The sequence below is a fragment of the Odontesthes bonariensis genome, chromosome 6 (assembly GCF_027942865.1).
Source record: "Odontesthes bonariensis isolate fOdoBon6 chromosome 6, fOdoBon6.hap1, whole genome shotgun sequence".
NCBI lineage: Eukaryota > Metazoa > Chordata > Actinopteri > Atheriniformes > Atherinopsidae > Odontesthes > Odontesthes bonariensis.
In genome coordinates, this window is record NC_134511.1 from 7,227,256 (window position 1) to 7,361,111 (window position 133,856).

At 41.8% G+C, this 133,856-nt stretch overlaps 4 protein-coding genes across 4 annotated transcripts; 1 reads left to right on the plus strand and 3 right to left on the minus strand.

The window, feature by feature from the left end:
• Positions 1-12,437: 12,437 nt before the first annotated feature.
• On the minus strand, positions 12,438-58,311 carry snx2 (sorting nexin 2). Its single transcript, XM_075467202.1, has 15 exons — positions 58,080-58,311; positions 45,681-45,780; positions 45,068-45,228; positions 43,825-43,891; positions 43,176-43,219; positions 40,682-40,823; positions 39,555-39,633; positions 32,216-32,291; positions 29,923-30,036; positions 29,204-29,297; positions 28,712-28,917; positions 27,158-27,301; positions 15,317-15,397; positions 15,162-15,233; positions 12,438-14,893 (listed from the first exon to the last, which is right to left on the minus strand). Exons 1-15 carry the CDS (start codon positions 58,176-58,178, stop codon positions 14,843-14,845), a joined length of 1,530 nt encoding a protein of 509 aa, XP_075323317.1. The 5' UTR covers positions 58,179-58,311; the 3' UTR covers positions 12,438-14,842.
• Positions 58,312-58,698: 387 nt separating this feature from the next.
• Positions 58,699-66,037, plus strand: rnf214 (ring finger protein 214). Its single transcript, XM_075467201.1, has 6 exons — positions 58,699-59,166; positions 60,321-60,550; positions 60,625-60,758; positions 62,600-62,828; positions 63,745-63,954; positions 65,050-66,037. Exons 1-6 carry the CDS (start codon positions 58,782-58,784, stop codon positions 65,860-65,862), a joined length of 2,001 nt encoding a protein of 666 aa, XP_075323316.1. The 5' UTR covers positions 58,699-58,781; the 3' UTR covers positions 65,863-66,037.
• A 16,648-nt stretch (positions 66,038-82,685) lies between these two features.
• Positions 82,686-113,177, minus strand: sncaip (synuclein, alpha interacting protein). Its single transcript, XM_075467204.1, has 12 exons — positions 112,793-113,177; positions 103,887-103,974; positions 101,259-101,331; positions 100,627-101,180; positions 98,995-99,166; positions 98,641-98,903; positions 97,124-97,303; positions 94,121-94,234; positions 92,876-93,001; positions 91,002-91,171; positions 86,881-86,970; positions 82,686-86,183 (listed from the first exon to the last, which is right to left on the minus strand). The coding sequence occupies exons 2-12, from the start codon at positions 103,941-103,943 to the stop codon at positions 85,193-85,195; spliced, it is 2,790 nt and encodes a 929-aa protein (XP_075323319.1). The 5' UTR covers positions 103,944-103,974; positions 112,793-113,177; the 3' UTR covers positions 82,686-85,192.
• A 4,111-nt stretch (positions 113,178-117,288) lies between these two features.
• Positions 117,289-129,626, minus strand: lox (lysyl oxidase). The gene is made up of 7 exons (XM_075468835.1): positions 129,086-129,626; positions 127,553-127,661; positions 125,411-125,542; positions 124,551-124,707; positions 122,452-122,547; positions 120,931-121,046; positions 117,289-117,295 (listed from the first exon to the last, which is right to left on the minus strand). Exons 1-7 carry the CDS (start codon positions 129,624-129,626, stop codon positions 117,289-117,291), a joined length of 1,158 nt encoding a protein of 385 aa, XP_075324950.1.
• Between the last annotated feature and the right edge of the window lie 4,230 nt (positions 129,627-133,856).

Consider the following 133,856-nt stretch of genomic DNA (forward strand, 5'->3'; position numbering starts at 1 on the left):
ACCTAAACAGTCCTACAGTCACTAAAAATGCCAGCAAAAACAAAGCCATACAACTCACTCAAAGCCAACTGACTCAAAACGTCCGCCTGCTTTCAAAAGGATCACATGGGCCACACCCTCCACTTAAATATCTTGAACTTCTTCTTTGCTTCTCCCAAAAGTCTGTTTACCCTAAGTGCTCCTCCTGCTGGGCCCCCAGCTGCTATTGCTTCTTCTAATCCAAATCCACTGACTGAACTTTACTGCCTCATCTGACACTTCCTTCACTATTTTCCTCACACTCTGTCCACTTACACCCAGCTCCCTCAACAATGAGACAACAGACTTTGCAACAAATCCTCTACATCCTACTTCAACTGGACAGATCCTAACTTTCCATCCTCGCTGCTCTGCTTCTGCCCCCAACTCCACATATCTAAGCTTTTTCCTTTCATATGCTTCTGCTACTAATTCCTCCCAAGGAACAGTCAGCTCTATGAAATAGACTTTCATTCTACTCCTAGACCCCAAGACAATATCAGGCCTTAGATTTGTAGAGGCTATCTCCTGGGGAACAACAAGCTTATTGTGCTCTAAACAACCAGCCAAACCTGGTATTCCTGCCTGCTGCACAGTAGTATCTATTAAGCTATTATTTTCTAAATAACTAGCTAATCTCTGTGCAACTAAGCTAAAGAAAATCTTCCCCTCTACATTTAGGAGAGAGATCATCCGGAACTGACTCAGGTCCGAGGACTCTTTCTCCTTTGAAATAAGAACGCCTCCTGCCGTACGCCATGCTCTAGGAACAACCTGTTTCTCCCAAACTATTCTAAATTGCCTCCAAAAAAACCTTAGGACATCCGGTGCACTTCTATAAACCTGGTAGGGGACTCCATTTGTCCGACGCCTGACTACCTCCTCAACCACTTTCCACCTTGGTGGTCTAACATCCATCTCATGAGCCATCTCTCCTAATGGTGGCATGTCAGGTGGAACGCCTGCTACTCTACGCTGCTCAAGATCTGAATATGTAGTTCTCCACCTCTGACTTTGTTGCCTTAAGCTGCCCTCCCTTTTCCTGGTTAAACAATCCTTTAACAAACTTTGAACGGGTCCCTGTAAAATGCCATCCTTACATATTCTTTCTTCTTTCTCTTTTTCCTAAGACATTCAGCCCTTCTAAGTATTGCTAGCCTGCTTCTCAATTCTTCCTGCAAAACATTAATTCCATCTCTCTCTTCTTCTGTAGCTCTTTTCCACTGCTTTCTTGGATTTCTTCTTTCCTTAACCAACTTCTCCATATCTTTTTGCTGTCTAGACTTAACTAAATGTACTTTTTCTCTAAATGTTCTCTTTCTATTTTGCACCCCAAATCTTTCTACACCACAGGAGTAAATTATATCTCCCATCTTCTCTAGCCTATCGCTCGCTTTTCCAAACTAACCTACCTATGATTATCGAGAAATCTTTATTGACTGCCTCCCATTCTTTATTGCTATTTGCCCAAGGCCACTTAACTCCAGCTTTCTGCTCCATATTTCTCTCTTTAACTGGCCCATTCACCTCAGTACATTAAATATGAATGGCTTCGTAAACCACTCTGTGTTGCATTTTTTTGCATGAAAAGTGCTTTAAAATTGATTGAACTTGTTTTTACATGCTTTTACATGCTGGCGAAGGTGCTGCTGAGCGGGTCGAGCATTCTTTTTGTGTTCATGATGTTACCCTGAATATTTGTTACATAGCCTCAATAAATAGCAGCCTGCTGTTATTTGTAATTTTTTACAGAGCCGCCTCTCAGACAGTCAGTCAGCAGCTGTGCAGCACTGTCACACTTCATCAAAGCTCCATCACCAATGATAATGTGACCCGGCCGACTCAGCACCACCGCTCCCTGCTGCCCAGAGTATTGGCAAGTGTCAGATAGCCGATAGATTTATGTATGCAAATCAACCGGATCAATACCGTCTGCCACGGCCCGAGATCTACAGCCATGCCACATTGCCTGGAATATTTCCTGTCAAATAAAATCCAGTGGCAGAGCAAAGGGAGAGCAGAAAAAAAAGAAAAAAACTTAATATGAAAGGAAAAATGATTTGAAGAAGAGGAGAGGAAAAGAGGGGATATCACGAAGAGGGCTCGCTGTCAAGGAGACAGCCGACAGCCAATCATCAGAGAGAAATAATCAGTGCGGGGCTGTCATTGGAGGAGAGTAAATAAGGCAGGAGACACAGGAAGAGGTTTTACAGTCGGATCTCATCTACTTTATATGTGACAAAAGTTCTCTCTGATTCTCAGACTGGGTAACAAACCAGGTATCATTACCCGAGGAACGGTGAAATAATTTAACACAAACATGACATTTAAGCCTTAAATGAAATGTCATGAAAAGTCAAACTTACAAATTTGACCAAATAATAAGACTTTTATTCATTTCCATCATCTTTAAAATATGTAAAATATATATTATAGTAAAAATATTCAGAATAATAGTGAAGAACAAATAAAATAAAAACTTAAAAACATTTAAACTAAATCATTAATATGCCTAAAAATGTATTAATAAAACAATATTAATACTTTGCAGGGCAACAAAATAAAAGGTGCAATTCAACATATTTCATTATTAATGTAGAATGTATATTTTTGTTCGTTTAAAATAATTTTTGTCAAAATCTTCAGTTTTTATATTGTCATTAAAAAAACACAGAACTTTGTGAAATCAAACTTTCAAATGACTTTAAATTAATTTTCAAGTAATTATGCAAATTAAACCAAAAACGATTACGAATGATGTTTAAAATGCTGTAAGTTTGTAACTTTCATACTAAATACCTTTAACACTATGATAATCTTAGTATTTAGTCTAATTATCATGGTATTTGATTATTTTGGTTGTCTAAACTTTTTCTAGATATTTTATTTTTTTTAATTAGATATGACACAGAAGAAACTAATGGGCACTCAAACAATGAATTGGGACTAAATCTGTTTTTTTATTCATATTAAGCACCCAGGAGGTGCCTTGCTCGTGGGTAACACGTGATTACTCCTGATTTAAATCCTTTTTAATTATGGAAATGTTACAAACCTGGAAATCGGTTTTAATAAAGCAGAAGTGATGATTATTTAATGTTTTATCATGCAGTTATCTGCTGGCTTATTAAACTAAGCATCCTTTACCTCCTCCACCTACTGTAAAAGCACAGACTAAGCACGAGGAGCGGGGACAGGTGGCGCGGGGAAGGGGGGGCGCGTGTCGGGCGCCTGTCGGCGTGGGCAACAGCCGCCGTGTCACCGCCTCCCTCGTGGGAACTGCCCGTCAAACAGAAAGGTTGTGCCACATCTGCATAATCATTACCGCGGCGACAGAAAGTCATTCTGGGAAACAATCAATGTTGTTTTAAAGAGCCTTAAAAAAACAAAAAGACAGAAAAAAGGCTCGAGGTGTCTTAAAGAAGATTTAGTGTCTCGTCCCGACGAACGGCAGCGCCGGCAGTTTTACCGGCAGCTCCGCGAGGCCTCAGCCTGGATGTGTTATGGGCCTCAGAGGTTTTTTAAGAGACAAACACTTTGAACCTGTTTTTGGTAACACAGAGGGAATCGGTGTGAGCTCTGCCCACCGAACTGAAGAAATAACGACCCCTGTGACACCTTCAGTCGTTAATAAATCCCTCATTATATCATTACAAGTTGCTACAAGTTGCTTTTATTGGGGCTGTTTTAGCCTTTTTGAAGAACAATAACAACTATTCACAAAGAAAAAGCTCTTTAAAGCTAATCATTCATCAGAAATGATTGAACAAAAACAAAAACAAATTGCATACGAGTGCCATATTACAAGAATTTATTCAAATATAAGACCAAAAAATGTATTTTTCCACAAATATTTTCAATTTTGAAATAGAAAACAGGACTATAGAACAGTAGATGTTAGCTTTCTAGCTAATGTCCAGCTGTGTTAACATCTGTTAGCTTCTTTCCTACCGACTCTGCTATCATAAACTGTATTTTAATGCAGCTGAAACCCCAATAAAGCCTCTTATTTCCTTTTTATTGACTGTTATCAGACCACACACTGAATCAGAAACAGAGAGCGAAATAACAGCAGTTAGCATTTTACCGACAGTCTCTGACTTTAAAAAAACATCAGACACAGATCTGCTTTATCATGTTACTTTTAACGTCTTTTCCAACACTTTCGAACCCTATTCAAGTTCAGAATGTTTGTTTAATTTTCCTGCAAACTAATGTCTTAATATATTAACTTTAGTTTAGAAAAGCTCTTTCAAACCACAGTTGTGTTTGTGAACAGGGTTTTCAAACATTGCACAGTAGTTATGAATAGCGCTGACTGTGTTTTTAATGTTTCAGGTTAGGAAAAGTTAACCCTATTAGAGCAGAGCAATACTCTGGAAATGCTTTAAGTTGACACGGCGTCTAAAAATAGCACAAGAGAATCTTTCCTCTCCATTTCAACAAATCTCCATTTCAGCATTGAAGAGGCCACGAAGATGCCAAGTGACCGTGAAGCCAAACAGTGCGGTGCAGGGCTGGAAACCAAAGTCATGTGGTGCAGTATCTCAGCCTCTTTGAGCTACAGTTGAAATGCTTTAAATGAGTTGACTTGTTGTCTTAAAGGAGAAGTTTTTTGTTTTTAAACCTGGACCTTATTTCTGGCATACAATACGTTCATCTACTCACCGATAACAGTTTGGTGAAAGTCGGCGTCCTTCGGAAGATATTTAGATCACTGGAGATCGGCGTATATCCATATAACGGGAGAGAACAGGGCAGAGACGATACAGCCTCTAAATAAGGCATTATCTGTCTTTATTTCACCAATACTTTAAGACGAATGAATGAATGAATGCGTACTATTGCACTGTTAGCTCAGAGCTGCCGTGTTGTTGTTATCTGGGGCTATCGGGGGGCTTATAGGGAGCTTTCCACACGCACATCTAGTGGCATGATCTCAGTAGATGAACGTATTTTATGCCAGAAATAAGGTCCAGGTTTAAACAGAAAGAACAGAAAGAAAAATATGTCAATGAGAGCAGCTTTATTGGGAATTCAGATGTAAAAATGTACACGAACACTTTGCCGTTTGTACAAAAAGATAGAATTTTGGAACCATGGTCCATTTAAGTCTAGTTGAGCATTTACATGCAGGAATGATTTAAGCCCCTACTGTATTACCTGGGTGCGTTAGTCTTGCTTTGAGCTCGATTTTGTACGTATTTAGTCGGACGAACAGGGGTACATGCATATTAAAAGTTTGGTTTTGGTCGGACATCCTTTAGCCTTATGAAAGAAAGCTGTTTAAAGTTCTGGCTGCTGTCGGTCAAACTATGGCTGTGTTCGAAACCGCATACTTCTCCTACTACCCCTACTAACTTTTTGAGTTAGTATGCGAGTTTGAGTAAGCGAGAAGTTCCCGGATACATACTAGATTCTCCGAAATGTTGGGTATGCATCATGAGGTTACTACTCATACTCAAACTACCCAAGATGCAACGTAACGTGACGTCGCCGATCGTCATTTCCTGTCAAAACGGCAGTTTCAAGCTAGCTGCAACGAGGGTAGGTTCACTTCCTGTTTTCAAAACAAAAGCACCAATTGTATGGTAATGGCTTTCCCTATGATAAAAGGGAACGGGTATTTTATTTTGTGAAAATAACCGGAAGTGCGTTGCTCACTGCGGCTAGCTTTAGTAGCGCCGAATTCGTTGGAACAAAATTGTAAATAGCCGGTATTTTGTCAGGTTTTCAACACGTTGGGGATCTAAACGACTACTTTGTCTCCTGAAAATGTTTCAAATGTTGCTAAAGTTTACAGAGTTTAGAGCTTAAGTGAAATCAGCTTCAGGCCGGCTGATTTCAGCTCGGGCAGGAGCGAAATGCATTGTGGGTAAACGCTCTGCATACTGTCTGATCGATGAGTATGCAGTATGGAAGTATGTAGTATGCAGTATGCGGTTTCGAACACAGCCTATGTCTTCATCATCTTCAGCAAAAAGAATCAGTATCATCAACTGAATTTCATATCTTTTTAAACACTTTAACGCTTTATCCCAGGTCAAAGAGTACATGTTTTCACAGACTCACTTGCTTAAAACTGGGTCGAGCCAGCTCATCCTGTGGAAATAAAGAGACCCACTGGAGTACGGAGCCCAGGACGGCTGACACCAGGATGTTGGATGAGCTGTGGCTCGTAGGATAACTCTGCAGATAAAGGCCGTTACAGATTAATGCAAATTTATGAAGAGACAGGTGATGAGCAGAAAAAACCAGAGCAGAAAAAAGGAGAAAAAGAAGGAATAAGTATGGAGAGAGTGTTGGTCAAAGAGGTGAGGTGTATAAAATGAAAGATGTGGAGAAAAACAACAGATCCGTGACAATGAAAAGGAGAAGAAGGGGATATACGTGAAAAGAGAAAGATAAAATAAGAGCAGAGGACCGAGGAAGAGAAAAGGAAAGAAGAAAAGGAAAGTGATGAAGAAGCAAAAGGAAAGAAGATGAGGGAAAGAGGGGGGAGAGGGTCCTCCTCTATCAGCAGATAAGAGGCAGAAACAGATGAATCCTATTGGCCGGCGAGCCTCTTCCAGCCTCTTATCTCCTCGCCTTCCTGAACTCGGGACACATTTCATAGAAATTTGCGAAATCAGGAAAGCTGGGTATCGTGTCATCTATCACCGGGCGACGCCAGCCCATACATCCTCCCAGATTCACAGTAAAAGCCACAATTGACACTTTTTTAAAAAGTTTTAACAATTACATGCTGCGGCGGCCACAAAACAGCTTTCAAGGTCAAACGAACTTGGCGGAATTTAAGAGTTTCAGGCTCAGAACGACCGCATTTACCCATAAATCACACGCAGCTGAACAAATAAAGGGCGTAATGCACTTCGGGAAGGGTTTGCTCGTGATTAATTGTGCTGTATAAAGTGAAATTAAATACAAAAAAAGAAAAGAAAAAATAGAAACAGTTTTAACAAATTTTGAACTCAGAGTTAATGAACCTTTGAGGAAAAATGATTTTATTTTATCTTTTTAATGTGATCAGCGATAGTTGATATGTTCATGCATGTGCGTATTATTTGGATCTGATCTTAGGATTCACCATGGCAACCGGTAAATAAAAAGCAATGACTGGAGCTACAATAATGTTTAATATAAAAAACAGAAGCTTTGAAAGCAGTTAAGGACATTAAATTATTCCTAAAAGAACAAACCAAGCTGGAATATTAATGTATTAATACATATATATGTAATATTAATGGAGATTTTTTTTCTTCTAGTAATTTAATATAAGTAAGTATAAGAAAAAGTCATTTATAACCTTTTGCACCTCTATAAAACCACATTTTAACAACTAGATTTCAACGGGCTGCAGCTTAAAACCGATCAGAGATAAAGTGAAACTGTAAATGGGGAAAATATTGAGTGAGACCCAAAGTTTATGAAGGCAGTAAATATAATCACCTAATTTGCATGTTGTGACATCACCGTGACGTCACTGCGTGCTGGCTTATGAACAAAGCTGTTCAAAGTTATGATCTTTTTCATGTTTTTTGGTCATTTTATCCACATAAAAACAACAGAAAATCAGTAAAAGGAAAGTCAGGAAGAATCAGTCTTTACATCAGATCCTGATTCTGGCTTCAGGGTTTGAGTGGCCAAGAACCGGTGTTCACATCTGTGAGTTTCATTTGTTCTCAGAGTCCAGAAATCATCAGTTAGGAAGAGGGACAACAACTCAGTGGGCTCAGCATCTGTCACATCTGTCTCTTCGAAGGCCAACAGGCTCATCAAAGTGTCTGATTTCCTCCCCGGTACACTTCATCAGTATTCAGAAAAACCCAGTCATCATTACCGCTGACGTACTGGTTTCCATTCAGACCCGTTTCACCTGGACATGCTCCATTTAATTTAATTCACTTCCTCATCAATTTACTTGAAAATTTTGAATGGGAAGACATCTTAATTCATGTCTGCCATCTGGTGTTGGATAGGACATGTCACACGGCTATCATCCTGAAGACGATGTGAAGTGGAAGTAGGGCTGGGAGATGATTAACATTTTTATGATTTCCCTGATTAATCACGATTAATCGCATTTGTACGCAAAATCCAAAAATGAATCCAAAAGTAGTGTATAGCTTTTAGCATTTAGTTTAATTTTAAATATGCTGCCATATGAATGAAAGTGCCATAACATTTGTTGTGCAAACACACTTTTAACATCAGCATCTTTCTGTAGTTTTTATGTAGAAGCCTCGCTCCACTGTCTGTTTCCTTGAATGACTTGCTGCTATCAGTTGTGTGTTTTGCCTTTAAGTGATATTTTAGACTGGAACTACTACGCTGAGAAGACAATTCAACTTGGCTGTGTTTACAGATGACTTTGGTTCTGTCGACTCCGCCGTCTGGAAGAAGTTTAAAATGAAAATGGCTGAGTAAAAGTTCCGTACCCTTCTCCATGTTTGGTGGATCCGCCGATTACTTTCTTTTCCGATTCCACAGCAGACAGCAACAGACTTTTACAAAATAAAAGCCTGTGAGAAACAGACTTTTACAATAATACAAGAAATAATAAAATCTGCGCTAATGCGCGATAAAATATGTGACGGCGTTAAATACTTAACGAGTTAACTCGCCCAGCCCTAATTCGAAGTATTCTGTTTGTTGAAATAGGACATTTATGCCACTAGATGTCACTGTATTCTACACGCTGGAGCTTTGTTCCAGCTGTGGAATCTCCATCAGTTTTAGTCATAAAAGAACAGTCTCATATTAACAGGCTCTTATATTTTATGGAGCAAACTTCAACATCGTTCAGCTCAGGCTGAAGGGTCAAATTAACCATCTTTAAAAAAAATGTATGCTAGCGTCACGCAGGTATGAGAAGGATCTGTCAGATTAGGTTCTTTTAGGTCTCTGTGGATTATTTTTGGCATTTTTTTAGTGTCAAATATTTGGCTGAAAAGCTGCATGATGTGGTACGTGTTCCTGTTTCTCACATCATCACCCTGCAGGTGTTTTGTATGAAACCAGCAGAGTTTGAATTAGCTCCCACACGGCCTCTCGGATGTGTGTACGTGGCAGCGCTGTGCATGACAAACTGGTCCAATTTCAGGCGTGTCGCGGCGCCCGGCTGATATTTGTCTCACTGGCGTTGCTGTAGTCGTTGTGGCCCCCTTCCTTCCTCCTCTTCTTCTTCTTTTTAGTTTCTCCTCAGATTTGAATCGGCAGGCCGGGCCGCGGTCCGTTCTCCGTCTGACAGCGCAGAAATAATTACAGTACAGCCTGTTATATTAGCCCCCTTATCAGGCTGCCGAGGGGGGTAGTTGATCAACTGAGGTCACTGTATCCTGACCACAGCACAACAGCTACACCTCCATTTGGAGATATGATAAATAAAAGTCGGGGGTTACGCTGCAACAACACTGTTATCTGCTTCTTGGTGCTTTTTTTGTTCCATCCTCTCCCCTCCCTGCAACACTTCTGTGTTCGTGTGTCCGTGGAACAAAGACAGAGTTAAAGCAGCCGACAGAGAGAGTAAACGCGGAAACGTGCGAGTGTTTGATGATTTAGTATAAGTTACGAGCCTAAATAATAAAGGCATCTGCATGAGATGGTGTCCTTCCAGATTACATGCACTTTATTTATTCACCAACTCAGAAAGATAACATAAGGTTGGCGGGGGTGGTGGGGGGGGCTGTTGTTGTAAATACACCCACATTATTCTAACAACGGGTCGCAGACAGCAGCGCAGGAGAGTGTGGAGATAATAGATGCACCTACATTATCCTGAAGTGGCGGGGAAATTGAGGGGTTAGGAGGGTGAGCAGAACAGATGTGCCTACATTATTCTAAAGCCAGATTGATAGTGACGGTGTGGGGGGGGGGGGTCGAGGCAGAGAGTGTAAAAATAAACACGTCTACATTATTCTGGAGTCATGCGAGAGCGAGAGGTTAGCGTGAGCAAGGAAAACAGATGCAGAGGCGGAGGTGAAGCTGGAAAACTGTGCGCTCCATTACTCTTCAGTTCCAGCGATAGTGTGAGGTTAAGGAGGCAGCTTTACCTACATTATTCTCAACCTGAGAGAGACTGGAAGCCGAAAGGTACAGGGCTGTTGAATAAAAAATGAGATTTCTGAGACGGAAAATCGTGTTTAAAGGAGGGGAGGATTTACACAGACAAACATGTATAAAACAAACGTGTCACACAGTCGCAGCAAAATAAAGTTTAACATATCTGTTATGCAGACGATTTACACATTTATCTACCACTGAAGCCAAATAGTAACAGTGCACAATGTTCTTTGTTTAATGATATTAAGCAGCGGTCGGCCCAAAATTTTCCCCATTCAAATGATGACAAAACTGAATTCATTGTGTTTTGGGGACACTGTGACGGCCGGCTTTGGCACCTCGTCTTCAAAGCTTAGTTCAACCGTCAGCAATATGGGAGTGACCTTTGACCTTTGACCTTTGACAGTCATCTGAGGTCAGACAAACAAATTAACAATGTCTTCAGGACTAGTTTTTTCCAGTTGCGTCTCCTGGCCAAAGTTAAAATGTTTTTAAGTCGTCATGACCTTGAGAAATCCACCCATGCCCTAATAAGTTCCAGGTCAGACTATTGCAATGCGCTTTATGTTGGCGTCTCCCAGTCTTCTCTCAGTCGCCTTCAGCTGGTGCAGAACGCTGCTGCCCGTCTTTAACCAACACCAACAGACGTGTGCACACCTCTCCTGTTCTTAACTCCCTCCATTGGCTTCCTGTCCTTTATAGAACTGATTTTAAACGTTTAATGTTTGTTTTTAAAGCTCTTAGCGGCCTCGCCCTATCGTATTTATCTGAGCTTTTAACAGTCCTGGTAGAGCTCTGAGGTCAACAGATCAGTTTCTGCTGGAAGTGCCCAGGTCAGAACACAAACCCTGGGGTGAGCGAGCCTTTTCCCAAAGCTGCCCCCAGCAGTTAAATGGCTGCAAGGTGCCCAGGTCCTGTGGCTGCAGAACCAGCCCAGATCATCAGCCCTCCACCACCGTGCTTGGCAGCTGGTGTGAGGTGTTTCTAAATTACTAGAGAAGCTGTAAGGTTGGACTTTTCCACTCCCAACTTCTTTTAGTTTAGATCAAATTAATTATGACAAAGTAATATCTCTAACTGTAGTGCATCAGTCAACAACATTAAAAATATCCAGATAAAGAACAATTTTATTCAAAAGATAGTCTCTCATTTGTCATCAAACATCCCAAAGCAGAGGCTCCAGGCACGACTCTGCTGGATGTACTCACGGATACTCATGTATAGTGGGTGTAAATACTGCTCTGAAGCCTCTTAATAAAGTCATATGTGAATTCATTCACCGCCTGCAGAAACCTGCTGCCTAAATAAGACAGCTAGTCGATGCTGTGACACAATGCAAAGTACCGCGGCGCCCACTTTGTGACAGCCTATATGCTCGGCCTGTGTTCACCACATGCAGAGCTGATGTGAGGCCTCCTGACAGGCTGATTATCAGTTTGTGCCGCTGACAAAGAGTCTTTGGACAAAAACATCTGCGTGAGAGCAACACGCAGGTGAACTGCCACAGAGAACAGGTATGCTGCTCAGGCTGGCAGCTGAGAGGCAAAACTGTGTGTTAAAGCAGCACCAAAAGAAGTTTGTGAACCTTAAAACTATGTGACTGACTTATTTTAAAGTATGCTGACTTTTGCTGTGCACATTATTGTCTTATAATCTTATTTCTGACCTGGGCCTCTTCAAATCTAGGCTAAAAACCTACTTATTTAGGATTGCTTTTAATACCCAGTAGTATGAGGACACATTTATCTTATTTGATTTTGTTATATTTTATTGCTTTCACTGTTCTTTTATTGTTTTTATTTGTTTTTACATCTTCTTCTCTTTATTTATTACCTGCTTTAAAGCACTTTGGTACATCGTAAGGATTGTCTGCAAAGGGCTGTATAAATAAAGTACATTTACATTTTCCGGGTTGAGAAACCACAATTAACAACTTTACTAATTTTACATTCATAGTTTTTCTTTTATTGATCACAGTGTGAAGAAAAATGCTCCGCAAACCAAACTCAAATAAAGTTTCATATTAAGCAGTTTAGGGTTTTAATCTTTGTTTAAACAGTAATCTGGAGGAAAGAGTGAACTAAAAACAGTTAAAATACGATTAAACTGTGTCTAAAATCTGAAAATTAGGTTTGATAGTTTGAGAAAATCCAAATTTACCTAAAAACAACTAATTTTTTAATTCTCAAACTAATATATTAAAGAATAATAACCTTTAAATCAAGTCATGTGTATCCTGCTTAAAGTTCCTGCACCTTAAACTGATAATATTAAAGCCTAAGCTGTTTCATTGCATCTCCACCGACCTAAAAAAAAAGGACATAATTAATAAATAAACACTAAAAATCAGCCATGGATGAGATACATTCCTTTATTGTAATTAAAGTATTCAAACTTCTGCTCTGCCAGGCTGCAGGAATGTCAAATCAAAACCAAAAAAAAGGTTTCAAAAGAAAATATCTCCTCAGATTAAGCAATTTATCACCCGTGAACATTAAAAAATAAAATCAAGTAAAAGTTCTCAACCATCATTCAGCAACAAGAACATGGAATAAAAGATTTTTTTAAAAATCAACACAGTGAAATACGATTAAAGGAGCGGTGGGAGGTGGCAGAGGACCAAAAAAAAAACTTAAATAATCAAAAATAGTTTAACTTCCGCTTTAATCAAAAAAGAGACGATCAGCATCCTCTGTGAGAGACGGGGGATGTTTGAACTTGGTGAAGATAAAAGAACAATCAAGAGACGGATTCTGCGGAGCAGCCTTCACATTGACCCGCAGAAACAGCCGGTAGAAATAACGCTCACAGTTTGAGGCTGAACCCGGGGCGGGGCGGCTCACGCCGTCACCTGACCGGCTCGCTTTCGCCCCCGCAGGAACGCTCCGAACCTCCGTTTCAGTCAGCGACTCGTAAGCATCGCCAAAAACAGAAAGCAGGAAAATAAAACTAAAGCTAAAGCTAAAACTAAAGCCGGTTCGTGTTCACAACAAACTAAAGTCACATCGACAGGAAGAAGCTGCTGATTTTACAGTCGAACGGGTTCGTTTGGGTCCGACTCTGCTGCTTTAACGGATAAACTGCTTCATAAAGAAAGAAAAAACAATGGCAATGCATGTCTTTGTAAAAAAAAAAAGCACCAAATTTAGACTTTTTTTCAGGTATTTTCAGCCATGACGAGAGAATCCAGAAATAAATCTGCCTGCAGATGACCGACCAAGATGGTCAAGAGGAAACACGCAGCGAACCGAACTGCAAAGCGAGACTCTTCCGCGTCCAGCCGCCAAAATAAGAATGTTGCCTTCACTCTCGATCATACAGCAACATGAACGGAGGTTCGTGTTTTAAAAGGAAAGCGAGGTACCGGTCAGGTGACGGGAAGAGCGAGACGTAAAACAAGACAGATGCAGCCAGCCGTCCTTCACCGCTGAGTGGACAAACATTTAACTCGTTTAAATTTACTCGGAGTGTAAAAGGATAAAACCGATAGAATCGATAAAGCAGGCTGATGCTGTGTGGCGTTCAGGGTCCTGTTAAAGAGTCACTTTGCTCGTTTCAAACGCTTCCCGACAATAAAGTTAAAAACAAAAAAAAAAAGATGATAAATTGTGCAACACTTGGAAAAAAAAAAAAAAAAAAAAAAAAAAAAAAAAAGGAAAAGGCTCAACCGTAATTTCCCACAGGCAGCGTTAAACATCCAATCAGAGAGCTGTTGCCGGGCGGAAAATGGATGGGTAAAGTCTGAGATGTGCAGAACTCGCATTAGAACTTCGGATATTTGCTCCAACTCTCAACTTCCTCTGAAGCCGAGGCTTGTGGGTAATGTAGTCTTTAGAAACGTGTATGGAAACTCGTTCTTGCCAGAGAAAAAAAAAAAAAAAAAAAAAAAAAAATCAGAAAAGGGAAACTTTAAGACATCCTACGAACTCGGCCTTTAAGTCCCCTGATTTAGCTTTTTCTAAACAAGACACACACATTAAATTAATTGTTTAAAGTGCAATAAAATGACAGATTTATCGATTTATAAGTTAATCTATCAGTTGTTTATTTACTGCGTACAAAGTAAAGAAGGGGACTTAAAGGGATATTTTTCCTGGTGTGTCTGGAAATATTCTACATGTAACATTTAATTACTGACTTTTCCTGTTTTTTTTTTAAATTAATTATTTCTTTTGGGTTAAAATGCTGTAAAAAGACGGGAGAATGAATCTAAATTATTTGCTTAAACTTGTGAGAGAGGCTTGAGTTTTGAAGTATCATGTCATGGAAATTATTTCTTCATCCTTTTCCATTCTCTTTTTTTAAATTTTTATGGCAAGAACGTGGCTCCATACATCCGAACCTCGGACACTTTCCTTTCACCTGAAAGTCTGAATACGGGTGTTGGAATTGGGACTTATTCGATAAAGTGCTCCGAACGTCTGAACCGGTTTGTGTAAAAAGCTGTCAGCAGAGCTGTACCTCGTGCTGCCTTCACAGTCATTCATGATTACGAGCTTCCAGCCCGATTACCCACTAACTTACAGATAAATATGGATTATTTTTGTTTTTGGTAGATTTATTAAACTCTTAAGACCGAATTATCAGTTGGGACGTGAGCGCAGCAAACAGTTTGGCTGAAAAACAAACCAAAAAATGATGCAGAAAAGTCACTTTTGAGTCGATTTGCTGTGTCACTCCACTTCTGATCCTAAACAGATGCATCATGGGTAGTGTAGTTTGACCACAGCCGGTCAGGACGGTCTGCGGCGTTGAGCGGAGTCTACGAGATGGCCTTGGCCTCGGGTAAGAAGGCATCCCAGTATTTAATGAGCTGCAGGAGAAAGGAAATAAAGGAAATGTCTCATTTTCAGAGAGAAATCCAGCAAATAAGATTCGATTCCATGGATTCACCTTTAAAATCAAACCATTTGATCATTTCAAAACGTGTCCAACACGCCTTCTATATCTTTTATGGGGATTTTTATTTCAGTATAAAAAAAAAACATCTATTATTTGACAGAAATATTATTAAAAAACTCTTAAAATAAGAAACTTTCTACATGCCAAACGGGCCAAAGATAACGGTAGTGTTGTTTTACCTGCTGCTGCGTCTGAACCAGCGACTCCAGGTATTTAATAATGCTCATTTTAAAGTCCTTCACTCTCTCTTTCTGTAGAAAATGTAAAATGTCAGTTGATCAAACGCATGAAAAATGTGATGAAACATCCATTTATCCTTCCTCCGGCCTCTCACCTCAAACCTGCTGACTTCTTTCCGGATGGTTTTGGAGATTTGCTCAAAGTCTCGTTCGCCCTGTTGGACCTTCATCTCCAGCTGAAACACACGAGCAAAGAAGACAAAGTCCTAAAACTGTAAAATGTTTGGAATCCGGCCGCAGACCTGCTGCCTCAAACCTTAAACAAGCTGCAGAAATGACAGTTTCACTGGTTTAATTTTGGATGAATCAGGACCAGATTTACTGAGAGGATTCTGTTCTGCCCGTCACAGACGGACATGTTCCAGCTACAGTTTACTCGTGTAGATGTTTCCAGATGTTTTGGCTGCAGAAATCTACTCGTTTCACTGATAACGAAGCTGATAAAGTCACCGGTGAGACAGCTTTGGACCGAAGATGTGTTCCAGCTCGGAGACTAATATCTGAAACTGGGATCATGTATTTGTCTTTAAATGAGCAAAGTTACATTCAGAAGTTGTGGAACGCAATCAAAAGACAGAAATTCTAAGAGGATGTTGAATAAAATGATTTGAATATATTCCTGTTCTGACTTGAGGGAGCACAAGTTCTGGTTCAGATAAATCTGACTGATAACCAACAGCAGAGGTCACGTTTCTACAGATTTAGCTTCTCTTCATTGGCTCCCTGTTAAATTCTCCTCACATATAAAGCTCTTAATGGCCGAGCTCCATCACATCCTAAAGTTTGGGAGGCAGAGCCTTCAGTTATCAGGCCCCTCTCTGTGGAACCAGCTGCCGTTTCTACCCTTAAAATTAAGCTTAAAACTTTCCTTTCTGATAAAGCTTACAGTTAGGGATGGCTCAGGTGAGCCTGAAACATCCCATAGTTATGCTGCGATAGGCCCAGACTGCTGGGGGACCTCCCATGATGCACCTCTCCTCCCTCTGCTCTCTTTGGCCTGGTGTTACGGTGTTTGTTGTCCCCTCTTTCCTGTCTTCTCTAACCCCAGCTGGTGGAGGCAGATGGCCGCCCTTCCTGGTTCTGGTTCTGATGGAGCTTTCTTCCTGTTGAAAGAGTTTTTTCTCTCCACAGTCGCCTCGTGCACGCTCAGGACGGGGGATTGGACCAAAGAGAAGTTTCAGTGCAATCTATTCTTCAGCTGGGAAACTTTTTTTAAATTGGCTCTGTATGAATTAATTTGGGATTTAATGGATTTGTTTTAATTGGTTTGAACTGAACTGTATCTTTTTTTAAGTGTCCTGAGATCACATTCGTTGCGATTTGGTGCTTTATGAATAAAACTGAAATGAAATTTAAAGGAATACCAATGAAAGAAATGCTTTAACATTAACACAAAGTCCTCTAGATAAGATGTCCATTCAGCACACATGATGCACATAAGGCCAAGATGGGACCTACTGAATGGACATATGGGGCTCGTACAAAAGTTCTCTGGAAGAAAACCAGCTCTCAGTCCGTTCCAGAGTTTTAGAGACACCCCAATGAGCTGAGTAATCTAAAATCATGGGGCGTAACTCGTGCCTTTCTGGACTTCCCGTCTGGATCTTTGACCTTTTGCCTTCTTACTCTTTTAAAACCCGATGTTAGAAGTGAGCTGTGGCTGTGACAGAACCGCAGAAACTGAATTATATTGCATCACTCCCACATCAAAACTGCATAATTCACAGTTTTAGCGTTAAAAAAAGGCTTAAAAGTCATGACTGAGGCCATAAAAAGGAAAATATGTCCAGTAGAAACAGATAAACTAAGAAGTATTATCCGTTTCTCATGGACTCTCACACAGTTGAACCTTTTTTAAAATCACAGACTGCATCCATCTGTTAAAAAGTGTTGTTCCTTTGCTGAAAACAGCCAGTTTATAAAAGTACTTTAACTCTGAAAATGAACCAACGTTAACTCGAAACTACAGACAAAGCTTCACAGAGGTGATAACTAAGATGAAGGTTGTTAACTGAGGTTACTGATAGTCACCGACCACACAAATGCTGCATTAAATGAGTTAAACAGGCTGAAATAATGAAGGAATTTAATCAGATTATGTGAGTTTATGGATAAAAAAGAAGAAGCATTATATTCTCTAAAGCTTAAATCAATGATTCCGAACCTTTTCAGCCAAATGTGCCCCCACACTATCCTTTTATCCGCTTTAATCCAGAAATGTTTGTCATACGGTCAACATTTAATAAAGTTTGGGAAATTTCATCATCATTCCACAATGAAATCGCTCATTTTGCTTCATTATATCTGGTGTAATAATCATTTAGAAGTTATAGTTTTATTGAGCCAAAGATCACAATCATTCAGTTATTTTACTTATTTTAACAATTTATAAAAATGACTTTTAAGTCAAATATTGCATCAAACTATTTATTCATAACTTTATTCGACCCTTTAGACTCGGTTGGACTTCTTCGGTTCCCAGTTTACCCAGTTTGTCTCAGCTCAGGTGCCTTTTGTTTTCTCTCAGATTACTAGAAACCGACGTTTCCATGCAGATGTTAGAAACCGCAGAAGGGGAACAAAAACATCTGGTTGGGAATCACTGCACAACGGGATCCAAGCTGTCACATAAAGGAGTTTGTCTTTTTGAAATTAAATGCTTTTAAGCTTCATTTCTTTCACTTTGCAGCACGTTTACACTCTTATCTGGTGCTCAGCATTCTCAAAAATGTCGTTTCAAAGATGGAAGTTTCATAATTAAAAAAATATCAGTTAGATTATCAATTATCAATTATACATCCTGAACTTTGTGTCCAATTAAATTCTTTCTGGAATTTTTGAATTACAGAGCAGCTGATGCTGCTGAATTTCACTGAGAATTTACTCCCAAATGCAAATTGTGGGAAAATCTCAAAACCTCCTCACTGACAAACTGATTCATGTGACGGGGGGGGGGGGGGCGGTTTGGATGCCAGGAAACAGCACAACACCATGGTGACGCTAAACGTGACGACTAAATGGTTGAAAGGAGCAAAGAAAAGGCTGGAAGCGGCAGTCAGGCAGCTGGACAAACAGCACATGGACGGACAGACAGACGGGGAAGGTCCTACCTCCTCAATCTCCTGGTTGCGGGAAGGCATGGCAGGGAAAATGCAACAAAACGTAAGAGGCTGGAAAAATAAAACCCACTCAGAGCTTCCAAAATCAAAGAGGAAGATCCCGAAAGACATGAGCAAACAGTGAGGAGAAAGTAAAGCACGGAGAGCAAAGGAAATCCTCCCTCAAACACTAAATACTGAGATCAAAGTGGCAGCTGGAGGGAAAGTCGCAACAATTTCCTTTAGATATTAGTAAAAAAAAGGACTAAAAGGCAGAAACGAACACGGTTTACGTTAACATTTTGATAAAGTTTTGCAGTTTTCACAGTAACATTAAAGGGATAATCCGGAGTAAAATGCCCTTTAGATCAATTTACGGGATGTTGGGAGTACATACGTTGAGGTGACATCAAAATCATGTCATTCGGATGTGTTTTGAGAATTTCGATTTGACCGTTTTTAGCCAAAAGTCGTTAGCCTGGAAGTAAATTGGGCATATCGTATCACCGCTACAAAACGCTATTTTTATACCTCTTCTACAGCTCCAAACAACATAACACTTACGTGGTAGTGAGTAGAGGGTCCCTAAAGCCAAACTGAAGTGTCCCGAGGTCTTCATGTGGTCGGATATAGAGTCCAGAATGAATTTAATCAAGCCAGTACCTTTCCGGAAATGTGTCTGCTGCAGCTGCCGCTTAACACCGTGGTGAAGTTGGTTTGACATTGGATATTCGACAGATATTCACAATAAGGAAATAAGGTGTCTTTTTTTCCAAACCAATATCAAACCAACTTCACCACGGTGTTAAGCGGCAGCTGCAGCAGACACATTTCCGGAAAGGTACTGGCTTGATTAAATTCATTCTGGACTCTATATCCGACCACATGAAGACCTCGGGATAGAGCCCTGCACTCCCGCGGGACTCGCGGGACCCAACGCAAAGCAGTGCGGCGCGGGACACATTTTGAAAGCTCATTGCGGGCGCGGGCGGGAGGGGGAGTGCCCAGTGCGGGAGCGGTGATAAGCTGCAGTCCCGCAAACTAAAAACGTGTTTAATATAAAAGCTATAATGATCTCCTGCTGCTGAAAACAACTGAGAAGAAATAAAGCCTAACTAAAAGAAGTTCAAAAGCGCGATCCATCTCTCCTTTTATTCAGGAGATGCGCATTGCACAACGACGAGGGGCAGGGCATGGTTAACCTACTTAAATAATAATTGGATTACATGTTACATTTTCAACATTCTGGGTTTAGAAAAGGTAGGGTAATTAATAACACATATTGTTTTCATTCCACTTGTTTGCATTTAAATCAATGTAACGTGAGCTGTAGGCTGAGATATTTATGCTCAAATCCACTCAAAGTAGGGGGCGGGGCTCCATCACGCTGTTTAAAATCATATTAACTAAAAATATATACTTTTACTTCCAAGAATGGAAATGTGTGAGGAGTGGCATATAACATATGTACAATGTATTATTCTTAATATTCGCGGTAGATTTTGGTAGGTATGTTGGGTAGGCTTACTGCTGTAAAGCCTCAGCTGCTTGTGCCCCACATGAAGGATCGGACAGTGGTGTGCGCGGCTAAGATCATGTTTCTTTCCTCAAGCCAATGACAAGAACTTCCGTGAGAAGTAACGCGAACGTCTGAATCATGCGGGAATTGCGGGCGGGAGCGGAACAAAATATGACAGGTGCGGGCGGGAGCGGGACTAAAAATCCTATCTTTTTGCGGGAGCGGGCGGGGGACTGTAAATTCTGTCCCGCGCAGGCCTCTACCTCGGGACACTTCGGTTTGGCTTTAGGGACCCTCTACTCACTACCACGTAAGTGTTATGTTGTTTGGAGCTGTAGAAGAGGTATAAAAATAGCATTTTGTAGCGGTGACATGATTTGCCCCATTCACTTCCAGGCTAACGACTTTTGGCTAAAAACGGTCAAATCGAAATTCTCAAAACACATCCGAATGACATGATTTTGATGTCAACTCAACGTATGTACTCCCAACATCCCGTAAATTGAGCTAAAGTGCATTTTACTCCGGATTATCCCTTTAAACAGATGCCTTTAAGAAGTTAGAAAAACGACTTTCTGGGGAAAAAAAGGGAATATTTTTTAACAAAGTAAGGAATTAAAGGAGGACTTTGGCTTCTTTCTGAGGGTGCAGAACGGATCTGTGAACAGGACGAGCTCAGCCTGGTTTTACATTTAAACTGGAAACAAACACCTCAAAAAGATGGTACATTTGGTTGTTTCAACACTCTACAAAGAGAGAAGAAAAGCATATTATTATAATTATTATTATAATAATAAATCAATCTGTCCTCTAATGTATGTTTTTAGTTCACAAACCTATAAGAGCATTTTATATTTATTCACATTTTATGTTGTGTTCTGCACCAGTTGAGCTGGAAAAGGGTAAAATTGTGACATAACTCTAAGATCACAGCTTATAAACCATCAGCGCTGAACATGATGAGAATTATTTCAAAGATTTATTCTCCCAGGAACTTTTCAAGTGATTAAAGGTTTTTTGCAGCTGAAGTTCCATCAGTGGAAGACAAGCTGATCCAGAACAAACTGGGTGGAAACAGCAGGTGTAACAACCACCCTCAGAGTTCCCGGGCCTTCATATAAAGTACCACAAACTGAGCCAGAACCCGCAGAACCTGCATCAGACTTTGGTACAAACACAGAGAAGGTTTGTGTTCCCTGGAGGCAAAAATGAAGAAGTGATCCCTTCTGCCACTTTGGCATTTTCAGGAAATTGCAGAAGAAATTAAAAGAGTGGATTTTCTGTCTTTTCAGGTCGAAACAAGAATGTGAAGATTGGAATCAGAAGATGTTGTGATGAAGAAACTTGTAAAAATCATAGAAATAATGAAAGGGTATCTAACTTGTACATTTTTATCAACTTTACCCACAATTGATTATCTCCAAAAAGCAGATTTCTAAGACAAATTTTCAGTCAAATGTGAACTCAGTCTGTAAATTTGTTCATATTTTTTCTTGCATTTCTTTGTGTTTTAATAGAATTAATGTTGTAATTCATCTTTAAAAAAGTGTGATTCAGAATGAATCAAAAGAAAACTGCACTAAACAATGACCAAGACATCATAAGCGCAGGGAAAAAGAAAGATAGGCCAATGAGAGCGCTACAAAGTGGAATTAAACTCAAAAACAGATTTTATAGGAGCAGTTTGGCTGCTGGCTGTAGTTTCTGTTTGGTGCCCACAGGGGGCAGCGTGGGTTAATAATCTGACTCAGAGTGAAAACTCTTCACCTGAGTGAGCGATATGATTCAAAGCAGGACAGCAGCCATTCATATGAAGCTTATTAAACATGTTTTCTGTGTTTCCTCACTGAAGTCCGACTTCACTCAGGCTGAGCAACACTGACGTTACAGAGACAAACAGCATGAAATTCAACGTTTTAACACCCACATTTACGAGTAAATTCAATCTTTTATTCTTAAACTACAACCAGATCTGCGCTGAAAGGGATCAGGCTCAACAAAAATGAATAAATTAATTTAGTTTCTTTAAGAAAGAGGAAAGTAGAGGCAACAACTGATGAGTTTTACCAACATTAAGCTAACCGATCTACTGGGATTCAGCCCTGAGAAGGACGTCTCAGTCCATGATCAAATCAGCAGAAATTCACAGTTTCATTGATCTGAACTGAACTTTTAGAGACGTTTGTTTAAAGTTGCAACAGATCTTCACTCACTCAGGACGACCTGTTGTGCAGAGCTGGGATTTTATTGCATGAAAAATGGGCGTTAAAGTGAACCTGGAACGTTACCACGGTAACCCAGAGGAGATTATGGAGGTTGTAGAAGGCAGAAGTGCGAGCGGGGGGGGGGGGCAGATGGACGACTATTTGAGGTTTTTATGAAGCCAAAACCAAGCGCAGCAAAGCTGGAAAAACCATAAACTAACAAATTAAAAACTGAGTAAGACAAAGAGGGGAACCAGACGGGGACCGAGTGCTCAACAGATGTAGAAAGTGGCAGAAACAACGAGCCGCTGCATGTACAGAGAGTCATCAGCAGCTGGTAACAGAAACCTGGTGTGAACAGAGAAGTGAAACAAACACAACACAAGGAACAAGGGTTCTCAAAATAATGCAGGAATCTAGATCTGAGGACTAGAAACCAAACAGTCCGACAACATGGAGCAGAATCTAATCAACGTGACCAGAAAATGGCTCGAGGCGAGGGGTTCACAGCAGTCTGAATCATAAAGCTACTACTAAAACATGCCGCCACACAGTCTCCTGTTCACGTGCACGTCAGATACCGTCAGAGGTGCGCACACATGTACAGAACCTAGTTGTTTCTGTTCTTCATGATCAGAGGTGGGGAGAGCAGCCAAAAATTGTACTCAAGTAAAAGTGAAAAGTAGTCATCCAAATAATTACTTGAGTAAGAGTAAAAAAGTGCTCGGTGAAAAAACTACTCAAGTACTGAGTAACTGTTGAGTAACGTCTGATTTATTTGTTAACACAAGCATTCAATCAGACAGACAAAAATACTAAATAATCATCTTTAGGCAAATTAGAGTTCATCCAATTGATAAAATAAATTAAAATGAATGAATTAATTATAAAATAAATTAAAATAATCCAGGTAAATTCTAGCCTGGCTGACGCGTCCACATCTCGATGAGATGGTGGTCTGGGAACTGGGTGTGCATTTTCTCGTATTTGAGGCGTGGTTTCCGAATGCCTAGAGCCGTTTATTGGGCGCTACGAATGTCTATCAAATGGCGTCTGGTTCTTCCCATGCTGCTTTGCGCGCGATTCATAGCCAATTGTATCACATATACCAGATGACGTATGTAGAGCGACAGAAAGGCGCTTTACTGTGAACGCCAAACGTTGCTCTTTTTTAAAAGTAAACTTGCGTTCTAAGCTACTTAAAACACTTTGTGTGAATGAAATCGCGCGCAAAGCAGCATGGGAATTCCCAGGCTAGGTAAATTCAAGAACTTCAATAAAAAATAAAAGAGACTTAGGAAATGTTTAAAACATATAGTAACCTAAAAAACAAATATTTACTTATTTATGGTGGAAAAAAAACGTTTGTTTTGGTTGACACAGAAGACACATAATGTAGCTGCTGTTTCTCACTCTTTGTAAGGTAAACATGCTTTCAGTATGAGGCCTCGTCTGCGTCTTCATTTCCCCACCGTTGGTTCTGACATTTTTCATCTGTTTCTTTGTTTGTTTGCTACGACTGCTAATGCTAAAGCTAACCCGTCCCGCCGCTGAGATTGAGTATGGTCACGTGACCAGACTGCACGGCTGCGTCTGATTGGTGGAACACAGTCAGGTGGTAGAGCCTTTGGTGGAAGTCTCTCTCTCTGTCAGAATAAAACATTAAAATGAGGCGTAGAATACCAAAGAGGTAAGAAGAAAAGTAACCAGCTCATTGTAGCCTAATGTAGCGGAGTAAGAGGACAGTTTCTGCTGCACACATCTACTCAAGTAAAAGTAAAAAGTATAGAGATTTAAAACTACTCCTGGAAGTATAATGTTTTCAAAAACATACTCAAGTAAATGTAACTCGTTACTACCCACCTCTGATCATGATTCACACTTACGAGTCTTTATGCTTAAAACTGACCCCGAACCCTCAGCAGCACCTCCATAAAGTTGGATGAGAAACAGCTGAAAACTTAAGTTTGTGAATAAATGTCCAGCTGTCACTAAAAACATAAACTTGGAGGGTTTGACACCAACATGCTGCGTTTTATCGCCTGTTTTATTTCATCTTTACACAAACCAGATGACGATGCACAGCAGTAATTTAAAACGTTTTAACTATGCAGATAATTTAATCAAAAATGACGACTCATTATGCTGCTCATGTTTCCAAGCTGGAGCGAACTCAGTCGTCTTTCATCAGCGACACTGTGGCCAAACTGTGGAAACTCTCCAGCGTTTCGAGCGTTTGGGAACACTCGCAGACAAGAAATCGAGCTTCACAGACGACGTGGATGAAACGTGTGAGAAAGACGGCCGGAGATTTGCTCCAATCAGGAAGCTGAACGAGTTTAAGGTCAGGTTTTAGTATTTCTGCATGGTTCGGTTTCCTGGATTTATCAAGCAGATACAAGCAGGAAAGACTTTAGATGAACTTTAGATCTCAGAGGAAAGCCCTGCAGATTATTAAAGATAATAAGAGTTATTTTACCTCCTGCAGTCAGCAAACTGCAGATTGTTGCTGTGTTTTGCACAAAATGAACACAATATCTGATCAGTAGTTTTGCATTTATGCATCTATTTTTACTGGTGAGACGAATTCCTGCCCAAGTTCTTTCATTCTAAGAGATAATCTGGAGTCTTTGTGCCACAGAACTCTGGTGTGTTTAATTAGCAGCAGCTCAGACATTCAACTGGCTGATGAAAAGGATCTACATTTCACTTCCTCTGAGGCTTTAAAACCGCTCGCTGACCTCAGACTGTGGTCTGCAGCACAGATTCAGTGTCTGCGGCAGCTTTTCCAGCAGCAGCCTGAAGTAAAACACTTCAGAAAATGTGTGTTTTCTGTTGTCAAAGCGTGAACCAAAACCCGACTCCTGACAGGCGGCAAAACTCTCTCCGGCTCCGAATAAATGTTGGTTGTAACTCTACTGCGATCTGTCCTCGTCTGCAGCTTCTGACAAGCCTCTCCTTCCAAAACCCTGCTTCTGACAGCTGCCCGGCTCTAATGCACGGACCCCCAACCACGCCAGCTCTGAGCACGTGCGCGTGCACGCGCGCGTGCGCGTGTGTGTGTGGATCCTGACAGGCAGCAGAGGATGAATTTGTGTGGTGACAGCTTCAACAGGCGCTCTAATAAAGTACTTTTCGGCTCTCTGCTGCTCTCGTTTGTCCTTCTGAGTTCGTGTGAAGACGAAAAGGGGAAAAAAAAGTTGAACCGTGACTGAACCGTGAAGCCGGGTTTATTTCACCTGAGTGGACACAGCAGCGGTTCTCCCACTCAACACTCTGTTAACGGGTAAAATCAGTCCATCAGGTTTCACTCAGCGGGGTTACATGGCACTGAAAGGATCGGATATGAGTTGAGCGAGGGTAATTATCCTTGGATATATGTCGGGGAATGAATCGAATCAAACTCAGGCGTTGGAGAAAGATGGAGAACGCAGAGCAAGATGAAGCTACGTCCCTCTACATTTGGTCTGTGATGAGCTGCTTGTTGCACAAACTCGATGCCCAACGGAGCATTCTCCATCGCGTTGTTTGTTTCTTTCTGACGGCGACAACAACAGGAATATCGTCTCCTTTGACTTCCGGGCACGACCCCGGGAAAACATCTGGAGCATGCGCAGAACGCAAAGTCTGATTCACCACGTGCTTCAGCGTCTACAAGCAGGTTTAGAGTGACTTTCAACCCAGTTATCTCGGGGTCTGAATCCGATCCGATCCAATTCTTAGTCAGATTAAGGTGTCTACATGATCTTAATAACTCAGTCTGATTGTAATTTAGCCAATAATCTGATCCTTTCAGAGCCATGTGACCCCACTGAGTGACTGAAAGCAGCTTAAAGATCCAACGACTACAGAAAAACATCCAACATTAAAACCAGTAAAAAAGGCTTCAGTTAAAGCAACAAAGTGTCAGAAGTTCAGGTCGGATCATCTGTAAAGTAAAAAGCAGATCCGGTAAAGAGCAGATCCGGTAAAGAGCAGATCCAGTAAAGAGCAGATCCAGTAAAGAGCAGATCCAGTAAAGAGCTGATCCAGTAAAGAGCTGATCCAGTAAAGAGCAGGGACGGTGTGATTTGACATGAATCGTCGCTGATTGGACTGGTGGTCCGAACTTTGAACCGGAAGGACGACACAGCCAGACAAACAGAAACAAACGTGAGAGCTGTGCACTTTATACAACATCTATGAACTAATTTATCACTGTTTTGTATAATCTGACCCCTGGTATTGTATTGTATTACCTTAATGTTCTGTGTTTTCACTAATTGTAACGTCTGACTTTTCAATAAAGTTTGCTTTAAAAAAAAAAATATATATATATATATATTTTTTTTTTTAAATTAATAAAAATATATATCACAGTATCGATAAAATGAAAAGGGAAACAGGGGGCGTGGCTAAGATTGAAATCAGGAACATATCAACAACATCTCACTTGTAAAGATAGTGATTATAAAAAATGTGCTACACTGCAAAGAGACGATAAAGTTTTATAAATTGAAAACCAGCAGCTAAGCATATACTCATGCAGTTCTTTTGTTGTTGATGTAGGTTCATTCACGTGATGTTTCCAGCGATTTCAGAGCTGCAGACAGTTTCAGGAAGAATCGGGACGTTGCGGCGCGCTCCGGTGATCTCATCGTTTGCTGTCAGGTGGTCATAAAACGCCGTCCTGGACGTTTTAAAGGCGGCCTCTCAAACGTGTTTAATCTCATATCATCTTTAGAGGTCTTTGCTCTTGCTTTATGCAAATCGTGTCGCTCGGCGACTCATTCTGCGGTTTTCAACCAACACGTGTGCCGAAGCTGTGGCTGAGAGTAACCATGGCGACGAGACAAGAAAACGGACGGTTCGACTGAACCGAATAAAAGGAGGAGCAACCGACTGCTTCATGGAAACAGCACGGATGACTCTACCATGTTTCCACCAGGTGCATGATGGGAAATAACCTCAGAAAAATCTAGTTGTGACCCTGTAAGATCTGGAGTCTTTGTCTTTAGATGCGAGCGGCTGTCAGGTGTTAGTCTGCTGATTTAAAGCTTTTCTGAGGTTTGTGGGAGGCAGGAATGATTTCTGACGCCCTGCTCGTGCATGTGCGCGTGCATGTTGCGGCCTCACCTCTTTGATCTCTTCTTTGGCCTGCTGCAGTTTCTCGGGTTTGTTGGCGGACTGCAGTTTGACTTCAGCCTCTCGTTTCTTCTGCAGCAGCATCTGACTGTCCTGCCACTTCTGCCACGTCTTCATACGGTGGTCAAACACACCCTGAACACACACACACACACACGCGCACACACACACACACACACACACACACACACACACACACACACAGTGTCACAGAAGTCCTCTGATAACCTGCTCACATGATTAAAAAGGGCACGATTGCATTACGAGACGCATCATGATGCTTAATGATGAGTCTTCCTTTTAAAATGACTAAATTTGGCTTCTTTTACAGCACTTTCACACTTTCACATATTGAAGGTTTAACTTGTTTTATCAACAGGGTTCCGAATGTTAAGCATCAGAGACGGGAACCACCGATTCCTGCCAGGAACATTCAGAGATTTAAGCCTCAAGTTGAACTGGTCTGGCCTTGTATGAAGATATCACGATCACAGATACCAGGGGAGATCCTCTCTAATGGGATCGTATGTTCACCTCTGAGTAAACTTCCTCCTCTGTGGTGGCAGCTTCTGGGTTACAAAGGAAATATTAAAATAAGCTGCAACATCTGTGCAGAAGTGCATCCACTTCAAGCAATCCAGAACAAGCAAATGTACATTTAGACTGGAAGATGGAATATTTTACCATCATTAGATGCAAAATCATAAACAGAAATTAAAAAAAAGATTATTAAATGAGGGAATTTGGACATTTCATTGTTCTATACTTTAAAAAAATCTAATTAAAAGGCTTTTTCAGGCTCCGCAGATACCAGAATGACAAAGATGTCTGAACAGTGAAAAAAAAACAAAAAACACTAAAATCTTAATCTACATCTGAATGAAACATCTTTAAAATTCAAAGTGTAAAATTAAGAATGAAAATCCACACGGACATCTACAGCTCTGAGTAAATGTTTGGCCTGAATAAATGTGTCAGAGGGAATTTAACAGTAAAGTTTGGTAAAAAAAAGACAAAATCTGTGTCAACGCTAACAGAAATTAAATCGTACCAGAAAACAAACTTTGTTGGTAATTAAACTACATGATAACAAAATGTTTCCAAGGTTAAATAAGTGAGATAATGTAGTAACTGTCGCTATTTCCCAGAAGTATTGGCTCATTTTAGCTGAAATGATCCATCTTCATGTAAATTCCAGCTTCACAAACACAAACTTGGTTTTTATATGCTGTATAAAACTTGGTGAGTAACGATAATCACTTTCCAAATAAGATAATTCATTCGTTCAACAGGACCTGAGCCTTTATAAATGGATCCATCGGCAGATTGACGAGTAAAAAGAATCATTTCTAGATTAATTTATGGACGTATGTGAGGTTAGAGGTGATTTTATCAACAGTTACAGAGTAGAGATGAATTGGAATGCAGCTCCTCCTGTTTCTACCAGAGCTTCAGCAGCTCAGACAGAAGTCTGAGGCGTGTGTCAGACGGTAACTGCTGGTTTCACACGCCGCCGCCCCGCCGCTTTTCTACCGGAGGTCGTACCTTGACGGCGGTGATGAGCCGGACGTAGTCGCCCAACAGCTCGGAGAAGAGGTAGAAGTCGGCGTTGGCCTGGTCCTGGTGCAGCTGGTCGATCTTTTCCTCCACCTCGGCCAGCTGGGACAGAGCCCGGGACAGAGCCGTGTGGTCTTCGCTGTTCCCCAACATGGCCGCCGACTTGGCGAACTGCGCCGTGTTGACAGAAAGCTCTGAAGAAGAGAGGAGAGGACGGGGGGGACCTAAAACTCTAACTCAAACATGGAAGAAAAAAGGCTTTCTTTCACTACGGATTGTTTGTGAATGACAGAAACGATCAGCCACAGATCAAATTACCGACCTGTTTCTGCTCTAATTTAGCTCCTTTTTCTGAAAATATTTTGGCGCATTTACTCGTAAATTCTATCCAGGAAGCAGTTAAAACCGAGGCGGCTCAAATAAGGAAATAACACAGAAGTTAGAACATTTTAAAAGGTGGACTGGAAGAGGTCGGAGTACCTTTCCTGTGACAAACCAGCGACTCCACGCTGATGTGAAGCTTCCTCAGCTGGACGTCCAGGTTCTCAAAATGTTGCTGTTTCTCCTCGAACCACTGATGCACACACACACACACACACACACACACACACACACACACACACACACACACACACACACAGTCAGGTTTCACAGTGCTTTTAAGTCCTTTAAACTACGTCTCTTCTTACGTTTCCTTCATGCTTTCCATCCCTCCTTTAAACCCTTTATCCCGTTTGAATCTTTTCTCTCGTCTCCATGGTTACTCATTTGTTCCTTCTTCTCCTCTAATTTTTTTCTTCATTTCCCTCGTTCCCATCTTAGCCGCTTAACTTTTAACGTCCTGCTTATCTTTTTGTTTTCCAGTTTGTTCTAGTTTCATCCCGGACGCTCGTCTTCATCACTTTCATTTCTTTTCTTTTTCCTTCTCCCATTTTCTTTTCCTTTCATTCCACCCTTCCTTACTCTTCTTTTTAATCCCTCTCCATCTATTATGTCATCACTACCTCCTTTTCCCTTTCTGCTTCCTTCCTTTTTAATTCCTTTTCTGATAAACTTTCCCAGGTCTTTCTATTTTACTTCTTTCATTCCTTCTTTATCATCTACCTCTTGTCCCTTTCCTGCCTTCCCTCATCCCTCTTTCACTGCTTCATTTTTGCCCTGTTTCCCCCTTCCTGTGCCTCCCTCCCTCCCCCACTCACGGCGTCGGACTCGTTCATCTTGATGGTCATCTTGTTGACGGCGTCGGCGGCCTTGTTGACCATCCGCAGAATCCCGGCGCTGCTCAGAGCCTGCGTGCTGACGGCCCGCGGCAGCTGCACAATAAAACAGACACACACGGGTTAAAGAGTCGCCTCCATGTTTGTTTCACTGCGTTTCACCTTCTTCTTTCAGGCCTTTTCCGCATCGGGTTTATTTCTTATTCTTTTCTCTCCTTTCACTTTCTCTTCTTCCTTTCCCTCCATCTCCTCCCTCTCTAACTCCCCCCTCCTCCCCTCTGATTGCGAGGTCTCCCACGTTTTAGCCCCCCCCATCAGAACTAATGCAGCTGCTTTATGTGCTGAGCAACTTTAAACAGCAAAAACCGACACAGAACCCAACGTGTCAGTCTGAAAACGCCGGCTCGTCCGTGGGAAAATAGGCTCATTTTTCTTCATTTTGGAAAAGTTTACTTTTTTCCCGGTTACACGGGGTTTTCCTGTAACGGGTTACCTCCACCTCTCCCGCCTCTCTGATCTCATTTAACAGCGGCGGCGGCAGCCAGGGGACGGCCCCGTCCCCCGGGGGCCTCGCTGAAGGCGGGACGAGGGTAAATGACTGTAGGCAGGAGAGGGGAGGGGAGGGGGGGTAAAAATAGCTTTCAATTGCCAGGTCCCCTCCCACCCCCCCACCCTGGTTGTGTTTCATTAAGCGGGCCGGACGGACCGACACGCTCGGTCAAGCGTCCGAGTGATTCATCTGTTAAATCTGTGACACAAAGCCATTTATTCTGGACCCGGCGGCCGCGCTGCCTCGCAACGCAATCCCAGCTCCGCTCAGGCGGCTGGCAGCGGGGCCGACAGGCCGGCCTGAGACCAAATGTTTCAGAGGATTTAGTCTGATTGGACAACAAAGGGAGGAAACACAAAACGCCGCAGGCCCTTAAACCTTCAGGCAGTTTTCGGTGTGACCTCACCGCGATGCTCGGCCGCTTGTTGGGAAAAAGAAGGTTTTTTTTGTCTGTTTGGGAGGGGAAGCGTTATTTTGTCTGTGTGCTTCACTTTTTTTGGTGGAAAGAGTAAAACATCTCAACAATAACTGATCAAACACATTCATATTAACAGCTCTCCTGGTCCCCATCCTGCAGTTCTGCTTCAAGTTATCCCCGTACAAGGAAAACAAGCCGGTGTCTGATTAAATAGCTCCCCCTGTTGGTCATATTACACACATCAATGCATCTCATCTCTTACTAAGCTATTAAAAAAAGTACAGAAATAGAAAATATGAAAATATCATATCATAGATTTTGAATAAGACTTGTTTATTTTTTCATTTTTAACATTTCTTTTCTCACGTGTCTATGCATGAAATCTGCACGATATCTTTTAATTTATCTGGACTGTTGCTTGTTTTTAAATTCATTTAAATTATTTTAATTGTTTCTCTTTATATTCTTTTATGTATTTTTAATGCTTCTTAGACTCCCTGCTGCAATGCTTTTATTTTATGTAAAGTACTTTGAACTGTTTTCTACATGAAATGTGTCATATAAATAAATTTGATTTGATTTCAAAGTGCTTTAAAACTAACAAGAAGAACAGTTAAAATGTTCCTAAATGCAAAAATCTGCTCTGAAAATGTGTGAAAAGAGAGCTGAAAGATGAGGTTTGAGTGGACGTGACTCGGATCAATGTGCAGGGAATTAGCCCCAACAGGAAACCGATTTAAATTCTTCTGAATCTGGTGAGAAATATTATGGACGATTGTTACAGCGAGACGGTTAAACTGACCCTTTGAGTCATTATTGGGGGAAAAAATAGCCAAGTTGTAGCACAAGTTAACTTCCAGCACACGCTCACACTGCCATGTCGGGGCTTAAATAATATCTGCAGCCCCAAACAACTGCTAACCCAAATAAATGAGGCCAGCCTGAACGCTTTGGCCTGTAATCCTCCAGTTAAAGAGCACACTGGGGACACTAAAGCCTAAAGTAGGAGACATTTTCATCTGTTTGAGTCCTAACTTTCCATGTTTTGTTAGTTCCACAGCAAACAAGCTGCAGCTCGTTCTCCAACACACGGCTGGGAGTTTTTAAACTGCCGTTTGCAGGTTGTGTTGATTTTCTGCAGCGGAGCGTTGAAGCAGAAGCTGCTTCAGTGGTGCACGGCTGCCGTTGGCCTGTTGCATTAAACAGGCTGCAGAAGGAAACGGAGATCCGATCATAATGAGCAGGTTTGCAGACGCTCGTGTCTGACTGATGAGCCGAACCTCTGCCGGTAGCGTTGCTTCTCTCACCTCTGAGCTCTCCAGGAACTGCAGCACGTCAGGATCCTTCAGCAGGATGGGATGCTTCACTGTTCTCATCAGATACCTGAAACAGAGCAAATTCTGATCAAAAAACAGCTCAGCAGAGGCCTTCTTATTATGAAGACCAGTTACCAAGCCAGCGGTACGTTCGACTTAATCTGGGTCGTTATGTAGGAGAGAAGCTTTTTCTGTGTCACACTTCCTTCGAGTTAAAAGTTTAACTTCAGTATTTAGCTATTTTCAGCCAAACACAGCTGGGCAGCAAAAAGCTACACACACATTTAAAGGAGCTGAAGGTACGGCTCATATATGAGCTCAGCCAAGGGTAGCTTCACATTATCAAATCAAATCAAATTTATTTGTATAGCACATTTCATGTACAAAACAATTCAAAGTGCTTCACATAAAATAAAAGCATTGCAGCAGGGAGGGTAAGAAGCATTAAAAATACATAAAAGAATATAAAGAGAAACAAATAAAATCATTTAAATTCATTTAAAAACAAGCAACAGTCCAGATAAATTAAAAGATATCGTGCAGATTTCATGCATAGACACACGAGAAAATAAATGTTTTAACCTGGATTTAAAAATGTCTACATTTAGTGAAAGTTTAATCTCATTAATAAGCATCATGTGCAGGTTTATATGTAAGTTTATCTGAAGTTACCCAAAGCCGAGTTTCAGGACATTAAAACACACAAAAATATCGGCTGATTAAAAGTAAGCCCACACAAAGAAATGACTCCTTTGCTTCAAAGTGAATATGAACCTTTGAAAGCCAAAATCTTGAATTTAGAATAGGAAATCAGAGCATCAGAAGTATAGTGACCTGATGATGGTGCTGGGCGAAGAGTGGAGGTATGACACTGATGTTCCAGCTCATCCTGAGGGAGACGCGAGCGTCTAAAAGAGCTAAATTCCTCTTCAGTGTGTCGAAATGTTCTTAAAACCCCAAACAACAACCTGTTGGTGGAGTTAAAGTTAAACCAACAGCGATAACGGTGTCAGGAAACGGGTCATGTTGCTCCATCCTATAGATGCTGATGATTTGTGTGAATAACTGGAGGCAGAAATGAGGGGATGTTCACTAAAATTTAGGGCTGGGCGAGTTAATGCGTTAAAAATGAGTTAACTCGTTAATTATTTTAACGTCGGTAATTTTATTATTGTAAAAGTCTGTTGCTCACAGGCTTTTATTTTGTTAAAGTCTGTTGCTGTCTGCTGCGGAACCGGAAAAGAAAGTAATCGGCGGATCCACCAAACATGGAGAAGGGTACGGAACTTTTACTCGGCCATTTTCATTTTAAAGTTCTTCCAGACGGTGGAGTCGACAGAACCAAAGTCATCTGTAAACACTGCCAAGTTGAATTGTCTTCTCAGCGTAGTAGTTCCAGTCTAAAATATCACTTAAAGGCAAAACACACAACTGATAGCAGCAAGTCATTCAAGGAAACAGACAGTGGAGCGAGGCTTCTACATAAAAACTACAGAAAGATGCTGATGTTAAAAGTGTGTTTGCACAACAAATGTTATGGCACTTTCATTCATATGGCAGCACATTTAAAATAAAGCTAAATGCTGAAAGCTATACACTACTTTTGAATTCTTTTGGATTTTGCGTACAAATGCGATTAATCGTGATTAATCAGAGAAATCATGAGATCAATTAGATTCAATATTTTAATCGTTGCCCAGCCCTGCTAAAATTCAAGTGTTAATTAGTTGTTAACTGTTCATTTCGGTTTCTTTTATGAGCTGTAATGTGTGGCACCCACTCCACTGCTGCATTTAAACCAGTGACCTCCATCAAAATGTAATAAATTCCATTCCGTCCACGGATCTCAGATGTTTTCCGTAGTTTAGGAGCCACAACCTCGACTAACGTTAGTTTTCAGACCAGAAGGAGGAACCGCCAACAGGTTCTGGTCAGAGGACTTCAATGACCTGCGCATCATCTGTGGCTGTAAGAGCTCACTGATGTAAAGAGAGGATCTTAAAGTGAAGTGTGAATTTTAAGAGAAGCCAGTGCAAAGATGACAAAACAGGGGTCACATGAGACGGCTTAGAGGGCCCGAGGAAGAGCCGCAGGTCGGACCGTCTGCCAGCGATCCACACGAGTCACACGACCCACTGAGGCTGATGTACAGTGAGCTCCAACAGAGGAAACACAAGGCGTGAAGAATTATCACACACACTTTTCTGACTTTTGATGGAACCAGTCATGATAAAGAGCCAGAAATGTTGCTTACAGCGCAAAGCAAACAAGAACTTCTGTTGTTAAAGTGTGAAGTGAGAGATAATTAGCAGCCATCCACTTCTTTATGGCATCAGAACAGCCTCGAAGGACACATATCGTCATATTATCTGTGTAACAATGGTATGAGACTAGGGCCGGCACGGTATATGTATTCGTACCGAACCGTCACGGTACGGGGGTCACAGTTCGGTACGCGCATTTCCACGCAGAATACACACGGTACGGAAGTTTAATATTGATCTGAACGCGGAACTGTTATTTTGCAAGAGTTTCCTTCAGGACCCATTTAAACACTGCCACATGCAAGCTCTGATTGGTCCGTAGAGATATATGCTTTCGGACAGAGTAGTTATAAGAACGCAGTTATCAGAACTGTCCTACTCGAATTTCGTTCTGATAACTGTCCTTCCCCAGCGGACCTGTTTCAGTCTGCATTCGCACATGAGTCGGGACCTGATAGGGACTGATGCGCCGCGCGCAGCCGTCCGCGTCAGTGACGTGTTAGCCGTTAGCCGTTTAGCGCCACATTCAACAACAAAACAAAACAAAACCCGAGAGAAGAAAAAAACACCACAAAGAAGCTAATATGGAGAGCGGGGAGGTCACCGTGTTCATGGTCTGCATGATGGTGATATTAATCATGGACGATCACATCGGGCATCTAACATCGAGGCTGGAAGAGCTCACAGAGAGAGTCAGGAGATACTTTTTCATTTCATGAAGTAAGAAAGGAGAGCAGAGCGCTGCAGACAAAGGAGACAACGTGTAAGTTTAACTTATTAAACACGCGCCGGTTCTGTCTGTGTGGTATGATGAAACATTTCAGCCGTGATAGCATGACATGGGGCGTAGCTACCGGCCACCACACACCTCCGTCAGATGCGTTCTATAGAACCATGAAAAGAACCGACCAATTACGTCTCCCAAATGTATTACAACAACCCCTGGATACGAATACATGCAGAGCAAAAAAATTTACCGAAGCAATTGGAATTTACATCGCATCTGCTATGCGCCCATATTCCACTGTAGAAGAGGCAGGATTCAGATATCTATTACATGTGCTCGAACCTCGCTACACGCCTCCTTCGGCACTGTACCGAAAATGTACCGAACCGTAGGGTCCGTACCGAGGTACGTACCGAACCGTGAGTTTTTTGTACCGTTCCACCCCTGTATGAGACCCCTTTAAAAGGTGTGTCCAAGTGGGAAGAACTACAAAGAAAAAAAGAAAAAGAAAACAGACTTTTATGGGTTTTTCTCCCTGAAAGCAGCATTTCCACATGAATCAGGGACTCAAAAAGATATCGATCGTGAACATACGAGGGGACTTTCAGGGTGAGAATGGCTGCCTTTCTGGTCAGATGAGCTCAGTTGTTTTAGGTTTAATCTCCACGGCTAACAGAGTCTGTGAACTTGAAGTCATACAGCAGGTATAAATGCTGCTGGCATCAGGTGGTGGGGCGCAGGAAGAGAATATCAGATCGCCGTGGAAACAAAAACAACCACAGTCTGAAGAGATTAGAAGCGTAACGCCTGAGTTTTAGTATTATTATAATAATAAAAGGATCAGAGCTGGGATGAAATAAGAGAGAAATGTTTGCTGGGTATTAAGCATCAGCTTTTCCATCAGTGTAGATTTCTGCCCTCATTAACTCGGTCCATCAGGGTGGAGTTCTGCAGCTCTGAGCTCCATCAGCTGTCGCTGGCTGACCTTCCTGTCAATCAAACGGCATCAGCAAAGGGCAGCAGAATGTCAGCCCCGCCCCTTTTATCCGCCCCACCCCCCCGCCCGCCTTCCTCAGTATTCAGCACACGCACAGGTGGGTGCGTGTCGTGATAATGATGTATCTAATATTTGTGGTTTAACCTTTCGATCTTAAAGTTCTGACCACGCTGATCTTTAACACACACATTCACCGTTGATATAAAGCGTTCCTCGGTCTCCAACACTTCCTCTGACCCTCACAGGTGAATGTCCAACCCCAACTCTGACCAGAACCTCTTTCTTACTAAATCCTCGTTCCTCTTTTCAGCATCTATTGTTCCTGATTCTTTCACGTGTGCCGAGGCCTGAAGTAAAGACTCGTAAGAGCTGGAGCGCTGCCCGAGGCCCACAAACGTTTTCTTTATCGATCTTAAAACAAAAAAAACAGCTTTAATTCAATCAAAAATAACATTTATGTCAACTGAATTGAAATAAGATTTTAAAAATAAGTTAAATTCAAATAAAAATACACTCCCACTAGAGGTGGGCGATGACTTTATCGAGTATAAACTGTGATGGCATCTTTTTCACGTCTCTGAATGCCCCTCACAGCAGGATTTAGTTAGCGAGCGTACGGAGACGGTAGCCGAAGATGAAAAGGACGACTTGGTTTCCAAAGAAAAACGGCACTGGATGGATCATCTGGCAGTGGATCGGATTTCACGAGGAAAACGTCAAACAAAACGCGCTTATCAGCAAAATATGCTGCAAAAAAACCCCCCAAAAAACAGCCGTTCCACGAGCCCGTTTCACCTCCTGAAACGCCTCAAACTGCACGTCCGAACCTCCAAATAAAAAGGTCAAATGAAGCAAAACCACAAACGCAGACACGCTCCCATTGCTGAAACACGATCCATCAGAAAAGGAAACATCTTTCCCAAAGATTTGTGTTAAAATGCTCTTTGTTGTGGCTTTGAGCCTCAGCAGGAGGAACTATCTAAATATTATTTATGTTGTTTGTTAAAAGCTTCAGAGTGCAAATGAAATAAATAATAATAATAAAAAGGATATACTTGAATCAGACTGGACTTATTTATGCATCATGGGGTTGAATTTAACATTTATACGGAAATTAACATGAGATTTTATAAATACTGAGACGCATATCGCGAGAAAAGTTAAAAAATTATAAAGATATCGTACAATACATGCCCAGTAATATTGTTGTAATGTTTTAAATACTTGAACGCAGTTTTTCTAGAGAAGATAATTGTTTTGTATATGGGATTATCGTCCATCGACTCTTTTGGGCTTTCACATGCGCGAGCGTACAACTAACCGGTGAGTGACATGCTGTTTATAAAGTTGTTTTGTAACGTCCCCATGCCAGTAATGTGAGAACCATGCATATGGTTTTGATGGTAAGGCTTGTGACTTTATTGTCGGATGGTTACTGAGACACATAAAAACTAAAAAATTGTATTTTTTGGACTATAAGTCACACTTTTTTTCATAGTTTGGCTGGTCCTGCGAATTATATATCGAAATATATAGAATTTAACATGGTTTTAAATGTTTATTCAAACTGACTTCTTGGTGTTACCGTTTCATGCAACGCAGCCGCCTCTCTATCAGAGCACGGACAATGTGTGTCGGGATTGGTCTTGAATTTTGTGAAATAAATTTCTAAATAAATGTGACTTATATATCAAAACATATATAATTCAACATGGTTTTAGATGTTAATTCATACTGACTGACATCAACCAAGGAGTAAACACTCTAGGCTTGTGACAACTATATGCTGCTTAATTCATAACTCAAAGACAACTGAGACAGACTGAACACAATCAAAAAGAAGATCCTAATCTGCAGATTACAAACTGCAGGCTGTAAAAGATGCAGCCGAAAACGGGAATCCAGCAGCAGAAAGAAAGAGTGAGTGAGAAGCTTGTGAGTGGACTGGCGAAAAGCAGAGGGTTAATCTGACTGCAGTGAAGAAAACAAAGAGCGCTAATCGCCTCTCTATCAGAGCACGGTGTGTCAGGATTGGTCTTGGATTTTGTGAAATAATTTTCTGAATAAATGCGACTTATGTATGTTTTTTTTGCTCTTCACGATGCATTTTTTGACTGACGCGACTTATAGTCCGGAAAATACTTGTTTTGGCCTCATCACACAGTCCTAAGTCAAACTATTCATTATTATCATAGAAAAAAAGCCACTTTTATTAGAAGATAACCACCAGTACCAGTGTTCCCAGTAGGGTTCCCACCACTAAAGCTAAGGCCAGGATCACAGTTCAGTTTCTAACCATAACACCAAGTTTTAATCCTCAAAGATCCCTTTTAACATGTTGGATCCCACAAACACATATGGTGTTTTTGGACAATATGAATATAGAAAAACAAGTACACACACACTGTTAACCTGTTTATACACTAATATTTTCCTCTGTTATAAGCGGTCACCAGAGGAATGAAGCACAGGCTTTTACATGCAAGGTGTAACAGGAAGTTAACCCATGGTTAACCCAGGTGCACCCATAGAGGAAGCAAGTCTTCCCTAAATAACTGCCACTCGTGTCACGTTTCACATGCATTTTATAAAACAAAGCTGTGTTGTTCGTGCTGCCAAATTCTGTTAAGAGGAAGGACGGATTCACTGGTGCATCTTTTCTTATTCTTCAGCATTCTGCACGCAGGACAAAGAATGAAGCAGAACAATCTGACGATATGATTTATATCATTTATGAACACCTGGGCTCGTGCTCGGTTCAGTCAACAGGACAAAGGGGCCAGAAGCAGGTAACAGAAGGCTGAGTTTAAGTGAAGTTTTCAACACTCTCTGGAGCCTTTTTAAGGGAAGAATTTCAGTGATTCTTCATTATTTACGTCACTTTAAGAGGATAAAACCTGAGGCGACCTTTACTGTGGGCAGAATATCGGAAACAGGAAAAATCTGAGAGTATCTGAGGAGATCAGCAGGAGGGGAGGAACAGAAAAGCTGGACCTGAGAAGTGTTTTCAGACCAGGTTCTCTTTATTCTGAATGGACCTGGGCTTCTTAAACACTACAACCCAGTTCAGTTCTGGATTTAACTTTCAGGGCAGAGTTTTGGACCGTGTCTAAATGTTTTACGACAAAGAAAAGTTTAATTCTGCGATTGAGCAAAATTCACACATGATTTTGCTTTTACGAAAACAGCAATTTAAGTTCAGAGTGTCTCTGAAAGCATCACAGAGGATGACTAACAGCTCACAGCTTCATCTCCACATGACACAAACACAGCCACCATACTGTGTCATCTGTCTGCAGATCAGCTGATCTGTTAAATCTCTGCGTTGTGTCCTCATCGTACCTCTCCAGCGCCGACCTCCTCTTCTCCACAAAGTCGTTGGACGACTGATCCTCCTTCCCCACCTTCACCTTGGTCATCCCTGCAGAAAATGAGACGCGTGCATATTTAAGTCATTTAATCGCCTTCTGATTTAACTGGAACAGTAAGATGGAGCTCTGGATAAGAGTTTAAACATTTTACAGCAACACATACAACACTTTAAAAACGCTTTTTGTTGATTATTTCTAGGGCTGGGCGAGTTAACTCGTTATTATCGCGTTAACTTGTTCATTATTTAACGGCGATAAACATTTTATTGCGCATTAACGCAGGTTTTATTATTATAAAAGTCTGTTGAATGCATCACATTCACACAGTTACAGCAAACACCACGAAGCATGGAGTAATAAAATAAAGATAAACTAGCAGGTAACATCACCGCTACAGGTGCTCCTCGGTCTCTGTGTGAAGCTCACGGAGCTAACCGGCGCTACTTCCTGTTTTACTTGTTTCAACATAAAAGCACGTATTTCAAAATAATTTAAAAAAAAACTCCTGCATTTACAGCCAAGTTGAATTGTCTTCTCAGCGTAGTAGTTCCAGTCTAAAATATCACTTAAAGGCAAAACACACAACTGATAGCAGCAAGTCATTCAAGGAAACAGACAGTGGAGCGAGGCTTCTACATAAAAACTACAGAAAGATGCTGATGTTAAAAGTGTGTTTGCACAACAAATGTTATGGCACTTTCATTCATATGGCAGCACATTTAGAATAAAACTAAATGCTAAAAGCTATACACTACTTTTGGATTCATTTTTGGATTTTGCAAACAAATGCGATTAATCATGATTAATCAGGAAAATCATGTGATTAATTAGATTAAAGATTTAATCGTTGCCCAGCCCTAATTATTTCATTACTCTGTAAAGAACAGTCATAGTTTGTTGAATTAAACTGTTTGGATGGCAGTTTTCGAACTGGAACTGTTCCTCATCTACAGAATTACTGGCCATGCAGCGTTTTCCTTCTCAAACACTTCCACATACGGTCCAGGGGAAGTCGGGAATCGAACCACCGACTTCTGGATGGGCGAATGATTGCTCTTGAATGCCCGAATACACTTGTGGAGGTCTGACTTTGCTTACCCACAATGCTTTTCTCCGGTGCAGGGGGGACGATGTAGCCTATGTGCAGGTACTTGGAGGCCAGTTTACTGTGCAGACCGAGAAAATCACTGAAACGCCTTTTCACCGAGAAGTCCATCTCCTTAAACACGGACATGGAGGTCTGTGTGAGGCACCAAGAGAAAGAAAGAGAGGCAGTTAAAGTGATGAACGGCTGGAGGACCAGGGGAGGGTAATGCCAACGATGTGTCATTATCAGAAATCAGTGGAGAACAGCTGACACTTTAAAGCAGTTTTAAGATCATGCTGATGACAGGTATGTTTAACTTTGAACTGAGCTATATAAATATTATTATATTATTTGTGTTGTTTGTTAAAAGCTTCTGAGTGCAAATGAAATAAATAATAATAATATAAAGGATATACTTGAATAAGACTGGACTTATTTATAAATCACAAGGTTGAATTTATACAGAAATTAAGATGAGATTTTATAAATACTGAGACGCATATCGCGAGAAAAGCTAAAAAATTATAAAGATATCGTATTTTCTGGACTATAAGTCGCACTTTTTTTCATAGTTTGGCTGGTCCTGCGACATAATCAGATGCGACTTATATATCAAAATATATATAATTTAACATGGTTTTAGATGTTAATTCATACTGATTGACATTAACCAAGGAGTAAATACTCTAGGCTTGTGACAACTATATGCTGCTTAATTTATAACTTAAAGACAACTGAGACAGACTGAACACAATCAAAAAGAAGATCCTATTCTGCAGATTACAAACTGCAGGCTGTAAAATATGCAGCCGAAAGATCAGGGACGTCCGGTCCTCGAGGGCAGGTTTTAGACGTGTTCAGGTGTGTTGAAGCAGGGAAACATCTCAAACCTGCAGGACAGCGGCCCTCAAGGACCGGATGTATGTGGGTAGAGCCTCAGTAATCCTAAAAACCTTAAATAAGAGCAGCCAGACTTGATTTCACCTCTCATCCGAAAAGGCTTCCTCAGTGAAGAACTTAAGAGTCTTCAGCAGTTAATCAAGCTTTCAGAATTAAATGAAGTAAAGAAAGAAAAAGCCACAAGTTTTTTGAATGTCTAAAACAGATAAAAACTCATACGGGGACCTAAAATCTCAGCAGATCGAGTGTCTCGTCTCTCTTTATCCAGTTTAACCTGAGACATGATGGAGCCAGGTCCAAGCGGAGTCACCTCAGTGACACAGGAAACTCTGACTTTAGGCTCAACATACGTCACAAACCTGTTAATGGGGTTGCTCAGAAACACTCAGTGGGGTCACATGGCACTGAAAGGATCAGATTATTGGCTAAATTACAATCAGAATGAGTTATTAAGTGCATGTAGACACTTTAATCTGACAAGAAATTGGATCGGATTAAGACCCCGAGATAACTGGGTTGAACGTCACTCTAAACCTGCTTGTAGACGCTGAAGCACGTGGTGAATCAGACTTTGCGTTCTGCGCATGCTCCAGATGTTTTCCCGGGGTCGTGACCCGGAAGTCAAAGGAGACGATATTCCTGTTGTTGTCGCCGTCAGAAAGAAACAAACAACGCGATGGAGAATGCTCCGTTGGGCATCGAGTTTGTGCAACAAGCAGCTCATCACAGACCAAATGTAGAGGGACGTAGCTTCATCTTGCTCTGCGTTCTCCATCTTTCTCCAATGCCTGAGTTTGTTGTTGTTGTTGGTGGTGAAGAGGTCAACAGGAAGTGGCTCTATTAGCAACAGCTGGAATGGGTACAGCGCCACCTATCATACCGGGGTATGACACGCTTTGTGCCTCTGATCCCATTCATTCACCGCCAGATATCCAAGGAGAATTACCCTCGCTCAACTCTCTCTTATTGTAATTTAGCCAATAATCTGATCCTTTCAGGGCCATGTGACCCCACTGAGTGGTGCAGCTTATCCTAACCCTTCAGTCTGTCTTTAAAGGTTGGAGCTCGTTTTTCTAAGTTGCCTTGAATACACCACGTTTGACCATCGTTTACACGTGTGTGCCGTCTTTCATCGTTATCACAGCGCAGACGCCGTTAATACAGGGAGGCTGTGTTCATCAAACTGAGTTGTAAGGTGAGGTGGACGGCTTTTACCTAAATGATGTATGATGTAATAACAAGAACACTAGTTATTGTTACCAAGGTTAGATAAGTAGCTAGCTAGCTTCACGTTGGAAATAGATCCAGAGTCATTGATTAACTTGTGTTCTGAATTCCACGATTACTTGGCACATATTCAACAGTTTTGCAGCAGAAAGAGCAGGCAGCTCTCAACATTAGGGAAGCAGCAGAGACCATCGTATTACTCCTGAAGCAACACTGAAGTGTCACAAAACTGTCACACACAGCACAGTCTCAGCGTGATTAAGCATGTGGTCATAAAAGTTTTGTTTTCTGACCCCCGAGTGTGTGTTCATAAATGTGAATGAGCAGGTTTTAGTTTGACAGAAATGACAGAGAAAGGCTTTACCAACAGCTTCTCACCTTTGTGGTCACTTTGTAGGCCATGTATGCGTTCATCCCGTCACCTGGAACACACAGACTCTGATTAATGACCCGAAACGTTCAATCACACAAACACAGACGGTGTTTCCTCACCGTTTAAGCAGGAATGAGACTGAGACTCGGCTCAGCTCAGATATCAAACAAGTTTAACTAGTTTCATGCCTTTTATTTACCATCTTGGTTTGACCTTGTTCGTGTTTACACTCAGAGACTGTGGAGTTAATGCTGCTCTGCCTGCTGAATATGAAACAGTGCTGCCCGACCTACATGCAAAAAGATTTTTCAGCTCCAAACATTTGATCTGTGTGATGGTTTACGTGGTTGTAATGACACGTACAGCCTCTAGGGGGCTCCACCAAGGCTCCTACTCTGCATTTTACTTCACTCTGAATTCGTTCAGATGAACGTGGAAAGGCTGATGTGAGTTTTAACTTCCAGCATGTTTGTCCCAATCAGAAAAAAGGCAAAAACGATAACAACAGGAGGTTTGGTGGGAAATAAGGGCTCAGTGAGCAGATAAATCCATTTAAAAAGCTGCCAAAAATAACTCAGATCTGTGTGTTTTTCCATCTGTGGTAGATGTTTAGTTGGTATCACATGATATCACATATCATTAAAATGCACTCACCAACTTTCTCGGGGTCGGACACTGATATGTTTATGTCGAAGGAGTCGGCGCCTTCCTCCTCTTCGATCTACAGAGAACATCAAACAAAACTCAATCAGCATTCGTTGTTGGTAAAATCCAGCAGCTGAACGTCAGGGTGAGATATTTCACTAGATGGATATGAACTACAGGAAGTGACATTAAAATGATGTCTGAAGATAAAAAACTGAAAACACAAAGCTTTTTCCTGCTGGGCCACATTTAAATCTACCGGTCTGGTCTCATGACTGTATGTTTGTCTTATGTTCAGTAACTTAAGGAATGGGTTTATGTCTGGAAACGACATTTAATAATGTGTAGAAGTCCTGATCCAGCCCTCATTTACTTATATATTTCCAGGAAAATAAGAAAAAGTTGCAAACATAAAATATAAATACAGAATATAAGTTAAAAACAGAGTTTGTTCAGTTCTGAGCAGCTTTAAAGTGAATATCTGCTCTGAGCTGCTTTCTCCTCCAGCACAGCCTGAACCCTCTCAGACAGCTTTCTGTCCTTTCTTTAAGGAGTCTTCAGGAATAGTTCTCCAGGCTTCTTGAAGGACATCCCAAAGCTCTTCTTTGGATGTGGGCTGCCTTTTGTTCCGTTCTCTGCCAACATGATCCCACACTGCTTCAGTAATGTTGAGCTCCGGGCTCTGGGGAGGATTCTTCCCTCCATCAGACCTGCTGCCACTGATTTTCAGCCCACTTCTTGTGTCCTTTGGCACAGCTCAGCCTTTTCTCCCTGTTTCCCTTCCTTAAGAACGGCTTCCTGACAGCCACCCTTCCATGGAGCCCGTTTCTGATGAGGCTTGGGCCAACAGCAGATGGATCAGCTGAAGGTCCAGATGCATCTCTCAGCTCCTGTGTCAGGTCTTTGCTGGATTTTTTCCTCTTTCTTAAGGACATCACTTTCAGATCCTGTTCATCTGCTGTAGATAGTTCTTTAGGCCTGACACTTCTTCTTTTGTCCTCCACTTGTCCAGTTTCCTCAAATGTTTTAAGGACACACTGCACACCATGCTGAGATATGCCAAGTTTTCAGCTAACAGCTCTTTGGGAATCACCTTGTTGCTGCAGAAATCCTGTTTTCTGTCTGTCAGACTGTGTTATCTTTGCTGTTTTTTACAGATGCAGCTAAAGAAATGGGAACAAATGATGTGTCTGTGTGACAGGCTGCTGGGAACAAAGTGCCTAAAGATCCAAAGATATGTGTGTGGAGTCACCTCATCAAATGAGGAGTGTGTGAACATGTCGTCGTGGGCGTGGCCGATGCGTGGGGTGATGACGGAGGTGGGAGGGGTGATGGGAGTGATGGCGGGTGATGGGCCGTCAGACAGCAGTACGTCTCGCTCCGGACTGTCCAACGACACCTCCTCTGTTGCCTCTACAACGTGCGCGCACACACACACACACACACACACACACACACAAACAGATTACCACGTTAATTTAAATACAAGCAACCACTTTGTAAAGACAAAGAATTACAGCAGCTTAAAATCCAAAAGGAGGGTGACAGACATGTTGTAAAGACGAGGATCTGGTGATTTCTGTTGGCTCTGTTGGTTCCTGGAGTAACTAATAAAGTACTCATTTATCTATTATCATCAGACAAAAGAAACAGTCCCAACGAGCAGATATCCAAACTGCTATCAGTGCTCGAAATATGGAGAATGTGTACAAAAAATAAAGAAACAACTAAAGCGTCAAAGCCAAAAAAAAAAACTGAGACCCAAATAATCAAGTCTGACACGAGCAGAACATCCGGTGTGAAGCATCATAAAACATGTGAGACCTGTGGAAGCTACAAACTACAGATGTGTGAGATATTCATACCTGCGAACAGATCCTCGCCGTCGTCATCGAACAACAAGTCCTGCTTGGGTCCGTTTGAGTTGGTGCTGATGTCCACGGCAGGCAGGCTGGCTGGTTGGGACTAAACACACAAACACACACAAACACGCGTCAACGACACGGGTTTATAGATCAACCCCGGTCCCTGTGTAACATGGCAAAACAAACAGAGTGAAATGAACATAGAAAACATATCAGTCGTGAATCTGATGGCAGCAACATGTCCCAGAAAAGTTGAGACGGGGGGGGGAACAAAAGAAAAGAAACAGCTGGAGGAGCATGTTGCAGCTAATTATGATGATTGGCAACAGGTCGGTCACATGACTGGGTCCATTCGAGGGGTAAAAACAGGGGTTCATCAAAGATTCAGAGAATCTGGAGACATCTCTGTGAACATCCGGCCCTCAGGCGGCTCTGCATTTAAAAAAAAATAATAATCAGACCCGATTTGTCACGCCCATGGGATTTTCCCCATGTTTTTAGTTATGTTTTATCATGTTTTAGGTTGTGTTTTGGTTCTTGAGTTCATGTTTTGCCATTTGCTTTTCCCCTCACTTCACATACCACCTCATTAGTTTTCACTCACATCGCCTGTTCAATGTCCCCAGCTGCACTCATTCACAATTACCCAGTTCCCCATTTAGTTTCCAGGCTCCCCTGTCCTTTTTTCAGATCTTTACCTGATTTTCACCCCTCATGCCACGACCCCGCATTCAAGTTAAGTGTTTTTTCCCGTATCATGCCAAGTCTTTTGTTTTCGTTAGTCATAGTTTATGTCTTTTGTCTCACAGTTAAGTTATTTGTCATCCAGCTCAGCCGCGCCTTTTGTTTAACTTTGTTTTTATGAATTAAAACCCAGTTTCTTGTCTTACACTTCTGAGTCCGCATCCGTGTCCTACCCCCCAGCCAGTCCTGACACGATTCTGTCCTGGAAATCCCTGCATGGGCTCAGGAACACTTCCAGAGTTCATCGTCTGTGAGCACAGCTCAGCGTAACATCCACAGATGCAGGTTAAAGCTCCGTCAGACGGAGAAGAAGCCACATGTGAACACGATCCAGAAACTCTGCCGTCTCCTCTGCACCAAAGCTCATTTAAAATGGACCGAGGCAAAGTGGGAAACTGTTCTGTGGTCAGATGGATCAGAGCCCGATGCTGCGTCCTCCAGACTAAAGAGGAGAGGGGCCATCCAGCTTGTTATCAGCTCTCAGTTCATTAATGCCTCTGGAACTGGAAAACCTGCACATATGGAACGGCTCCATCGATGCTGAAAGGTTTAAACAGGTTTTAGAGCAACATCTGCTCCCATCCAGACGACCTCTGCTTCAGGGAAGGCCTTGCATATTCCAGCAGGACAGAGTTAAACCTGCATCTATTCCAACAGCATGGACTGACCAGCCCGCAGACCTTTAACCCCCTGAAAACATTTAGAACACAACAAAGAAGACTCCAGGACAGCTGAGCAGCTAGAATCCTCTATCAGACTAGAAATGGAGAACATTCCTCCCCCCAAAGGTCCAGCAGCTGGTCTCCTCAGTCCCAGATGTTCACAGATGTTGTTAAAAGAAGAGGGGATGCTGCACAGTGGGGAAACATGGACCTGTCCCAACTTTAGGAGACATGTTTACTGCCATCGAACTAACCAAAGGGGTCGTAAAAACACTGGGAAATCAAACAAGAATGTGGATTCTTTTCATAAACTGTGGGGACACGAAGTAAAACCTCACATCAGAGGTGTAAAAATGAACTTATATGAATCATTCCCTGATTTTAACTTTTAAAAAGAGTAAATAACTAGAAAGAGCTGTCCCTGCTCAACAGCTTATGAGCTGAATGGGGATAGCTGACCATGCTAAAAAAGCTGAAAATAGTTCAATTTCAGCAGTAAAAACTGTTGCTACGGTATTGGTTGAAGGAATTTTGTGATTTTTTTTTTTTTTGTACTACCAAACTTAACATTGGAAATTAGTCAGAGAATTTGAAGAGGTTGATCTCGGTTTCCATTCTCATAACTGAAATTCTGTAAATGTGAGCTCTTTAGAAGTTACATTGGCTGAAAGAGGACAATTTTTCCTACATTATACAAGGTATAATTTGTTTCTCTAAGTTAAACTGTATGAAAGTTAGAGGAATTTGTTAGAAAAAACAACTTATCAGCACACACTCAACTGTGTGCTCATTCATAAAAATCAAGGAGGAGCAAAATATTCATGTTTTTGAAACTGTCATATTTAAAATTTGTCTGAAGATTTGAAAAAGCTGAAACAATTGGTAATAGCTGAATGTCTTGTGACCCATTTAAAGTTTGAATGGTGTCTAGCTGAAAGCATGCAGAAGTAGTTGGAAAGAGGAAGATGATTTGGAAGAGCTGAAAGCAGTTTCCATTCATTTGAATGACGGAAAAATTTGAATAAAAGTTGAATATCTTAAAAAGTGTAAAAGTTACAAACACCAAAAATGATAGCAGGAATCTGCTGAAAGAGCTGAACGTTTCGATACCAAAACTTGTAGAAATAGCTGAAAGTATGCAGGAGTAGTTAGGTGCCAAAAACTGGTGAATTAATAATAAAGAGAAACAGGAACTTAATATACACGTTTACACAGTGACCTATAGATCCAGCTGTGAAAGCGGCGCATACGCCCAGAATCCATCAACCCTTTCAAATGCAAAACTCTTCTGAAAACGAGATTCTCTCATTCCAGTTGTTTCTTCATGTGTTTGTCATGAGGTTCTCTGGATTTAAAGGTGTTTGTCACCGCCAAATTAAACAGATGATTTCAAATGGAAGCCTGGGAAACCGTCACCCCAGGAGACCCTGTGCGCCCCTTTAAAGCTGAGCTCAAAATGCTCATGAAATATTTGGGATGTCGTCACTTTTCGGAGCATTCTCTAACAGCTCAGAGGAAAACTGGAAGCAGAGCAGTGGCCACATCTGCAAAAAGGCTGTGCAGACTCAACATATTCCACAGAAAATATTCGAGCTGTGTGTCATCCATCCTGCTGAACCACAGAGCTTCCTGTCGGCCAGCGAGGAAACGACCAGCTGCTCCACGAACGCTGGAGCCGAAACTGATCGATCAGCAGCTCCTTCCGCAGAAACAGACGCCTCAGAGGTCGGCCATTCCTCTGCAGACATCGGACGTCATGACAGAAAATGGCAGGTTTAAATTAGGGCTGGGCAACAATTAAAATGTTTAATCTAATTAATCACATGATTTCCCTGATTAATCACGATTAATCGCATTTGTACGCAGAATCCAAAAATGAATCCAAAAGTAGTGTATAGCTTTTAGCATTTAGTTTTATTTTAAATGTGCTGCCATATGAATGAAAGTGCCATAACATTTGTTGTGCAAACACACTTTTAACATCAGCATCTTTCTGTAGTTTTTCTGTAGAAGCCTCGCTCCACTGTCTGTTTCCTTGAATGACTTGCTGCTATCAGTTGTGTGTTTTGCCTTTAAGTGATATTTTAGACTGGAACTACTCTGCTGAGAAGACAATTCAACTTGGCAGTGTTTACAGATGACTTTGGTTCTGTCGACTCCGCCGTCTGGAAGAACTTTAAAATGAAAATGGCCGAGTAAAAGTTCCGTACCCTTCTCCATGTTTGGTGGATCCGCCGATTACTTTCTTTTCCGGTTCCACAACAGACAGCAACAGACTTTTACAAAATAAAAGCCTGTGAGCAACAGACTTTTACAATAATAAAAGCCTGTGAGCAACAGACTTTTACAATAATAAAATAAATAATAAAACCTGCGTGATAAAATATTTGTCGGCCTTAAATAATTAACGAGTTAACTCGCCCAGCCCTAGTTTAAATAAAAAACGGCATCATGTTCACACCTGCTGCAGAACAGAAACTCCTTCGAATCGACCCGGGTCCCATTCATGCCAGCTCCTAAAGAGGAGAATTTCTTCTCATTCCAGAAGATGCTCACTCATGACAAACCCACATGGAATTAAATGTTTAATTCTGGTCTCTTCAGAAAGCTAAAACTCTAATTTCGCCCCTGAAAGTGTCAGAATCCCTCAAAGTGTCACTGGGACTGAGTTACGGACGTCAGAACACAGCGTTTCTTTGTGAACAGATGCCAGATGACCTGATAACCCAGTCCTGGTTTAAACTTAATAACAACAACACTCAAAAATGAATACAGGCTTTTTCTGCAGGCATGTCCAAACGCCTGTTAAAGCCTGTGGACACAACACGGCAGCTCCTGCGCTTTGAAGTAAGGTGTCATTCAAAAGCTAAAGGCAGCGGCTTCATTCTAAAGCGTCAACAATGTTTACATGCAAACACGAATCAGAGGAGACGATCCGTGAAGAATTAGGTACAGCTGAACTGGACTGTTGGGACAATCACTATGAAGACTTCCCCTAGTCTGTATCTTCTGTACTACTGTATTATAAAATGCTTTCCAACAACGCGTCACATGAGCACCCACCAAAAAAGTTGGTGGGCCCAGAAGTGGCCCACATCTGCACTTCCTCTGGCCCACAGTTGGCAGTGTGGATGCCTAAACTCGGCCAGATGTTGTCCAAATCGGTATTTCACTTCCACAACTGACATCAAGTCCAGCTCGTGACGTTTGGGCCCCATCCGGTCCACAGGACACTTGCCGTTATTCCAGGTAGAGCCAGCTTACTGTACTTGGGCCACATCTGGGCCATACAACACTGGACGGCGCCGGTATAAGTACCAGATCGGCTCGGGTTCCGTCCTCTGCTGATTACATCACACAATATGGTTGTCCACTTGAATGGGAGTACATTGTGATTGGCTGTGCGTTTAACAGTTGTGATTGGCTGTAGTAGCCATAGTAACTGTAACATGGCGCTTTTTTTTCCGCAGTGTTTCGGTGATCGGCAGCAGAGCTTTTATGAAGAAATTAAATATTTCCTACAAAATAGTGTGTACCACACCTTGACCACCACCAGCCCCAAACCCTTAAAATCTAGTTTGTTTTGTTTAATCATTTTGGCCTCAGTTCACTCTGAAGAGAAGCTTCATTTTCAGTTTTGTGTATTGTTTATGTGCTGAGCAGCAATAATCTCTTAGACTATATTCGTGTGGACTCCTGTACATAAATCTTGTAAAAATTGTTCTGTTGGATATGTGTGTATATATACATACACCACATATATATGCATATATATACATACATACATACATACAGTCTAAGTAAATAAGACAAATACATACACTGAAAAATTAGCTTAAAGAAATATCTATCCATCTATCTATCTGTCTGTCTGTTGTGAAAGTCGAACCCAACGTAGTTTGTCCAAGCCAATCACAATGTACTCCCATTCAAGCGTACGGCCATAGGCTGTGTTCGAAACCGCATACTTCTCCTACTAACAATTTGAGTTAGTATGCGAGTTGAAGTTCCCGGATGCATACTAGATTCGCCAAAATGTTGGATATGCAACATGAGGTTACTACTCATACTCAAAGTACCCAAGATGCAATGTGACGTCACCGATTGTCATTTCCTGTCAAAACGGCAGTTTCAAGCTAGCTACAACGAGGGTAGGTTCACTTCCTGTTTTCAAAATAAAAGCACCAATTGTATCGTAATGGCTTTCCCCATGATAAAAGGCAACGGGTATTTTATTTTGTGAAAATAATCGGAAGTGCGTTGCTCACTGCGGCTAGCTTTAGTAGCGCCGAAATCGTGGGAACAAAACCGTAAATATCCGGTATTTTGTCAGGTTTTCAACACGTTGGGGATCTAAACGACTACTTTCTCGCCTGAAAATGTTTCAAATGTTGCTTAAGTTTACAGAGTTTAGCGCTTAAGCGAAATCAGCTTCAGGCCGGCTGATTTCGGCTCGGGCAGGAGTGAAATGCATTGTGGGTAAACACTCTGCATACTGTCTGATCGAAGAGTATGCAGTATGTAGTATGTAGTATGTAGTATGCGGCTTCGAACACAGCCCTATTGTTTGACGTATTCAGCAGACGACGGACCCCGAGCCGATCTCGAAGCCGAGCCGATCTGGTACCTACATCTGGACTGAGCCGTTAACGTCATAAATGGCCCAGATTAGGGCGAAATGCGTCTCCCGTCTGGGTATACACCGACACGCCTACTTGTATTTCCATTTTCTCAACATAACAATGAGAAAAGGACCGACTTCTATCAGGGGAAAAACAGGATTGTGCATATCTGAATCCTCTGAGGGCTGCTGCTGGAGTTTCATGCTTGGATGTTTTGGTGTTTCAGAGCAAACTTGATTTAATTTAGTGTAATAAACTGAGCGGCTGACACGTTATGCTGCAGCGTTAAACCATCCCCCAGCGACACGCACACACATGCAGCCGTTAATGTGCAGAGTGTCGCAACTTTACTGCGTTTTTATTTGCAGGTTTCCAGTGTCAGTTTATGATCTCACACTAAAGTCCCAATAAAACCAGTCCAAAGTGGCTCAGATGCATTTGTATTCTGAGCTTTTAACGTCATGTTGACTTTTATTCAAGCTACTGTCCAGGAAGTGAAATCTGAGACGGTGGTAAATAGTTCCCTCACCGGCGTACGTGGCAAACATATGGCCGGGCGTATCTGGGCAGCAGGTGGAGGTTTCTCAGGTCAGCATGAAGATGAAATGTCGGACATAAACACACCTGTACAGACACACAGAGCTCTGTTCACAGCTGGAGTCCAGGAAGGAGAGAAAGAAGAGGAAGAGCGCAGGAAGATGGAGGGATTTTAGCTGAGAGGACAGAAAGAGGAGAGGAGGAAATGAGCGATGATAACGAGGAGCTTCCTCCCTCCTTACTCAGCAAAGTGCAGAAGGGTCAGAGGAAACACTGTGTGGACACAAACACTCACACACTCACACATGCAGGAAGACGGCGAAATCCATCCAACAAGTGTTCAAACGCTGTTTAACATTCAACCCTAAAGTTACAGGAGAAATAACTCTGAATGCATAATTCAGCTCCTTAAAAAGCTGAACTAAACACACTGAAATCAGCTCAGAGACAGAAGTTAATCCTGGCAACAAGAAGCCTCCATGTTTGGTAAATGTTAGCTCATGCTGCTGTTCTCCACCTCAGAGTCAAATACTGTGAACAAACAGACCCAACAGGCACCTTTCGCACCTCAACCGTCTCCAAAAAACCTGTTTCTCAAAGGAAAAATGAGCAGGAAGTAAAGTTCTGGCCCGATTTCATCATCCCAGACAAACTTTGATTGATTGATTGATAAGATTTTTATTTTCAAACATGTCTAAAAAATAAAATGTATGTAACTATTTGTACATACAAAAGAAAGAAAAAGAGAAAGAAAAAAATAATTAAAAATAAAAATTCACATAAAGTGCTAATGCATAACAAAACACCGCACATTGTTCGAAAAAGGAATGGGAAGAAGTACAATACTTTTTTTAGGTTCCACCCCTTTTTAACTACTCTTCAGTTTGTAAATATCCTAACTACAATACACCCATATAAATATATGCCCTATATACACTTCCTAAATATCTAAATAAATATATAAATCACAAAAATAAATATATACTACACACATATCCTTGTAAATATAAATGTAAATTAAATGTAAATATATATATATAAAACTATCCCCATAAATAAATGTATACCATATGTACCAAATACTAATTAAATTAAAATATAACAATTAACCCTATTCTATTCATATTTTTATCCCTCTTCATCCTTCCTCTTCCATGTACTTGATTAAAAAAATTACACAGATAACATCACTATTTTCAAAACTAAAGGACCTGTATGTTCAAAAATAACCGTACAGAGTTAAGGGCCGTGTATACTCTCGCAGCAGTGTGTCGCAGTGAGCTTTTCGCAGGTATGACGCAGTTACTTTTGATTTATGCCCAATTTTGAAGCGCGGTCTGCGCCATGTTAATTCCACGCCACAACGCAAGACGGACAATCACGAACAAGCTAGGATTGTGGGTGTGGCGGGTGGCGTGTTTCTCTTCCGGTTACGGAGGTCATTCAACAACAATGGCGACCGGACGAATGCGAACTTTGATTGAGATGCAGCTGATCGATCTAGAAATAGAAGAAATATTGCTACTACTGGAGCTGGCAGAGAGGCGAAGGAAGCGTCACGGTTAGCACGGTTAGCACGGTTAGCGTCACCATTAGCCGGTTAGCAAACCGGAAATACGCACAATGTAGAGCGGATGTAGAGTTGACCAATAAGAGGCCTCCTTTCTCTCCTCCCTGCGACGATATCTGCGGCACTGTCTGCGGTGAGTTACAATTTTGGGGAGATGCATTGGGGGGGGGGGGGGGTGTCTGCGTTAACTGCGACACACACGCAGACGACCTGGTTTCCGACCATAAACCGCCCTTTAGAAACATGAGAAATCTGAGTCTACATTCATGAAGAAGAAGAATTCGCCCCATCGGTTCAGGTCTGCTGTTGGGTAGGAACACCAAGCCCTCTAAATGAGTCCTCACAGCTCTAATATGAAGCCTTATGGTCACAGCTGATCGAATCAAATCTGAGAGCAGGGGCCTGATGAGTGAGGTCACGTGACTCGAGATCGTTAGCGCGGTCCGTGGCTGGCGCAGTGGTCAACGCCATCGAGTCAACCGCTCAGGTCTTAAAGGACCAGTTCATCAAAAATCACAAAGAGCACAACTGTGTTTTGGGATTCATTATCAGGGTGAAAGCAGATCTGTTGCTAGGGAACCAAACATGCCTCACACAACAGTGATGTCACACAGTGGGAAGATCTTTTCCATCAAAGTTTTATGGCACAAGTTTAACTACCTGAGGCTAAAAAAAAAGGCCATCATCCCCCAAAAACTTCTTCTTCATGTTTGTTTTCAGCCAAAATTAAATGAAGATCAGCTAAAAGTCTTAGTTTTTCCCACGTTGAATATAATTTATATAGATTCCTGCACTCTTCTGTGAGTTAGACCGAACCGGACGGCATCTTTGTCGTGCTTCCAGATCAGATTGTTGTGATTTGACGCCGTTTGGATAAAACTGAACTGACATTCAGAGTTTTAAACGGTTCTGCAGGCGTAGCTCAGAGAGAAGTGACGTGAATGATGCCGACACTTAAAAAAAGGAGAAAAGTAAAGTGGGACCCTGCTGTGGCTGAGAGCCCCTCATTATAAAAATAATAAAACTCCATCCTGTGACCATGACGGTCCGGTTAAATCAGCGTCTCTGCAGCAGTGGAACATGGTGGTGGAGCTACAGCTGCTGGATCAGAGCAAATGAGCCGACGACCACGAGTGGATCAGAAGGACGGGAGAGAAAAACTGAGACACTAAAGGGGGAAACCGGAGGAGTCGCAGGTTATTAAACACTGCACTCGACCCTGGTCCACCTTAAAGTGTGTTTAAAGGGATAGTTCGCCTCTTTTGACACGAAGCTGTATGACATCCCATATTAGCAACATCATTTATGAACATTTTCTTACCCCCTGCTGCGTCCTGTGAGCCGAGTTATAGTGTTATGGTGTTTACTGCTTGGAAGCAGGGGACTGCTCCGTCTGCACAGCACGCAGTGATACGAAGGGAGAGAAAATAGCGCCAAGCGATTGTGAGGTCTGACTTTTTCCTGGAGAACGATTTTGTGATGCAAATGTATTACTCTTTTGAACGCATATTGTTTTGAGAAGCAAAACGCTTTATTTTTTAAACCCAAGCCAACTAGCCGGACTACCTTCATCAACACCAAAACGAGGCTGGAACTCTGCTCACAGGACGCAGCAGGGGGTAAGAAAATGTTCATAAATGATATTGCTAATATGGGATGTCATACAGCTTCATGTCAAAAGAGGCGAACTATCCCTTTAACATCCTTCTTCTGTTTATTGGCCCCAGAAAACACACACACACACACACACACACACACACACACACACACACACACACACACACACACACACAGAGGAGAGCTGTTGTGACACTTAAGGAAGACAGTCATCTCCAGGAATTAAATCCTAAACGCTGACAGGACAAAAACAGAAAAGCAGGCCTGTGTGTGTGTGTGTGTGTGTGTGTGTGTGTGTGTGTGTATAGAGTTTCTGAGGTGAAGTTACCACACAGCAGCAGCAGAAACTTGTAAACAGATTGAAGCTGAATATTAAAGGATATCTTCACAGAGGTCTCACTTAACAGCTTTAAATACCAAAAAAAAAAGTGCATTCATATGTGCACTTTTTCCTCTGAAAATAAAGAAAAGAATTTTAAAAAAATCCCTGAATCGTGGTGCAATGCGAACCGAAAAGCTCCTTCTTTTATTCTTTTGTTCATTTCCAACATCAGAAACATCAGAAACATCAAAGTCTGGAAGTTAAAGACGTTCCTGAATGTAAAATCAGCTGCATGAAACACTCTGAGGTCTCGTCCTTAAGGCGGAATTTAAGGTTCCCCTTGTTGACCCGACCTCCAACTGTAACCCGATTAAAGAGGAAACCTGATGCGTTTTGTGGAGCTGGCCTGAGGGGACAGTCCAGGAGCCTTAGATTTTAAATATGATGGAAGAATAATTAAAAAATATATATAAGATGCACTCCTGGTGCATTAAATGAACCCAAAGGACAGACAACCTCTGGCCACAGCAGAGCCAGAGTGAGACGATAAAGAGCGGCACAGCAGCCATTCAAAGATACAAAATGAGTAGAAGGAGACTCCCAAAACAAGCACAAACAAATTAAACAACCACAAAGAGATGGAAAAACAGCAAAACAAAGGTAAAAAAGTAATAAAAAAGACAGACAACATGACAACTAATGAGAAGAAACAGCAACACGGAATCATTGGTCAGCTACAAAAAGAGGCCAAACAGCCACAAACGTAGAAGTAGTAGCACCAAAGGTACCAAAAATACAGCAAAAGAGCTTTAAAATGACTCACTGAGGAAGGAAAACTGCAACAGAGAACAGAAAAAGGTGCACAAAGATGTGCTAAGGAGCTACAAAGAGGTGCAACATCACAGTCTAGCACATCTGGAACTGAGCAGAACTCAGCTGGATTAAAAAGTGAGGGGATTCGTTCCGTATGAAACCTGTTGGCCCGTACGTTATGACCCTAAAGAAGCTCTGCAGGTACAATAAAACAGTGTAAAACTGCAGGCTGTGTGTGTGTGTGTGTGTGAGATCAAGATAGGTTTTACATTTTCCATGCAGACCAGTCGGTTCTGTTCAGCTGACACTGGATCTGACACACATCAGAACATCTGGGACTGTTTTTAAAGGGACAGCGTCAGAGCTACACACATAAACATGAACAGCAGGTATGCATGAAGTCTGTACGAATGATCATTTTCTCACTGCAGAAGAACTGAATTACTTTTTTATATCGTTCATATTTGGAGCAGAAAACGCCCCTTTTAAGCGTGCATGCACAGATCCTGGAGAAGGAACCCAGATTAACAAAGAAAGATCAGAACCACCCGCACGGTGAGAGTCATTTCTGATTTTTTTTTCACGAACATGCTAACACAAAGACAAGCCTGACTGCCGTGAATAAGGGAGAAACGTGTTAAAGTAGCAAACACTGTTTGAAATAAGCTATAAAACTACTCAGATCGTAAGGTGCTGACCTCGCTTGATGAATCTATAACTGTTTTATGTGACTTTGGGGCAGAAATTTTAAGATGTATGTGCTTTAACAGACTCAAAACAGGCTCTTTAGGACCATTAATGATGTTGACTTGTGACAAATACCTTGGGATTTTGTCATTTTGTCAATTATTCACTCGTTTTTTGTTCCGATAACTGTGTTGGATGAGACTTTTCTTACCTCAAGGAGAGCTTTAATGTTTAAAAACGATTAAATTGTTGCATATCTAATTATGATCTCCGTGCCTCACTGATGTTTCAGGCAAAATGCAGCCACAGGTCACTGCTGCTTTTGTTGTTACACCTTTTTCAAATGTGTACCTTCTCATAAATGTTAAAACTTAAGCTTAAATCTTTAACCTGAATCTTCATTTAATCCCAACACAAAGACAAAACAAAGAAACTTTAATCTGTTAAACGTGTCGGGTGTCCGTTTTAATGGTGCTGAAAGCACCACCCACACCTGTGTGACTGTCACATGACTGCGCGCAAATACACCTATTCTGCGATTTTTTTTTTAAAGCGAAAATAGACCCTCTCCGGTTCCTGTACCTGTAAAAAAAAAGCAGTCATGTAACGGTTTAAACGGTTTTCCGTTGAATGGAGAATGCAAAGATGGAGAAAACAGAAGCTTCCAAACACACCAAACCTCATTCAAAATATCGTCATTTAAGATTTCCTCTACGTCTGCCGCACCTCCCAAGTTTTCCTCCGTTGTCAGTCAGAGGTATCACGCCCTGCCTGCCTGCCTTACCCCCTTTCGGCCTCCCTTCATCACCTCCTCCGCCTCCTCACCTCCTCTGTAGCGGCCGGCTCCGGGAACAGGTCCTCCGCGTCCTCCACCTCATGGAAGTCGGTGTGCTCCGGTGGTGGATCCCTGGCTATGTCCGCCATGTTTCGCTTCGTTTCTTGCGGGCGGATTTGTGGTGATGGCTAACAGCTAGCTAACAGAAACATATACACACCGACAAAAAAGCGAGAAAACAGTCAACTGACAGGGCGAGAGGAGGAGCGGGTAGTCAGGAGGTTCTCCCAGCGATGTCATGTGACCAACGGGCGCCCTGCTGGGAGCCGGAGGAAAGGAAAACGGGAGGTCTCACTCCGTCTTTCTTTCACATTCTCGCAGAAGCTAATATGATATGATAAATTCTTCAGGCACTAAATTGAAAAAAATAATAACTATGATTAAAAAGATTAAAAAAAAGACGATAATGTATTAACACAAAAAATACATTTCAGAAAAATAATCAAAGGGGGAAAAAAATCAAACTTGTTTAAGAATTTGGACGCAATGGGGAACAAATTGATAATCAATCAAATATTTGATTTTAGACATTTTTAGGTAATTATCAGTATTAACTATTAGAACCATGGGAGTGTGCAAAAAAACTTGTATGGTAGCTCTTAAAAGTCCAAAAAGTCAATAAAGTTTATATTTTCACGCAATGTGAACGTAAGAGACTTACAGACGATCTTTGTACCAGGGCTAGCTAAACGATGAGGTGTTTCAGTCGGATCGTTTTCAGAAACGCACCGGTGTTTCCTGTAATAGAACAGACCATCGGTCACTGTAAGCTGTGGTTTAACAGTAGATATAATGATATAACATATTTATTTCAAAGGTTTCAGAAGCCAGGGGAGTTCGTCCTGTTTTCGTTTGTTGGCTGGTGTTTAGCTAACGTGAGAGATAACTTGAGAGAAGAAGAGTTAAGAAAGTTTCGGTTTTCTAGTTCTGTTAGCCTGGATGCTAGCGAGGACATGGCTAATATGGCTTCAGAGGTAGAAGAAGTATTTCAATATTTAACAGAGGAGATAGAGGAAGAGCTGGAGCTGGCTCTTGACCTGGAGCTGGACCTGGAGTTATCCACGATGACGGTTGAAGGTAAGGTGTAGCCGTTTGTAGCCGTTTGTTGCCGTTTGTAGCCGTTAGTTTGTTGTGAGTTCCCCAGAAACGAAACCGTGTTCAAACAACCTACAAACTGCCCTTTGCTTTGTAGTTCAGATCTGGCAAGTCTCTTGTCTTACCTGGAGTTAGACCTGGTCTGAATAGATCAAGATGTGGGGGGGGAAAAAGGGAAAAAATCAGTATTTTTTATTTTGCACTTCCTAATTTGTATAATATTAAGTTATATAAAGTAATATTTGTCAAACATTAAGTTCCGGTTTGACAGATAAATTAGTTGTGATGTGCCAGTATTTCTCTGCCTCTATGATAAGAATAGCTCTGAAATCATCCTTTTTTTTGGCTTTTGCAGACAGATTTGCAGGTGTTTTAAAGTAACACTAGAATGACTATCATTAAAAAAATAAATAAAGTGTGTAACAGTGTTATCTCAGATCCTGAGTGCCTTAGAGGAGTTTCAGGCCCAGAAATGTCCAGAACAAAAATAATAAATTGTATTTTTAAGTCACAAACGCATAGTTTTAAGGTTCACAAACATCTCTGCTGTGGCCTTAGTTTCTCATTATTCCTCCTGTTTTAGGATCACAGTGAGGGAACATATTTTTTAATTCTGGGTTTTCAGATTTTAAGGTGTTTCATGTCTTTACGGTTAATAATAATAATAAAAAAAATACTGATTATGATAAATTATATGATATGATATGATGTGTCTTATGATAAATGACAAAAACATTTCTTTTCTCATGTGTCTATGCATGAAATCTGCACGGTAACTTTTAATTTATCTGGACTGTTGCTTGTTTTTAAATTCATTTAAATTATCTTATTTGTTTCTCTTTATATTCTTTGATGTATTTTTAATGCTTCTTCCACTCCCTGCTGCAATGCTTTTATTTTATTTGAAGCACTTTGAATTGATTTGTACATGTAATGTGCTATACAAATAAATTTGATTTGATTTTGATGGTTAATAATAATGAAAACAGATGCTGGGAACCTCCTCAGATCAGGTTATTTAAGTTGAGCGCCTCGTGACCAGTCAGTTCTCTTCAGGATAAAAAAAAAAGGGGACATGAACAGTAGTGATTGCATGAGCTTTGTTGATTCAGACCTATTTTCTCTGTTTGTCTCAGAGCTGAAACAGAAGGTCCAGGCTACGCAGACGGACAGCACGACGGCAGAGTCTGCCGCCAACACGCGGCTGGACTGGGAGAGCCAGGTGGAGGCCGTGTTTGAGCTCAGCTCCAGTCTGAAGGAGCAGCACGACGGGCTGAAGAAGAAGCAGGAGGAGGAAGAGTCGTCGCAGGAGAAACACAAACAGCAGCTGCAGAAGAAGACGGAGGAGGCCAAACGCCAGCACCAGGTGACACTGACACACCTGCTGGTTAGAGGCGCCCTGTGGGGGTTTTATCTATAACAGACCGACCGTGTTTTCAGGCTCTTCTAGAGAAACTGGATTCGCTGCGAGTGAAACTGCAGCTGAACAACTACAAGGCCACGAGGAAGAACTTCTTAAGCAAGAAACAGGAGATGACGTCAGAGAAGAAAAGAGCCGAGGAGGAGAGGAACAGGTGAGGCACGAGGACGATGTTTCAACCACAGACGAGGTTTATCATTATAAAGAGCATGTTTGCATTTAGTTTGGTGATCAGCTGTCTTTTGGTGAATGGCTCAAAACAAACTGCGGCCATTTTGTTTTTCCCTCAAGTGAAAATCTTCACGTTTGACCACAAACATGACCTTGGACCTGTATGAGTGATGCTGAGTTTTTAGTGCTTGCTTTGGACAAAAGAACCAAAAAGAAGCATTTACTCAGTGTGGTTTTCTTTTTTCTTTGGGTTTGCCAGGGATCGGTTTAACTGGAACGGGACGTGGTTAAAATCCATCCTAATTAGGGATGGGGATCGAAAACCAGTTCTTGTTGAGAACCGGTTCCCAGTGTTTCAATTCCTTGGATTCGTTTGGCGATTTAGCAAACGATTCCCTTATCGATTCCAGTGGGCGCGAATGACGTCCGGAGCAGCCAGCAGTAAACATGGCGCAGTACAAACGCTCGAAAAGTTTGGTTACACTTCCCTAAAAAAGACGACAACAGGGCAACTTGCAAAGTGAATATGTCACCAAAGGGAGGAAATACTACCAACGTGCAATAAGTATGAATGAATGTCGCGTTTTCGATCTGCTCCGGACTAACGTTGGTGAATCTCAACCCAGCAGCAGCAGCAACGTTAGCATGTCCTCGGCTAACACTGCAGGTAACTAACTAATAAACACTGCCTATCATGTTAGCACCATTTGCCTCATTGTAAAACCTGCTGTTAGTAACGGTTAAGGTTAAATGAATGCCTTCTCAGGCATTACATTAAGATGAAATCATGAGAGACAGAGCCTGACTGGCTCAGAGCCAGAGGCTGGTGGTACTACCCCCAGTTCACCTCTACCTCCAGCTTCTCCTTTCACCAGAGCAGGGAAGAGTTAAATTACCCAGGCCAGGATAGACCAATGTGGACCTCACCGTTGTTGGGTTTGTGAGGTCACGACTGGTGTTACTTCTAAACTAAACAAAGTTGATGCTAATCGACCGGTTTGTTCCCAAATGAGAATCGATAAAGAACCGAATCGTTAAACCGAATCGAAAATTTGGAATTGGAATCGTAAAAATCTTATCAATTCCCATCCGTAATCCTAATACCCAAAGTTATTACCTCTAACAAAAATAATGATCAGAAAATGTCCTCAGGTTTGAAATGTTATTGTTTTTAAATTAGAGGTCTTATATTATGCCATTTTTAATAATTTAACTTATTGTATGAGACAGACATAATACTCTGTTTTCACCTTTTTGTTAGTACGTACAGTCTTTAGCTAACTCTGCTGGAACATTAGCCTCAAATATAGTTTATCCTCTGAGGCTGCTGCTGGATGGAAGATGCATGCTCCTCAGTGCAGCTGACAGCAGAACATTTCCACCAGAAGCTGGCTTCATCCGTCCAGCAGGGTGGATGTGAGTGGGCGGGGCTTAGCAGAGGGGGCGGGGCCAATTTAAGGAGCGACGTACTTTTGAAAGTCAGAACGGCTCGTTAAATGAGGAACTTTCAAACAAATGAGGACAAAATAAATACCAGGGTTGTGTTTTTGGGGAGTTTCACACTCCGATAATTTGCTCCCAGCAACAGGAAGAAGGGATTTTTACTGAATGTCACCTTTAAAGACTTCTTAAGGATCAGCTGGAAGCCAATCGGACTATTCAGATCTGAACCTGAAAAGATCTAAAAGAAAAAGCAACAAGTAAATTCACAAAGATGTTAAAAAGCTTTAGAAACCTGCATGGCAACAAGTTACAGGAGGCAGAAAAATGCTCCGTAAGAGCTAAGAATATCCCCAGAAACCTGAAGTCCCCTCCTGCGTTCAGGCTGGCCAAGGAGCTGGAGGAGACCAACAGGAAGCTGACTGCGCTCACAGACGAGCATACGGAGGAGCAGCAGAAGTGGACAGAGGAGCTGGAGGAGCTGAGGCAGGAGATGGAGCGAGTGAGGAAGGAGGCGCAGGAGGCCCAGCTGCAGGCCTTAAAAGATGAGGTCAAAGCTGTGGAGAAGCAGAGAGACGTCGCCATGTCTCACATCGAGGCCTGGCTGAGAGAGGTAACCGAACGTAGCTCCATAATGGTTTGATTCTTACATCCAGCATCGATACGGTGCATACAGAATCACCAGCCCTTTAAAGGGATAGTTCGCCTCTTTTGATATGAAGCTGTATGACATCCATTTTAGCAATATTATTTATGAACATTTTCTTACCCCCTGCTGCGTCCTGTGAGCCGAGTTCCTGCCTCGTTTTGGTGTTGATGAAGGTAGTCCGGCTAGTTGGCTGGGGCCACAAAAATAAAGTGTTTTGCTTCTCAAAACAATATGTGTTCAAAAGAGTAATACATTTGCTTCACAAAATCGTTCTCCAGGAAAAAGTCAGACCTCATAATCGCTTGGCGCTATTTTCTCTCCCTTCGTATCACTGCCTGCTGTGTAGACCGTGCAGACCGAAGTGCAGACCGAAGTGCAGACCGAAGTGCAGACCGAAGTGCAGACCGAAGTGCAGACCGAAGTGCAGACCGAAGTGCAGACCGAAGTGCAGACCGAAGTGCAGACCGAAGTGCAGACCGAGCAGTCTCCTGCTTCCGAGCAGCAAACACCGTAACAGGTGCGGCTGTCGGCAGGCGGCAGCACGCAGTGATACGAAGGGAGAGAAAATAGTGCGAAGCGATTGTGAGGTCTGACGTTTTTCCTGGAGAACGATTTTGTGATGCAAATGTATTACTCTTTTGAACGCATATTGTTTTGAGAAGCAAAACGCTTTATTTTTGTGACCCCAGCCAACTAGCCGGACTACCTTCGTCAACACCAAAACGAGGCTGGAACTCGGCTCACAGGACGCAGCAGGGGGTAAGAAGATGTTCATAAATGATATTACTAATATGGGATGTCATACAGCTTCATGTCAAAAGAGGCGAACTATCCCTTTAATCTGAGTGCGATAAGAAGCTCGTGTCTTCTCCTGTCCCAGGTGTCGCAGTACCTGAGCGCTTTCAGGCTGGAGTTCCCGCAGCAGTTCCCCCAGGAGCGGCTGAAGTGGGAGAAGAAGGAAGGTTTGGTTATGAAGAACAAGAATGAGCTCCAGAACCGCTTCCAGGAGGTTCTGCAGCAGCTCCAGCAGGGCCGGGAGCTGCAGTCCCTCCCCAGGATCAACGTGCCGTCTCTGCCGCAGGTTCCCACGGTGAGACATGTGCGACGCCTCCCCGGACGCACTCAGCATGTAGCTGCTCTGACTTCTGTGCTAACTTTTTCTGCGGTAACTTCTTCTGCGGTAACTTCTTCTGCGGTAACTTCTTCTGCGGTAACTTCTTCTGCGATAACTTCTTCTGCGGTAACTTCTTCTGCGATAACTTCTTCTGCGCTAACTTCTTCTGCGGTAACTTCTTCTGCGGTAACTTCTTCTGCGGTAACTTCTTCTGCGGTAACTTCTTCTGCGGTAACTTCTTCTGCGGTAACTTCTTCTGCGGTAACTTCTTCTGCGATAACGATAACTTCTTCTGCGTTAACTTCTGCGGTAACTTCTTCTGCGGTAACTTCTTCTGCGGTAACTTCTTCTGCGGTAACTTCTTCTGCGGTAACTTCTTCTGCGGTAACTTCTTCTGCAGTAACTTCTTCTGCGGTAACTTCTTCTGCGGTAACTTCTTCTGCGATAACGATAACTTCTTCTGCGTTAACTTCTGCGTTAACTTCTTCTGCGGTAACTTTTTCTGCGCTAACTTCTTCTGCGCTAACTTCTTCTGCGCTAACTTCTTCTGCGCTAACTTCTTCTGCGATAACGATAACTTCTTCTGCGTTAACTTCTGCGGTAACTTCTTCTGCGGTAACTTCTGCGGTAACTTCTTCTGCGGTAACTTCTTCTGCGGTAACTTCTTCTGCGCTAACTTCTTCTGCGGTAACTTCTTCTGCGCTAACTTCTTCTGCGGTAACTTCTTCTGCGGTAACTTCCTCTGCGATAACTTCTTCTGCGGTAACTTCTTCTGCGGGAACTTCTTCTGCGGTAACTTCTTCTGCGGTAACTTCTTCTGCGGTAACTTCTTCTGCGATAACGATAACTTCTTCTGCGTTAACTTCTTCTGCGGTAACTTCTTCTGCGGTAACTTCTTCTGCGCTAACTTCTTCTGCGCTAACTTCTTCTGCGATAACGATAACTTCTTCTGCGTTAACTTCTGCGGTAACTTCTTCTGCGGTAACTTCTTCTGCGGTAACTCCTTCTGCGGTAACTTCTTCTGCGATAACTTCTTCTGCGTTAACTTCTTCTGCGTCTTGTCTCCCGCAGGCCGACCTGAGATTCAAGCAGGTGATGCAGTCTGTGGCTCAGCCACCGTTCACGCCTCCTCTGCAACCCATGAACCACCCCCCACCTCCACAGAGACACCCGCCGTATTACCATCCACGCCAACGTTTCCCTCCCCCTAACTTCAACATGTTAGCCCAGCGGGGCTTCCCGCGCCCTCCGCCTCCGGCGCACGGCATTCCGCCCTACGCGGAGCACGTCCAGCAGAAAAAGCATCAGTTCCCGCCTCACGTCCAGCCTCAGTTCCAGCCTCCTGTGAGGAAGACTCCGCCTCCCAGCCTGTCCCCGTCCCCTCCGGTTCAGCCCGTCTACCCGGTGGTTCCCTCCCCACCTCCGCCCGCTGCCCCGGCTCCTGCTGCCCCATCTGGTGGTAAACTGGACAAGGTGCTGGAGAAGCTCGGGGCCAGGTTCCCAAAATGCAGCAAGGCTCAGCTGACGTCGCTGCTCCAGCAGGTGAAGAGCTCTCGTGGCACCTTGGCGGGGATGTCCATGGAGGAGGTCATCGAGCAGGTCAGCTTAAAGATGGCCCAGAGCGAACGCTCGGCCCTGGGGCCCATCAGCCGGCCTTCCCCTCCGGGGCCCATCCAGAGGCCGACCCCGCCGCAACAGAGAGCCGCCGCAGCGGGCGGAGGTCGGCCCGCCGGGGCCCAAAAGCGCTGCCTCATGTGCCAGAACCCCGTCGACCCGGAGAACCGCCACCCACTCAGCTGCTCCCACACCATCCACAGAGACTGCATCCAGATGTGGCTTCAGTCCAGCAAGAACAACTCCTGCCCCTTCTGCCCGGCCAAGTGACGGAGAAAAGGCGAAACATCCGGCCACTTATCAGCCGGTGATTGTTCGTCCTCGTGTTTCATGTCTGGATGATTTCAGCTCTAATACTTTACCTGCTGCGGCCTTTCTCTGCTCATCAGTTTGTCATTAAAGTAAAAAATCAGCAAATTCTTTTTTCAATAAATCAGATAAGAAATTAAAAAATGGTGACAAGCGAATTCTTTTCCCAACTTTTTTCTAACTATCTACAGAAGGTGTTAACCTGAAGGCTTTTTATCTCCATTACCCACAGTGTGAAAGTGTTATTTAGCAGAGACAGATGTTTAAAATGATCCATGTTGTTTTAATAGTCCTTCAATGCCAAAATGTCCCAAACCAAGCAAAATATTATGAGACCACAAGCAGAGACGGTGGAAAACACAACCAGAAACACAGTCTTTAATCAGCATTTGCATCAAATGCACCAATTATTTGTTTTCCTCTAAATCTCAAACCCAGTTTGATGCCGTTGTTAAAAACATTTCACGTATTTTCCTCCTTTTTAAGACCTAAATGTACGAAACAAACAACGAACACGCGGAGAGAGCTTTAGTGGTGTTTGTTCCATGAAAAGTTTTCCAAAGCACAAACAAAAACCGAATCTGCAGTATGTCGATTCTTTTTAATCCTGATTTAGCGGACGCGAATACGAAGGAAAGAGGTTTTTGAGTCCTCACAGACCAGCTTGGATTGAAAAACTAAACAAATCCAAAATCTGATGCCACGACACACTAAAAAACGAGAAGAAAATTTTGAAGTTCAAAGAATAATCCAATAACAGCTTTCTGGGAGGTTTTGTAGTCACAGAATTATTTTACAAAATAAAAGCCTGTAAGCGGCAGACTTTTACAAAATAAAAGCCTGTGAGCAACAGACTTTTACAATAATAAAATAAATAATAAAACCTGCCTTAATGCGCTATAAAATATTTATCGGCGTTGAATAATTAGCGAGTTAACGCGATAATAACGAGTTAACTCGCCCAGCCCTATTCTTAATGCTAAACAAGACTAACCAAGCCCTGACAACACCTGTGAACCAAACACTCGAAACAGAACAATTACATAAATCTAGGAAAAAAACAGGAATGTGAACTAAACCTCGTAAAAAAAAAAGGACAGAATCCAGTTATTGCTGTTGGAAATAAGGAGCTAGTTTTCCCTGGCTGCCCTCTTCACTCAGCCTGTGATATCAGCCTATAAACACTTCAAGAAACAACCTATTGCCTTTTAAAGATCTCCCCTCCAAGACAAACTCTCTCACCATCTCTCCCTATGGACATCCCAGTCAGCCTTAATGGGAGCGCTGGGCGGTCGATGGAGGAGGCTAAAGGAGCCGTGCTGTCCCAGTAAATACCAGCAGGGATGAAAATGTGTCTATCTGTGGGCCTGTGTATGTTTGTGTATTTGTGGGCTGCTTCCTGTTTACGGGCTGAATGCCCCTCTTCCCTCTAACAAACTCCCTCTCTCGTTCATCTTTAAAGGTTACAGTCTATCCTGACTGACCAATTTTACAGGCAGCAGCGCCGATAAAAGCCACCGTAACGAATGAGGAGCACCGGAGAGGATGAAGACAAAGTGTGTCTGAGGATGGAGAGAACCAGGGAGGAGGTTTTCTCTACATTATGTTCTTATTCATGTATTTATCTAGGGCTGGGCGAGTTAACGCGATATTATCGCGTTAACTCGTTAATTGTTTAACGCCGATAAATATTGATAAATTTTATCGTGCATTAACGCAGGTTTTATTATTTATTTTATTATTGTAAAAGTCTGTTGCTCACAGGCTTTTATTTTGTAAAAGTCTGCTGCTGTCTGCTGCGGAACCGGAAAAGAAAGTAATCGGCGGATCCACCAAACATGGAGAAGGGTACGGAACTTTTACTCGGCCATTTTCATTTTAAAGTTCTTCCAGACGGCGGAGTCGACAGAACCAAAGTCATCTGTAAACTCTGCCAAGTTGAATTGTCTTCTCAGCGTAGTAGTTCCAGTCTAAAATATCACTTAAAGGCAAAACACACAACTGATAGCAGCAAGTCATTCAAGGAAACAGACAGTGGAGCGAGGCTTCTACATAAAAACTACAGACAGATGCTGATGTTAAAAGTGTGTTTGCACAAAAATGTTATGGCACTTTCATTCATATGGCAGCACATTTAAAATAAAACTAAATGCTAAAAGCTATACGCTACTTTTGGATTCATTTTTGGATTTTGAATACAAATGCGATTAATCGCGATTAATCAGGGAAATCATGTGATTAATTAGATTAAAGATTTTAATCGTTGCCCAGTCCTACATTTAACAGATGTTTTTATCTAAAGTGACTTATGAGTGAGGAACAACATTCAAGTTTCAGCACAATAAGAAACCCTGGCATACGCATTGGGTGTTAAATCTATTTTTTTTTCTCCTTAAACAACAGAGTAAAAACAGAAGTGGTACCGGAGTGTGTGGGAGAAGGTTTTCTCTGGAGAGATTAGCCTTCAATAGATTAAGGGAGGCCCCTGTTGTGATTGCTAACAGTTTGGACTAAGAATGCTTTATGCATAGGGATGATGCTCCTGATAAAAACAAAGGGTTGAAGTTGTCATTTTCTAATCTAGACCCAAGGAGGAGTTGTATATGACAAAGAAAAGGGGTCACAGTATTGAGCTTTGAGGCATCCCGGTAAAGAGGCCCTGGGAAACGTATGATTCAAAGCCAGAAGGATTCATACCTGAGATGCTAATCAGATTGGGATTCCCTGGTTTACTCTGTCAAACCTGCAAACATGTCAAAAATGGAAGGAAATCAACTTAAAAATTAAATTTTAATTTTGTTTAAACAATATATAACCCAAAAACTGAATTATTGTCATGCAGAATATTACGTTTGTATCTGCTTTGCTGTTCAAGGTGTCAGTCGAACAGATTGCAGTTGAAGAGGAGACCAAATGGAGAAGGTAAAAGAGGCTTAAACATTTCTTCCCTCGATCATCATGGGAAATGTGAGATCACTGATGGATAAAATGGACGAGCTTGGAGCCGCAGACAGAGACCGCAGACAGAGCAGTAACAGTAAAGGAGGGGGATTACAGAGCTTGTGTAATCCTGGACATGTCACTGAGAAGGAGCGTCTCTGCACGCCAGATGTTGAACTGTTGGCTGCCGACAGCCGCACCTGTTACGGTGTTTGCTGCTCGGTCTGCACAGCAGGCAGTGATACGAAGGGAGAGAAAATAGCGTCAAGCGATTGTGAGGTCTGACTTTTTCCTGGAGAACGATTTTGTGATGCAAATGTATTACTCTTTTGAACGCATATCGTTTTGAGAAGCAAAACGCTTTATTTTTGTGGCCCCAGCCAACTAGCCGGACTACCTTCGTCAACGCCAAAACGAGGCTGGAACTCTGCTCACAGGACGCAGCAGGGGGTAAGAAAATGTTCATAAATGATGTTACTAATATGGGATGTCAAACAGCTTCATGTCAAAAGAGGCGAACTATCCCTTTAAGTGGTTTGGACAGAAATACTGACATCTTGCTCTAATGCATTTCATTCTCCCTGTAAGGCCTTGTTGCTGAACTGTGCTGCATATATAATTCCCCCCCTGACTAAAATGTGATGAACTGTTTGCCGTGTCATCAGTTTTAAATGATTTCTTTGTGTGGCAGCAGCTCAGACGTCCCTGATAAAGACGGTCTGAGTCAGTTTTAAACTATTTTTGTCTTCTCTGTAGGCTGGTTGTTGTGTTATTTTGCTTTTTTTCCGGCCCGGTGATATAGATCGGCTCCCGGGTTCAGGGGGATTAGTGATGCTCTGCTGTGTCTCCAGCGGATCCTGTGACAGCTCTAATGTCGGTGTGATTTACAGACCGCTGGACAAACAAGCATCATTACCGCAGTCTGTTAACGTGGGCCTGACTGACCGCTTCCAAAAGTGGGGTCTGGGGGTCCTCCGGGGGACCCTGAAGAGGCTCCCGGAGGACGCTTCAGCGAAACGAGAGAGTTTTATTTGACTATTATTTCATTCAGGAAGAGAATGAGCGATCAGAGGTTTGCGTCTCAGCAAACCGGCCAAAAAACGCTCTCAGTTTTACGGCGTGAGGTTCTATTTCAGAGGAAGTGTCCACCATAAAACACGTGAAAAATAGAGCGGGGATCTGGTGCCTTGGGTTTTCTGTTCACAGCCAGAAAACGTTCACTCTTATCAAGCTGTTTTTGTGTAATTGAGCCCTTGGAGTCTCATTTTAGCTGTTCTCCAGCAGAAGTAGCTTTAGTTTCAGCACAAAATCGCATTATTTTTATTCTAAATCATTTAAAAACGGGGAGATTTATTCGTTGCCTTTAAAGAAAAGGATGTTTTACAGACCCAGTCCCGATGAGTAATGCTTTATAAGATGGAGAATGTTCTTGCGGTCTCATGCAGATCAACATTAAACTCGATTAGGTGTCGAGCCTCACGAGAAGCTTGTGGCTTCTTGTGGCTCTGCGGACGATGGCGACTCTCAGATTCTCTCAAACAGATCCCAAAATATGTCCGACACAACCAGACTCAGGGATGGATCAATCAATCAATCAATCAATCAATCAATCAATCAATCAATCAATCAATCAATCAATCAATCAATCTTTATTTATATAGCGCATTTCATACCACAGGCAATTCAATGTGCAAGTGAGTGTCTGCCTCAGAGAGCTGGTGCGAGGAGAATAATCTCAGATCAGAAACATGCAGCTTCACAGAGTTACATTGAGAGAATCCTGAAACCAGAGAGGTTGGTGGAGGGGAAGTGTTCAGTCAGAGTCCTCTGGGGGACTCCTGACTATAAACTTTATCAAAAAGGAAAGTTTTAAGCCCAAACTTAAAGGTAAAGAGAGCAGAGAACCCACTCTGAGAGCTGGTTCTGAAACAGAAAGTAGGCCTGCAGTCACTGGTTGGTTTTCTGTCTCTTCTCTGGTTTAGTTATTTCTTAGAGTCTCTGTTTAGTCCGGGCTCGTTTGTTTTAGTTTTCACTGTTAGATTCTGTCGTATTCTCGCTCCATGTTGTTACCCCTAAATGTCTCACTGACTCACTTATTGTCACTTAGCTCATAAACCCTCAGTAGTTATAGCTCTCCAGTCAAATCAAATCAAATCAAATCAAATTTATTTGTACAGCACATTTCATGTACAAAACAGTTCAAAGTGCTTCACATAAAATAAAAGCATTGCAGCAAGGAGTGGAAGAAGCATTAAAAATACATAAAAGAATATAAAGAGAAACAAATAAAATAATTTAAATGAATTTAAAAACAAGCAACAGTCCAGATAAATTGAAAGATATCGTGCAGATTTCATGCATAGACACATGAGAACAGAAATGTTTTTAACCTGGATTTAAAAATGTCTCCATTTGGTGAAAGTTTAATCTCCACTGGCAGTTTGTTCCACTTGTTTGCAGCATAACAGCTGTAACCGTCAATCAGATAGTGTTGTCATTTAAGTCTTACATTTAATTTATAATGTGTTGTTTTGAATTCATTATTTTGTGACGTGTTTTAAAAAAGATGATTTCATGTATGTTCTAAAAAGAAATTATTCCATGCTGTTAAAAAACTCATTATTTCTATGCAATAACTGATTGGTTGTATTGGAGTGACGTGGGCGGATGTGATGAGCAGAGAATTATGGGGAATACGCGGGGGAGATACTGAGGACTCATGTGCACGGCTGTGCACTTCGGACAGAAAGATGGACTCTGCACAAGGTTAAGGCGCTATGACTTTGGTTCTGTGGACTCCGCCGTCTGGAAGAACTTTAAAATGAAAATGGCCGAGTAAAAGTTCCGTACCCTTCTCCATGTTTGGTGGATCCGCCGATTACTTTCTTTTCCGGTTCCACAGCAGACAGCAACAGACTTTTACAAAATAAAAGCCTGACAAAAAATTGATTAAAAATAAATAAACAAATAAAAATAAAACCTGCGTTAATGCGCAATAAAATATTTATTGGCGTTAATAAATAAATAAATAATAAACAGTGAGTTAACGCGATAACGAGTTAACTCGCCCAGCCGTATTATTTTTATGTTTAATTTGCTTTCTTGTGATTTTATGTAGCCGTAAAACACTTTGAATTGTGCTCGACAAATAAACTTGCCTTCAGTGGTTTTAGGGTTGGATGAAGTTGTTTTAAGAGAATTTTCTGAGTCATTTCTGAGTTTTGCTTGACACGAATACTTTCAATTCCCAAAAGTCACGTTTTATTTCCATGTTTTCGTGTCTGTCTGATGAGACACTTCCTAAACTAAACTGAGTTAAAGAAGTTTTCTTACTTTCAGACTACATATTCAGTCTGGAATATCAACACATTCAAACTGAAGTCACATTTGCAGCTTTGTTCATTCAGCTGTTGGCAGATAGAAGGAGACCTTTCAGGCTTTGTGACTGACATCTGACAGCTGCCCTCCCTGTTGATGTCACAGTGACACCTCAGAGGAAGATGCACTCTGCTGAGCTGTTCGGGGAAACTCTTAAAGCAGCTTTCTCTCTCGTTAAAAACGCAGGAGCGAGATGTCCTCTGTGATATTTCAGGTTCAGAAGGAGAAGCTGCAATTTGTGGAAGATCTGTGCTGAAAACCTCCCACCTCCACTCAGAGAGCAACTTTTAAGAAACAAGGGGAGGAAAAAAAAAAAGAAGAGAGAAAAATCAATCATCTGTTTGAGTGTGAAACCGGTGTTTCGCTGACATTTTACAGAACATCTCGGCCTCGTCTCCGGAGTCACAAACTGTTTCTGCACTTGCAAACTAAACTGAGCCGACTGTCAATTACAGAGGCCGGAAAATTCAAATAAGACGCCGGTGTGCTGCAGGTTATTCACATGTGCTCTCAGTTCCCGTGGGGACAAACAGTCTGAAGGCCGAACAAACGCTTTAACAAGCTCTCACGCTCAGGATCAACACAATCGACTGTGTGACAGATGAGTTAAATGCCAAACGGCTGCAAAAGAGCAAAACTGCTGCTGCTGCTGCTGGAGGTCAGCTTGGTTCTGTGGCTTAAAAAGTACAATGCTGCCCCCCGCTGGCCCTGCAGGGGAACTACAGCCGGGGGCAAAGTTTGATCATTTACAAACCGGGGGAAGAAACAGGCCAGATTAAGAATTTAGGTTTTAAAATTTACCTGGTAAAAACTGTGAGGGAAGAATAAACTGACTGACTGAGTGGAAATACGATCTGAAGGGACTAAAACAGCCGGTTATTCTCCATAAAATCTGTCAAAAATCACTAAATCTGTTTATGAATTAAACAAAATTAATCTATAAAACATATGCAGAAACAACAACAAGAAGAAATTACTTTACTTTTTCATTAACTTAAACACATTTTTACGGAAGCTCTAAACGGCCATAGGTACATACATTTTATTCCATTCGTTTTCCCGTGATAACGACATAATTATCTCGTTATCTTGAGAAAACAATCAGAAAAAAGTTTATACGTACCATGTCCGCTCTGGGCTTCTGTACATTTTTAACAAAATACTTAGAAAATGATTAATTTCACATAATGAAAATCTATCAAAAATAAACAACACCTAAAATCCAAAAAAAGACCAGACACAATAAAAACCTAAAAAGGTTTTTATTGTGTCTCAGGAAATAATAATCTGGTGGTCAGCAGGTTTTAGATCAACTTCAGAAGAACAGCATGTTAGTGAACTCATGTAACTGGTGTGTGAATGAGGCCACATCTGGATGACAGCTCTGCATAACTCGTCGTTCATGAAGAAACAAAGATGAACCACAGAATTATTACCCCGACGTCCACCTCCAGTGGTTCACCGTCACACATTTCCACCACAGAGACACTACCAGCTGGAAACTGTTCTGCTCTCTGAAACTTTCTGAAAGGCCCAGTTGGGTTCGGATCAAATCACCCAACATTTAACGCGCTGTAAAATCATCTCTGTTTTCTATTTCGTGCTCTCTTCAACACAACACAGTCGTTGGGCAGCTGCTAAACTCATCCAATATGCTGCTGTCGACATGTGGAGCTGGAATTAAGTCTGAAGCTAACCAGAGAATGGCATTATGGGTAACTTTAGGTCACAGAGGATAAATTATGTGTCGTGCAAACACAAAAGTTAAGCTAGTTTATCGAGTGTTTTTTGGGGATTTACCTCAGTTTTTTTATTCTAAAGAGTGGTGTAGATACTAACGACTGCATTCCTGAATCCACAGATTTGATTAAATTCAGTTTGGTTTTATTCATAAAGCGCCAAATCACAGTCCGATTCAAGCCAATTCATTGTAATCCGATCAGATCAAATGAAATCAATTCCAAATTGGTCCATTTCATACAGAGCCAATTAACAAAAAAGTAGCCGAGCTAAGGAAACCAGCAACTTCTCTTCGATCCAAGCCCCGTCCTGAGCGTGCACGAGGCGACTGTGAGAAGAAAAAACTCCCTTTTAACAGGAAGAAGCCTCCACCAGAACCAGAACCAGAACCAGAACCATCTGCCTCCACCGGCTGGGGGCTGAGAGGACAGGAAAGAGGGGACAACAAACACCGTAACACCAGGCCAGAGATACCTGCTGAGAGAGAGAAACACAAGTTAATGACAACAATGATGTCACACGTACATGGAGAGAAAAGAGGTGCATCATGGGAGCTCCCCCAGCAGTCTGGGCCTACAGCAGCAGAACTATGGGATGTTTCCGGCTCACCTGAGCCAATCAAGCTGCTCCAAACGCAGCACCATGTGTGACAGTAGTAACTGTCCGTGTGAAACAGGGCGACCGCGGAGCAGAACGTGTTGGTGGGAATCACAGTGCCTTGCGAAAGTATTCGGCCCCCTTGAACTTTTAAACCTTTTGCCACATTTCAGGCTTCAAAATTAAAGATGTAAAATTTTAATTTTTTGTGAAGAATCAACAACAAGTGGGACACAAACGTGAAGTGGAATGAAATTTATTGGATGTGTCAAACTTTTACAAATAAAAAACTGAAAAGTGGAGCGTGCAATATTATTATTATTATTATTATCTCTGTGTTTTATTTTCTTTCTTTCTCATTGTTCTTCTGTTTTTAACTATTTTTGATGTTTTGTGATGTTTTTTATGTGTGATATGGATCCCCCTGGGTCTGAAATAAAGAATTGAATTGAAAATTATTCGGACCCCTTTACTTTCAGTGCAGCAAACTCACTCCAGAAGTTCAGTGAGGATCTATGAATGATCCAGTCTTGTCCCAAGCGACTGATGATGATAAACAGAATCCACCTGTGTGTAATCAAGCCTCCGTATAAATGCACCTGCTCTGTGGTGGTCTCAGGGTTCTGTTCAAAGCGCAGAGAGCATCATGAAGACCGAGGAACACACCAGGCACGTCCGAGATACTGTTGTGGAGAAGTTTAAAGCTGGATTTGGATACAAAAAGATTTCCCAAGCTTTAAACATCCCAAGGAGCACTGTGCAAGCAATCATATTGAAATGGAATGAGTATCAGACCACTGCAAATCTACCAAGACCTGGCCGTCCCTCTAAACTTTCATCCGGAACAAGGAGAAGACTGATCAGAGATGCAGCCAAGAGGCCCATGATCACTCTGGATGAACTGCAGAGATCTACAGCTGAGGTGGGAGAGTCTGTCCATAGGACAACAATCATACGTACACTGCACAAATCTGGCCTTTATGGAAGAGTGGTAAGAAGAAAGCCATTTCTCAAAGATATCCATAAAAAAGTCTCGTTTAAAGTTTGCCACAAGCCACCTGGGAGACACACCAAACATGTGGAAGAAGGTGCTCTGGTCAGATGAAACCAAAATCAAACTGTTTGGCCACAATGCAAAACGACATGTTTGGCGTAAAAGCAACACAGCTCATCACCCTGAACACACCAGCCCCACTGTCAAACATGGTGGTGGCAGCATCATGGTTTGGGCCTGCTTTTCGTCAGCAGGGACAGGGAAGATGGATGGGGCCAAATACAGGACCATTCTGGAAGAAAACCTGTTGGAGTCTGCAAGAGACCTGAGACTGGGACGGAGATTTACCTTCCAACAAGACAATGATCCTTAACATAAAGCCAAATCTACAATGGAATGGTTCACAAATAAACGTATCGAGGTGCTGGAATGGCCAAGTCAAAGTCCAGACCTCAATCTGTGGAAAGAGCTGAAGACTGCTGTTCACAAACGCTCTCCATCCAACCTCACTGAGCTCGAGCTGTTTTGCAATGAAGAATGGGAAAGAATTTGTGTCTCTCGATGTGCAAAACTGAGACATACCCCGAGCGACTTGCAGCAAAAGGCGGCGCTACAAAGTATTAACGCAAGGGGGCCGAAAAATATTGCACGCCCCACTTTTCATTCCACGTGTGTCCCACTTGTTGTTGATTCTTCACAAAAATTTTTAATTTCTTTATGTTTGAAGCCTGAAATGTGGCAAAAGGTTGAAAAGTTCAAAGGGGCCGAATTCTTTCGCAAGGCACTGTAAGCGACGCATCAAAGCTGATCGTTTGGATCGTTTTCTGTGGTCGAGTTATTCGAAGAACCATTTCAACCCTGATTTCAAGCAGTATCTATAAATGTCAGCTGGGGATATTTAAACAATATCAACACTATAAATCTATAAAAGACGTTCCATTCACTGCTGTTAAGGGCTGAACTATGCTTCAACGATCCAGCTGAAAACAGCGAATATGAAAGAGGAACAGCTACAGGTGGAAACTCACAGCTTTATTGTCCCCTCTCGAATTAAGCAGACAAGTCACTAAACTGGCTCTGGATATCTTACACATAACTCCGCCCCCAGACCCACACATCAGCACCAGCAGTTAGGCTCCTGAACCGATTTGGTGGAAAACTCCCTTTGAGTAACTTAAAAGAACTTTTACAGGAAGCTACTGAACACGCTGGAACAAAAGGAAAAAAACATCTAAGACGGTTCAGTTTCAGGGCCTTTGCAGACTAGCCTGACTACGTCATACTCACGATTCTAGTCAGAATGTGAGTCTGATACCGCTCAATAGAGTTTTGAGTATGGGGCGTGTTTCAACCGAACCAGGAGAAAAAATGCCTCTTCGCTCAATTGGATAGACCTACAACCAATCAGAGCAACGTAGTATGTGACGTAGATTAAGCGACACACACTTGTTGTAGGAAGGACGGCAAAAACATCTTTTCTATCGATAAAAGCCTTTATCGCGTTCCTCTGTTCGTCTTTCAAAATGAATGCAATGTGGAGATCCTGTAGAACAGACTCGATGGCAGAATCTACACGCCCTAGCTCTCCAGCGGCAGCCATGTTTGTTTCAAACAAAGTCAAACCAAGCGCTCTTTAGTGACGTAGTCAATTCTGTCCATCATCGCATAAAGCCCGCCCTGGCAATCTGATTGGGTCAAACTTTTATGGGCGGGGCTAAGTTTGGCGGGCACCCAGGCTATAATGCAGACACCCTGTTGGTCACAAAGAAAATCGGGACTGTGAAGAAACTCCAAAGCCAACTTTGTCTCTCTCCATGAGAGCAAACGAAGCGCTTCCTGTCGTCATGGCGCTCTGTTCTGGCCCAAATGCAAATGCTGGGTTTGATCTGCATATAAACGACGCTCCGCGTCTCTGAAGGTCTCTGCGGAAGACAAATGGTGTTTATCAGCGAGCCGGGAGTCAGCGGCGCTTTGAACAGGACGCCGTCTAATTACCTTTTTTTTCCTAAAGGTTGTATTTATTAGTATCCATCATCGCTGTCGTTACATCAATTAATGCCGTTGACGGGCGGTGGAGCTGTCGCCCCTCGCCCCCCCTCCATCCCTCACAGGCAGAAGAACCTCCTCTCCTCTGGCTGGCATTAAAGGCCTGTCATCCCAGCATGCCGCGGGGCCCCCGGCCACAGCCCAGCGGTGTCAATTAAATTTGATTGACTGAGTAAAAGAAGCACACAAATAAGCCAAAACAACAGACACAAAAATCTATACATGACTCCTCCACCCTCCCTCCCTCCACCCCACCCTCCCCACCCCTCCGTCCGGGCTGTCAAATCAAGCGCTTGTCTCGTTCGTTTTCGTGGCGTGTGCCACGAACGTCCGCTGCAAGACAACTGCGACTGTGTGTTTGTGTGCGAGGGCATCAGCGCTGGCCAAGCTTGTCCCGTCTGCCCCCGTAAACACCACCCACCCCCACCACCCCCACCAGCATCCAAACAGAGCTAACCAATTAGCGGCTGTGGAGCTCGTCCACACTGCACAGCAGAGGCCCCTGGGTATCGACTCAAACTGTTGTCCAATAAATGAGGTCTAATTTATCAGTTTAACTTCACACCCCCCCACACCCCACCACCCACACCACCCCTGGAAGAAGAAGAGGTAAGAGAGAAAGGGTGGAGAAAACAAACAGCTCCTGTTTTTTTGCTTCCTGAACCTGCAAAGCTTTTAAAACCTCTCATAAATCCTGCGTTCCTCAGAAATCACACGCTTGTATCTCTCCGTGTTGTTTTACTAATTGTCAGCCTGCGAGCTCATGTTTCATATTCGCTGCCATGATTGAGGGGCGCTATTAGAGCAAAGCCCCATTAGGCTCCGTGGGGAGGCAGCCGGCCCTGCGTGGGAACCATCAAAGGCCAATTTGCTACCCAAACACCATAAATCCTGACCCGTTAAGTGGCTGTTTTTGATGCCGCTGAAGCGCACAGAAGTAAATATATGCTCGTTACGTGTCGTCCATTAAATTACCGGTGAGTAGAATTCACACACGACGTTCATCTCGATCAGTGGTGGTCAAAAGTGGGGTCCTGGGACCGGAGAGGGCCTCTGACGGTGCTGCCGGGGGTCTTAATGAAGGCATGATGAAGAAATGTAGCATTTAGTGACATCTGGCTGCAGAGATTCGAACTGCAACAAACTCTGAGCGAGGAAGAGAAATTATAAAAAGCAAGAAAAAGGGAAGGTCGGCATCGGGAGCCGGTGTTTGGTTGGTCTGTTGTGGGTTACCGTGGAAACGTGGTGCTGCTGCAGCTGAAGGCTCCGCCTCTCGTTCTGCTTTTAGAAAACTCAAGTAAACCTGCAGTCTGAGAACAAAGTGCTGTGTTGGGAAAACATCCAACTGTGAGATCTTTGAGATAAAATAGAGTTTGGTCATTAAAGGGATAATCCGGAGTAAAATGCACTTTAGATCAATTTACGGGATGTTGGGAGTACATACGTTGAGTTGACATCAAAATCATGTCATTGGGATGTGTTTTGAGAATTTCGATTTGACCGTTTTTAGCCAAAAGTCGTTAGCCTGGAGGTGACGGGGGCATATCATCTCGCCGCTACAAAACGCTATTTTTACACCTCTTCTACAGCTCCAAACAACATAACACTTACGTGGTAGTGAGTAGAGGGTCCCTAAAGCCAAACCGAAGTGTCCCGAGGTCTTCATGTGGTCGGATATAGAGTCCAGAATGAATTTAATCAAGCCAGTACCTGCTCTCAATCAGAGCCTCTTCCCTCAACAGGAGGCTACCTCACGCGAGATATCACGTCACGTGAGTCCGTAGTTGATTGCCGAGTGTGGAGTAACTCGCTCTGGAAATTCACAATTTCGTTGCCGTTTTTTTTACAAACATAGTCCAGTATTTCTTTCGAAAGTGAAACGAAGTTGTATGCAACAGCAAAGCCTAGCTTACTAACAGGTTGGAATTTTGAAATGTCACGTGACGTGATGTCTCGCGTGAGGTAGCGTCCTGTTGACGGAAGAGGCTCTGATTGAGAGCAGGTACTGGCTTGATTAAATTCATTCTGGACTCTCTATCCGACCATATGAAGACCTCGGGACACTTCGGTTTGGCTTTAGGGACCCTCTACTCACTACCACGTAAGTGTTATGTTGTTTGGAGCTGTAGAAGAGGTATAAAAATAGCGTTTTGTAGCGGTGACATGATTTGCCCCATTCACTTCCAGGCTAACGACTTTTGGCTAAAAACGGTCAAATCGAAATTCTCAAAACACATCCGACTCAACTAAACGTATGTACTCTCAACATCCCGTAAATTGATCAAAAGTGCATTTTACTCCGGATTATCCCTTTAAGAGCTTTATATATATATATATATAAATATAAAAAAATTCAAATCATTTAGGATAATTATTTAGGATTACTTTCAATACCCAGTAGTATGATGACACTTTCATCTTATTTTATCTTATTTGATTTTGTTGTATTTTATTGCTTTCACTGTTCTTTTATCATTTTTATTTGGTTTTACTTATTTTTCTCTTTATTTATTACCTGCTGTAAAGCACTTTGGTACACCGTAAGGATTGTTTGTAAAGGGCTGTATAAATAAAATACATTTACATTTATATGTGAGGTGAAGAACCTTCTGTTTTGAATTTAACAGGGAGCCAATGAAACTGTAGAAATATGATCTCTGCTGTTAGTTCTCATCAGAAGCATCAGTGCAATATGTTCTGTTATGTGCACCCGCTGTCTCTCCAGTGGGTTCTGGGTCTGGCCCGAGGCCTCCACCCTGTAGGACACGTCCGAAACACCACACCAGGAAGGCGTCCTGACCAGGTGCTCCAACCACCTCCACTGGCTCATTTCAATGCTGCAGAGAAGCAACAGTGAAACATTCACACTGGTCCAGTGTGTGTGATGCAGTGACATCTAGTGGAGCCAATTAGAAACTGCAACCAACTGAATATCACGGCCACAAAAACGTACAAGGTGGAGCAGAAAGGGCAAAGTGTGGCAGATTTGGAAAAAAAAGTTTGTTTTTATTAATTACAGGAGAGTAGGTTCTTTCTTTTTCTTTTTGTATTGTTGTTTTTCTCACTTGTAAAGTACTCATGTTAACACAGAATGCTCGTTTGGGCATATAGAGCGAAGAAGAGGATTGGATTAGTGGAAATATGACATAAAAGTGCAAACAGTGACTGAAATTTGAAATTTACAAAGATCTAGTCAGTGGAAGAAAAAAAAAAGAGAGAAAGGACTTTTAAAGAACTTTAAGCCTCTGTGTTTGTTGAGTTTGTGTTTGTATGTATGTATATGTCAAATAAAAAAAAAATCAGTTTGTTCTTGGATGACAAAAACACCCAAATTCCTATTTTTACACAGTTTGACGTGGATCAAAATATATTCAAGGAGTTTGGTTGCATTTCTGCCACCAGATTGCTGTAGAGACAGAAATGCATTTTAATTCACCTTCAGTAGGTTTTCACAGAAGTGTGAAGGAGGTGAGAAGGAGATGGAAGTCATAGAAAAAGAGGTGTTGATCTTTAGAAAACACCAAACTGACCTACAGAGGAGGACCGAAGAGATTAAAACTTAAGTGTTTGCGAAATACGAACAGTGAGAATAACGTGACACCAGCTGCAAGTCGAGAAATAAAGTTTATTTCAGTTTGTCTTCAGCCGTCAGAACAGTTTAAATAACAGGAGGCTGGTTAGTAAAAAGTTCGTGAACAACACATCAGGCAGGCAGAGCTCAGGGGGTCGTCTCCTTCGTCCTGGAAGGAGAGCTCACCGTGAAGTTTCAGGCAAAACAATCTGAACTCGAAGAAAAGAACAATGTCATCAACAAACACTGAATGTTTGAGGCAATGAGGGCCGGAGATTCTCTGGGCAACCTCTCGCTTTACACATCTGGAGTATTCGGTCATATTTTAACTATTCGTCTGCTGTAGCAGAATTTATCAAACATTTTACACTTTAAACGTGTTGAATCAGTTCGCAGTGAACATTTCTACATATTCAGAACCAAAGTACACACAGTGCTGCTAAACATTCAGCTGGGATTAAAGGAACAGTCCCCACTCTGATGCATTATTATGGAGAAGGCTGAGCTCAGGGACCAAAACGTTGGACTGTTCCTTTAACAAACGAGGACCACAGGCAGGTAAATCCTCCAGAGCCTGAACAATATCCACCAACCTGGTGTGAGAAAGCTGCACGGCAGATCCGAACTGCACCGAGGCGAGAAATCGGATCAGAAACACCAGCAGCAGCGTCTTAATGGACGGAAACACGCACGGGAAACGTAACAGATCCAGTAACCCGAGACGCTGCCATGTTAATGGGCGAAGGCTGTGAAGGCCCGAAGGGTTCATTTGCTCAGACTGGTTGCTAAACGACAAGTTGGACCCCTCGGAGGTCGAATCAAAGTTTACAGCTTTGATTCTGCGTCACATTTTTCTGCTGTAAACATCTTCTAAATCAGTCATTTTGTGTCTGTTCATGCAGCCTCGACACATAAAGGTTTGCTTTATTAAAGGGATAGTTCGCCTCTTTTGACATGAAGCTGTATGACATCCCATTTCAGCAACATCATTTATGAACATTTTCTTACCCCCTGCTGCGTCCTGTGAGCTGAGTTCCAGTCTCGTTTTGGTGTTGACGAAAGTAGTCCGGCTAGTTGGCTGGGGCCACAAAAATAAAGCGTTTTGCTTCTCAAAACAATATGCGTTCAAAAGAGTAATACATTTGCATCACAAAATCGTTCTCCAGGAAAAGTCAGACCTCACAATCGCTTGGCCCTATTTTCTCGCCCTTTGTATCACTGCCTGCTGCCGCCTGCCGCGCCTGTTACAGTGTTTACTGCTCGGTCTGCACAGCAGGCAGTGATATGAAGGGAGAGAAAATAGGGCCAAGAGATTGTGAGGTCTGACTTTTCCTGGAGAACGATTTTGTGATGCAAATGTATTACTCTTTTGAACGCATATTGTTTTGAGAAGCAAAACGCTTTATTTTCGGGACCCCAGCCAACTAGCCGGACTACTTTCGTCAACACCAAAACGAGGCTGGAACTCGGCTCACAGGACGCAGCAGGGGGTAAGAAGATGTTCATAAATGATGTTGCTAATATGGGATGTCATACAGCTTCATGTCAAAAGAGGCGAACTATCCCTTTAAGAGCAGAATTCTCCATGTTCTTTAATCAATTAAGAAAGCTGTCAGGTTAAAGCTTTTGTGAAGTGTTTTTTACAGCCAAGTATTGCTTTTGTTTCATCTTATTGTGTCAATAATTGAGGGTTAAAATCTGTACTCACAAATTCAGCAGAGCATCATCTATCAGTGTGAAAAACTGATTTCCTAAAGAACCTTTTAGCCACTTGGAAAGTCTCTGAGGACTTTAACAGTGAAGTCATTTAAACAGCCGTTCATGTGTTAAACGTGTTGCTTTTGTGTGTTTAAAATGTCCTAAATCAGCCGACTGTTGCAGCTCTGATAGTAACAGCCATCTGTGAGGCGTGACCTTCCTTTTAAATGATTTCACCTAAAAGACCAGGAGTCATGTTTCCTGTTGCCTAGCAGCAGAGCTCACAGCCATCAGCACCTTCCTGTTGTCTCTGTGATCCATCATTTCACTGGATCCGAGCGTCAGATTTCAAGCCTGCGTCCTCTGGTTTTTGTAAAACTTCACAATCTCTGAAATGATTTGACCTTTTCCTCTCCTCTCATACTTCATGTAGAAGGTGCATCCTCAAACCTCCCCGTCTCAAAAACACGTCACGCAACTAACGTCTACTTCATGCCAAAAATACTGCATAGATAAGAACCGTAGGAGTAAAAAAGGTGTGGATTATAATGTATAAAACAAACAAATTAAATACTAATATATATATATATATACAGTGGTTTAAAAAGCATTCATTGTGCTGGAGCACTTTAACCATGTGCATGAGTATAACATTTAAATCCTAACTGTGCAGAAACATAAATACTTCATGAGTTCTTCCATCAGAGGACGGCAGCAGACACTTTTTGCACCGATGAAACTAAACTAAAACGAAGTGAAAATATATGAAAAGTTGAGTTGTGACGTGTGAACAGAAACTTTAAAACAGAGTCTTTAAAACGGTGTAAAAACGTCTGAAGCTGAAAGCTGGAGGCAGAGAACATGAGAAACTTTAAGGTGAGGAAGTACGACTCGGATTTAAATCTCAGGGGAACGAGTTTGGTTCCGTTTGGTGTTGATCTTCAACAGAAGGTCACATTCAGAGGAGCTGCAGACAGATGCAAACATCCCCTCATCTCAGTGAGGTTTTCTTCACATAAAGCCGTCGTTACATCCAGATCCCTCATTATTTGGGTTAAAAATGTGTCTGAGCGTCTCTAAATAGTCCTCAGGAGTGAGTGTGAGAGTCTGACTGAAGCATCTGTGTGTCGTCGTGTTTCCAGAACGCTCCACATGGCCTAATGTGATCTTTACTCACTCAGAATTCGACCGTATTCAGGTTGAGGTGATCAGAAAGTGCAGTTTGCCTGGCGGAGTCTGATTAGGAGGTGGTTTTAAGGAGGCTCGATGCACATCAGGGTGAAAGGAGGCGACTTTGAAATCATGTCTGATCTGCAAAGATTAAAACGGTGCGACTCCCCGGCCGGTAGATCCCGCCGTCTGAGTTAAATTAGTGCTGCAGCAGGTAACCTTTGAAGTGGTTTGTTCCAGGTCTGACTGGAGAACCGAACCAGTTCCAAACAGCAGCAGAAACTGGGCCTTACTGGGTTTGGTGGGAAGGAAATGCAGAGGGAAGGGCAGCGCCTGAGCTACGGAAGCCCAGAAGGAGCTAAAACGATAAAATAATGCGACATGAGCCTAATTCCCCTGGTGGATGTTTCCTGTTAGGACGATTAACTCCATCCTCTGGTGACACGAGTCAAACCTGTCAATGGAAATAAATAAAAATCACCTCAGATTCACTTTGATAGTGAATCGAAACCCAACTACTAATCACTTGAAATGACAATTTTTGTGTCAGAATTGGAGTTAAAGGTACTAAAAATCTAATTTTAGTTAACTTTTTATTAATCTGTGCACATTTTCCTCATTATAACTGACTAATTCTGACTAATTCTGTGTTTTAAGGTGTAAAAATGTGACCGAGGAATGAACTTTATGTCTAAATGTTTAAACCTTAAATGTTATTCACGAGGCTCGGACACGCCGGCCCTCTTCTGAAACTTTCCCTCTTTCTCTTTGTAAAATTCATGCTTTTTAACCTCAGTAATTTAGGAATTATCAGAGACTCAGAGGCTGTTTGGTCACAGTTTGTGGAAATGAAACAAAACTCTGTACAATTGTCCAATTTCCTTCAGCCTGGTGTAAAACCAAAGAGAGGAACAGACCACCAAAGGCCGCCTTGGAGTGAAAATGATCCTCGTTCCAGGTGTTTTTATGCTGTGCGTCAGATTTGTTGTGATGTTTGACATAAAATCTGTAAATTCGTTAACATGCAGCTCGTTTCTCACGTTCTCTGCCTCTTACTGTTTGCTTTTGATCATTTCCTGCTCTGTGCCCCTCAGTGGGCCCCTCAGCGGGCCCCTCAGCGGGCCCCTCAGCGGGCCCCTCAGCGGGCCCCTCAGAGGTTAAACGTTACTGGTTTTGCTCTTGCCCTTGGCTCCGCCCCCTGGGCTCCCTTTGCTGTCCGACCTCCTGCCAGGTGAGTTCTGACAGGCGGACAGCTTGACGGCGGAGCCCGACTGACCGCCGCCGTTGTTGTTGTTGTGATTCGAGTTTCCGCTCAGCGTCTCCATGATGGAGCGGAAGGTCCCGAACGGGCGCTTGCTTTCGGAGCTTCCCGTCGGCGTCCTCTCTTTCCCCTGAGGCGCTTTGCTCGGCTCCGCCTCCGGGTTGGAGCTCTTGTGGACCTGCTCGTCGAAGGTGACCCTCAGCTTCAGGTTCTGGGACGTCTTCCTGCGGGACGAGGGCGACTTCAGGGCGCTCTTGGGGCTGGTCGCCACCTTCTGGCCGTTGGCAGCATCGTGGGCGTCGCTGGGCGTGTCCGGGGTTTTACTGTCCGCGGCCTCGGGGTCGCTGGACGTGGGCGACGGGTTGTGACCGATGCCGTCCACCGACTTCGACCCGCTGAGAGACAACGCCAGCTTCCTCTCAGCAGAGGAGGAAGATGTGGGGACGTGCTTCCTCATCATCAGATTGAGGCCGTTTGGCGCCTGCTCCTCCTCTGTGATGGGCAGGTGAGACGGCCTATCGGGTCGCAGCGTGTTCGGGGGCGGGGCTCCTTGGTTTTTACCGTCCTCAGGGGGGTAACCGTCCGAATCGGATTCACTCAGAGAGCGCTGCATGATCTGTTTGAGTCTCGCCAGCTTGAGCTCTCTCCTCTCCACCACCCCTGTTCTGCGGCCCCCGGGGGCCCCGGGCCCCTCTCTGCTCACACCAGCCACAGGTGGCAGCCTTTCCCTGGGACACGCCGTCTCCGACGCGTCCTTCCCCAGGAGCTGCCGCAGCACCGAGTCGGGGCCCACCCCTCCCTGACGGACCAGCCAATGGCCATCACCAGGAGTCCCCTCGGCTGTCAGCATCATCTCAGGCCACGCCTCCACCGAGGGCTGATGGGAGCTGGAGTCCAGAGAGGGAGACGGAAATGTTTAGAATGCTTTCATTCATTATGAACAATACTAACAAGTTATAAAACTGAACCTACAGCTGAAATTAATACAAACTGCTTCTATTCTCTATTCCGGTCGGAACATTTTTCACCAAACTCGCAGATAAAAACAGATCTTTAACAGTCTTTAACACTTTGAATTTGTCCGTTTTTACCAGCTAAACAATTAAATTCAGCCTTCATTTAAGGTGTTAACGTCCCGATTTGAATAACTTTCTGGTTATTTTAATTGGAAAATACATTTAATTTCTTCCTTTGTTCCTTCATCACTGCTGTATTTATTCCTGCTTCATTATGCAAATGAGGGGGCGGGGTTTCAGAAAGAAATTTGAAAACTAAGTAAAGAAATAGTGACATAATTATTAAATTAAAGCACAAAAAAAGCCTTTTTCCCCTACGTTGATCTAATTTTAGCAGCATTTATTTGGCCATCTACATATTTTTGCACCGATGCTGGGTTGTCCTCCTTAGACCTCCATCTGCCAGCTGCATCGTACCGTTTCTCCTGCTCTAATTCTCTACAGATAATGAATTCCTTGATTTGACTTCTGCTGTCAGGTGATATTGTGTCTTATTTTGTGGTAAATTAGATGAAAATGACGGTGGTGTGAACAGCTACACAGCAGGAATAACAGATGTGTGTGTTACCTTGGTGATCTGGAGGGCGTACCCTCCGCCTTGTTGGGGTCCATCAGTCTCTGCAGCTGCTTCTGTAAGGTCATCCTCTCTGCTGCCTGCCTACAAGACAACAAACACACAACAACTGTCTGAATGCTGAATGTTTACAATAAAAAACAATCATTTCCTTAGCAAACCAACACAAAGACTTCCACTACACCAGTGGTTCTCAAACTTTTTTTGCTGAATTTAAAAACAGAAAAACTGACCTACAAACGGCTTCGTGAAACAGAATTGTTGGTTTTCTGAAAAACTGGAACATACTTACAAACACACAGAATTCTGATTTCCTTTCGAAGAACAATGACCGATCATATAACTGATAAATCAAAGTGCAAAATGCTTCCTACTTTCCTGAAAGGCAGCAGAAGCTGCTGGCTCTGTGCTCTCACTTTGCATTCACCAGCTTCACCAAACCAGACATCATCAGCGCAAAGACGCTGCTTTAGGAGTCTGATTTGGTTCCTTTTTTAAGCCTTTAGATGTCTTAAGATGTCTTCCTTAGTCATTACAAACACCTTAAAGAGTGTGGCTGCGAGGCCGTGATGCTAATGTGTGGCTAACTCAAACAGAAACCACCACAGAAGCACCTTGTCTGCACATCAGTAACAGTCCTCTGAGTTTAGCCAGAAGGTGGCGTGGACTCAGACTCTGTAACAGTAACAGAGGAGCTAAAAGCTTCACTTCTGAAGGGTCAGTCAACCAAAGACGACACTGACGGGACATTTCAGCTGCTAATCACTGATGGAAAGTCTGCCTTCTTAATAATTCCTCGATTTTATTGTTTGTTTGCACTTTAATAAAACATTACAAACAAAAGAGTATATCACATAAAAGAAAGAAATAGAATAGAATAAAATAAATAAATATATATATATATATATATTCTAACCTCTCCAGCACTGACTCATGGCAGCTTATCATTTATTATCTATCTATATATATAAAGATATATATATATCTATATATATATATATGTATATATATAGATAGATAATAAATATATAGATAGATAATAAATGATAAGCTGCCATGAATCAGTGCTGGAGAGGTTAGAAACCCTGGGAGGGCTTATCTAGAACCTCACCATTAAGATAAATAAAAAAAATTAAATGCATCTTATCAGGATAAAACAACAAATGGATTGATGAGAAAAAACAAAAACAAAGAATAAAAACAACATCACAAAAATCAATGATCAAGCAATGAATCAAGAAATAAATTGCAATGGCAACTATAAACAAAAAAGAGAAGAAAAAGTATTAAGACAGTCCCATAGAGTACAGGTGATCTTTTAATTTCCTTTTATAAACGGGTAGGGAGGGAGAGCTGTGTGTCAGGTGAATATACTTGGTCCATAAAGTTACACCTTTATATTTGATGGAAAACTGTGCTCTAGTGGTACAACAGAGCGGGACATGAAGCAGCTTAGATTGTCGAGTTGTTCTGGAGTGAATGTTTGAGTTATTTTGAAAGCATTGTTGGAAATGAGATGGAAGCGTTGACGCAGATATCTGACAGTAACTGTTTTCTATGACAGAAAAGTAGTTTTTATGGCATTTTAACTTCTCTCCCTTCTGAACGATTTCTCTGAAAACTTCAGGAATTTCCACATTTATCCGTGAGAGTGCTCCAATCAACTGGCTGCTGATCGTTTCTGGGCCTTAAATACGGTGACCAGTGGACACCAAAGAGGCCGATCAGAAAGGTGGATTGTTATAATTATTTTCTGATGGAAAAGTCCACATAATTACCCAGAACTGGAGCTTGGTAACTATTATCTATTTATAGCGAATTAGGCTTTTATATGGAGGCCAGATCCCAGACTGACGTCAGAACCATGAGCAGCAGGCAGATGTCAGTAAAGCAACTTTTCTGCACAGTGAGGAGGAATTCACACGAGTTGTGTAAGCAAAGCTCAACAAACGCTTCTGAACGAGAGTTTAAAACCAGCGACGGGCAGACGAGGAGCCAACGTGACAGTCGGTGTCTCACAAAACCTCAACCTTAAGTAGCATGTGGCTAATTAGCATTAGGAAACAAATAGCATTAAAGGAGCCATTTCTCAACGTCACTGATTACATACATACACACTGCTCCATTAAAGCAACACCAGAGAAGTTTCTGAACCTTGGGATTCGTGACACCAGCCTTTATTGTCCACATTCCTGGGCCTGAAACTGCCCTGGAGGGGGGGGGGGCGACCTACCGCAGTTCACGACTTTGGTTTGCAGCTTCGCACCACACACCGTTTTGGGCCACTTAACATTTTTGTGGCCTCTTTAACGGGACAACAAATTGAGAGTATGGCTGTGCATGTGCAGGCTTCATGTGGAGACTTAATGTCAGCGATGTTACAATAAAAGTGAAACTTCTCTAATGTTCCTTTAAGACATATGTGTCAAACTCATGGCCCGCGGGGCCAAATGTGGCCCGCCACGTCATTTTATGTGGCCCCTGAGAGCTTAAAATAAATCTAAAAATAAATAAGTCAAATACGTGCAGTGACCAAAAACTACATTTCCCACAATGCATGCCGATTCCCCGCCACTGAACTGCAATGTTTCCAAATCGATTTTCCCAACAAGTGGAATTGAGAAATACAAATAATGATCCCAAAATGTCCAGGAGGAGAAATGATGCAGATGCCCTTCCATCTGCATCAGTTTTTCTGTTTCAAGAAAGATTGGAAGGCAAATACGTGTTTGTGCTCCAAGGAGAAGAAACGGTTTGTCTTCTGTGTTATGAGGCGGTGGCGGTTGTCAAAGAGTACGATCTACGTCCGCATTCTGAGACCAAACACAGAGCTGAGTATACCAACATCAGGCATCAAGAAAAACAACAAACTGCCCCGAGAATTAAAAGGTAAACTGCGATCGCAGCAGAATGTGTTCGCTAAAAGCCACAACCGAAAAGCAGTAAAAGCGAGCTTTGTTTGATATTTAAAGTTTTTAGCAAAGCTGGTGTTTGATGTTATTTTTCTTTATTCACTTGGATAGTTTGATCGTTGATTGATGGAGTGATGTGGGTTTCATAACCTACAAATTAAAAGGATTCATGATATAATAACAGAGCAACAAGCAAACATATTTCTTTTTTTTTTTTTTTACATCTATGCAAATAGATATGTAATATTTCTAACTTGAATAAGTAATACATTCAGAGTTATTTAACATTAAGGAGCAGTTACATTTATTTTACATTGCATTTAGTTACATTTATAAGTTACATCTGGCCCTTTGAGGGCAACGATTATGCTGATGTGGCCCTCGGTGAAAATTAGTTAGATACCCACTTTAAGAGATGCCGAGAGACGACACGGCGTGTTCCAGTGAAGCACGTACGAGGGTATTAACTGTATGATTTAAATGTGTATTTCTCTTTTATCTTACTTTAAGGTCCACACTACCTTTAAAGCCTCACACCGAGTGGTTGTTGACTCCCGGTGTTTATTGTCTCCATGATGGAGATAGCGATCTTAGCTCGAAGGCTAAGCTAAACTTGCTAACTTGCTCTCATGAAGCTGTGCTTGACCGTGAGCTGACCAGTCGGTTTAATAAAAGTCCAGTCATGACTCATTGTAATCATAATAATTATGATTACAATGAATTGAATTCCAATTGGCTTGAGTTGGACTTTATTATTTAAGTGCCTTGAGATGACATTTGTTGTATTTGGCGCTATATAAATAAAAATGAATTGAAGCTGAAAGAGTGTCGGTCCTTCTTCTAAAAACGCAACGCAGACAACGGTTACATCTGTATAACTGATATTTATCTGGGTGTTTTATTCTCATTCAACCTTAATCCTAATTGATATTTCATGAAATGTGATTTTTTTTTTTATTTCTAAGCTCTGAGTTGTTCCCAAACTGTGGTTTAAAAGAGTAAAATGAAACACACGATAAACCAGTTTAATGCTTATCGCATCATAAACCAAAGACAACAAACCGGCTGATCGTGCTCCCGGCACACGATGCTCAGCCCCAGATATCCTGATCGGCGCGCCCTTATTCATCTGTAAGAACTTTAATATCCATAAAAAACTAACGACATCCTCTGAAAAACTGAAGAAAAGACGCTACAACTTACTCATTGAGCTGTTTGGTGAGTTTCACCACCTGCGACGCCAGCGACATGCAGGTTTCCACGACGACCAGGTAGCGGGCGCAGGTGGTGTGGCCCTGCCGCTCGGCGCTCTGGGAAGGCCGCTCCCCCTGCTGGTTCTGGACCGTCACGTTAGAGCCGTACTCCACCAGCGTCTGGAACCACAAACAGAAACCAGAGCGGCTCCTCCTTATCAAGCGTTAACCATCAGAGCTTTGAGTGTCAGCTCAGCCGGCCAACAGGAAGCAGACGAGACAAATAACATCCGGCCCGCCTTCAGCAGGCGGCTCCACCTTCCCGGGAAACAACACTCAGCCCGTGTCAATCTGTGTTTGGTCAGGGTGAAGGAGGTCGAGGAACAGTGTGTGACGGCAGATTAAAGACACTACATTTTAAAATATAACTAATAAATAGATAGATTTTTATTTTCGAACATGTATAAAAAAGAAAAGAAAGAAAAAGAGAAATAAAAAAAATAAATAAAATTAATCACATTAAGTGCTAATACAGAAAACACCGCACATTGTTCGAAAAAGGAATGGGAAGAAGTACAATACTTTTTTAGTTTCCCACCCCTTTTTAACTACTCTTCAGCTTGTAAATATCCTACAATACACCTATATAAATATATGCCATATATACACTTCCTAAATATCTAAATAAATATATAAATCACAAAAATAAATATATACTACACACAAATCCTTGTAAATATATATATATATATATATATATAAAAATATAAATAAATAACTATCCCCATAAAGAAATATATACCATATACTATAAAAAATTAACCCTATTCTATTCATATATTTATCCCTCATCGTCCTTCCTCTTCCACGTACTTGTTTAAAAATATTTTTTGTACCTTTTTTTAAACAGAATTATATTTGCGCTTTGTTTTATTTCTGTCTCCAGACTGTTCCACAAAGTCGCCCCACAGCTCGATACGCACATGCTTTTCATATTTGTTCGGACCTTTGGTTTTTTAAAATATAGGTCTCCCCTTAGATTATACCCCCCCTCCCTATCACTAAACATTCCTTGTATGTTTTTGTACATTAATTGTGCCGTTCTGAATTTGACCAGATCCACAAATTTCAACATATGTGACTTTATGAAAAGTGGGTTTGTGTGATCTCTGTCTCCTGTTTTGTTTATTGTCCTTATTGCTCTTTTCTGTATTGTGCATATCGGCTGCAGAGTGGTTCTGTAGGCGTTTCCCCAGACTTCGACACAGTAAGTCAGATATGGCAAAAATAATGAGTAATGTAGAGTGTGCAACGATTTATAATCAAGGATAAGTTTCGTTTTACACAGAATTGCCGAGCACTTATATGTTTGTATCCTACATGAGGTTTCCAGCAGATTTTATTATCCAAAATCACACTAAGGAATTTAATTTCCTGTACCCTTTCTATTTTAGTATTGTCTATTAATAATTCTACATTACAATCTATTTTGCGTCTCCCAAACAACATGATCTTTGTTTTGCTTAGATTTAATGATAATTTATTTTTGTCAAACCATAGTTTTAGTTTATTTATTTCAGTTGCGATTGTCTCCAAAGTCTGCTGCAAATTCTCACCGGAACAAAAAATATTAGTGTCATCTACAAACAAAGCAAACTTCAGTACCTGCAAAACTCTACATATGTCATTGATATATAATATGAATAATTTCGGACCTAATATTGACCCCTGTGGTACCCCGCATGTAATATTCATGAGATCAGATTTATAGTCACCTATCTGCACAAACTGTTGCCTGTTTCTTAGATAGCTCGAGAGCCAGCCAATAAAAACTGGATAAAGTCGACCGGATGAACAGTTTTAGCCACACAGACGGCAGGTTACCTGTATACAGGTGAGGTGTCCGTACTGAGCCGCCACGTGAACAGCAGTGTTTCCGTTCTGGTCGACTTCGTCCAGAGAGATCGCCTGTTCCTGCATGAACTGAAGCAACCACAGCAGCACCTTCTCCTGCACAGACACACAGAAGAGACGCTTCATCCGTCACCGACGCTTCTTCTTCTTCTTCTTCTACCGTCCGCTTCTTTTCTTTTTACAAACTCAAATAATCAAACACACATTTGGAGTTACTGTGAGAGATCCAACTGTGGAGAATCTAGAAAAAAAAAGCTCTGAAAAGCAAAGATTCTATCAAAAAATAATGATTTCATTCCCGTAAATCAGAGATACTCATTGCGCGGCTCCTCAACCTTTAATTGGCGGCTCGCACTCGCACAGTAGCTTATAACAAAATGTTAACAATAACAATACATTTTTTCAAATAACACACAGCGAATACTGCACAGTATTAAGTATTTTTATTAAGTTTGCGTTTTTGTAGTATTACGTATTCTTATTAAGTATTAATTAAGGCTTAATGGTGTTTCCTAAAGGGGGCACTGTTAAACCTGGCAACGCAGCCCGCTTAAACCACCTCAGACTTTACTGCAGTGCATGCTAGCTCCTTTAGCGCGAGATGCAGGCACAATGGATCGGTTTTTAATTAAAAAAGGGCAAAAACCAGCACAAAAACCATGCTCATCCTGAATGTCTCACTATGATTACAACAACAAACTACAAATACAACATGAAGAAAGTCAAGGACATGCACGCCAGCTTCCGCTCATCCCAGTATTAAGGTAGATGTGGTCTTAATTGAAAATGTATTGGCTGTGTTGTTTCTTTTTTTGTGGGATGTTTTATATGTAGAAATACATATTTGCAAAAGGGGACTTTAGTATGTTGTAGTAAAAGTGGCTCTACCCTGGATTTTGCTGCCAATGTGGCTCTTGTGAAAAAGAATAGTGAGTATCTATCACTGCTGTAAAGTATTCAGCAACAAGCATTTAGATCCGAATGATTTGTGTTTTACAGATGATCATTTTTAATTTAATCCAGAGGAAAAAAAGAGCAGCTGGTGACGTAATGAAAGGAAGCTCAGATGGGCCAAACTTCCAAAGATCAAAACTGGAAAAAAGCTTCTGGATTCCACTAAATCAAAGTTAAAAAAAAAAACTTTCCAAAGGAAATCCAGGACATGAACAGGAAAAGGAGGGCGAGGTAACACGGAGGCAGCCATGTGTGCGTTACCTGTCCGTAGCGTCCAGCGTAGTGGATCAAACTGGGATGTTCTCTGGTGCAGCTCAGCTCTGCGATGGCCTCCGTCTCACTCACCATCCACCTCACACACTCCAGATGTCCATTCTGTAAACAACACACACACACACGTCTGGTTTTTACTCTCACCCTAACCGTAACAGCTGAACGCCTAACCCTAACCTTTACCTTTAACTCAACAGTAACCTAAAAGGCTCTCAAAACTCACTTTGTGTAAGATGGGAAGACTAAAGCTCTGTGAGATGTGAGAGGAGTAAGGGAACACTTTTACACATGTTGTATGAATGTGAAATGACACAAAACCTTTGGGAAAATGCAATATTATTCATCAACAAATGTATTTTATTTATATGTGTAACAAGGTTTAATTTGGCTTGTGTATAATTCCACAAAATTATTGTTTTTAACCTGACATTTATAAGATTAGTCAGGTGGAACTTTTGTTTTCGTTTTCTGTACGTTCTTTTATGGAAGAGCAACATTTGTGACAAAAGACACGGTCCCGCCTAAACTCTTCCTCTTTTTTTTGTGATGTTCGGTGAGGAAAGGTGAGCTCCCATTTTGTCAGGTATGCCCCATGTTTTACTTTTTTGTGCTACTGTTTCGCTGGCTAACTTTATGTTTGCGTCATTGTAATCGCATCTCTTTTTTTGTGATGTTCGGTGAAGAAAGGTTGGAAAATAAAAAGACCTTCGAAAGAGCAGCGGTGTGGTCTCCATTAACCTTAACACAATGCAGAGGTTTCATACCGGTTACATACAGCCCTTTACAAACAATCATTACGATGTACCAAAGTGCTTTACAGTACGTAATAAATAAAGAGAAGAATAAGTAAAAACAAATTATCATTTGTTATTTTGGGCATAATAAACAGAGGGAATAGACTTATCATTCCAGCAAACTTTATGGTGTAGATTGGCCCTTACTACAGGGTGCAGGTTTGTTCTAAGACACTGGAAAAGCAAAATTATTACACCATTTAATGAGTGGTTAGAAGAAATGAACAAAATAGCAAAGCTACGAGCAATTGATTTTCAGGCTGAACAATAAGGAGGAGATATTCATGAAACTATGGGGTCCCTTCATAAGTGCTGTGCGAGATGGTTGATTGGTGGGGCAATGTTGATGAATCTTTATGTGGATAGCGAGATGTATCCTAACTGTGACAAAAGTCTGATTTGTTGTTGGATGGTGGCTGTGGGAGTGAGGGAGCGGGGTGAGATGCTGGAGATGTTAACCCTGTGTTTGTTGATGTATGCAATTAGGGACCGAGCAGTGAAACTGCAAGGACCCTATTGTATCTGTAAGAGTTATTTTTCTCCTCCTCCGATATTATTCTTAAACTTTGCAAAAGGTACTAGAAAACTCATGAAATTTTGCAAGCACCACCTGCCAGTCGACATGAAAAGAAAAAAAAAAATAAATAAATAAATAAATCAGAACTTTATATTTTTGCTTTTTTGCCCGATTCCACGCCTCGCATATGATCGAACTCCTCCTACAGATTTAATGCTACAGACTTCAAACTTGTTCAGGTTACTCTTAAGACATGGGGGGGGGGATCATGGAGAAACTTTTTCAAACCTCAAACGGTGTGGGCGTGGCCAGTTGGTGAAAACTATGTGATGGCGTTTGTGATGTGAAAGCCTTATCATCATCAAGTCATGATTTGGATTAGTTTAATTTATGTAAGCATTTTTTAGCGAGTAATGTTCTGTGTGTGGGTTTTTTGTTTTTTGTTTTTTTTTCATGTTATCTTGTTTTATTCTTGTCATTATTCATGTATGTTGTTCCTTTTGTTGTACGGTTGAAAAGCCTTCAAAAAAAGTGAATTACAAAAAAAAAAAAAAAAAAAACTTTCTTTCCCCACATTCACAGGAAGTCAGAAAACAGAGTTACACCCCCCACAACACGTGTAAAACAAGCACACTTAACATGCTGCAGTAAGGACCAGGTGGCTGCAAATCTGTCATCCTGATAATCCGAACGAATAAACAAGCGTCCCGTTGATAAGAGCCAATCAAGAGTCAGCACACAGCTGCCCGGCTTGTCTGCAGATAACACACTTCCCATCTGGCGGCCAATTAAGAGCCGGGTTTCCACCACAGCGCCGATAAAACGGGACCCACTCAGCATTTATGCTCTTCGGTCTGTTTTAACATCCTGCTGATGTCAACCTTTAAATCATCTTATCAAAAACTTCCATCTGGGTCCACGATGACCTCACTAACAAGCCGCCGAAAGCCAATCAAAAGTCTGCTTGTTGTTGTTGGCTCACAGCTGTGAAGCCATTCAAATGAAGTGAATGTTTGCTGCTGAAATCTAAAGCTTTTTAGACTGCCCACATCCACACAGGTTAATGTTCGTTTCCATCTGGAGTTTACTGCTAAATTTAGGCTTTTATTTACACGTTAAAGCAGCTAGGTGCAAACAAACTTCTTCCAGTTGTGGAGATATTCAGAAACTAAGTCTGCAGGACTGACATGTCGACAGGGAAACCAGGAGATTGTGAAATGTGGCTTCAGACTCTGTGCACTCTGTTTACAAGGAAAATTGTAGACGTGGCCGAGAAGGTTCTGGTGGATTTTCATTTTAATTTCACACACAAATGTGCAATTATAGTCCCGCTCTGCTGAGTAACTGAGGTGACCAGCTGGCAGCGTCACCGGTTTGGGATGAAACCCTGCCGGACCTCCAGTTAGTGGAAAAAAGAGAAATTTCACAGTATTTCCTTTGTTACCCGTCTCGGTACCTAACTTACCGCACTTACTCTAGCACTAGTTATGCTGTTAGCTGTTTGGTTTTGGAAGGAAATGCACTTATGATTTCTTATAACCTGAAGTTCTTTTGCCTACCAATGTGGAACACACTTATTGTAAGTCGCTTTGGATAAAAGCGTCTGCAAAATGGCCGTAATGTAATGTTGGAGATAAGCACACACCCCAAGTTTAAAACTGAGCAAACACAAAAACTGACCTTGACCCCCAGACCAGCGGGGGTGAGCTGTTGGTTGTTGCGCTCGTTGAGGCCGTCCTCCCCCATCAGAGAGGTGAGGTGCTGCAGGCAGTCGGCGTGACCCTGAGAGGTGGAGATGTGCAGCAGGTTGTTCCCATCCTCGTCTCTGATCAGCTCCAGGTTGTCAGCCGCCAGGTGGGGCTGCGGTAGGAGGAGACGTAGAAGAGGAAGAGGAAGAAAAGACCAGCAGAAGAAGGAAGAGGAGAACAAGTAGAGGTTCAGCTTAAGAGAAATCAGCTTCAGGCCGGCTGATTTCGGCTCGGGTAGGAGCGAAATGCATTATGGGTAAACGCTCTGCATACTGTCTGATCGACGAATATGCAGTATGTAGTATGTAGCATGTAGTATGCAGCATGTAGCATGCAGTATGTAGTATGTAGCATGCAGTATGCAGTATGTAGCATGTAGTATGTAGTATGCAGTATGCAGTATGTAGCATGCAGTATGCAGTATGCAGAATGTAGTATGCAGTGTGCAGTATGTAGTATGCAGTATGCAGTATGCAGTATGTAGTATGCAGTATGCAGTATGTAGTATGCAGTATGTAGTATGCAGTATGTAGTATGCAGAATGTAGTATGCAGTATGTAGTATGCAGTATGCAGTATGTAGTATGCAGAATGTAGTATGTAGTATGCAGTATGTAGTATGCAGTATGCAGTATGTAGTATGCAGTATGTAGTATGCAGAATGTAGTATGCAGTATGTAGTATGCAGAATGTAGTATGCAGTATGTAGTATGCAGAATGTAGTATGTAGTATGCAGTATGTAGTATGCAGAATGTAGTATGCAGTATGTAGTATGCAGAATGTAGTATGCAGTATGCAGTATGCAGTATGCAGTATGTAGTATGCAGTATGTAGTATGCAGTATGTAGTATGCAGTATGTAGTATGCAGTATGTAGTATGCAGTATGCAGTATGTAGTATGCAGAATATAGTATGCAGTATGTAGTATGCAGTATGTAGTATGCAGTATGTAGTATGCAGTACGCAGTATGTAGTATGCAGTACGCAGTATGTAGTATGCAGAATGTAGTATGTAGTATGCAGTATGTAGTATGCAGTATGCAGTATGTAGTATGCAGTATGTAGTATGCAGAATGTAGTATGCAGTATGTAGTATGCAGAATGTAGTATGCAGTATGTAGTATGCAGAATGTAGTATGTAGTATGCAGTATGTAGTATGCAGTATGCAGTATGCAGTATGTAGTATGCAGTATGCAGTATGTAGTATGCAGAATATAGTATGCAGTATGTAGTATGCAGTATGTAGTATGCAGTATGTAGTATGCAGTATGTAGTATGCAGTACGCAGTATGTAGTATGCAGAATGTAGTATGTAGTATGCAGTATGCAGTATGCAGTATGTAGTATGTAGTATGCAGTATGCAGTATGTAGTATGTAGTTTCGAACAGCCACTGAGAGGATAATGACATGAGATGACAGGCAGGATGAACTATGGCGGAAGGCTTACGAGCAGTGAGATCTGTCCCTCTCTGACGATGTTGATGATGTTCTGGTTCCTCTTGGTCTCCTCGTCCATTTCTCCTCCGGCTCCACCAAACCCCCTGGGCCCGGCCCCCCCTCCTCCCGATCCAGGGGTCCTGGGCTTGGAGCCGTCCTGCCTGCTGATGCTGCCCCCTGGCAGGGGGAACATCAGCCCCGCGCCGCCTGGAGGCTCCACGCCCGGCCGCTGGCTCTGGGAGTCCGGGAAGACGCGCGCAGACAGCAGCTTGTCTGGAAATCAAGTCGTTGCTTTATCACATCTCATCAGGATGTTGTGAGAAAAGAAGAAGAAGAAAAAATGACAGAATTTTTAAGGTCCTACCTGAATCGGTGAAAGAAGAAAGGGAGGAGGAGCAGCTGAGGAGGCTGGAGGAGTGCAGCTCCAGCTGGTAACCTCCTCCTCCACCCGGGGAGCGGTGGAGGTGGTGGAGGTCCGGGTCCATCGACTTGGACTTCCTGAGGTCCGACCACTTCACCGGAGACAGAACACAGTACTGCAGAAGAAGCCCAGGAGAGACTTTCAGGTTCAGTCACAACATCACGGCCGATTAAATGATGCATTAATGACGCTGATATGCAGGTTTTTAAAGGTGTGGAGAGGAAATTGTCCGTGGAAATTTATAGTCTCTGCGCCCATCTCCTCTCACAGTTTTTACAGAACCTGTATAAATAATACCTCAAAACGTGCGTGTTGGTCTGTAGAAGTGTGCAAAGACTTTTGGCTCTCATTACTTAAAAGGTTTTTTAAAAATTGGCTCAAAATGATCTAAAATCCACAATGTCTCTTACACCTGGATAAATTCTACCTCAAAATGTAGGTATTTTTGTACTCCTGTGGGAAAATTTTCTATGGGAAAATGCATTTAAAAGCACTAAATGAGGCCATTTTGAAAATGCCATAAAAGCTGTATTTTAAACAGGACCTTCATAAAAATTACATAACCTCTGCGAGGCCCAAAATTCAATGGGAAAATCGATTGAAAAGCACTTAACGGGCCAAAAATGCCAAAAACTGCCCTATTTTGGAGTTCTCATAACTCAGCCGTACGACATCTCAGAGACCTCATTCAAAGTTTATATGTGACAGGAGACTCTCAACTTCAACTAAATTAAACTTTTTGCTGAAACCTGTGCAGGTTCCTCTCAATCCTCGTCTTTCAGACGGGCTTTAAAAAGGAAATTGTGACCCATTATTTTTCAGTAAGACTTCTTTGTGTCTGTGCTTCGGAGAGTTTGTCGATAACTAAATGTTGGAAGTGGAAATAAACACACCGCTGATGAACAGTTACAACATGGTCTCACTTACTTTCCTGTGAAAACTACGAGCTCGGTGTAAATTCTCAATCATCTATGTCATGCTAATTCCTAAAAGCTTGAATAAGGGTATCTGGAAATCTTTTTTTCTTGAAAACTGAAAGATACGGAACGGTTTAGGCCCAGAATCCATCTGTGATCTGTTCAGAGAATATAAAGCCAGCAGAGCTCTTAGATCCAAGGACTCAGGTCAGCTGGTCCAGTCCAGAGTCCAGACTAAACATGGAGAAGCAGCATTTAGCTGTTATGCTGCTAACAAGTGGAACAAACTGCCAGTGGAGATTAAACTTTCACCAAATGGAGACATTTTTAAATCCAGGTTAAAGACATTTCTGTTCTCATGTGTCTATGCATGAAATCTGCATGATATCTTTTAACTTATCTTGACTGTTGCTTGCTTTTAAATTAATTTAAATAATTTTATTTGTTTCTCTTTATATTCTTTTATGTATTTTTAATGCTTCTCCCACTCCCTGCTGCAATGCTTTTATTTTATGTAAAGCACTTTGAATTGTTTTGTACATGAAATGTGCTATACAAATAAATTTGATTTGATAAACAAGTCCATTTGCCCTTATTCGAGCTCTTAGGGGTAACAGCACCAGGGCAAACAACTATGAAGGCACGAGGGTTTCCTCACCGGGGTCTGAGAGCTGCTGCTGCCCAGGCTCAGAGGCTCATTGTGGGATAGAGTGGAGCTCTTCAGTGCTCCCCCTCTGTTCCTCTCCAGGGTCCCTCCACCCAAGTTACTCCCCGTGACGGTGCGCTTGTCGTGGGGGACGCGAGGCAGCGTGGACATCTGCTGGCTGGACTTGATATAAGGCACGTCGAGGATCTCATCCATGTCCAGGTCGTAGTGCTCCAGCTCCCCGAGCAGAGCCTGAGGGTTGCTCCCTCCACCCATGCTGCCGCCCAGGCCCTTCGCCTTCCCTCCGGGGCCGTCGGAGGAGCTGGAGGCGTTGGTGGGTTTGTCGGAGCCGGGGTCGTCCTTACCGACCTCGCCCTGCTCCCCCAGAACCGGCCCCTGGCCCTGGACTTTGCCATCCGAGTCCGAGTCTGTGGTCTCCGGTTGGTGTTTCAGAGGCGACACCCTCTTCACCGGACGGAACTTACTGTGAACCTCGGCGAGCCCCGTGGGTTTGATGCCCCCGCCGCCGTGGGAGGAAACGCCGCGGCTCCAGTTGATGGCCGGAGCTACGGGAGGACGAAACGGTTACAGATCAAACGGAAACGGCGTGAAATCAAAGTGTGCGTTGGTTAAAACTCCGTTACCTGGTCTCTCCTCTGCCTGGCCATCGCTCCTCCTGGACAGCTCTGGGATGCTCTTCAGGGATGTGACAGAATACTAAAATGAAAAGAAACGACCAAAACAAAGCGTGAGAGCAGCTGAGCAGCTGAGCAGCAGTTATATTTAGATATCAGCTAATTGCTCTAAGTGCAGGCAGGACTGAAGCAGTTACAGCTGTGTTCAATTATACGTCCAGTTTCATCAAGAGAAATTAAACCGGACGAGTTTCTCTGAATTCTCCCTTCATGACGGTTGGTGTTGATTCAACATTTTGTGATTTAGTATTTTGTGGATTCATATTGTGAGACATTTTCTTCAGTGTTCACTCATGTTGAATATAATACAGCTGACACCCCATCCTGACTGAAAGCGAGCGAACCTGATATGCAGCATGACGATTGATTCTACGGGAGTGATTCTATCGGTTCAGAAAGTTCTCACTTGAAACACCGAGTTCTCTGGCTCCCTTCGGTTCAGATCTTTGTGGGACGGGTGTTTGGGGTCATAAACCATCGGGCGCTGTTCCACGGTAAAGATCAGCTTCTCCTCGTCCATTATTCTCTGAGTGATGCTGACCTGTTGCTAACTAGCTTGTCAACAGGAAGCAGCGTGTTCATTTCAACCAATAAAAAGCGTTTAGGGGCGGCACGCCACCGCGAAATGTCGTCCAGATAGAGACAGAGCGGGCGATTTTATAAGTGGTCTGCGTGAGCGGCATCACTCACGGCGTCAGGACAGGCTGATTGAAAAGTACGCATTCTAATCACTTTTTGAATCGCTCGCTTCTTGCTAACGTTCAGTCAGGATGAGGTTTATGTTTATGCATTTTGGCAGACGCGACTTACAGGTAGGCAGTTAGGGTAACGGGGGTCTTGCCTGAGGACCCCTACTGGACGTAGTACCTTTCATGCAGGGGATTTGAACCCATGTCACCTACATGAAAGGTGGCAATCTTACCACTACACTATCCAGATCGTGAGTGTTAACACACACAGTCTTTAATGATGCTTCAGCTTGATTCTACATAAGACTTCACCAAGGTCTCAGAACTCAGTGCTCCTATTAAAGCTGATTATTGTTTTTTTTTTTTTTTTTCTTATTATGTTGAGAGCTTTCTTCTTTAAGTGGAGTAAAATAAGGAAAAACAGGCTCTCCAGGATATAGCATAAACGCCTTAAATGAAACAAGACTACAACATGACCAGGTGGAGGAGCTCTGAACTGCAATGACCCCACAGTACAGGGTGTGCAGAAAGCTGCCCTGGGTCATTAGAAGTATTTAATCCAGCTCTCTAACGTCATCTGACTGCACAGCCTGCTGACTTCTTAGTAAAGGAAACTAATGTGTTCTAAAATTATCACAGACAACTTTATGAGTTTTACATCATATCTACTGCTGTCTACTGAGAGAGTTCACCTGTGTGACATCATCAGTCATGTTGTTGCCAAGCTACAAAAACAACACCCCCAACCCGCTGATGGCGCTTCAGCTTTCTGCACGATTTACATTTTTATTCTGTCATCTGCAGCAATATAATTAGAGTTTTATTAAAGTGTTGTTGAACTGAAATGAAATTAGCTGCAGCAAAAAGGCAGCAAAGCAAAATTGTACTCAAGAAAAAGTAAAAAGTAGTCATCCAAATAATTACTTGAGTAAGAGTAAAAAAGTGCTTGGTGAAAAAACTACTCAAGTACTGAGTAACTGTTGAGTAACGTCTGATTTATTTGTTAACACAAGCATTCAATCAGACAGACAAAAATACTAAATAATCATCTTTAGGCAAATCATCCAGTTGATAAAATAAATTAAAATGAATTAATTACAAAATAGCTTAAATTAAAATAATCCAGGAACTTCAATGAAAAAAACGTTTGTTTTGGTTGACACAGAAGACACATAATGTAGCTGCTGTTTCTCACTCTTTGTAAGGTAAACATGCTTTCAGTATGAGGCCTCGTCTGCGTCTTCATTTCCCACCGTTGGTTCTGACATTTTTCATCTGTTTCTTTGTTTGTTTGCTACGACTGCTAATGCTAAAGCTAACCCGTCCCGCCGCTGAGATTGAGTATGGTCACGTGACCAGACTGCACGGCTGCGTCTGATTGGTGGAACACAGTCAGGTGGTAGAGCCTTTGGCGGAAGTCTCTCTCTCTGTCAGAATAAAACATTAAAATGAGGCGTACGCGGGGGGATAAAAATAATGAGGCGTAGAATACCAAAGAGGTAAGAAGAAAAGTAACCAGCTCATTGTAGCCTAATGTAGCGGAGTAAGAGGACAGTTTCTGCTGCACACATCTACTCAAGTAAAAGTAAAAAGTATAGAGATTTAAAACTACTCCTAAAAGTATAATGTTTTCAAAAACATACTCAAGTAAATGTAACTCGTTACTACCCACCTCTGAATATAATTTGGGTTTTATTAAAGTATTGTTGAACTGAAGAGAAATTATCTGCAGCAAAAAGGCAGCAAAACAGCTTCATTATCGTTATTTACTTACATGTAACCATGTAAACTTTTCGTTTTAGTCGGTTATCGTGTTTATCAGAGAGGAAGATGTGGTTGTTTGGTGTGTGTTCGTCATGCAGCCACCTCATATGGTTATCATACTGACCACTGAGTCATCAGAGAAGTCGATCTCGTCCAGGTCCAGGTATTCAGGAGCCTCCATCTTCACACCACATCATCAGCCTCACAACCAGCTGCAGATAAAAAAAAAACACGCCACATGGTTCAAAATCTCTCATAAACCAGCAATCAGCAGGAATAAAACACAGGAAGCAGAAACAGGAAACAGCACAATCCTGTTAAAAAAGCTGTTGGAAGTGTTTGTGTGACACAGGGAATAAAGAGGAAGCTGTGGAAATAGGATTTTTTCACACAGACTGAACTGTTTGCAGGAAATCAAACCCTTTTCTGCTCAATAATGCTGCAGATTTAAAGCGGTTTAAAGTCCAATGGCATAAAACCGCCTGAGCTGTTGTGATCAAAGGCGAAAACACAGCAGGATAATCGGGATTAATCACGGAGCAGCGTGACTCACAGCGTGGACGACGCAGCACGAAACCTGAACTGAGCGCTGACCTCGCTGACCAGCCACACAAACCCTGAGCAGGAATCAGCCGCTCTGCTAGACAACTAAGTCTTTTACTGATGCGTGGCTCCGTAATCTGACCCAAAAACTGCAACAAAAAAAAAGATCCCAAAAGCAAACAAACCGTCATTTGTGGCTGAATTCTGGCTGGTTTGTCAGAAGACGTCAAACTGACTGCGTTTACATGAACTTCAGTAATCTGATTAGTGAAGAAAACATGGTTAGGACAGAAATTGGTTAACGCACTTAAGCATCTTTATTTGCGTTCAGAGCCTATAATCATAAAACCAGATCAGGAGAGGCTGGCTTTGGAAAGGTCCAAATACAAACTGCTGACCAATGGTTTCCAATACAATGCAATTTACTGCTGGAATGAGCCAGTTTCAGGCCATCAAGCCATAATTTACCAGCTTATTCTCTTTAGGATATTAACCGTTTCTTCCACACATCTGCAACACGATATATACTTTACATTTATTTTTTGTGGCCTTTCAACAGATCCCTTCAGATTAGCTTCAACATTGAATGGAAATCCAGCCGCTGAGTGTATTTCTACTCACTCAAGGTGCAGCCCCGCCCCCACCTTTTCCTCTGCGTTTGTCAGCAACAAGCTGAGCTCCAGAGCACTTAAAACTTCTCGTAATTGTTGCCAACGTAGCGTCCCAACAGAGCAGCAGCCTGCGAGCTGCACGAGTGAACCGACAGCTCAGAAACAGACCAAAAACCTAACAACAGATCTGATCAATGATGATTTTAATCAGATGAAGTCAAATTTATAAAATGCTGCTTAGCCTGAAGCCTTAATGTTTGTCATCTCAGTACTGTTTCTGTGCGTTGTCTGATAACAGAAACAGGAAATATGTAAATAAGAGGCTTTATTAGGTGTTCAGTTGTATCAAATATATGTATATATGTATAAAAGAGCACAGATAGTAGAGGCAGAGCAAACTGATGTAACAAACTGATGGTCGGTCAAATAAAAACCCTGTGGAGGCGTAAATAATCATGATGAGACAAGAGACGGAAAGGAGTCCGTTTACCCTCCACAAAACAATAATAATACCCAACAACGATAACTCCGTAACTGGCACCGTAACTAGGCAACATGTAAACAGTATAGAATCTAGAACTGGCCTATCCCATAAGCCCTCTGGTGATTGTCTCTCCTGGATTGTGGGTCACCACAACCCTACAACTACTCAGTGTTCCATATTATAATATTAGCTTTTTTTAACAGAAAATACTACTACATGTCACATACTGTCTGAATATTTTGTGGCCACAGGAAACAGGTCAAAGTCATAAATTAATTTACCTTTTTTCTTATTTTTCAAAACAAAGTTGAACAGCAGATTCTAAAAACAATCGACTGATTAGAATCGTTTTTCTGATTGAAGAGGAACTCGTTTTTTCCGGGCTGGCATTGTCCTACACTTCAGACTTATCAGTCAGTGGGGTCACATGGCGCTGAAAGGATCAGATTATTGGCCAAATTACAATAAGAGTTGAGCAAGGGTAATTCTCCTTGGATATATGGCGGTGAATGAATGGGATCAGAGGCACAAAGCGGGTCATACCCCGGTATGATAGGTGGCGCTGTACCCATTCCAGCTGTTGCTAATAGAGCCACTTCTGGTTGACCTCTTCACCACCAACAACAACAACAAACTCAGGCATTGGAGAAAGATGGAGAACGCAGAGCCAGATGAAGCTACGTCCCTCTACATTTGGTCTGTGATGAGCTGCTTGTTGCACAAACTCGATGCCCAACGGAGCATTCTCCATCGCGTTGTTTGTTTCTTTCTGACGGCGACAACAACAGGAATATCGTCTCCTTTGACTTCCGGGTCACGACCCCGGGAAAACATCTGGAGCATGCGCAGAACGCAAAGTCTGATTCACCACGTGCTTCAGCGTCTACAAGCAGGTTTAGAGTGACTTTCAACCCAGTTATCTTAATCCAATTTCTTCTCAGATTAAGGTGTCTACATGAATTTAATAACTCAGTCCGATTGTAAATTAGCCCTTTATCTGATCCTTTCAGTGCCATGTAACCCCACTGAATATGGGTGAAGATAAAAGCCACTAAACACCAGATCAGAGCAGGTATTTCAGCCCACTAATGCAGGAAGAACGCAGCGAGCTGTGAACAAGCTGTAACAAATGACCGAACCACAAAACTATGGCTGTAAATGGAAAAGGACGCAGGAGCAGCACAACTCAACACAGCATCTTCTACTCTTAAAACTTACTTCCTGAATTAAGGCTAAAGCCACAATCTCACAACCCTGACTGGTCCATTTGCCACAACAACAACGATTCTCATATCTGTGCACAAGATGTGCGAAAGAAAAACAAAGTTAAAGTAAATCTGAAGATGTAAACGAATGACCGGCTTGTTTTCTGCAGTTACTGGCAGCTCCGCAACAGATCAGAGGAACCAGCTCCGGCCCGCTCCGTCATCAGGTGGCGTACCTACAATGAGATCCAGATGTGCCGAGAGAGCGTTCGGATGCTTTGATCCGCTGTTCTGGAACAAACTGCCTGTTGACCTGAGATCTGTGAGCCAGCTCAGCAAACCGGAGAATGTTCCCTCTTTGAAAGCGGATGATAAATATACGAACTCCAAATTCATTTGTTTAACAAACGCCGCTGTACTACAAGCTATTTTTCCCTTTAATCCTCGTTTCTCTTTTTTCTGAGAAATGTTAAGGGTTATTTACAGGGTTTTAGAATAAGTGCTTCCGTTTTTTGGTCACCCAATGTACATTATAAATATCTTAAAGAGGTTCCTGGTGTTTTAAAATGAACAAACGTCCTTTTCGAGGCCGCAGGATAATCATGAAAACTGGAGCTTCCATGAAAGCGACGGGTTGTTTTTAGACTGCGTGGGAGTGACCGCAAAGCTAAAATCGGCCAAAATAAAAACCTCTGATTGCAGCTTTGAGAAACGATCGTGCCAAACATCCTTGATAACAACAGTTTAGGCCCGAAACCTGACATCAAAAATAAGACTGAATGGGGAAAAAAAAAAAGAAAAGGGGGGAGGAGGACATCTGCTTACTCTGTTTATGTGAACAGCTGATGAGTTTCAATCCTTCCAGGCAGCAAGAAACAAAAATAATCAGATGAAATGTTGTTTTGGAGCAAAGTCAATAGACAAGTATGAGAGATTATTCACATTTCCCACAGTTTTCACATCAAACTCTCAGTTTAGCTGCATTTAAACAGGTAAAAATCCACTCCAGGTCGACCCGACTCACCGTGTTTGTTAAGCAGAATAAAAACATTAGTTAATCTTAAAACTACTGGCATCTGTAAAAGTAGAACCTCCAGAAGTCCTGAACTCTAATCGTCTGAACCTGGCTCCCTGCAGGACTTCCTGCTGACTGGTTTGTTGGCTTTAAAGAGAAAGCAGCAGAATGACACAAAGATGTTCACCAAGTTAAACTCAACACGCTCTGATTCAACCCGCCGTTGAATCAGAGCGTGATTCAACCTCCAAATTACCAAAGATTCAAGCAAAACCAGCAGGGGCTAAATCCAACGTGAGCATTTCTATATTTCCATGATATGAATCATCAAATAACAGTATAAACTGTAGAAATAAGCGGATAAATCAAATGATTTAGGTGTTTTTTTTTTTAGAGTGGCAGCCATTGGTCCATTAGTCTACAATCAAATAAAAATGAAAGAGTAACATTTCTTTTTCCATTTACTGTTTAAAGTATTTCATGTAGCTGCTGAGCTTGAAGATTTTTGTCAGGTACTAAAGTTAAAGGAAATATAAAATCTGAAGAACCTAAGAAGAACTTTTCTGAAGTAAAAAGTTCTGGAAACCTTGGATTGCTACAGAAGCTGAACACCGACTCAGAGTTCAGCTGGTGTCCTTTCTGGCATCTCCCTGGAAAAGCCTTAAATCCTTTCACAGAAATTGGTGATTGCCTCATATACACTGGTATTTAAAGGGTTAATTTTTTGAAAATAATTCAAAACTTGGTGGTTATGATCAGAACTGAAGAGGAAGAAAAGATTTATGAAAAAAAAATTAACATATGGTATTTTGAGGATCATTTTAGAAGGGGACAAAAATGTCCCTTTTCAGAAATTAAGAATTTATTTATTTATTTATTTTTTTAAATCAGGCATAACAAAAAAATTAAAAATCCCTAAAAATCAATGTTGTTGCTAATCATTGACATATCCCAGACCATAATTATCCCTACTGAATAATTCCACTCTGCATTCCATATTTTGAAAATACTGGCACCTAAAGGCTTAAAATTTGGGCTAAAAAGTTCAAATTGGCATCTAAAGGGTTCATTTTTTGAAAATAATTGAAAACTTGGTAGTTATGATCAGAACTGAAGTGGAATAAAAGACTTCTGAAAAACAAAAAATGGAAAAAAATATTAATATATGATGTTTTTAGGGGACAAAAATGTCCCTTTTCAGAAATTAAGGAGTTTTTTTTCCACACAATGAAAAATTTAATTGTATATGATGTGTGTTTGAAATTCCCCTATCAGGGATTAGGGTTAAACCTGATAAATTTAGACTGTGTTGGAAAACGCCTTCAAATATCGGTCCGACTCTGACACTGATGTTTATCTGTGGACTGGAAAAACCAGCGTTTTTGACCGTTATCTCCTTAGAATGATGTCAGAATCCGAGTTCATGTGTTGTCATGGTAACAAGAGACGCTAGCAAGATGGCGCTGACGCTAACCGTGAGTTTGATTCTGCTGAAAACAGGGCCATCAGAGAGCTCAGTTCAGAACCAGCCGTCGATGTTTGATGAGACTCAATCGGACCTCCGATTTTAACTTTGAGAATAAAATGTCTCCAAAGTTATCGTTACAATATCAGTGTTTGTGTCTGTGCATTTTTCTAGATAACCAAGCAAGCTGAATCACGATAACATTTATTACCCGATTAAACTACTTCAAAATACACATATTCAACAGTTCAGTTACAGTTGATAATATAATTAATCAGAGTAGCGTTTCTGTAGTACCTGGTTGTGCCACCAGGTGACGTTTACCTGCGATTCCACATGACAGAAGCACAGGCTGTGTTCCAAACCGCATACTACATACTGATCGATCAGACAGTATGCAGAGCGCTTACCCACAATGCATTTCGCTCCTGCCCGAGCCGAAATCAGCCGGCCTGAAGCTGATCTCGCTTAAGCTCTAAACTCTGTAAACTTTAGCAACATTTCAGGCGAGAAAGTAGTCGTTTAAATCCCCAACGTGTTGAAAATCTGATAAAATACCGGCTATTTACAATTTTGTTCCCACGATTTCGGCGCTACTAAAGCTAGCCGCAGTGAGCAACGCACTTCCGGTTATTTTCACAAAATAAAATACCCGTTGCCTTTTATCATAGGGAAAGCCATTACGATACAATTGGTGCTTTTGTTTTGAAAACAGGAAGTGAACCTACCCTCGTTGTAGCTAGCTTGAAACTGCCGTTTTGACAGGAAATGACGATCGGCGACGTCACGTTATGTTGCATCTTGGGTAGTTTGAGTATGAGTAGTAACCTCATGATGCATACCCAACTTTTCGGCCAATCTAGTATGCATCCGGGAACCTCTCGCATACTCAAACTTGCATACTAACTCAAAAAGTTAGTATGAGTAGTAGGAGAAGTATGCGGTTTCGAACACAGCCAGCGTCTCCTCGCCTGTTTGGAGCTGCTGACTGCGTCAGCCGTGTTGATGAACTCTGAAAAATTCTCCGGCAGCTGTGCGTTGTAGTTAGCTACCACATGCTAATGCTAACCTAAGATCAGCCGACCAAAAAACGCCCCCGCCCCCCCGTTAAGACCAAAGTCGTGAAGCGTAGCTGGCAGATTCTGGACTGAGCGTCCGTCAGATCCTTTGATCATCGCTTCCAGCTGTTTCTCCAGAGAACAAATCACTCCATCATGCATCAGGTACGACTATAACTTTATATAAAAACGTATAAAACTTGAGTCTGGGCTTAATTACAGACTCATGTTTGAGGTGATTCACTGAGGAGGGCTGCAGTCTGTTCTTCTTTTTTGCTCTTTCATTTCTAACTCAAATCACATGGTCCTATTTGTCCTTTAAATTCCTGACCTAGTTGGGCCAAATTTGGAGCAAACATTATAAATCTGTGGTGACAAATGGTTTTATTTAATTCATTTCAACAATTTATCAATTAAAGATAATAAACTCAGCTGACTTTAGCGTCGAGAAGCTTTTTAAAATGTACATCCCCACTTAAAACAAACAAATAAAGAGCTAAAAAGCTAAAAACAAAAAGTATAAAAGAGTCTTGTTCACCGTTTGGATGCTTTGTGCAGAGGCAGAAATAATAAAAGAATGGTACAGATGGTGATAATAGAGCAAATACAGATCAGGACTGTATCAATAAAGTCAAATCAATCCTCATTAAGGCTGCACGATACAAGAAAAAACTGACTGAATAATCCATTTGGAGCGAATAATTCACTCCTGGAACACATATAAAAAGCTAAAATAACTTTTAAATCTGATGACTCTGAGTGTAAACAATCTTCTCTTTTTAAGGCTCTTTGGACGCTTTCAGCCAAGCAAACACACAAAGGAGGGAAGTTAATGCAGAGTTCAACTAAACTGGGTCGTTTAACCAGACTCGAAGGTTTTCCAACGGTCCACAGCGACGCGGTGTCACACATTCTTTGAATAACAAGGATGGTTTTACTGCCTCTGTCCCTTTGTGGGCGATCATGGTTCATGTCAGTTCAGCTGAATTCAGGCTGCCTTTAAGTTACTTTAATGGTGATTCTGTCAGATGAGGCAGAGGTTATAAAAATCAGGATTTTATTAGAGCAGAGCGACCGTCTGGAAATGCTTTAAGTGAGCTGACGCGTAGGCTTAATGGGCTGATTTTCTGACTAAAGAAACAGAAAAATATGTGAATGAGAGCGGCTTTATTGGGAATTCAGCTGGATTGATTTACACTTTACTGGTTTTTTTACTAAAAGATGAAACTTTGGAGCACAAACACAGCAAATAGGACAATCTGAACCTAGTTGAGTGTATATATGCAGCGTGATTAGAGCTCATTGCACATTTTTCTCAGACTAACGTGTTTAAATGAGTTTTAAAAGTTCAGTTTTAATCTGAATAAACACAAGAAACGGTCTTTTTTAGTGTCATGTTAAAGTAGTTAGTTATATGACTCAGGACTACAGTAAAACATCTGGCTTTGTGCACGTGATCAACCAAATAAGCTGAGCCGTTAATAAGGTAAAGTACCTGTTTTTGGTCAGCATTGCCCTCTGTAGCTGAAATATTTCCGTTTGTTTGGTTTTTTCAACCATTTCCTAAATTTCTGGGGTTTTTCCCTTTGTTCTGGTTGACTTTGCCGTGCACAACGCAGAGCCTGAATCTCACTTTTTAGTCTTAAACTTAAGATCATCCAAGAAAATTCCAAGTTCAACAAAGTTATGTTATACAAGACAAACCTCTTTAACAGTTTTGTGTCATTAAGCTCGACCCGTTTAAAGGGGGGTTGCCACATTCTGAGTGTAAAGTTATTGGTTTGAACTGTTTTAACCGGTTCAAACTGTTGAATGATCAATTCACTGGTTTGTCAGCAAAATAATCAGCAAGTATTTTAATACTAAAGAGCAACCGTGTGGAGAAAAAAGGTGGAAATCTGACAAAGATTGAGCAGATTTTCCGCTCTTTGTGTTTCCATCTATTGCTTAAACACAGATAATCAATGAAAACAATCAGTCTTAACTCAAAGGGTGAATATTTTTACACCAATGGATTCTTATTTTCATTTATAGGTTTTCATAATTTCTGTTTCAATGAGAAAAATGAGGGGAAAAAACATTTCGCAATAAACAAGCAGGTTTAAAAGTAGAACAAACTCATCTCTGAAAGCATCTTTTATGTGATTTCTGGATAATTTTTTCTATTATTAGAACGAATATTTGTTCTTAGATAAGTTACAGGATAAGAATGAACAGGACAGTTACTAAACATAAAAAAAATTACCACTTTGATGATGAAAGACGTGATAAATGTAAAATAACTGTTAAAAAAATAACATTTTAAGGCATGATTAAAAAGAGCAGACGGGTTTCTAGTTAATAATTCCTGATAAACAGCCTCTGGATCATTAATAAGAACTGATGTTGAATGTTTCACAGATGAAAACATACAAATAAGGATCCATCTTGGTCCCGGAGAGCTGATTTAATCCGCTGATTCCTGCTCATGGAGCAGCAGGAGGTTAATTAGCTAAGCTAGCTGGCTAATCAGCATCAGCGGAGGCTAATAGATGCTAACAGGCTAGCAGTTGGAAAATGAGGGCAAACAGGAGGCTCAGGTAGAAAACAAGGAGCTCAGAACAAGGAGCTGTTTGCTCCTGGTTCACGGACACTTAGGGGATACAATACCTTGTCGAAGTCAGGGGGAACCCGGGGGAATTGGCTGATTTGAGGGGCTGGAGCGGCTAGCGGCTCCGCTAGCTGAAGAAATCCTTGGATCCAGCTGTTTTTTTCCTTCTGTCGCCTCGCTGTCTTGAAAAGCACAAAGACTTTGACATATGGGTAAAACAGAGAAGATTTGGTGAGAAGAGTCCTCACTCCGAGCAAATTCCCGAGGACCAAAATAGTGTGGACAAAAGGAGAACTTGTTCTTATCATAAAAAGCTTTAGTTAATTAATGATTGTGATGAAAGAATATTTTTTGTTTGAGTAGCTCGGGGGAAATTAGCTCATTATGAAGGAAAACTAAGTGGTTACACAAATACAGCTGTTAAAGAAACAAGTGTGATGTGAAATAAACTGACACATAATAAATCCAAATTAAAATGCAGGTAAAAGTATGAGATTTAAAAAAAAATAACAAGTGATTTTTTTTTAAATGAAAAAGTTTGACATAGACTTTATTTCTGAAGAAAAATGAAGATCCAGTAAGTCACAATAACGATGAAAATGTTTACTTACATAATATGTTATCTATTCATTTGTTTGCATAATTATTACTATTTCAAGGTGTCCTGCATGGACTGCATTTAAAATCACTAAATGTACAATAAAAATTCAAATGAAAATCTGTTCAGGGTTTATTCATCACCGATGTGTACTGATCTTATAGCCTATTGTTTTATAAAAATGAAAATAAATCATTTGGAAACTTGTATCTGTTAACATCAGATCAAATTCAGCTGAACCAAGGAGCCAAATGGATCTAAAAATGGGGACCTGTTACACTTTTAAAAATAGTTTCTTATCAAACATCGAAAGGAAAGAAAAACCTTGAAATTTGCAAACATTTTCTTGTGTTTTTCTTTTTTTTCCTTATGAAAGCGCTGAGTCATCACTGCAATAGACGATCTTCGGAGGCATCAGACGAGGAAATGGAGCCGTTACTCTGTCCGTTATCCTGAGAATAAAAACACCGATAAAAACTACGCTTTTGTCTCATTATGATCACAACTTTCACCATAACTTTATATATAAATAAAAAGTTACAATAAAAACTTTGTTTTTCTTTCATTTTAAACGTTTGACTAAAATATATTATGAATATTTACAAGTTTTTGAACTTTTAGAAGCCCCACAATAAATAAATAGTTAAAGCAATTGGTTATAACGTACCTTGGTGCGTGACCTGTCAGGATTGGACTCTTTTCTGTTATTTAAGCAAAGATTTTTATTCGTTCCTTTAATTTGTTTAGTTTTCCGTTCACCATCTTCTGTGTCAGCTCGGATCTAAAACCAATCACGTGATATCATCCACATAAAGTTATGTAACGTTTAGTTTGTCAGGGAGGAAAACGCAGAGGTAGACTGATCTATAAATGCATAATAACAGGCTGAGCTGCGGTTCACTGAGGCCACAACATCAGCAGCTTCTTTTAGCCACAGCAGGGCCATCTGGTGGCACCTCATCACACTTACAACCAGGACAAAGGGAGCAGGGAAGGAAGAAGGAAACGTTTTATTTTAAAGGATCCTTTATTAGACGCTTTTCACATTGACATTAAAAACACAACATGGATTATCCAGCAAAACACTAGAGGAATACCCCCGACCAACAAAAGAGAAAACAAAGAACCCAAAACATTCAAAGGAAGAGAGGGAAATAAGGTAAGATGGAAAAGGAAAAAGGAAAGGACAGAAGAAAAGGGGGAAAAAAAGAAAGAAAAGAGAGAGTATCATGCTGAGTGCTGGAAGGATGGGAAGAAAGTAGAAAGAACCAAAGAAGAAAAGAAGGAAAGAAAGAAAGAAGGAAGGAACGAAGGGGGAAGGCCCCTCTAAGAGCCACCAGGGTCCCGTCAGAGACCTCAGAGGACAGCGGACCCTCAGAGGACCTCAGTGGACCACCAGAGTCCGGTTATGTCCCAGAAAGCCGGGACGCTGCTCTAGGTCCAGGTACAGCTAAAACAGTCTGTTCTAAAACGAGTTTGATGCCCAAGTTTACACAATTAAATGTTGTATTTAATTAAAAAACAATACTTAAAACTACATATTCACACAGGATCAGCACTGTCGCCCCCCAGCAAGAAGGTCCAAATCCCAGCTGGGGCCTTTCTGTGTGACCCTGTGACCCCACAGTGGATCTTTATCGGTGCCACTTTGCTTTTCTTTGAACATATTCTACCTGATTTACTTGATTTTTTGCCTTTCCATGCTTATTTTAACGCTACGAGAGCCACTCGAAGCCTTGTTGTATTCAAATAAGATGAAGCACTCCCCCTGCAGGTCACTTATATATTGCAGCTTACGTTATGTTACGAAATTACAAGGGCTGGGTTAACGCGTTATTATCGCGTTAACCCGTTGATTATTTAAAGCCGATAAATATTACATTATCTTTTATATTTTCATTATATTAAATTATATATATACCTTAACACGGTTTAAAAAAAAAAAAAATATATATATATATATATATATATATTTTTTTTTTGGGGCTTTTGTGCCTTTAACGGATAGGAAAGTTCAGAGAGACAGGAAGCAGGGGGCAGAGAGAGGGGGAACAACATGCAGCACAGGGCCGTCTGATGCAGGACTCAAACCGGGGCCAACTGCAGTGAGGACTATAGCCTCTGTACATGGGGCGTCTGCTCAGCCCACTACGCCACGGACCACCCCTGTTTTATTATTTATTTTATTATTGTAAAAGTCTGTTGCTCACAGGCTTTTATTTTGTAAAAGTCTGTTGCTGTCTGCTGCGGAACCGTAAAAGAAAGTAATCGGCGGATCCACCAAACATGGAGAAGGGTACGGAACTTTTACTCGGCCATTTTCATTTTAAAGTTCTTCCAGACGGCGGAGTCGACAGAACCAAAGTCATCTGTAAGCACTGCCAAGTTGAATTGTCTTCTCAGCGTAGTAGTTCCAGTCTAAAATATCACTTAAAGGCAAAACACACAACTGATAGCAGCAAGTCATTCAAGGAAACAGACAGTGGAGCGAGGCTTCTACATAAAAACTACAGAAAGATGCTGATGTTGAAAGCGTGTTTGCACAACAAATGTTATGGCACTTTCATTCATATGGCAGCACATTTAAAATAAAACTAAATGCTAAAAGCTATACACTACTTTTGGATTCATTTTTGGATTTTGTGTACAAATGCGATTAATCGTGATTAATCAGGGAAATCATGTGATTAATTAGATTAAAAAGTTGAATTGTAGCCCTAGAAATTACATTAGCTTCTGATGCGTAGTTAACAGCATGTATATTTTCAGTCTTAGACTCCTCCTGCACACCGTTGGTGGTAGTAAAACACAGTTTTCTTAGATCGTCAACACATCAAGAAAAAGAACAATCAAAGCGAAGATCTTAGTGAACCAACACATTCAGTCAGTCAGGAGTTCACATTCAAGCAAAGTTTATTGAGGTGATATGAAGCAGTAATGACAACAGGAAGTGAGAGCCTGTGTTTATGGAGCTCTGCTGAACAAACTGTGGTAACAACACATCAGAAACACACATTTACTTGTATGTTGGACATCTTGCAGGATTTTAACCATCAGCTCATCGTCTCCCTTTTACTTTTTATTTAAAATTTTGGGGACAAAAACGGCACAAAGTGAAAACTCTATGCTTCAGCACCAAAAAAAAGTCAAAAGATCTACTCTACAGCACCAATAAAGGAAGTTTCAATCCAACAGGAATCTTTGCAGGTTTAAAACAAAACTGCCGTCTCCATTTTCTGTAATAAGTTCCAGAAATTCTCACCAGAGTGACTAATGTCTACAACATTAAATTAACATGAAAGCTTAAATGTAAGTTATATCACACTTTGTATAAAAGCAGTCAGGGAAAACATGCATAGTAAGATCACAAGAAATATGTTTCTAAGGCTCAGAAAGAAGACTTTTTTGCTTACAAATGACTCTGAGTGTGAACGTAATGACAAAAACATCTGCTGGGATCCTAAGAAAGTTACTGTGGAAAGAACAAAAACCATAAAAAACACGATAACTAAAGCTTAAACCTTAGTTTAATCAACTTTAATCATTCCTTATGTGTTACTTCTAATAAAAAAACTAAATCTCATAAACTTGCACTTAAAATCTTTCGTTAAATTTTACATTGAATATAAAAAGTACTGCTGCAAAGCAAGAAAAAAAGTCAGAAACCAGTAACTCCAGTTGTCAGATAAGTGTACCATAAATGTACAGAAATACAGTACTCGTGCAGAGAACCAGAACCGCATCCAGTACCAACCGGCCACCTGCCACAGTAAAGGTAGAAATGCGTTAATCCAACTCCAAGAATCAGTATATTCTCCCAGCTTCAGGCGTTTTCCTGCCAGTCAACAATGAGTTTTGGTTAGAACTGAAATATTTAAGTCATGTGTGAACAAAAGTGTAACTTCTGTGTCGCTCCACCTGTGTCTTCATTTTCAGGCTCATATCGAAGGATCCAACTCAGTACCTGCAGGAAGAAGCAGAAGAAGAAAAACAAGGCGCTGATGGGTGACAGATGGCATCTGGTCATTCTGAGCTTCTAAGTTGAATCGGAGTTGATTTTTGAAGTGAAACAGAGACTTTGGAGCGTTTAGGAGAGAAAAAAAACACTTTCTTCTGCACTGAAATTCAGCCGTCAGTGAAAGGAGCAAAACTCGGATCAATCTGATTTTTAAATAGAGCTTTACTCCTGCTAAACTATTTTTATAAAGGCAGAAAAAAGCCAAGAAAAAACAGGCAGCATTCAGCAATCAGAACATTTACTCATCATTTTAGATGAATCTACAAACCCAATTTCTATGTTCTGTTCTGAATAAAACACTGCTTTATGCAATTTATAAATAACTAAATTCTGTTCTTAGTTATAGATATTACTACAATTCATCAATAAGCTCAAATCTTTCATTTTTATTATTCTGAAACCTTCATCTGAGCAGGAAGCAACACCCGAGAGGAAAACCTCTACTTCTGGTTATGTATCTGTATTAAATTCGGTTTCTAATCACCTCTGTATCAAATCTTAAATACTTAAAGGGGAAGTTCGTTTTTTTTTTTTTCTAAACCTGGACCTTATTTCTGGCATAAAATACGTTCATCTATTTACAGATAACAGTTTGGTGAAAGTCGGCGTCCTTCGGAAGATATTTAGATCACTCGAGATCCACGTATATCCATATAAAGACAATACAGCCTCTAAATAAGGCATTATCTGGCTTTATTTCACCAATACTTTAAGACCAATGAATGAATGAATGCGTACTATTGCACTGTTAGCTCAGAGCTGCCGTGTTGTTGTTATCCGGGGCTGTCGGGGGGCTTATAGGGAGCTTTCTACACATGCGTTTAACACAGAAACTCATTGCACGGCTCGTGAGCCACATGCGGCTCCTCAAGCTCTAATTGGCGGCTCGCACTCACATAGTAGCTTATAACAATATGGTAACAATAACAATACATTTTTTCAAATAACATACAGAGAATACTGCACAGTATTAGGTATTTTCATTAAGTTTGCGTTTTTGTAGTATTAAGTATTTTTATTAAGTATTAATTAAGGCTTAATGGTGTTTCCTAAAGGGGGCTCTGTTCAACCTGGCAACGCAGCCCGCTTAAACCACCGTCACACTTGACCGCAGTGCACGCTAGCTCCTTTAGCCAGCGCGAGATCCAGGCCCAATGGATCGGTTTTTAATTAAAAAAGGGCAAAAACCAGCACAAAAACCATGCTCATCCTGAATGTCTCACTATGATTACAACAACAAACTACAAATACAACATGAAGAAAGTCAAGGACATGCCCGCCAGCTTCTGCTCATCCCAGTATTAAGGTAGATGTGGTCTGAATTGAAAATGTATTGGCTGTGCTGTTTCTTCGGCCGGAAAAGGGAGGGATGCCCTCTCCGGGTCGGGAATGAGATCCTTCCCCAAGTGGAGGAGTTCAAGTATCTTGGGGTCTTGTTCACGAGTGAGGGACGAATGGAGCAGGAGATTGACAGACGGATCGGTGCGGCGTCTGCAGTGATGCGGGCTCTGCACCGGCCCGTCGTGGTGAAGAAGGAGCTGAGCCAGAAGGCGAAGCTCTCGATTTACCGGTCAATCTATGTTCCTACCCTCACCTATGGTCACGAGCTGTGGATAGTGACCGAAAGAACGAGATCGCGAATACAAGCGGCCGAAATGAGTTTCCTCCGCAGGGTGTCTGGGCTCTCCCTTAGAGATAGGGTGAGAAGCTCGGTCATCCGGGAGGGGCTCGGAGTAGAACCGCTGCTCCTCCGCATCGAGAGTCAGATGAGGTGGCTCGGGCATCTGGTTAGGATGCCTCCTGGACGCCTCCCCGGTGAGGTGTTCCGGGCCCGTCCCACTGGGAGGAGGCCCCGGGGAAGACCCAGGACACGTTGGAGAGACTATGTCTCTCGGCTGGCCTGGGAACGCCTCGGGGTCCCCCCAGAAGAGCTGGAGGAAGTGGCCGGGGACAGGTACGTCTGGGTCTCTTTGCTCAAGCTGCTGCCCCCGCGACCCGATCCCCGGAGCAGCGGAAGATGATGGATGGATGGTTTCTTTTTTTGTGGGATGTTTTATATGTACAAATGCATATTTGCAAAAGGGGAACTTAGTATGTTGTCGTAAAAGTGGCTCTTCCCTTGATTTTGCTCTGCCAATGTGGCTCTTGTGAAAAAAATAGTGAGTATCACGCGTCTAGTGGGATGACCTCATTGCTGCTGCAGCTCAGCTTATTCACTCCGTGCTCTGTGACGGTCAGCTAACTTCACACGCAGTTTGCTGCTGCTAGTTTTGTGCAACATGGCAGAATATTTATCAGATTTTGACGCTGTGGACGACGACTTTGAGTACGATGGACGTCCTTACTGGAGTGAATGAGCTGTGCTGCAGCGGCGCGCTGCGATGAAGTCATCCCACTAGACGCATGTGTAGAAAGCCCCCAATAACAACAACACGGCAGCTCTGAGCTAACAGTGCAATAGTGTTCATTGATTCATTGGTCTTAAAGTATTGGTGAAATAAAGACAGATAATGCCTTATTTAGAGGCTGTATTGCCCTGTTCTCTCCCGTTATATGGAGATACGCAGATCTCCAGGGATCTAAATATCGTCCTGAGGACGCCGACTTTCACCAAACTGTTATCGGTGAGTAGATGAATGTATTTTATGCCAGAAATAAGGTCCAGGTTTAAAAAAGAATGAACTTCACCTTTAAGAAGAAAATAAAAGTATTTTGAGATAATTCTGTCTTGTGTAGTGACGTCTGTCCGGCCTGTAGGCTGTTGGCTGTTTGGATGAACGGTCCTCTTTAAAAAAAGATGAAGCAGCCTGTTAATACATCATTAAACCACCAGGTGGTACAGAATTCTACATATTTAGAGGAACTCCCAAAGGCTGAAATACTGAATGTTGTTAACAGATCTGAGATCCGTCCCCAGTAACTGAACATTATTCCAGTTTTAACCAGCAGAATAGTCGGCCTTCTTTTTCTGTCTTTTGATGGATTTCGTGTTAAAACTCCCATGCTAAACCTGTGGGCTTCACATCAGTCTGAACTAGACTCGTTATTATCGCGTTAACTTGTTAATTATTTAACGCGATAAATATTTTATCGCGCATTAACGCAGGTTTTATTATTGTAAAAGTCTGTTGAATTCATCACATTCACACAGTTACAGCAAACACCGCGAAGCATGGAGTAATAAAATAAAGATAAACTAGCAGGTAACATCACCGCTACAGATGCTCCTCGGTCTCTGTGTGAAGCTCACGGAGCTAACCAGCGCTACTTCCTGTTTTACTTGTTTCAACATAAAAGCACGTATTTCAAAATAAATAAAAAAACCTCCTGCATTTACAGCCAAGTTGAATTGTCTTCTCAGCGTAGTAGTTCCAGTCTAAAATATCACTTAAAGGCAAAACACACAACTGATAGCAGCAAGTCATTCAAGGAAACAGACAGTGGAGCGAGGCTTCTACATAAAAACTACAGAAGGATGCTGATGTTAAAAGTGTGTTTGCACAACAAATGTTATGGCATGTTATGGAATCGTTGCCCAGCCCTAGCCTGAACAGATTGTGGGTGAAAGGGACGTTTCTTACCCTGTCAAGCTGCATCCAGAGACGTGCGCAGCGTTGCCTGTGTACTGCACGTCACACTGAGCGACGTTGTTGTTGAAGTTGGACTCTGGAACCTGCTGCCTGGGGTTCACCGTCACCTGCCAGGACAACAACGTATCAGAGGAGCAGTCACCTGAACAACACATCCTGCATTAATGGATCATTTCTAAAGAGCATCAGCACATCATGAGTGAACAACTCATAAAATGGGGCTAAAACCACAGGAAGTGTTCTAAGCATTGATCCCGACTGTCTGACCCCAGCAGTGATGGAGGTGGTGGTATAACTGCTGGACCTGCTTTATCATGCGATCTGTAAATGCAGCTGCAAGGTGGGGTTGCTTCGAAGGAACATTTGTTTCTGAACGATCTTCCAGAATAACGATGCGAAGCTTAGCGTTTACGTGGGGCCATGCACCTTCAGCTTTAAAGGAGCAGGAACAGCTTTGACTTGTGGAACGGATTAAAATCCCTCCAGTCATTTCCTAAACCTCACATTCCTCCACATAACGAAGCAGTTATTGTAGCCAAAAGACCAACTCCACTTCGAATGAATCGTTATCTAACGCTGCGTTTCTTTCATTTAGTTCAACCCGTTAAATCTGAGGCCTGTGCTGAGAAGCAGGTTCACTATGTGCACGGTAACTTCAGATGATCTCACCTACGCCGACAACGACTCACTGAGCAGTGCTTTGACTCGAGTTATCAATTCACTGTAACGAATTGCTGTGTATTTACATCAGTATCCGACTGTATTTGACAATAATTGTAAAATACTGTTGAATATTCATCCCTCACATAAAAATTAACAGTTAAATCAGTCATTTAACAATACATGAAACAGTATTTGTAATGAATTGCTGTCCAAATCCAAAATACGTTATTATTCTGTTAAATAAATTACGGTAGATGCGCGGTAAAATTACTAAAACACAGTTATCCTACCGTCATGTACTGTAATCCAAAAAACAGTATTATACTGTTTGATAAATAACAGTAGTTGCACTGTAAAATGACCACATCACCTACCATTATTCTACAGTCATATACTGTAATGCAAAAAACGGTAATATACTGTTAAAATAAATGCTGCCAGTATTTTACTGTTATTTTACAGGGAAATTCTTTACAGTGTTCGGCACGTCTGCCTAAGGTTCAGACTAAATATGGGCAAGTTCATGTAGAACAGGTGACTGAAAAGCAGCTGCTGCAGTCAGAGCAGGAAGGAATGATGACAAAAAGCAAAAAAACACTAAAAGATATGAATGTGTAATCAATAAGCTGATCAATATCACTGCCACAGAGATCCAGAGCAGGAAGTTGGCTCATTAAGCCACTAATCCTGATGTCAGTAGAAGCTCCAGGTGCTCTTCTCTGAGTCAGCACATTGTATTTTATCCTTTGTCAAATATTAATTGGAGAAAACAGCATTTCCAGGAAAATTAATATGAATTTTGTGCTCCTGTGAGTATTTTTAGTGAGTTTTTTTCCAGGGGAATCAAACCTTGAGGATGTATTTTCCAGGCGTGACGTCGGTGATGTCGATCCACTGACAGTCGATGTCAGCGTTGTAGGTGTCGTAACAACCTGGACTTAAACCCTGAACGAAAACAAGACAAATCAAACATACAGAACCATTTTTTGTTTTAACCGATGCAAGAAAACAACTCGACTTTTACTGCATCTTACTGGTTATGGATCATTTCCTTTCTAAAGGCTGCAGAGGCCTTTATCTACAGCACAGTCTGTCGTCAGATATATATAAATATAAACACCAATAAAATAGAAAGTATTTCATCACTGTTAATTGTTCTGCTTGAAAAACGAGACGCAACGTGATCAAACTATGATGACATCATTTTTAAACACTGAATGTTTGGTTTCAGCTGGTTTATATTAAGTTCTTTATGCAGGAACAACAACGAGCGCTGAAGCGTGGAGAGAAGATTGATGGAAGAAGAAACATATCAAACAAATCTCTGATACACAGATCTGGTTTTCATTTTGAACTTTTCCCCTGATCTTTTATTTCTACATTCAGTACTGTCATCTCTCACCTGTACATTTCTTTATTTACATGTTGAAAAACAGGAGATAATTACAGTGATTTATTAAAACATATTCAAATATAGATTCTGATGCAGTTTATAGGTTAAAAACAGACTTTAAAGTGAATATCTGCTCTGAGCTCCTTTCTCCTCCAGCACAGCCTGAACCCTCTCAGACGAGCTTTCTGTCCTTTCTTTAAGGAGTCTTCAGGAATAGTTCTCCAGGCTTCTTGAAGGACATCCCAAAGCTCTTCTTTGGATGTGGGCTGCCTTTTGTTCCGTTCTCTGCCAACATGATCCCACACTGCTTCAGTAATGTTGAGCTCCGGGCTCTGGGGAGGATTCATCCCTCCATCAGACCTGCTGCCACTGATTTTCAGCCCACTTCTTGTGTCCTTTGGCACAGCTCAGCCTTTTCTCCCTGTTTCCCTTCCTTAAGAACGGCTTCTTGACAGCCACCCTTCCATGGAGCCCATTTCTGATGAGGCTTGGGCCAACAGCAGATGCATCAGCTGAAGGTCCAGATGCATCTCTCAGCTCCTGTGTCAGGTCTTTGCTGGATGTTTTCCTCTTTCTTAAGGACATCACTTTCAGATCCTGTTCATCTGCTGTAGATAGTTCTTTAGGCCTGACACTTCTTCTTTTGTCCTCCACTTGTCCAGTTTCCTCAAATGTTTTAGGGACACACTGCACACCATGCTGAGATATGCCAAGTTTTCAGCTAACAGCTCTTTGGGAATCACCTTGTTGCTGCAGAAATCCTGTTTTATGTCTGTCGGACTGTGTTATCTTTGCTGTTTTTCATTGATGCAGCTAAAGAAATGGGAACAAATGATGTGTCTCTGTGACAGGCTGCTGGGAACAAAGTGCCTAAAGATCCAGTTTAAAATGGCTTCTTTGCTTTAAGGTAAACACAAGAAACTTGTGCTAAAGAAAAAGTGGACCAGATCAGTGAATAATTCCCTATAATCCCTATAATATAGACCAGTGAGCAGTGCTGACCAACATGTCATTGGAGTAATTAGGTGGGAACCTCCTTTCATCAGTGTTTCGTCTAGTTGGGCCCACAACACCTCCAGGAGGCTAGACAGTGATCACTGGCGTCCCAGAGTCACTCCCCTAATGCCAGCCAACACTGCTCCTCACACCACAAAAAACTTTTGCACAGTTCTGTTTATTGAACCTCATTGTCATAATCAACTAAAATATTTTAGGTGAAGATTATCTGTCCCACACATTTTCATCACTGTTTGTTTGTCTTAATCAAATAGTTTGTGGCATTAAGCAGAAGAAAGGAGTTCAAATGATGAAAATCAACATTAAAGATGAGAGATTAGAAGAAATATGATGGTTTTGAAGGTCCTTGTGTCATCTGAGAAACTCTTAGGGAACAATTAGCAATTTAAAGGCATCTTAAATATGAGCCTGAATAAAAATCTATATCTTGAGATGTCATAAGCGAATGGTTTATTTGAAGTAACAGTAACTGGAGATTATTGTTCTTCATTTATAAGTTCAAACAGGTGTTCATATGCCAGAGTGTGTGTTCACTTACCTGAGTGTGTGAGGTACAAGCAAAGCGGCGGTAGTATCCGGGGTCACAGGATGTGTCCTCCAGACAGAAACTGGCCTTGTGACCCTCGGCTACCTGTCTATGTGTCCGAGCGTCCAGCAGCTCGTACAGGCTGAACTCGTCCATGCTGTGGAAGTGACTGAACAACGGCACAATTATCACGGAGAGGTGGAGGACTAATATCCCACTTTCAAATTACTCTTAAAGGTCCTAAAATTCCAACTGAATTAAAGAGGGTACAGGAGAGTCCTAAAAACATGTGTCAAAGGAAGATTTATCAATTCGTGGAGTACCTCAAGGTTCCATTTTAGGGCCCATTTTATTTTCCTTTTTGGGAGTAAAGTTTTTTTTCTTTGTTATGCTAACTCCACTGAAACTGAGGGGTGCGGGCTTCTTTATGTCCATATGCAACTGATTTATTCATATGAAATGCTGGAGGGCAAAAAAAAGAGTCTACATTAGGAGGATAGGAAGACAAAGATGTGACTTTTTGTCCCGACGTAATAAACTGTTCTGCTTTTTCTTGTATTTTTCCTTCTACAGGAATCTTATCTCTTAAGGTGGGGTAGACATTTCTGTCGCAAAACTTCTAACTTTTTAAAAATCAATTTTTAACCTTTGTCCTATTCAGGGTCAAATACTGTTGTTAAAATCTCTAAAAAGCAACTTATAAAAGGTTAATGATATGCAGTTGAATAAAAAGTATATGAATTCTCTCCGAAATGTGGTCGGACTGAAGCATGATGTAGAATAAATGGAAGTTCTATGAATTGAAATGTACTTAGCTACGTTCCACCACTGGAAACTTAATTTAACAATCTTGTCGTGTTGAAGGTGCATACTTATGGCAGCTGTGCCACTCCCAGGCATAACGAGGTTTACTGGGCAGGAAGTCTGATGTTCCCTGGTTCTTCACCCTCTGAGGAAACCGCAACAAAACTCGAGTGTCGTAATCCTGAGCGTAGCGAGCAGAACTGAGGGAAGACAGGAGACCAAAGAGAGGACAGGTTATGGCTCTTCAGTTTGGACCAAATCCACGTTCAATAAAAAAGAAAAGCTGATTAACTCATTGGCTGCCAGCCATTTTCAGTTCAGAGAGACCCATACTGCCAAGTGTTTTACAGTATTTTGACTGATTTTCCAAGACCCACAGAAAAGTGTGTCTTATGACTATGTACACACTGAAATTACCAAACGAAAGAGTAGACTCTCTTCTTTCATCAGGAAAAAAAGTTTGTTTCTACCATTTTCAGTCTTTTAGTAAGAGACAGTAGAACATAGGTTGGTTTCACCAAAAACAGCTGTTTGACCAAAAAAATTGAGAAAACAAGCTCTTTTTTTTTGGTGCAAAGTGGCACTGCTGCCACCTAGCGGGTAATTTTGCCAGTATATTCTCTGTTTAGTGTTTACAAGCCTAAGATTCAGTGACAAACTCCGCTAGATTGTCCCCCAGCCCGCTCCGTTAAAAAACGCAATTGACATCTATAGACGTCTTTGGCAGTCAGCGTTTTTTTTTTAAATTGATGTCTATAGACGTCAATGGCACCGAAAGAGTTAAAGAACAAACTGATCTGACACATTTAGCTTTTTAACACAGATCAACTGAATTGTTGCAATGTTAGTTTTAGTGTCATTCATATTAAAAACATTTCAAATTCTTGCTTTTTGATATGATCTTTTTCACACCCTCAGCTTTCTTTGGACCCCTTTGTGGTTGTAAGGAGAGAATGAAGAAGACTCCTGCACACTGTGGCCTGACTTTTACTCGTAAACCTGAAGAAGTTCTGACAGCAGAGATGTTCTCTGGTGAATAATGACCTAAAGACCTTTATTATATTCTTTCAATTGTAGATTTTCCTATTAATACTTCAAATAAATTATCATGCAATGATCTCAAAATCATGGTTAATGTTTGAAATTGACCATTAAAGTAATGTATGTAGTACACAATTGTACGGAAGCCCAGAGCGGACGAGGTACATATAAACTTTTTTTTGATGGTTTTCTCGAGATAACGAGATAATTTACAGATGGTTTTCGAGGCCACTTTTTCTCCCCAGTCCGCCCCTGTTTATATGTGTTTATATGTGTTTCTGGCAAAGGTTTTTACCCATTTTTACCCCCCTTTCATTGAAAACTGAATAAAGTAGCCGGAGACGGCTGGCTTGACTGCCGTTCAACAAGCGTTTACACCTAAGTGATCCTGCTGATATAGTCGACTTCATCAGTGACCAGCTGAGGGGACCAGGCCGTCTCCATGGTTACCGAATGATGCACGAGAGGTGCTGTTATTGTTTTCTTGAGATAACGAGATAAATAACTCGTTATCTTTTAAACACATAAACACATATAAACAGGGGCGGACTGGGGAGAAAAAGTGGCCTCGAAAACCATCGTTTTATTAACTCCTTATATCGAGAAAACAATCAAAAAAAGTTTATACGTACCACGTCCGCTCTGGGCTTCCGTACAATTGACATTCAATTTGAACCAAATTCTAGTTTTCTAAAGATTTCACTGTGAAATCTGTTGTAATAGATATAGTGGAGCTGCTGGAAGCTGCTTAAATAAAACAGTAGTGTCTCATTTGACTTGAGTTTTGGTGAATAAGCAACTTCTTTCACATGTAGATGCCGATGTCCACACACCAGAGGGCGCTGTTGAAGGGGGTTTATGTAACCTGTCAGTCACATTCTTTAAGTCATTGCAGGTTTGTGGTTTCATGCTGCTAAGCATAAAAACACAGCTGGCTAGCTGCAGGAGGTGACGAGCACATAAAGGGAGTTGGTATCGATAAGCTCCACTGGCTGTTATTCATCAAACTTCACATCACAAGTTAGAGCTGATTGGTGGATGTCAGAACACACCTCACTGTGTTCGAATTTCCACAGATGCCAGGAGGTGTCGCAGCGTTCTTGTTCTTCTCTTTCAACCTAAAAATCATAAAAGCGAGCAGGATTAAAACCTGCAGTCTGCCGTCTTACCTGGTGAGGCAGTTCTCTTCAGCGGCACAGCGCAGGTTGTACATGGGTGACCTCTGGACATATGTGGAAATCTGGATGTAATACGGATCAGGAACCAGATCAGGGAGGCCTGCAGTCAGGAAGGAGCAGAATCAGTTAGTCCTGAAGAAAGTGTTCTCATAACTCTGATCACAGGTGACACAACTGGCACAACTCAGAGCTTTAAGACTTTGGTTTGATTTGATGTTTGATGTGTGTTTCAGAGTGACCGTTTCTGGTTCTTTGTTCCTTTGGGTCGGCTCGTTAAAACACATTAAAGCTGCTTTTTTTTGATGAAAATGAAGAAAACAGATTCAAACCCTTCTCCGACGATAATAGGCACAAAGTTTGTGAGCAGGTTCAGAAGCTGTGAAGGGGATCGGCACTTTTGTAAAGTGAAATCTCTACATCGTGGAGCCAGAAAAAGGCCGAAACTCACAGCTGCTCATAATTCATGCTCTTAAAATTGAATTTTATTGCCACTGGCAGGCAGATGAGGCTATCCGTTGCCTCCATGAACGTGTCGATCGTAATGTCATCACGGGCTAAGGGTGTGGTTCACTAAGACGCCTTCTGGTTCAAGTGTTGCATCCAGGCAGCGATAATTCATTTCTCCTTTGTGTTGAAGATGAAGAGATCTGGATACTAAAAAGCTCGGTCCATACACTCATTACCCTCCATCCTCTGCCACTAAATGTAAAAACAATCTTGGCTATATTTTGATAAATTTTTTTCCAGCTGCTATTTCTGGTTCGAGTAACTTTTTAGATTTGTGAATGAATGTATTATTGGTCAAAACGCTCTGAACACAAAATAAAAAATCCGGTGAACCAGCAGCCTCTTCATTGACATATTCTGGATTTTATTTGGCTGATTCTTTGTCTTTTTAGTGACTCCACTCACTTATTTCTAAATGATTTTTAAGATATTATCTGATCGAAGCACCGCAGCTCTGCAAAATACTCAATAAAAGATCCTGGAGGATGAATATTTGTCTTGGCTTGAGCTGAATTCGAGAAGAAAGATGCAACAAAGACTTTGCAAACTGACTGTGTTTAGCTCTAAGTTTTTTTAAATAATCAAAATGTAAATAAATTCGGGATCTTTAACTTCATAGCAGGTACAGTGGAAACATCTGTCTTTCTTTAGACTGGCATTAAAGAGCTCATTGAAGGGCTGAGTCTACAGGAATAATGAGCCAATAAAAGCTGGCATTTATACTTTCATGGCTCAGAATTTCACGACCTTTAACAGTTTAATGGACAATAAGCAATAAACTGAGCCTGAACAACTGTGCTGAACCAAATGAACAGATTTACATTAAATTATGGATGATTACAACACAATGAGTACCAAACCTTTAGAAAATCTAAGGCAAACTTTCAGTACTTGTATGAAAGTTTAAAGATTTTTGGTCATGACAGTTTACCTCAGGGTGATTTGTCTACGTGGACACTTGTATGACTGAGACTTAAAGCAAATTAAAATGTTAAAAAATGTCTCTTTTTCATATACCGTTCTGGTGGTAGCCGGTGCCATATCCGTGCCGAGGCTGAGCCTGAGCTCTTGGTCTGTAGTAGGAGTCGAAGTAGTTATGATAGGGGTCCTGTCGCTTATACGGGTTGTAGGGATCATCTCCGACCATCATGTCCTCCCGGTTGGCCGGGGCAGAGTCACCGTCACCGCCGCGCAGAGGCTGCTCTGGTCTCTGCTGCCGACGCGTCATCGCGCGTAATTGCGCGGAGTTGCTGGCGGCCGGGACTCGCGGGGATCCCCGGGGGACTTCGGCGGCCGTGTCGTTCGCGTTCCTGAGCACGAGCACGGGGTCATTACGGTGAGGAGTCCCCGTTTGCCTCCTCGCGGTCGGCCTGTACTGAGAGCCGCGGCTCAGGATGCTGAAAACCTGCCCGTTGTGTTGCCATGTCAACCCCCGCCGGAGCGCATCACCTTCATCAGCAGCAGCAGCCTCCTGAGCGCGAGCTTCGTCCAGAAAGGCACCAAGGAAACATAAATGCGCAAAAGAGAGCGCCAAACGGGCAAAGGAGAGCTCCCTCATGGTTGCAATAAATTAAGAGACTCTATTTTCCTTTGGGCTGCGCAGCTGCTGATCTGAAGAGTTTGACTCAAATGTTGGTGCTCAGCAGCTCCTACCTCTGCTGAGGGACAGGAGGAGGAGTGAGATTTCTTCTCTTTTTTTGAAGTTGAAGCGACCAGATATGTGTGGCTTTTAACTCTTGGTGTAACCTTGACCTTTTCAGTCAAGGTCAACTTAAAAAAAAAAGCCCTTAAGGGTTCAGTCTGAGACCTCCAGCTCTAAACTAGGTCAGTAGGTTGGAGGGATGGCAAACCATTGCCATGTCACATTTGGGCTGGTTTTTCTGATGAGGGCTTCTAAGTTTGGTTGGAAATGACTCTGCAAATTGAACCTGTCTCACTTTTCAGTGATTTTTTTAAATTAAGCTTTCTTGTATTTTCAGGCTTTACTTAATCGTCTTTATCTCAAACTAAATATTTAACTGCAGCTAAGAATTTATCCTGAGGTATCAAGGTATGAAACGTGTCAGGGTTGACACTGTTATTTTCAAATTTTAATTATTGTCTTTATATACATCATCATAGATTTTGGGATTCTAGACAAAATAATCAAAACAGGCTTTAAAGATGATGTTAAAGCACCGAAGTGTGAGGCTGCCTCAGGTGAGGCTTCTCTGTGCTAACGCTGCAGTAAAAACCTTTAAAGGGACACTGTGTAATATAGTAAGTCATTTATTAGCTCAAATCAACATATTCATTCATAAATTAGTCCTCATTGGTGTAACATTATCTCTGTCAACAATCTCACTTATCCTCCTGAGTGAAGAATAACTTGTCTGTATCTACATAGAGCGGGCAAGCTCTATGGAGGCGTCCATGTCCTTCCGGTCTATGAAAAACGACGAAGTGCCGAGAGGGACATAAAGCACTTCGAATCGCGTTTTCCCCAACGCCAGGCCTGCAAGCGGAAATGACGTCATTTTGACGTCACGTTTGCACGCAAGTAAAAACGGAGCCAGTCTACGCCATTAGACATTCTCTGGTATAAACCAGCCTGAACGGCCTGCACTTTTGTTCGCAATGGAAGACCATAGCTATGCCACGCCACAGGAGAAGGGATCCTCGTCGCCAAAAAAGCGAAAAAGAGAATCTTGACACATACCGCCTGCCGTAGTTCAACAAGTTGCAACGCACATTTGAAAACGCGAGGCGCTAGAGAGCAAATTCATTCGACTTTGCAAAATAAAATTGCACCACTAGATGGGGGAAGAAATTACATAATGTCCCTTTAAGCCGTAATGACACTGATATATTCACATACAAATTCTGACCGATTGCCAGGAAACGAGTTGGGACAATTGGTTTGAAAACTTTCTATAGCATGAGGTGCGACGCTTTGGTGTCGAAGCTGTTCGTCTCTAATTACAGCATCTTTGTGGTCAGAGTCGCTCTAAATTTACTCTGAGGGCTGAAGATGCTGAATTCTGACTCAAGAAAAAAAGTGTTATTCTTCCTGGTTGTTTATTACATTTTTCTGATTATATGCTCAACTCAATTTTATAACACAGCTAAAAAAAAAAAGTTACAGTTTCTCACTAAAGGCCCATCCATTGTGCAATAACTACATTCTAACCATCAGGGACTCAGAGGCATTTACAAAGTTGAAAGATACAATCTTTCCGGTGGGCTCTGAGTCTGTCCTGAGGCCTTCTTCTGATGGCACATCCCCTTAAAGTCGTCCGGGAGACTCTTCTTGACCAGATGCAAGGAATGCCTCAACTCTCTCCTTTTGCTGTAACATTGGTCTTTGTCAGCTGTAAGTTATTTATCTATCAGACCAACATGTTCTGGTCCCAAGATTTAAGGTGCGAATGGCTGTCGAACCACCTGGGGAAGAGAGTCAGGGCTGCATTGTAAGAGTTAGAGAGGTGATACCTGAGAATTTACATCTGCACCGCTCTCAACTGACACGAACGAGTATTTTTCCAACGTAAGCAGACAGACCTATAGTCCTCTGAAAACCTATTAACACCCTCAAAGCTGACACAATGTGTTATTTGAGAGCTAATTGGACAAAAGTGGCGAACAACAACTGATTTCATAAGAAAGTGGATGAAGCACGAGGGAAAAGCACAAACAACAGTCTTCATTATTTTAGGTCGTCTTCAGTTTTTAAAACTTAGTTTTCTCTCTGTCACAAAGCAGATCTTTGTCCCCCATTACGTCTGTGTTTTCCACAACAAATGTAAATGTAAATGTACTTTATTTATACAGCCCTTTACAGACAATCCTTACCGTGTACCAAAGTGCTTTACAGCAGGTAATAAATAAGAGAAGAAAAAGTAAAAACAAATAAAAACAAGATAAGAACAAGGCAAGGCAAGTTTATCTGTACAGCACAATTCAACAACAAGGCGATTCAACGTGCTTTACAGATACATTAAAACAGTAGAAATAAAAAGCACGATTTAAATTTTAAACAAAAGAGAAAGAAATAAGAACAATAGATAAAATCAGATAAAATCAGTAGTTAAAATGTGATTAAGTTTTAAGCTTTATTCAAATGCAGCTGAAAATAGGTGTGTCTCCAACCTGGACTTAAACACACTGAGTGTTTCAGCTGAACTGAGGCTTTCTGGGAGTTTGTTCCAGACATGTGGAGCATAGAAGCTGAATGCAGCTTCTCCATGTCTGGTTCTGACTCTGGGAAGAACAGTGAAAGCTGTAAAATATAACAAAATCGAATAAGATAAAATAAGATAAAAGTGTCATCATACTACTGGGTATTAAAAGCCATCCTAAATAAGTAGGTTTTTAGCCTAGATGTGAAGAGGCCCAGGTCAGAAGTAAGACGCAGCTGAACGGGGGGCTTATTCCAGAGCCTGGGGGCAGCTTTGGGAAAAGGCTCGCTCACCCCAGGGTTTGTATTCTGACCTGGGCACTTCCAGCAGAAACTGATCTGTGACCTCAGAGCTCTACCAGGACTGTTAAAAGCTCAGATAAATACGAAGGGGCGAGGCCGCTAAGAGCTTTAAAAACAAACATTAAAAGTTTAAAATCAGCTCTAATGGAGGGAGTTAAGAACAGGAGTGATGTGCACACGTCTGTTGGTGTTGGTTAAAAGATGGGCAGCAGCGTTCTGCACCAGCTGAAGGCGACTGAGAGAAGACTGGGAGACGCCGACATAAAGCGCATTGCAATAGTCTGACCTTGAACTTATTAGGGCATGGATGGCTTTCTCAAGGTCATGACGACTTAAAAACATTTTAACTTTGGCCAGGAGACGCATCTGGAAAAAACTAGTCCTGAAGACATTGTTAATTTGTTTGTCCAACCTCAGATGACTGTCAAAGGTCAAATGTCACTCCCAGATTTCTGACGGTTGAACTAAGCTTTGAAGACAAGGTGCCAAAGCCGGCCGTCACAGTGTCCCCAAACACAATGAATTCAGTTTTATCATCATTTGAATGGGGAAAATTCTGGGCCGACCGCTGCTTAATATCATTAAACAAAGAACATTGTGCACTGTTACTATTTGGCTTCAATGGTAGATAAAATTAAAACAAAGTAAAGCTAAAGGACCAACAACAGCACCAACACAACCAAAAGCAGCCCACAGCTCAGATTGTTCCATGTCTTTCTGTCCACGAAAAGCAGAGAAACACAAAGTGTGGTGCAGACACCGATGAAACCTTCCACTGAAATGTCTTGATATGAGAGTTGTGATAAGAAATTATTCTATTATTATCTTGTTGGTCAGGTGTGAAGAATTCTAACTGTGCTTAAGGCCTCTTCATATTACTTCCATTGCATCATTTCTAATTGCAATGTGAATTAAAGTAAACCTAAGATAAATTCTTGAGGTAGAAATCAGTGAATAGCCACGCTTCCATCTGCAGGGGAAATGCCTGCGCTCCAGTTTTTCCGTGAGCAGCCGCAGGTAGCCGCGCAGCAGCTAGCTGCTACTGTAGCAACACGTGTGCAAAGTTTAACCGATTCTTTCATAGCTCAAGGAAAATGCGATCTGTCTGAACAAGAGCTGCTTTTGTTTTTACGACATCTGTGTAAAGATCAAAGGCAGTGCTGACTTTATCGCAGCACTCTGCACTTCCCTTTCAGGAATACAAGGCAGCAGCTGCTGTTTCCAATGAGAAGCAGGTGTCGGCCCGATCTGAGCGGTTTACACAGCTTCATTATGAGGCCTTGCTACCTGGAGGGGCCTCCTACGCACAGGACACATTAAAGGGCCATG

What these genes read in the sequence shown, in the direction of transcription:
- snx2 (XM_075467202.1), bottom strand. Translation starts at nt 58,178, where the DNA reads ATGGCGGACATAGCCAGGGATCCACCACCGGAGCACACCGACTTCCAT. An exon ending in AGTTCCTGGAGAGCTCAGAG is followed by an intron (nt 30,037 to 32,215) that starts GTGAGAGAAGCA and finishes TTTATTGTGCAG; the next exon opens with CTGCCGCGGGCCGTCAGCAC. An exon ending in GCTGGTTTGTCACAGGAAAG is followed by an intron (nt 28,918 to 29,203) that starts GTACTCCGACCT and finishes TCTCTTCTTCAG; the next exon opens with AGCTTTCTGTCAACACGGCG.
- rnf214 (XM_075467201.1), top strand. Translation starts at nt 58,782, where the DNA reads ATGAGGTGTTTCAGTCGGATCGTTTTCAGAAACGCACCGGTGTTTCCT. An exon ending in ATCCACGATGACGGTTGAAG is followed by an intron (nt 59,167 to 60,320) that starts GTAAGGTGTAGC and finishes TGTTTGTCTCAG; the next exon opens with AGCTGAAACAGAAGGTCCAG. An exon ending in GCCGAGGAGGAGAGGAACAG is followed by an intron (nt 60,759 to 62,599) that starts GTGAGGCACGAG and finishes TCCTGCGTTCAG; the next exon opens with GCTGGCCAAGGAGCTGGAGG.
- sncaip (XM_075467204.1), bottom strand. Translation starts at nt 103,943, where the DNA reads ATGGAGGCTCCTGAATACCTGGACCTGGACGAGATCGACTTCTCTGAT. An exon ending in ACTTCTCTGATGACTCAGTG is followed by an intron (nt 101,332 to 103,886) that starts GTCAGTATGATA and finishes TTTTCATTTTAG; the next exon opens with TATTCTGTCACATCCCTGAA. An exon ending in TTCTTCTTTCACCGATTCAG is followed by an intron (nt 98,904 to 98,994) that starts GTAGGACCTTAA and finishes CTTGATTTCCAG; the next exon opens with ACAAGCTGCTGTCTGCGCGC.
- lox (XM_075468835.1), bottom strand. Translation starts at nt 129,626, where the DNA reads ATGAGGGAGCTCTCCTTTGCCCGTTTGGCGCTCTCTTTTGCGCATTTA. An exon ending in GAAGAGAACTGCCTCACCAG is followed by an intron (nt 125,543 to 127,552) that starts GTAAGACGGCAG and finishes GTCTTCCCTCAG; the next exon opens with TTCTGCTCGCTACGCTCAGG. An exon ending in CTGGAAAATACATCCTCAAG is followed by an intron (nt 121,047 to 122,451) that starts GTTTGATTCCCC and finishes TTGTCCTGGCAG; the next exon opens with GTGACGGTGAACCCCAGGCA.